Source organism: Dermacentor andersoni, chromosome 1, assembly GCF_023375885.2.
Source record: "Dermacentor andersoni chromosome 1, qqDerAnde1_hic_scaffold, whole genome shotgun sequence".
In the NCBI taxonomy this organism is placed as follows: domain Eukaryota; kingdom Metazoa; phylum Arthropoda; class Arachnida; order Ixodida; family Ixodidae; genus Dermacentor; species Dermacentor andersoni.
In genome coordinates this window covers 123,584,946-123,729,124 of record NC_092814.1, presented here as the reverse complement: position 1 = coordinate 123,729,124, position 144,179 = coordinate 123,584,946, and the positions used below count along the sequence as shown (strand labels likewise).

Sequence of the window (144,179 nt, the reverse complement as noted above, 5' to 3'; positions counted from 1 at the left end):
AGCTAGGCTCACTCGACAGAGTTCGGGCATTAAAGGTTGACAGGGTCAGTTCGCATTCGTGGCCTGTCCGGGTCCAAAGATGTAGCACACTCTGCGGTGCTACAGGTCTGACCGCTGGTAGGCTGACCATGGCAACGTTAAAGATATGCGGACCCCACGCATTGTGGGAATCGACGTAAGCGAAGCTTTCTGTGCTGTTCGCGTTGATTGACGATAATTAGCTGTGATGTTGACGGCACATGTTTAATTCCTTCAACGTTTAGTCCAACACGAGAGTGGTTAGTTGATGTTAAACGTTACCTTACCTACACCACTCCTATTTGTCTGCGTAGTACACAGAACATACAGGGGGAGGTGTTTGCTTGAGGCGTTGTTGTGCCCCATACTCGATAAGCTCTGAGTGGGTTGAGTATTCGAATTGCCTCACATGGCACATCGCATATGGCAAAAGTATTAAACTTTAATCAAATTATGGGGCTGTACGTGCCAAAACCCCACTCGGATTATGAGGCACACCGTAGTGCCGGACTCAGATTAATTTTGACACCGTGGTATTCTCTAACGTCTCCCTAAATATATATACACGCGCGTTTTTTTTTTCGCCCCCGTCGAAATGCGGCTGCCGCAATCGGGATCGAACCCGCGACCTCGAGCAATGCCATAGCCGCAGAGCTACCACGGCGGGCGCAGAAGTGTTGATTTGACATGTGACCGCTTCCGTAGTGTCGCGTAGACCCTACGGTGCGCTTTAATGCTGCTCTGCTTATGCACGCCTTGTGTAAGTTGTCCGCTTGACAATTGTGCATGGTTTTTATTTTTCAGAAATAGCAGAAACGTACCGTACCGTACCTTGAACTTAAATTTATACCGCTTGCCCCCAACCGCAGTCGTATCTATATTGTAGTAGCATTTCCTTGCCTTCCCACGTCACCTTTTTCCAATCTGCCCCCCCCCCCCCCCCTCTTGTATGGGAACTGCGAGCGAAAAGTGGCAAGGCTGTTACGCATTCGTTTCGCGACTGCGTCGGTTCTACCTATTCTGTACCTCCTTTCCCCCCTCCTCCTTGCCATTCTATCTAGCTTCCCTCTGGACTTGCACGTTACTAGAAAGGTAAGCGCTGCAATTTCTGCAATGCTTTTGAGAGGCCCACGGATAATTACAGCTGTCAAGAGGCTAGTGCGGCGACGCCCAGGGAGCTCCAGAGGGAATTGTGCACATTCAACGCGGTGCAAAGGCTCAAACAAGTTTCTCGCGTCGTCTTAACTCGCGCCGCACTGCTGACATGTATACACACGCTCTGAATCACCCCTTAGCGCGGTGTTCCAGACAGCAGCAAAAACAGCAGCAGTAGCAGCAGTGGGAAAGTCGAAGGAATAGGCAAAGAAAGCAACGGCGATAGGACTCTTCCTTGTGGAACGCCCAGGGAAATGCGTCGCTTTTCTCTCATTGTACTTCCGAGCTTAACCTGGACGAATCGAAGAGCATTTCCCGAGACGCCCATGGCTTGCAGTCTGTCGATGATGCCTGTATGAAGCACAAAGCCGTATTCTTTGGTAACGGCTATAAAGATGGCGAGTGTCTAAACGCTGCCGATCCGATAGTGCTCGATGCAGCTTAGTAAGTCCAAGACACTGTCCTGGGCACTCAACCGGGGGCTAAATCCGGTCATACACAATGGCAGTCTACTTCCTTGCTCAAGATGCCAAGTTAACGTCGTACCTATTAGTCTTTCCATCAACTTTGATACACATGACGTTAGCTATACTGGCCCATATGAGGCAAGGTTTGCAGGGGCCCTATAAAGTAAAACTATTCCAATATTCTTTATTCCAATCTCCTGACGTCAAATTTGCGTAACCACCGACGCAAGCACCGGGCGGTCACCCGCAGGGTTGTCTCAACAGACCAATCAAAAGCTCTCCTGGTTCATAGGAGGTCACTTTTGTTTGCATAAAAAACGAATAACATTGCCTACACTAGCTGAGCGGCTTGTCTTATCTAATTGGCTGACAAGAGACGAGGAGCACGCTCAAGTGGACAGACATTCGGTGGGGCCGAGCCACTGCACTGAAAGTCGATAACTGGATGAAGAAGGCGGTGCCGGCGTCTGCAATTGGTCCGCTTTCCCTTACTTAGCTTGCGGTGGCTGGTCGAAAATTGCGGCGGCATGCAACGGAAGCTTAAGAATGATGCTAAAACGGATCCTCAGCAAAGGAGATTGGCAGAATGAGGTCGTCAACGTGCCGAAAGTGCTCGAAAACGTTACACGGCCAGGCAAGAAGTTTTATTATACGTAAATAAACCCATGCTCTCCGGCAGGTGCGAGGATCCAGCGCCTGAGCGATCGGCGGAAGCCATCTTTTATTCCTTCGGAACGGGGCAAACCTGCGGCTATTCAGAAGAAAATTCAGTTTTATTCGGCATAATAATGCATCTTTAATGCGTACACGTCACTTTGACGCGGTGAGTTTTTGCGGTTTTGTGACGTCGCGTGGCAGGCAGGTGAAATAGGTGCACTCGAAAACTTTTGACCAATAGCCGGGGGCTAATGGCGAAAAGGCGTCGAATAAGAAATAATTTTTTTTTTCTTTTTTCGGTCAAATCATGCATAATCAATGTGTACACGTCATATCAGATGGGGAGCTATCGCGGTTTTCGTGACGTGGCGTGACAGACAGGTGAAATGGGGGTGGTCCAAAAAGTTTTTGACCAATCGCGGAGGGCTGATTACAGAATTCGAATAGAAAAGTTTGGAATAGTTTTACGTTATAGCGCCCTTTCATTCATTTTCCCCGCGTCGTCGGCCCTCCCATTGGCTCGCGCTGATGAAGTGGTTTGTCACCGCCGTATATAGGGGTTCTGAGCGCCGCCTGATAGACGCTACATGTTAGGAGGCGAGTGCGCTGTGTTCATTGTGTCTTTTCTGGGTAATTCGACCATCGGCTTCTACTCTAAGTGCTTACACCTGCATGTAATCATACCCGGATGCAGCGCCTGCTGCTGCAGCATCCGTGCAAATGCCGGGAGAGCTTTTTTTTATGTTTTATCCCGATATAGAAAGGTGGCCAGGCACTGTGTGTTGTGTGCGTCCAGGAAATCAGGTAGAAGAACTTCATTCTCTCTCGAAAACATCCGCTTAATTAGGTGAAGTTTTCTTGCCGTATATACGTGACGCGTTTCCCATCTGGTTTAGCAAAGTTTAGCCACGGCGGGTCTGGAGTATATACGCGTTTGCTCTCTTAGAAGCGCGCAGATATTCCAGACGGGCCGTGGTTCAGCACGAACTATTTCAGATGACATGCGTGTGACCGTTTTGTTAAGTTGCCGCAGTGTTCACGCGAGAAAAGGCCCACTTAATAATTTCAAGCAAAGGAGTGGTGCGACAGTGATTTCCAATAAAAAAACTTGAATATAAAAATTGTCATGTTTCTTTCTTTCGTTTGATTGCTTACATTGTGTCACGTGGTATCTTTGTTAAGAGGGGACTTCATTTGTATATTTAGCCTCAAACGTACACATCCCTCACAGATGCTGACGGCCAGAAGAGCCTCGCATAAGACCACGCCCATTTAATTCTTTCACAAGAATGCCTATGTGTTCGAAATGCTGCAGAAAAGTTGAGTTCCAGCAACAACCTAACTGCGAAAGACAAACCACTGACAGCTCTAAAAGAAATCACGTTAACGAAAACCCCTTTCGCCAAGACACCCGGAAAGGATGACGCGGGGAAATTATATGCGTGCTCGTTGTCATGCGATGAAGTAAGAGACATCGACCTGTACTTGCAGAGTAGGATAAGCGTTAGTTTATCTCCTCTGATGCCCTGTGCGCACGTTGGCGCTTTCCCATACAGTTGACCCGCGTTAGAACATGAGACAACCGCGGGACGGAGAACTACATTAGCGACATAGCGCTCACAGCCGTATTGAAACTTCGGCCACAAATTTATCACTCACGCTCGGTCACGGCTGGTTTCGCGCAGATGCACAAACGGCATTGAGAAACATAGCGAATAGCAGCTGTAGAACGCATTCGAGTGCTCGATGAATTACATCGTCTGTATATCCAAAGGCTGTAATTTATGAACACACATTTAACTACGCATGCGCGTTAGCTATAACATTCCCCTCCCGTTTTTTTAACAGAAATTTAGACGTGGTGGCAGCTATAGGAGGGCAGGCTAAATTGTACGCCGTTCATAAATTACACTTACGACATTCCGCAGCACTTGCGTACGTAATTTGCTCGAAAGACCAAAATTGAGCCGCACACTCTGAACTTCGTCTACACATTTTAGCCCGTTATTTTCACCAAATACAAAACAAGTCCCGTGTTTAGCTTGCCAGGGTGATTAGGTAAATATATCGTGCATAGAGGAACACACGAAAACAGGCAGAAAACGGTCAGAATGTTCAGTAACTACCTGCAATGATTCTAATCACGCCAGAAAGGTTAACCTTTCTTTTTTCCACATCAAGCCTAATATGGCCACCAGTGCCACTGAATGTGAACTTGGTGTCACGCACAATAAAAACAAGACCCTCGAAAACAGCGAATAACGGCCTACTCACGCTTTCAAGAGCCTGCTGAAGCAACTTGTACAACGACTACAATTTAACTCACTCATTTTACTTTACAGACTCATCGGCCATAATGTTTCCCCCACCGCTTTCACCAAATTCGATCTTAGTGGCAATCACAGTTCTGGCGGTACACTGGGCTAAATTCGGCGCCATTCGTAAGACACCTATAACACTCCAGAGCACTTGGATGTGTAATTTACAGCAAAGGCTGAAATTAACACACATTGTGCTTCGCCCACACATTACGCATAGCATTTCGCTTACTTTCACAAAATATAAACAAGGTATACGTCATCTGATTCACCGAAGACACCGGGGAAACAGGCTACGAACCTCGCATATAACAAATGCAAATATGGAATAAATTAGGGTTTAGTACTTTTTTCCAAAGTTCATAATTCCAGAAGCCCTAACGTTTAGCCATATATTAAATATTCCCTTTGTTCCCTCCAAATATGAACACGGTGACCCGCCGTGGTTGCTCAGTGGCTATGGTGTTAGGCTGCTGAGCACGAGGTTGCGGGATCGAATCCCGGCCACGGCGGCTGCATTTCGGTGGGGGCGAAATGCGAAAACACCCGTGTACTTAGATTTAGGTGCACGTTAAAGAACCCCAGGTGGTCGAAATTTCCGGAGTCCTCCACTACGGCGTGCCTCATAATCAGAAAGTGGTTTTGGCACGTAAAACCCCATAATTTAATTTTTTTTTTATGAACACGGTGGTACGTAGAGTTGTCTCGGAACACTAGGAAACATGGCTGATAACAGCCAAATTGTCACGTGGTGGTGATGTTGAAGAACACAGTAGAATACTGTGAACGACAAAACTAACTTTTATTGGGCGAACCTGTGCCCACAAAACAGGCTACACTTATAGGACAACGATAGCGGCGAACACGGTCGGCGATCGTCGAAAATCTGATCAACGGGTCAAGCGCGCCGGCTTTTATACATCAGTCGTCGAATGTTCCAGACTAATCGTTGGGACCCGCGTGCCTTCCACAAAGTTCTACACCATTCGCGGCAGGCGATGAAATCAGATAACATAAGGTTCGGCGACAACAGACAGCGAATAGAAGCATCGATAACTTTCCAGAAACTTCGGATACATGCAGGCGCGTCCCGCGCTGTGCGATAACACTTGTTAGGCTGCGAAACGTGGTCGCCCGATAAAGATAAGTACACGCGTCAATATACAGGGTGCCCCAGCTAACTTTAGCCAGAGTTTAAAAATATGCCGATGCACTCTAACGCGACACGACCAAATGCATGTTGCTGACTATTGTATGGGGTAAGTCACATAATTTTTTTATTCTGCTTAATTGCATGATTTGTCAATATTAATGAACCAACTTCTAAAGCGACGAAGTTGGGCAAAAATCCCAGTTTGAAAGTTGTAGAGCGCTTTGCAAAACGTCCGAGAAAACATTTTGTAACTTTGTAGTATTCTATCTGCCAGTATTGTATTGCAGTATTGTATATGAAGTTTTGTATCTGCCATCCAGGATGAATGGTCCTAGCACATAACCTTCATCGTTGTATCGTACTTTTCTCTGTATAAGTTTCCTCTGTCAATCCACTCCTGCTATAGCGTTTATTGCGCTGCAGTATGTACAAATAAATAAATAAAATATAAGTGTTTTTCCGCTTACTGCAGATGCCCGCGAAATAATAAAAGAATACCCTGTGACATGCCCGCTTGCGCGACGTGATTGCAGCGCTCCCAAACAATCCTCGTACAAACGCACAGAGCATCTAGCAGGATGTGCGGCCGCTTAAAAGGTGACAGAGCAGTGACGCAGGCGTTGGCTGTGCGATTTACGCCACTGATGTGCTACCCTCGAGGCGGTTCATGATAGCGATAAACAGGCGCAGCGGCAGCACACCCGGCTAAATGCTATATGTTCGTTTGTACGAGAAATGTTCGGGAGTGCTGCAATGATGACGTGCAAGCGGGCATGTCACGTGGTATATTTTGGTATTTCGCGGGCATCTGCAGTAAGCTGAAAAACACTAATACCTAATAGATAGGAAGTTAGAAGCTGTTTAATCGGACATTTTGCAAAGCGCTCTGCAAGTTTCTAATTTGAATTTTTGCCTGACTTCATTGCTTCCGAAGTTGGTTAATTAATCTTGACTAGCTATGCAATTAAGCAGAATAAAAAAAATTGCATGGCTTACTCCATACAACAGTCAGCAACATGCATTCGGTCGCGTCGTCTTAGAGTGACACACAGACATATTTTTAAACTCTGGCTAAAGTTAGCTGGGACACCCTGTATAACGCCTTCGAGCATTTGCTTAAGGAGTTTTTCGCGAAGGCTACAATTAACTTACGCTCTCAAAACTGACCGCGCATGACGCACAATATACGTCCTTTTTCCCCTCAGAATGTCAACTTTGTGGCACGTTTAGTTCTTTCAGGACATTGGCCAAACTTCCTGCGCGGTTCGTAAAATGTGCTTGGGAACCTTTCGGTACACGTTACCCATAGCATGGCTCTCATTCTCTACAAATATAGGATTGTTACCACCTTTCATTCTTTCGGAGCAGCGGGAAAAGATTGAAAGAGTTTTAAAAGCAGCTCTACACAGCCAAGAAACGAAGGTTTAGTCATTGTTACTTATGCCCTTAATTACCCAACACGCTTTAAATATTTTCTATATATATATATATATATATATATATATATATATATATATATATATATATATATATATATATATATATATATATATATATATATATATATATATATATATACACATATATATATATATATATATACACATATATATATATATATATATATATATGTGTGTGTGCCTTTATTTTTCTGTATCCATAATTTTTAAGTGCCTACTAAAATACTAAGTCATCAGTTATCAACTAGCCCATCAGTACATTTTAACGGAGATATAGAGATGCACTAAATCAGTTGATTGATAAAGTGCTCTTGAATAACTAGTTTCGTTTATTTCGCGGTTATACACATAGGTTCATTATTGCAAAACTTAGGGCATTTTTTTAAAACTTAGCGCCGGAACCCCAGAGCCGGTATATAGAAATTTAACGTGACGTATTTTGTTTCGTCTAATTCGAGCCGTTCTTGGCGAAGTGAAAATTCTAGAAACTTTCTAGAATTCGTTTCTACTTTTCTTCTGCTTCTAAACTTTCTAAAACCCGCCGTGGTTGCTCAGTGGCTATGGTGTTGGGCTGCTGAGCACGAGGTCGCGGGATCGAATCCCGGCCACGGCGGCCGCATTTCGATGGGGGCGAAATGCGCAAACACCAGTGTACTTAGATTTAGGTGCACGTTAAAGATCCCCAGGTGGTCGAAATTTCCGGAGTCCTCCACTACGGCGTGCCTCATAATCAGAAAGTGGTTTTGGCACGTTTAACCCCATAATTCTTCTTTCTTAAACTTTCTAAAGTTCTGTTATTTTACTCATTTAGGGTGCAATGCGGTGCACGTTTACCAATAAAAACTTCGCTGTTAAAATTCATGACGTCACGGGCCAGTTACTCGGTGCGGGAAATTGAAATCAGCGTCGCCACCTAGCTGTATTTTGTTGTGGCGTCTTTTCTTGCTTACCTAGCGTCGTCTCGCGGTCATCATCATCATCATCATCAGCCTAGTTACGCCCACTGCAGGGCAAAGGCCTCTCCCATACTTCTCCAACTGCCCCGGTCATGTACTAATTGTGGCCATGTTGTCCCTGCAAACGTCTTAATGTCATCTGCCCACCTAACTTTCTGCCGCCCCCTGCTACGCTTCCCTTCACTTGGAATCCAGTCCGTAGCTCTTAGTGACCATCGGTTATCTTCCCTCCTCATTACATGTCCGGCCCATGCCCATTTCTTTTTCTTGATTTCAACTAAGATGTCGTTTACCCGTGTTTGTTGCCTCACCCAATCTGCTCTTTTCTTATCCCTTAACGTTACACCCATCATTCTTCTTTCCATAGCTCGTTGCGTCGTTCTCAATTTCAGCAGAACCCTTTTCGTAAGCCTCCAGGTTTCTGCCCCATATGTGAGTACTGGTAACACACAGCTGTTGTACACTTTCCTTTTGAGGGATAGTGGCAACCTACTGTTCATGATTTGAGAATGCCTGCCAAACGCACCCCAACCCATTCTTATTCTTCTGGTTATTTCAGTCTCATGATCCGGATCCGTGGTCACTACCTGCCCTAAGTAGATGTATTCCCTTACCACTTCCAGTGTTTCGCTACCTATCGTAAACTGCTGTTCTCTTCCGAGACTGTTAAACAGTACTTTAGTTTTCTGCAGATTAATTTTCAGACCCACCCTTCTGCTTTGTCTCTCCAGGTCAGTGAGCATGCATTGCAATTGGTCTCCTGAGTTACTAAGCAAGGCAATATCATCAGCGAATCGCAAGTTGCTAAGGTATTCTCCATCAACTTTTATCCCCAATTCTTCCCACTCCAGGCCTCTGAATACCTCCTGTAAACATGCTGTGAATAGCATTGGAGATATCGTATCTCCCTGTCTGACGCCTTTCTTTATAGGGATTTTGTTGCTTTCTTTGTGGAGGACTACGGTGGCTGTGCAGCCGCTATAGATATCTTCCAGTATTTTTACATATGGCTCATCTACACCCTGATTCCGTAATGCCTCCATGACTGCTGAGGTTTCGACTGAATCAAACGCTTTCTCGTAATCAATGAAAGCTATATATAAGGGTTGGTTATATTCTGCACATTTCTCTATCACTTGATTGATAGTGTGAATATGGTCTATTGTTGAGTAGCCTTTACGGAATCCTGCCTGGTCCTTTGGTTGACAGAAGTCTAAGGTGTTCCTGATTCTATTTGCGATTACCTTAGTAAATACTTTGTAGGCAACGGACAGTAAGCTGATCGGTCTATAATTTTTCAAGTCTTTGGCGTCCCCTTTCTTATGGATTAGGATTATGTTAGCGTTCTTCCAAGATTCCGGTACGCTCGAGGTTATGAGGCATTGCGTATACAGGGTGGCCAGTTTCTCTAGAACAATCTGACCACCATCCTTCAACAAATCTGCTGTTACCTGATCCTCCCCAGCTGCCTTCCCCCTTTGCATAGCTCCTAAGGCTTTCTTTACTTCTTCTGGCGTTACCTGTGGGATTTCGAATTCCTCTAGGCTATTCTCTCTTCCACTATCGTCGTGGGTGCCACTGGTACTGTATAAATCTCTATAGAACTCCTCAGCCACTTGAACTATCTCGTCCATATTAGTAACGATATTGCCGGCTTTGTCTCTTAACGCACACATCTGATTCTTGCCTATTCCTAGTTTCTTCTTCACTGTTTTTAGGCTTCCTCCTTTCCTGAGAGCCTGTTCAATTCTATCCATATTATAGTTCCTGATGTCCGCTGTCTTACGCTTGTTGATTAACTTAGAAAGTTCTGCCAGTTCTATTCTAGCTGTAGGATTAGAGGCTTTCATACATTGGCGTTTCTTGATCAGATCTTTCGTCTCCTGCGATAGCTTACTGGTTTCCTGCCTAACGGCGTTACCACCGACTTCTATTGCGCACTCCTTGATGATGCCCATGAGATTGTCGTTCATTGCTTCAACACTAAGGTCCTCTTCCTGAGTTAAAGCCGAATACCTGTTCTGTAGTTTGATCCGGAATTCCTCTAGTTTCCCTCTTACCGCTAACTCATTGATTGGCTTCTTGTGTACCAGTTTCTTTCGTTCCCTCCTCAAGTCTAGGCTAATTCGAGTTCTTACCATCCTGTGGTCACTGCAGCGTACCTTGCCGAGCACGTCTACATCTTGAATGATGCCAGGGTTCGCGCAGAGTATGAAGTCGATTTCATTTCTAGTCTCACCATTCGGGCTCCTCCACGTCCACTTTCGGCTAACCCGCTTGCGGAAAAAGGTATTCATTATACGCATATTATTCTGTTCTGCAAACTCTACTAATAATTCTCCTCTGCTATTCCTAGAGCCTATGCCATATTCCCCCACTGACTTGTCTCCAGCCTGCTTCTTGCCTACCCTGGCATTGAAGTCGCCCATCAGTATAGTGTATTTTGTTTTGACTTTACCCATCGCCGATTCTACGTCTTCATAAAAGCTTTCGACTTCCTGGTCATCATGACTAGATGTAGGAGCGTAGACCTGTACAACCTTCATTTTGCACCTCTTATTAAGTTTCACAACAAGACATGCCACCCTCTCGTTAATGCTATAGAATTCCTGTATGTTACCAGCTATTTCCTTATTAATCAGGAATCCGACTCCTAGTTCTCGTCTCTCCGCTAAGCCCCGGTAACACAGTACATGCCCGCTTTTTAGCACTGTATATGCTTCTTTTGTCCTCCTAACCTCACTGAGTCCTATTATATCCCATTTACTACCCTCTAATTCCTCCAATAACACTGCTAGACTCGCCTCACTAGATAGCGTTCTAACGTTAAACGTTGCCAGGTTCAGATTCCAATGGCGGCCTGTCCGGAGCCAGGTATTCTTAGCACCCTCTGCAGCGTCACAGATCTGACCGCCGCCGTGGTCAGTTGCTTCGCGGCTGCTGGGGACTGAGGGCCGGGGTTCGATTGTTGTATTCATATAGGAGGTTGTGGCCAAGTACTGCACCAGGGTGGCCAATCCTGCTCTGGTGAGAGAGTGCGTTACCGGTTCTGGTCACCGGGATCAGGCCGCACTCCAGGCCTGTTTGTGCAATTTTCTCAACACACGGTTTTTTTTTTTTGTATTTTCCGGTGGAGAATAGCGCGGCACCGGGATTTGAATCACGGTCCTCTTGCACTGGAGACGGATACTCTACCGTCCCCGTAGGAGTTAAATTAAAAATTAATTTATGGGGTTTTACGTGACAAAACCACTTTCTGATTATGCACGCCGTAGTGGAGGACTCCGAAAATTTCGACCACCTGGGGTTCTTTAACGTGCACTTAATTCTAAGTACACGGGTGTTTTCGCATTTCGCCCCCATCGAAATGCGGCCGCCGTGGTCGGGGTCCGATCCCGCGACCTCGTGCTCAGCAGTCTAACACCATAACCACTGAGCAACCACGGCGGGTCCCGCAGGAGTTGTACGCCTCATTTAACCTACAGTGGTGCCCTACTTGGTCAGTCAAGGTGGACCAATCTGAGCTCGGTTATACCGCATGGATGGCACTCGGCTAGAGAACCTCGTATTTATGACCTGCACATGTGAGGCCTTACATATTTGAAGATATATATCTATTTTCTTTTTTTTTTTTTTAGGAGGGTTCCCGTACAGTGATAAAATAAAGGAAAAGACATTAAAAGAAAGAAAAAAAAAAGAAAGAAAAAGGGGCGGAAAAAAAAAACGGAACATAACAGGTGATTTGAACTCGTGACCCTTCGATGTTGCCCGGAAAGATAGCTCAGTCGGTTGGTTCGTCAGGCCCCAGGCTACTTTCAAGCGCCACAACTCCTCCTCTGAGCATCACACTTACGTGGAAAGAGACTCATGTTGTCCGCGATAGTCGGTTTTTAGACGCACACGACAAACTGCCTTAAAATATTTAGACTTGAGGGAAAGCTTCGTTAGCAAACGATAGCACGGCAATCAGCACTCGAATATAATTATAACCCTAATACTAATTGTAAATATTCATCTCATCTATGGGATCTAATGCGCGCGCTGTTGCTTTGTCTCTGCGTGCAGTAGTTGAGAGAGCCAGTTTAAGGGCAGAGTAGTTGGAAGGCATACTTTCTAGGAAAAATGGCCGCTCAAGGAGAAGAGCGAACTCGAGCGGCTTTAGAGGCTAGGAAAACTGCCTTAAAATATTTAGACTTGAGGGAAAGCTTCGTTAACAAACTATAACACGGCAATCGGCACTCGAATACGACGAGAGAAATTACTGAGACGTGGAAAATTCCCTTGAAAAAAATCTGGTTTGCTAGACAAATGCTCGTATGTATTGGACCTCTTAAAAGATGAGGGGTGAAATATGCGCTCACCGAGAGGGCATCTTCAGCGCGAGACATCCACAAGGCACCTTACAGAGATGTGGAGAGCTTCGCGGCCGGAACGAAGCATCCCTTCTCCGCCGGCCAAGAGGGGGAAACGTGCTTTCCGATCGCTCAAGGTTGCGCGGACAACGCATAGCTCTAGCGTCTAGGAAAAGCTTAACCAGGTGCGATGGCGGCACGCATAGCGTGGGAAGCTAGCCGCCAGAATAACTATACCAAGGACTGCTGCTGATGAGGGCGAAGTACCTTCGTGTAATTATAATAACCCTAATAGGACTACTTTCGAAAAAAAAAAGGAAACGGCCCAGAGGGCTATACTACGAGAGCTATGACTGATAGTTTTCTATATATATATATATATATATATATATATATATATATATATATATATATATATATATATATATATATATATATATATATATATATATATATATATATATATATATATATATTCATCTCATCTATGGGATCGCATTCGCGCGCTGTTTCTTTGTCTCTGCGTGTAGTACAGTTGAGAGAGCCAGTTTAAGGGCGGAGAAGAAGAAAGAAGAGAAAAGCAAAAACTGCAGCGCCGTGGTTTTAAAGCGCACCCGTGGTAGAGAAACGGAATGCGATATAAGCGTGCGTAGCCATGATACGCACACGACAAACTGCCTTAAAATATTTAGACTTGAGGGAAAGCTTCGTTAGCAAACGATAGCACGGCAATCAGCACTCGAATATAATTATAACCCTAATACTAATTGTAAATATTCATCTCATCTATGGGATCTAATGCGCGCGCTGTTTCTTTGTCTCTGCGTGTAGTACAGTTAAGAGAGCCAGTTTAAGGGCGGAGAAGAAGAAAGAAGAGAAAAGCAAAAACTGCAGCGCCGTGGTTTTAAAGCGCACCCGTGGTAGAGAAACGGAATGCGATATAAGCGTGCGTAGCCATGATACGCACACGACAAACTGCCTTAAAATATTTAGACTTGAGGGAAAGCTTCGTTAGCAAACGATAGCACGGCAATCAGCACTCGAATATAATTATAACCCTAATACTAATTGTAAATATTCATCTCATCTATGGGATCTAATGCGCGCGCTGTTTCTTTGTCTCTGCGTGTAGTAGTTGAGAGAGCCAGTTTAAGGGCGGAGAAGAAGAAAGAAAAGAAAAGCAAAAACTGCAGCGCCGTGGTTTTAAAGCGCAGCCGTGGTAGAGAAACGGAATGCGATATAAGCGTGCGTAGCCACGATACGCACACGACAAACTGCCTTAAAATATTTAGACTTGAGGGAAAGCTTCGTTAGCAAACGATAGCACGGCAATCAGCACTCGAATATAATTTTAACCCTAATACTAATTGTAAATATTCATCTCATCTATGGGATCTAATGCGCGCGCTGTTGCTTTGTCTCTGCGTGCAGTAGTTGAGAGAGCCAGTTTAAGGGCAGAGTAGTTGGAAGGCATACTTTCTAGGAAAAATGGCCGCTCAAGGAGAAGAGCGAACTCGAGCGGCTTTAGAGGCTAGGAAAACTGCCTTAAAATATTTAGACTTGAGGGAAAGCTTCGTTAACAAACTATAACACGGCAATCGGCACTCGAATACGACGAGAGAAATTACTGAGACGTGGAAAATTCCCTTGAAAAAAATCTGGTTTGCTAGACAAATGCTCGTATGTATTGGACCTCTTAAAAGATGAGGGGTGAAATATGCGCTCACCGAGAGGGCATCTTCAGCGCGAGACATCCACAAGGCACCTTACAGAGATGTGGAGAGCTTCGCGGCCGGAACGAAGCATCCCTTCTCCGCCGGCCAAGAGGGGGAAACGTGCTTTCCGATCGCTCAAGGTTGCGCAGACAACGCATAGCTCTAGCGTCTAGGAAAAGCTTAACCAGGTGCGATGGCGGCACGCATAGCGTGGGAAGCTAGCCGCCAGAATAACTATACCAAGGACTGCTGCTGATGAGGGCGAAGTACCTTCGTGTAATTATAATAACCCTAATAGGACTACTTTCGAAAAAAAAAAAGGAAACGGCCCAGAGGGCTATACTACGAGAGCTATGACTGATAGTTTTCTATATATATATATATATATATATATATATATATATATATATATATATATATATATATATATATATTCATCTCATCTATGGGATCGCATTCGCGCGCTGTTTCTTTGTCTCTGCGTGTAGTACAGTTGAGAGAGCCAGTTTAAGGGCGGAGAAGAAGAAAGAAGAGAAAAGCAAAAACTGCAGCGCCGTGGTTTTAAAGCGCACCCGTGGTAGAGAAACGGAATGCGATATAAGCGTGCGTAGCCATGATACGCACACGACAAACTGCCTTAAAATATTTAGACTTGAGGGAAAGCTTCGTTAGCAAACGATAGCACGGCAATCAGCACTCGAATATAATTATAACCCTAATACTAATTGTAAATATTCATCTCATCTATGGGATCTAATGCGCGCGCTGTTTCTTTGTCTCTGCGTGTAGTACAGTTAAGAGAGCCAGTTTAAGGGCGGAGAAGAAGAAAGAAGAGAAAAGCAAAAACTGCAGCGCCGTGGTTTTAAAGCGCACCCGTGGTAGAGAAACGGAATGCGATATAAGCGTGCGTAGCCATGATACGCACACGACAAACTGCCTTAAAATATTTAGACTTGAGGGAAAGCTTCGTTAGCAAACGATAGCACGGCAATCAGCACTCGAATATAATTATAACCCTAATACTAATTGTAAATATTCATCTCATCTATGGGATCTAATGCGCGCGCTGTTTCTTTGTCTCTGCGTGTAGTAGTTGAGAGAGCCAGTTTAAGGGCGGAGAAGAAGAAAGAAAAGAAAAGCAAAAACTGCAGCGCCGTGGTTTTAAAGCGCAGCCGTGGTAGAGAAACGGAATGCGATATAAGCGTGCGTAGCCACGATACGCACACGACAAACTGCCTTAAAATATTTAGACTTGAGGGAAAGCTTCGTTAGCAAACGATAGCACGGCAATCAGCACTCGAATATAATTTTAACCCTAATACTAATTGTAAATATTCATCTCATCTATGGGATCTAATGCGCGCGCTGTTGCTTTGTCTCTGCGTGCAGTAGTTGAGAGAGCCAGTTTAAGGGCAGAGTAGTTGGAAGGCATACTTTCTAGGAAAAATGGCCGCTCAAGGAGAAGAGCGAACTCGAGCGGCTTTAGAGGCTAGGAAAACTGCCTTAAAATATTTAGACTTGAGGGAAAGCTTCGTTAACAAACTATAACACGGCAATCGGCACTCGAATACGACGAGAGAAATTACTGAGACGTGGAAAATTCCCTTGAAAAAAATCTGGTTTGCTAGACAAATGCTCGTATGTATTGGACCTCTTAAAAGATGAGGGGTGAAATATGCGCTCACCGAGAGGGCATCTTCAGCGCGAGACATCCACAAGGCACCTTACAGAGATGTGGAGAGCTTCGCGGCCGGAACGAAGCATCCCTTCTCCGCCGGCCAAGAGGGGGAAACGTGCTTTCCGATCGCTCAAGGTTGCGCGGACAACGCATAGCTCTAGCGTCTAGGAAAAGCTTAACCAGGTGCGATGGCGGCACGCATAGCGTGGGAAGCTAGCCGCCAGAATAACTATACCAAGGACTGCTGCTGATGAGGGCGAAGTACCTTCGTGTAATTATAATAACCCTAATAGGACTACTTTCGAAAAAAAAAAAGGAAACGGCCCAGAGGGCTATACTACGAGAGCTATGACTGATAGTTTTCTATATATATATATATATATATATATATATATATATATATATATATATATATATATATATATATATATATATATATATATATATATTCATCTCATCTATGGGATCGCATTCGCGCGCTGTTTCTTTGTCTCTGCGTGTAGTACAGTTGAGAGAGCCAGTTTAAGGGCGGAGAAGAAGAAAGAAGAGAAAAGCAAAAACTGCAGCGCCGTGGTTTTAAAGCGCACCCGTGGTAGAGAAACGGAATGCGATATAAGCGTGCGTAGCCATGATACGCACACGACAAACTGCCTTAAAATATTTAGACTTGAGGGAAAGCTTCGTTAGCAAACGATAGCACGGCAATCAGCACTCGAATATAATTATAACCCTAATACTAATTGTAAATATTCATCTCATCTATGGGATCTAATGCGCGCGCTGTTTCTTTGTCTCTGCGTGTAGTACAGTTAAGAGAGCCAGTTTAAGGGCGGAGAAGAAGAAAGAAGAGAAAAGCAAAAACTGCAGCGCCGTGGTTTTAAAGCGCAGCCGTGGTAGAGAAACGGAATGCGATATAAGCGTGCGTAGCCACGATACGCACACGACAAACTGCCTTAAAATATTTAGACTTGAGGGAAAGCTTCGTTAGCAAACGATAGCACGGCAATCAGCACTCGAATATAATTATAACCCTAATACTAATTGTAAATATTCATCTCATCTATGGGATCTAATGCGCGCGCTGTTTCTTTGTCTCTGCGTGTAGTACAGTTAAGAGAGCCAGTTTAAGGGCGGAGAAGAAGAAAGAAGAGAAAAGCAAAAACTGCAGCGCCGTGGTTTTAAAGCGCACCCGTGGTAGAGAAACGGAATGCGATATAAGCGTGCGTAGCCATGATACGCACACGACAAACTGCCTTAAAATATTTAGACTTGAGGGAAAGCTTCGTTAGCAAACGATAGCACGGCAATCAGCACTCGAATATAATTATAACCCTAATACTAATTGTAAATATTCATCTCATCTATGGGATCTAATGCGCGCGCTGTTTCTTTGTCTCTGCGTGTAGTAGTTGAGAGAGCCAGTTTAAGGGCGGAGAAGAAGAAAGAAAAGAAAAGCAAAAACTGCAGCGCCGTGGTTTTAAAGCGCAGCCGTGGTAGAGAAACGGAATGCGATATAAGCGTGCGTAGCCACGATACGCACACGACAAACTGCCTTAAAATATTTAGACTTGAGGGAAAGCTTCGTTAGCAAACGATAGCACGGCAATCAGCACTCGAATATAATTTTAACCCTAATACTAATTGTAAATATTCATCTCATCTATGGGATCTAATGCGCGCGCTGTTGCTTTGTCTCTGCGTGCAGTAGTTGAGAGAGCCAGTTTAAGGGCAGAGTAGTTGGAAGGCATACTTTCTAGGAAAAATGGCCGCTCAAGGAGAAGAGCGAACTCGAGCGGCTTTAGAGGCTAGGAAAACTGCCTTAAAATATTTAGACTTGAGGGAAAGCTTCGTTAACAAACTATAACACGGCAATCGGCACTCGAATACGACGAGAGAAATTACTGAGACGTGGAAAATTCCCTTGAAAAAAATCTGGTTTGCTAGACAAATGCTCGTATGTATTGGACCTCTTAAAAGATGAGGGGTGAAATATGCGCTCACCGAGAGGGCATCTTCAGCGCGAGACATCCACAAGGCACCTTACAGAGATGTGGAGAGCTTCGCGGCCGGAACGAAGCATCCCTTCTCCGCCGGCCAAGAGGGGGAAACGTGCTTTCCGATCGCTCAAGGTTGCGCGGACAACGCATAGCTCTAGCGTCTAGGAAAAGCTTAACCAGGTGCGATGGCGGCACGCATAGCGTGGGAAGCTAGCCGCCAGAATAACTATACCAAGGACTGCTGCTGATGAGGGCGAAGTACCTTCGTGTAATTATAATAACCCTAATAGGACTACTTTCGAAAAAAAAAAAGGAAACGGCCCAGAGGGCTATACTACGAGAGCTATGACTGATAGTTTTCTATATATATATATATATATATATATATATATATATATATATATATATATATATATATATATATATATATATATATATTCATCTCATCTATGGGATCGCATTCGCGCGCTGTTTCTTTGTCTCTGCGTGTAGTACAGTTGAGAGAGCCAGTTTAAGGGCGGAGAAGAAGAAAGAAGAGAAAAGCAAAAACTGCAGCGCCGTGGTTTTAAAGCGCACCCGTGGTAGAGAAACGGAATGCGATATAAGCGTGCGTAGCCATGATACGCACACGACAAACTGCCTTAAAATATTTAGACTTGAGGGAAAGCTTCGTTAGCAAACGATAGCACGGCAATCAGCACTCGAATATAATTATAACCCTAATACTAATTGTAAATATTCATCTCATCTATGGGATCTAATGCGCGCGCTGTTTCTTTGTCTCTGCGTGTAGTACAGTTAAGAGAGCCAGTTTAAGGGCGGAGAAGAAGAAAGAAGAGAAAAGCAAAAACTGCAGCGCCGTGGTTTTAAAGCGCACCCGTGGTAGAGAAACGGAATGCGATATAAGCGTGCGTAGCCATGATACGCACACGACAAACTGCCTTAAAATATTTAGACTTGAGGGAAAGCTTCGTTAGCAAACGATAGCACGGCAATCAGCACTCGAATATAATTATAACCCTAATACTAATTGTAAATATTCATCTCATCTATGGGATCTAATGCGCGCGCTGTTTCTTTGTCTCTGCGTGTAGTAGTTGAGAGAGCCAGTTTAAGGGCGGAGAAGAAGAAAGAAAAGAAAAGCAAAAACTGCAGCGCCGTGGTTTTAAAGCGCAGCCGTGGTAGAGAAACGGAATGCGATATAAGCGTGCGTAGCCACGATACGCACACGACAAACTGCCTTAAAATATTTAGACTTGAGGGAAAGCTTCGTTAGCAAACGATAGCACGGCAATCAGCACTCGAATATAATTATAACCCTAATACTAATTGTAAATATTCATCTCATCTATGGGATCTAATGCGCGCGCTGTTTCTTTGTCTCTGCGTGTAGTACAGTTAAGAGAGCCAGTTTAAGGGCGGAGAAGAAGAAAGAAGAGAAAAGCAAAAACTGCAGCGCCGTGGTTTTAAAGCGCACCCGTGGTAGAGAAACGGAATGCGATATAAGCGTGCGTAGCCATGATACGCACACGACAAACTGCCTTAAAATATTTAGACTTGAGGGAAAGCTTCGTTAGCAAACGATAGCACGGCAATCAGCACTCGAATATAATTATAACCCTAATACTAATTGTAAATATTCATCTCATCTATGGGATCTAATGCGCGCGCTGTTTCTTTGTCTCTGCGTGTAGTAGTTGAGAGAGCCAGTTTAAGGGCGGAGAAGAAGAAAGAAAAGAAAAGCAAAAACTGCAGCGCCGTGGTTTTAAAGCGCAGCCGTGGTAGAGAAACGGAATGCGATATAAGCGTGCGTAGCCACGATACGCACACGACAAACTGCCTTAAAATATTTAGACTTGAGGGAAAGCTTCGTTAGCAAACGATAGCACGGCAATCAGCACTCGAATATAATTTTAACCCTAATACTAATTGTAAATATTCATCTCATCTATGGGATCTAATGCGCGCGCTGTTGCTTTGTCTCTGCGTGCAGTAGTTGAGAGAGCCAGTTTAAGGGCAGAGTAGTTGGAAGGCATACTTTCTAGGAAAAATGGCCGCTCAAGGAGAAGAGCGAACTCGAGCGGCTTTAGAGGCTAGGAAAACTGCCTTAAAATATTTAGACTTGAGGGAAAGCTTCGTTAACAAACTATAACACGGCAATCGGCACTCGAATACGACGAGAGAAATTACTGAGACGTGGAAAATTCCCTTGAAAAAAATCTGGTTTGCTAGACAAATGCTCGTATGTATTGGACCTCTTAAAAGATGAGGGGTGAAATATGCGCTCACCGAGAGGGCATCTTCAGCGCGAGACATCCACAAGGCACCTTACAGAGATGTGGAGAGCTTCGCGGCCGGAACGAAGCATCCCTTCTCCGCCGGCCAAGAGGGGGAAACGTGCTTTCCGATCGCTCAAGGTTGCGCGGACAACGCATAGCTCTAGCGTCTAGGAAAAGCTTAACCAGGTGCGATGGCGGCACGCATAGCGTGGGAAGCTAGCCGCCAGAATAACTATACCAAGGACTGCTGCTGATGAGGGCGAAGTACCTTCGTGTAATTATAATAACCCTAATAGGACTACTTTCGAAAAAAAAAAAGGAAACGGCCCAGAGGGCTATACTACGAGAGCTATGACTGATAGTTTTCTATATATATATATATATATATATATATATATATATATTCATCTCATCTATGGGATCGCATTCGCGCGCTGTTTCTTTGTCTCTGCGTGTAGTACAGTTGAGAGAGCCAGTTTAAGGGCGGAGAAGAAGAAAGAAGAGAAAAGCAAAAACTGCAGCGCCGTGGTTTTAAAGCGCACCCGTGGTAGAGAAACGGAATGCGATATAAGCGTGCGTAGCCATGATACGCACACGACAAACTGCCTTAAAATATTTAGACTTGAGGGAAAGCTTCGTTAGCAAACGATAGCACGGCAATCAGCACTCGAATATAATTATAACCCTAATACTAATTGTAAATATTCATCTCATCTATGGGATCTAATGCGCGCGCTGTTTCTTTGTCTCTGCGTGTAGTACAGTTAAGAGAGCCAGTTTAAGGGCGGAGAAGAAGAAAGAAGAGAAAAGCAAAAACTGCAGCGCCGTGGTTTTAAAGCGCACCCGTGGTAGAGAAACGGAATGCGATATAAGCGTGCGTAGCCATGATACGCACACGACAAACTGCCTTAAAATATTTAGACTTGAGGGAAAGCTTCGTTAGCAAACGATAGCACGGCAATCAGCACTCGAATATAATTATAACCCTAATACTAATTGTAAATATTCATCTCATCTATGGGATCTAATGCGCGCGCTGTTTCTTTGTCTCTGCGTGTAGTAGTTGAGAGAGCCAGTTTAAGGGCGGAGAAGAAGAAAGAAAAGAAAAGCAAAAACTGCAGCGCCGTGGTTTTAAAGCGCAGCCGTGGTAGAGAAACGGAATGCGATATAAGCGTGCGTAGCCACGATACGCACACGACAAACTGCCTTAAAATATTTAGACTTGAGGGAAAGCTTCGTTAGCAAACGATAGCACGGCAATCAGCACTCGAATATAATTTTAACCCTAATACTAATTGTAAATATTCATCTCATCTATGGGATCTAATGCGCGCGCTGTTGCTTTGTCTCTGCGTGCAGTAGTTGAGAGAGCCAGTTTAAGGGCAGAGTAGTTGGAAGGCATACTTTCTAGGAAAAATGGCCGCTCAAGGAGAAGAGCGAACTCGAGCGGCTTTAGAGGCTAGGAAAACTGCCTTAAAATATTTAGACTTGAGGGAAAGCTTCGTTAACAAACTATAACACGGCAATCAGCACTCGAATACGACGAGAGAAATTACTGAGACGTGGAAAATTCCCTTGAAAAAAAATCTGGTTTGCTAGACAAATGCTCGTATGTATTGGACCTCTTAAAAGATGAGGGGTGAAATATGCGCTCACCGAGAGGGCATCTTCAGCGCGAGACATCCACAAGGCACCTTACAGAGATGTGGAGAGCTTCGCGGCCGGAACGAAGCATCCCTTCTCCGCCGGCCAAGAGGGGGAAACGTGCTTTCCGATCGCTCAAGGTTGCGCGGACAACGCATAGCTCTAGCGTCTAGGAAAAGCTTAACCAGGTGCGATGGCGGCACGCATAGCGTGGGAAGCTAGCCGCCAGAATAACTATACCAAGGACTGCTGCTGATGAGGGCGAAGTACCTTCGTGTAATTATAATAACCCTAATAGGACTACTTTCGAAAAAAAAAAAGGAAACGGCCCAGAGGGCTATACTACGAGAGCTATGACTGATAGTTTTCTATATATATATATATATATATATATATATATATATATATATATATATTCATCTCATCTATGGGATCGCATTCGCGCGCTGTTTCTTTGTCTCTGCGTGTAGTACAGTTGAGAGAGCCAGTTTAAGGGCGGAGAAGAAGAAAGAAGAGAAAAGCAAAAACTGCAGCGCCGTGGTTTTAAAGCGCACCCGTGGTAGAGAAACGGAATGCGATATAAGCGTGCGTAGCCATGATACGCACACGACAAACTGCCTTAAAATATTTAGACTTGAGGGAAAGCTTCGTTAGCAAACGATAGCACGGCAATCAGCACTCGAATATAATTATAACCCTAATACTAATTGTAAATATTCATCTCATCTATGGGATCTAATGCGCGCGCTGTTTCTTTGTCTCTGCGTGTAGTACAGTTAAGAGAGCCAGTTTAAGGGCGGAGAAGAAGAAAGAAGAGAAAAGCAAAAACTGCAGCGCCGTGGTTTTAAAGCGCACCCGTGGTAGAGAAACGGAATGCGATATAAGCGTGCGTAGCCATGATACGCACACGACAAACTGCCTTAAAATATTTAGACTTGAGGGAAAGCTTCGTTAGCAAACGATAGCACGGCAATCAGCACTCGAATATAATTATAACCCTAATACTAATTGTAAATATTCATCTCATCTATGGGATCTAATGCGCGCGCTGTTTCTTTGTCTCTGCGTGTAGTAGTTGAGAGAGCCAGTTTAAGGGCGGAGAAGAAGAAAGAAAAGAAAAGCAAAAACTGCAGCGCCGTGGTTTTAAAGCGCAGCCGTGGTAGAGAAACGGAATGCGATATAAGCGTGCGTAGCCACGATACGCACACGACAAACTGCCTTAAAATATTTAGACTTGAGGGAAAGCTTCGTTAGCAAACGATAGCACGGCAATCAGCACTCGAATATAATTTTAACCCTAATACTAATTGTAAATATTCATCTCATCTATGGGATCTAATGCGCGCGCTGTTGCTTTGTCTCTGCGTGCAGTAGTTGAGAGAGCCAGTTTAAGGGCAGAGTAGTTGGAAGGCATACTTTCTAGGAAAAATGGCCGCTCAAGGAGAAGAGCGAACTCGAGCGGCTTTAGAGGCTAGGAAAACTGCCTTAAAATATTTAGACTTGAGGGAAAGCTTCGTTAACAAACTATAACACGGCAATCAGCACTCGAATACGACGAGAGAAATTACTGAGACGTGGAAAATTCCCTTGAAAAAAATCTGGTTTGCTAGACAAATGCTCGTATGTATTGGACCTCTTAAAAGATGAGGGGTGAAATATGCGCTCACCGAGAGGGCATCTTCAGCGCGAGACATCCACAAGGCGCCTTACAGAGATGTGGAGAGCTTCGCGGCCGGAACGAAGCATCCCTTCTCCGCCGGCCAAGAGGGGGAAACGTGCTTTCCGATCGCTCAAGGTTGCGCGGACAACGCATAGCTCTAGCGTCTAGGAAAAGCTTAACCAGGTGCGATGGCGGCACGCATAGCGTGGGAAGCTAGCCGCCAGAATAACTATACCAAGGACTGCTGCTGATGAGGGCGAAGTACCTTCGTGTAATTATAATAACCCTAATAGGACTACTTTCGAAAAAAAAAAAGGAAACGGCCCAGAGGGCTATACTACGAGAGCTATGACTGATAGTTTTCTATATATATATATATATATATATATATATATATATATATATATATTCATCTCATCTATGGGATCGCATTCGCGCGCTGTTTCTTTGTCTCTGCGTGTAGTACAGTTGAGAGAGCCAGTTTAAGGGCGGAGAAGAAGAAAGAAGAGAAAAGCAAAAACTGCAGCGCCGTGGTTTTAAAGCGCACCCGTGGTAGAGAAACGGAATGCGATATAAGCGTGCGTAGCCATGATACGCACACGACAAACTGCCTTAAAATATTTAGGCTTGAGGGAAAGCTTCGTTAGCAAACGATAGCACGGCAATCAGCACTCGAATATAATTATAACCCTAATACTAATTGTAAATATTCATCTCATCTATGGGATCTAATGCGCGCGCTGTTTCTTTGTCTCTGCGTGTAGTACAGTTAAGAGAGCCAGTTTAAGGGCGGAGAAGAAGAAAGAAGAGAAAAGCAAAAACTGCAGCGCCGTGGTTTTAAAGCGCACCCGTGGTAGAGAAACGGAATGCGATATGAGCGTGCGTAGCCATGATACGCACACGACAAACTGCCTTAAAATATTTAGACTTGAGGGAAAGCTTCGTTAGCAAACGATAGCACGGCAATCAGCACTCGAATATAATTATAACCCTAATACTAATTGTAAATATTCATCTCATCTATGGGATCTAATGCGCGCGCTGTTTCTTTGTCTCTGCGTGTAGTAGTTGAGAGAGCCAGTTTAAGGGCGGAGAAGAAGAAAGAAAAGAAAAGCAAAAACTGCAGCGCCGTGGTTTTAAAGCGCAGCCGTGGTAGAGAAACGGAATGCGATATAAGCGTGCGTAGCCACGATACGCACACGACAAACTGCCTTAAAATATTTAGACTTGAGGGAAAGCTTCGTTAGCAAACGATAGCACGGCAATCAGCACTCGAATATAATTTTAACCCTAATACTAATTGTAAATATTCATCTCATCTATGGGATCTAATGCGCGCGCTGTTGCTTTGTCTCTGCGTGCAGTAGTTGAGAGAGCCAGTTTAAGGGCAGAGTAGTTGGAAGGCATACTTTCTAGGAAAAATGGCCGCTCAAGGAGAAGAGCGAACTCGAGCGGCTTTAGAGGCTAGGAAAACTGCCTTAAAATATTTAGACTTGAGGGAAAGCTTCGTTAACAAACTATAACACGGCAATCAGCACTCGAATACGACGAGAGAAATTACTGAGACGTGGAAAATTCCCTTGAAAAAAATCTGGTTTGCTAGACAAATGCTCGTATGTATTGGACCTCTTAAAAGATGAGGGGTGAAATATGCGCTCACCGAGAGGGCATCTTCAGCGCGAGACATCCACAAGGCACCTTACAGAGATGTGGAGAGCTTCGCGGCCGGAACGAAGCATCCCTTCTCCGCCGGCCAAGAGGGGGAAACGTGCTTTCCGATCGCTCAAGGTTGCGCGGACAACGCATAGCTCTAGCGTCTAGGAAAAGCTTAACCAGGAACGATGGCGGCACGCATAGCGTGGGAAGCTAGCCGCCAGAATAACTATACCAAGGACTGCTGCTGATGAGGGCGAAGTACCTTCGTGTAATTATAATAACCCTAATAGGACTACTTTCGAAAAAAAAAAAAAAAAGGAAACGGCCCAGAGGGCTATACTACGAGAGCTATGACTGATAGTTTTCTATATATATATATATATATATATATATATATATATATATATATATATTCATCTCATCTATGGGATCGCATTCGCGCGCTGTTTCTTTGTCTCTGCGTGTAGTACAGTTGATAGAGCCAGTTTAAGGGCGGAGAAGAAGAAAGAAGAGAAAAGCAAAAACTGCAGCGCCGTGGTTTTAAAGCGCACCCGTGGTAGAGAAACGGAATGCGATATAAGCGTGCGTAGCCATGATACGCACACGACAAACTGCCTTAAAATATTTAGACTTGAGGGAAAGCTTCGTTAGCAAACGATAGCACGGCAATCAGCACTCGAATATAATTATAACCCTAATACTAATTGTAAATATTCATCTCATCTATGGGATCTAATGCGCGCGCTGTTTCTTTGTCTCTGCGTGTAGTAGTTGAGAGAGCCAGTTTAAGGGCGGAGAAGAAGAAAGAAAAGAAAAGCAAAAACTGCAGCGCCGTGGTTTTAAAGCGCAGCCGTGGTAGAGAAACGGAATGCGATATAAGCGTGCGTAGCCACGATACGCACACGACAAACTGCCTTAAAATATTTAGACTTGAGGGAAAGCTTCGTTAGCAAACGATAGCACGGCAATCAGCACTCGAATATAATTTTAACCCTAATACTAATTGTAAATATTCATCTCATCTATGGGATCTAATGCGCGCGCTGTTGCTTTGTCTCTGCGTGCAGTAGTTGAGAGAGCCAGTTTAAGGGCAGAGTAGTTGGAAGGCATACTTTCTAGGAAAAATGGCCGCTCAAGGAGAAGAGCGAACTCGAGCGGCTTTAGAGGCTAGGAAAACTGCCTTAAAATATTTAGACTTGAGGGAAAGCTTCGTTAACAAACTATAACACGGCAATCAGCACTCGAATACGACGAGAGAAATTACTGAGACGTGGAAAATTCCCTTGAAAAAAATCTGGTTTGCTAGACAAATGCTCGTATGTATTGGACCTCTTAAAAGATGAGGGGTGAAATATGCGCTCACCGAGAGGGCATCTTCAGCGCGAGACATCCACAAGGCACCTTACAGAGATGTGGAGAGCTTCGCGGCCGGAACGAAGCATCCCTTCTCCGCCGGCCAAGAGGGGGAAACGTGCTTTCCGATCGCTCAAGGTTGCGCGGACAACGCATAGCTCTAGCGTCTAGGAAAAGCTTAACCAGGTGCGATGGCGGCACGCATAGCGTGGGAAGCTAGCCGCCAGAATAACTATACCAAGGACTGCTGCTGATGAGGGCGAAGTACCTTCGTGTAATTATAATAACCCTAATAGGACTACTTTCGAAAAAAAAAAAGGAAACGGCCCAGAGGGCTATACTACGAGAGCTATGACTGATAGTTTTCTATATATATATATTCATCTCATCTATGGGATCGCATTCGCGCGCTGTTTCTTTGTCTCTGCGTGTAGTACAGTTGAGAGAGCCAGTTTAAGGGCGGAGAAGAAGAAAGAAGAGAAAAGCAAAAACTGCAGCGCCGTGGTTTTAAAGCGCACCCGTGGTAGAGAAACGGAATGCGATATAAGCGTGCGTAGCCATGATACGCACACGACAAACTGCCTTAAAATATTTAGACTTGAGGGAAAGCTTCGTTAGCAAACGATAGCACGGCAATCAGCACTCGAATATAATTATAACCCTAATACTAATTGTAAATATTCATCTCATCTATGGGATCTAATGCGCGCGCTGTTTCTTTGTCTCTGCGTGTAGTACAGTTAAGAGAGCCAGTTTAAGGGCGGAGAAGAAGAAAGAAGAGAAAAGCAAAAACTGCAGCGCCGTGGTTTTAAAGCGCACCCGTGGTAGAGAAACGGAATGCGATATAAGCGTGCGTAGCCATGATACGCACACGACAAACTGCCTTAAAATATTTAGACTTGAGGGAAAGCTTCGTTAGCAAACGATAGCACGGCAATCAGCACTCGAATATAATTATAACCCTAATACTAATTGTAAATATTCATCTCATCTATGGGATCTAATGCGCGCGCTGTTTCTTTGTCTCTGCGTGTAGTAGTTGAGAGAGCCAGTTTAAGGGCGGAGAAGAAGAAAGAAAAGAAAAGCAAAAACTGCAGCGCCATGGTTTTAAAGCGCAGCCGTGGTAGAGAAACGGAATGCGATATAAGCGTGCGTAGCCACGATACGCACACGACAAACTGCCTTAAAATATTTAGACTTGAGGGAAAGCTTCGTTAGCAAACGATAGCACGGCAATCAGCACTCGAATATAATTTTAACCCTAATACTAATTGTAAATATTCATCTCATCTATGGGATCTAATGCGCGCGCTGTTGCTTTGTCTCTGCGTGCAGTAGTTGAGAGAGCCAGTTTAAGGGCAGAGTAGTTGGAAGGCATACTTTCTAGGAAAAATGGCCGCTCAAGGAGAAGAGCGAACTCGAGCGGCTTTAGAGGCTAGGAAAACTGCCTTAAAATATTTAGACTTGAGGGAAAGCTTCGTTAACAAACTATAACACGGCAATCAGCACTCGAATACGACGAGAGAAATTACTGAGACGTGGAAAATTCCCTTGAAAAAAATCTGGTTTGCTAGACAAATGCTCGTATGTATTGGACCTCTTAAAAGATGAGGGGTGAAATATGCGCTCACCGAGAGGGCATCTTCAGCGCGAGACATCCACAAGGCACCTTACAGAGATGTGGAGAGCTTCGCGGCCGGAACGAAGCATCCCTTCTCCGCCGGCCAAGAGGGGGAAACGTGCTTTCCGATCGCTCAAGGTTGCGCGGACAACGCATAGCTCTAGCGTCTAGGAAAAGCTTAACCAGGTGCGATGGCGGCACGCATAGCGTGGGAAGCTAGCCGCCAGAATAACTATACCAAGGACTGCTGCTGATGAGGGCGAAGTACCTTCGTGTAATTATAATAACCCTAATAGGACTACTTTCGAAAAAAAAAAAAAAAAAAAAGGAAACGGCCCAGAGGGCTATACTACGAGAGCTATGACTGATAGTTTTCTATATATATATATATATATATATATATATATATATATATATATATATATATATATATATATATTCATCTCATCTATGGGATCGCATTCGCGCGCTGTTTCTTTGTCTCTGCGTGTAGTACAGTTGAGAGAGCCAGTTTAAGGGCGGAGAAGAAGAAAGAAGAGAAAAGCAAAAACTGCAGCGCCGTGGTTTTAAAGCGCACCCGTGGTAGAGAAACGGAATGCGATATAAGCGTGCGTAGCCATGATACGCACACGACAAACTGCCTTAAAATATTTAGACTTGAGGGAAAGCTTCGTTAGCAAACGATAGCACGGCAATCAGCACTCGAATATAATTATAACCCTAATACTAATTGTAAATATTCATCTCATCTATGGGATCTAATGCGCGCGCTGTAGCTTTTTCTGTATTGTAGAAGGGCAATTTACTAACCCAGTTCATATAGTTTTTCTTTAGTGTCCCTTAATTCTCTAAATATAAATTCCATGAATTATCTAGTCTATATACCAGGAGATTGTTAACACACGCATATAACATATTCGAGTGCTGCTAGTCACACCAACAGCTTCGCTGTAAAAGCTTGCAGAGCATTGTTTGAAGCAATGTAGTACATCGTCCACGTACAGAGAGTTAAAAATGGCTCGAGGTATACTGATGTTAGAAGTAGGTTAATCTTAACGACAAAAAGGGTGCAACTCACCATGCCTTTCTGAGGTATCCTGTATGAATGCGTGCCACAGTGCATTACCTATTTTCACCCGGAATGTAAGACTGCGTAAGCAGCTTACAATAATGTTTAGCATACTGCCATGAATGCCCGCGGACAGGTATTGCAGGACAAAATTTCATAACCATCCGGGTCACGTTAACAGTCCGCGAGCACCTCTTCCCAAACGATCTTTTTCCGCTGATCTTTCACGGTGTCTACCAAGTTGACATTTCCAAGTTCCCCGAGCTTTCCAGGTTTTCCCCGAGTGCCTTTGCAAAATTCCCTGAGTGATACAAAACTTTGTTTTATGTCAAGACGGGCTGACACCATGTCGCCCGATGCTGTCACTCTCTAGTAAGCATGTTCAAGAATAAGAAAATGACTTAATCTTGTTTGAATAGTAAGGAGTAAGGAGTAGTGTTTATTTTATTCAGAAATAAAACAGAAGGGAGGGTAGTTTAGAAGAACTTTTTTTAGAAGAACAGAAGGGAGGGGTTAGTAAAATGCCCAGCGAATAATATATATTCGAAAAAAAATTGTGTTACCCATTGCAAATGGAGTCGAACGTTATCAAATACGAATAAAAAGTAGATGCCTAAAGAAGCAAATATTTTCGAGAATGAGCTCTTTCTATCAACTGATAGCAAATTCATTGGTATGAGACCCGAACTTTGTCACAAGTGAGATTCTCTCGCAACAGCTGGTAAGTCAACCTCAACTGTCCTGACATACTCTAGGCCTGCGCACAACGCCTCAATGTTGCGCTTTAAAGAGTTTACTTTGGTTTGGATGAGGGATATCTGCATCTCGGCGTCAGCCAACACTTCCTTTTTTTTTTTTTTTTTAGCTAAAGCTCCTTCAAAGAAGCGGGTGGCATGCTTCCTTTCGCGTTCATTCCTCAATGCGTCGGTCCGTTGTCTTCTTGTTCTCCTTCCGCTGCACGTTCGCCACACGGACCATTTGAAGCATCCTCTTGGACAGTTGTACAGTCAACGTCTGATTTTTCCGGACTGCCTAGGGGCCGTGAAAACGTCGGAAAATTGGGCAGTTAAAAAATGAATCCGAAGAAGCTCTGAAGGCCTGCCAGTACACCTATTAGGCATATCGGTACTCGTACTGTGACAGGAGATGGCGGGTGCACGCGTGTATAATTAAGTAATACATACTGTGTCTCGTGACAATTGTCCCTTCCCACGCTTGTTATGCTTCACCGCAAATACTTTCGCGTAACAATGTTGTATTGAGGCGAAGCTAATTTTCAGGAACCGGCATTATGCAACGCGCCGTGCTTTGCGAGCTTCGAAGCCAATCGCGAGGACTACAAAGGTGCTGTCGGTGCGATTGCTGACAGCGGCGAATTCTTTCAATGAAAACGCGGTACCGAGAGGCAAGAAGCTTAATAGCGAACGTCGAAGTAGCTAGGCCTAGCATCGCCGCGGTGGTGACTACAGCTGCCAGCGGATTTGCGTGCGAGAGCGCCGGTTCGAGGCGGCGAGGTAATCAAAATGGCGGCGATGGTGGTGACTTTGATTAATGCCGTTTCGGACCTGCGGTGACAGCAAAAAGTCCGGAAAATCCGACGGCGAAGGGTTCTTGCGTCCGAAATTTCAGTTGTTATACACTGACCCGATAGCGTATACGTGACGAATTATCGGGCGTTCGGAAAGTCGGTCATTGACTGTACACAATACAGCTCCTCCAGCCGACGACACGGCGTCAAAGACCATTCGTTAGGATTCCTCTTTGTTACTCGAGCCAGCATTACCGCGACTTTCGTTCCCTTTCAATAAAACTACAGCTAATTTTCCTTGATAACAGAGCAAATTTTCTGAGTTTTCCCTGAGTATTTCCGGACTACTCAATATCCCTGAGAATTCCCGGTTTTCCCAGTTGGAAGACTGTCTTTGCAATCAGCCTGACAACAGTCCCACTTGGAAGAAGGAAAAAAAATGTGGAGAGACCTTACCCCCTCCGCGCGCTAGGAGGAAAGTGTGAAAGAAGTCACATGGTATTTCTTTCTCTCTCTTTTTGTTTTTTTCTGCAGCGGCTATATTATCGGGCCGCAATGCCGGTTTTGTTATGGTTGTGAGCGCTCACACGCGTTGATCCGTGGGTTTAGTACCGGGGCAAAGGCGTAGTGTATCTCCGTGTTATGTCCCGCTGTGTCGTCTAGACCCTGCTCTCCCAGCTGTTGTGGCCACGTACGACTGGAAGTAAAAAGCGTGAAACGAACGCGCATGCAACGCCGTACACCACGTACCACGCCACAGATAAGGACGACGTGGGGATATATTTCCCGTCTGCGGTGGATTCATGCTAACATGTCATCACAGACTGAAACCGCCGTGCTTCAGATCATGTATGATGAACTCCTTGCACGTCAGTTACAACTGTGCAGTGTTCCTGCTTTTGACAGCGGACGATGCATTTGTGGCACATAAAACAGCCATGTGGATGGATGGGAAAGAAGCGGCTGCTATGAGTAATAAAGGAACGAACCCCCTTTACTGCAGTAATCTTATCCGTGTGCTCGAGGGGTGCAGGGAAATGAAGGTTGGCGGATGCGGTGCAAGAGTGAACAATTAAGAGGAAGCTTTAGCTCGGGTGCTCCTATCTAAATACATGAAAAAGGAGAATTCGTTTTTCTCGGCAGCCATTGCGCCAGATTTGACAACGTTTGTTGCATTTAAGAGAAAAACTTAAAATCTAGTGAGTGTTGGTTTCGGATTTTGATTTGGGTCGTCAATTTTTTCTTAAAAATTGGCAAAAATTCAAAATTTTCATAAACGAAACTATAAAGTTTACAACTCTTTACTTCAGCAACGAAAATCGATAATGCAATTCCGTGAATTGCATCTAATAGTACATCTAAAGCGGACAAAATTGATATGTTACACATAAATCTTAAAAAATTTAATAATATGTAAATACAGCTTTTGCAGAACCTTTGTAAACAACGTAAGGCATTCACGTAAGATGCAAAATGACGTATCGGATTTGTCCGCTTTCAATGATCTAATGGATTCCGTTTACAGAACCGCGATATCTGCTTTTATGCAGACCTATGAAACTGTAAACTTCGTGCTTCTATTTTTTTCAAACGCGAATTTTTGAAAATCTTTTTAACAAAATTCAGGCCCTAAATCGATATTTCGCTTCCGACAGTCACTAGAATTTAACTTTCTTTCTCAAATGCAACAAATTTCATTAAAATCGGTCCAGGGGATATCTCAGTAAAACGTTTTTACGTTTTACATGTATTTGAATAGGCCGCGTAAGAGAAAAGGTCGCGCAACGAGCTAAAGCTTCCTCTTAAGGCCTGACAGAAGAACATACGCCTGCGCGCACCTCAAATGACTGATGGCACGTAGCACATACGTAGGCCCGGACAAGGTGCTAGGCGCACGCATACGCGCTTGCTGTTCAGTATCGCATGACTTTGTTTCCGTGAAGCTTCGCTTACATCTACATGCAGTGAACAGGCGGCGGCACTGAGCAGCATAGGATGGATGGATGGATGTTATGAGCGTCCCCTTTTGAACGGGGCGGTGGGTTGTGCCACCAAGCTCTTGCTATTATATTGCCTACCTAGGTTAAAAAAGAAAAAAAAAACGCGATGAACTCCAACAACCAAATTTTCTGACCCTCTATTGTAAACTTTGCTTTTGTACGTCTCAGTTTTTTGTCGTTTCCCTACTTTTCGTCCACCAATCTTCCAATCGCCTCTTACTAATCTCTATTGCGGAGATGTTTACTTTTCCCCTGCTCTCGCTGAACCCAAGCGCTTCAAGGAGGGCAGTGGTGCCTAAATCGACCGCTGGGCAGATGTCCTAAGGCAGATGTCCGTGTTCTAAGGCATCCTGATCTCGCTTCGTAAAGTAATGAGCTTCCCTTTGAGTTAGCATAAATTGTTTCTTTCCTGATTTCGTTTTTTCTTGTTAAGTAGTGCCTAAGAGGTGCCACGATGCTCAGCGCCGCCTGTGGCGAGCAGTGCGACACTCGGAAGGTGGGAAGACCGCGAAATTTAAACTTCGTGCACATGTCGCCGAGAGCCGCACGTATATCAGTGCGTGCGTGCGTGCGTGCGCGTGTGTGTGTGTGTGTGTGTGCGTGCGTGCGTGCGTGCGTGCGTGCGTGCGTGCGTGCGTGTGCGTGTGTGTGTGTGTGTGTGTGTGTGTGTGTGTGTGTGTGTGTGTGTGTGTGTGTGTGTGTGTGTGTGTGTGTGTGTGTGTGTGTGTGTGTGTGTGTGTGTGTGTGTGTGTGTGTGTGTGTGTGTGTGTGTGTGTGTGTGTGTGTGTGTGTGTGTGTGTGTGTGTGTGTGTGTGTGTGTGTGTGTGTGGTCCTCGGTGATTTCGCAAATACTTTTTGCGGGTTTAGGCATATAAAAGGAATGGGAGAGTACTTTCATGCTGCTGCATTAACTAGCGGAGACAAGCTGCACGCTACTTCACATGTTCTCTCCGCGAAAGAAGTGGCCGGCCCGGACGTTCACGCGAAATGTCGTTCGCAGCACGGAAAACAACTGTACGAGGTCATCCTGCACGTCAGTAAATCCTACTGTGACACTAACATTGAGGTCACTAAACTGGCACCCTGAAGACATTATGCTTCTAAAAGGTTGACCGACTATTATCCGACGCCTCGCTGTTGGCGATGCATGTCTCATAAACCGCGGCCTATCATTTTATGCCCATGGCACATTGTTACTTTAAATCACCATACATCTCGATCTGGACCGGGTACAGCTGCACGATCACATTTGATCGCAACTTTGCTCGATATGCGTTCAGTCGATCGCGATCCGCGCATCGAATTCGAGCTTCACGATCGCGATCGTAGGCTGGCGTCAGCACCGTCATGCAGAGTGAGCTAAACTAACTCGATTGGCATTGTTGCACCGTGTAGCAGTGACCATGCTTGATCGAAATTGAGAAATTTGATCCGGTCGGGCGCGATCTTGATTGAAAGTGACTGTGTGACACCACAGTACTTTAACGTTCTCTGTGCTTCGTCGTCTGGCACGGCGCCAAACGAAAGCTTTTGCGGTTTTTAAGCAGTTGTAAGCGGTCTGCCATGGCTCACTGCTGAACACAGAATCGGGACCTATTTGCCGACATAATCGGCGCAACTACAAGTCGCTTCGCGCGGCTAGTAAGACAAAGGAGACATTATTTATCAGGTCTTTTTGTTCGTCAAATAATTCTCGTCAGCTTGCCGCACTTTGTAGACGTCCGGAAAGATCGTCGGGTTGTTGTCCGGATGACTTTCGATTGTGCTTTTTTCTCCATTGACGAAATGATTAGAGCATATCCTGGTTGCTTCGTTTGGGACCCATTCGGAGGCATCTGCAGTTGAAAATTAGATTTATTAACCACGAGATGAGAATTTATACGACGCGAATGCTCGTTTTTCATCATGTACAATGATTGAGGTTCATTATGCCCTTCTCACAAGGTCTGATTTCGCTTGCGAATTCCTTTGCTTGCATATGCGCTTTGCTTCTGCAAGGCCATTTCGCAAATGGAAACTCGCAAGGAAAATCGCACCATGTGAAACTGCGCCTCTGACCCCAGCAGCCGAAACGAGTATCGTCTATGAATTAGCGCTCGCCAGCATAACATAAGCTTCCGCAGCATAAAATATTGTTCATCACGCACGCCAGTGTTATCTTGATCATACCAAGTGCTAAGGCTACCCTAAGCAGTCCTCAAATCAGCAAAGTCATGAAAATGTCTTTTAAATGTTGTGCAGCTGACCTGGCCATGATCGCTGGCGTCGCACAAGCTGCGAAACGCGCATGTGTCGCACGATTTACAAAACAAACCCCTTTCACAAATATGATGGCAGAAGCTAACTTAACTCCCCTCAAAGCTGCGATCCATATCTTTCGCAGTTCTAGTTCGTAAAACCTGCCAGGAAACATGTACGATTTATCCTGGGCTGGCCTTCGTGGCTGTAAGTCTCACGCAGCAGTATCGCCGGTTCCACTTGTTCTTTTTCGCACCTCCGTAATTTTTACGCTTGACCATGAAGCGCATGCCATTGCACTGTTGCAAGACGTATCCGGAAAAAATGGGGAGGGCTAATTAACAAAGCAAAACGGTCCCAACCGACGCCGACACGAAGTGCAGTGCGCGTGAATACACGTCGAACCGGCCGAGCTGCAGAACCACGTTCCCAGTACTGTCGCATCGCTGCGGCATATGGCCATAGAATAAAGAACGCGTGTTACGTTTCGCCTACGACGCGCGGTATAGCCGGCGTGGATGCAACGGACGCCGGGGCTTCGTTCAAAGCGGCGGACATTTTGGCCCGTTCGGAGCTCCCGCAAAGCCTCCCCGCCAAGCGCGTCCAGGCGTGTTTCAGTGCCACGTGTCTTCGTGTGTGCGTGTGTGTGTGTGTGCCCACGCTTGTCAAAGCGCGGCAGCCGGGGAGAGGAGCTCCCCAAGTGTGAAGCGAGGAGGTCTGTCCGGCGCCGGGCCGGCGGATGCGTCACTACACTCGTCCCAACGTGTCTCTCAGCTTGTCCGTGCCGCGCGTCACGTGGGCCTCTATCAGGCGTTCCCTCTTGCCCTCGACTCCGAGACTATAAGAGCAGCTGCCCCCGGACGCCGGGAGAGAGGCTCCGATTTCTTCCGTTGAGTAACGTGCTCTCCCGTCTCTCCACTTCGGTCGACCTGACCGGCCGCTCTTTTGCGATGCTAGAATAAACAAGTTGTTCTGTTACCAGTCGACTCATGCTTTGCCGGGACCTTCGGATGCTTCCAGTTGTGCCCCAGGCCGCCAGGCCAACGCTACCCTTGGGGCTTGCGACCCATTTGCAACAACGGGCATCAGCGCTGAGGTTCCAACAACTCGTGCCAGCGGTGCGATTCCAACAACTGGCTGGTAGCGGTGAGATCGCGACAACGGAGGCCAGCAGCGAAGATATGCGGTTGACTGTATGCTGAGCAGCACAACGGCCATCCGGGAGCAGTGCAACGAGCCCTGTGTGATGACTGGTTGCCTGCAGCGGAACGACTGCGCTGAATTCTTGGCTGCGAGGTTTGGTGAGTGCGGGACTTTCTTCTTCTGAGTTTTGCCAGGCTTTTGTTAGTGTCAGAAACAGAGCTGGTAATTGTGGTTGTCGTTGCTGCCGGGTTAGTTTGCGGCAAGACAATAGTAGGCAGTAGAGAAAGCAGCATTCAGAGCAGCCATGGATTTGAAGTCGTTGCGCAAACCGAAATTGCTGGAGCTTGCAAGAGAGTTGGGTCTGGATGTCTCAGACAAACTCAGAAAACCGGAACTGCTAAGGGCTATTCTTGAGTTAGAAGCTGAGGATGACGAGCTGTCGGAATGCCTTGAGACCATTGAGGAGCGGGCAAAAAGACAGGAGCGCGAACTTAAAGAGCAAAAAGAGAAACAGGAGCGCGAACTTAAAGAGCAAAAAGAGAGACAGGAGCGTGAACGAAAAGAGCAGAAAGAAAAAGAAGAGCGCGACCACGCTTTGGAAATGAAGCGTCTCGAGATAGAGATGGAACGCGCTCGTAATGGAAGTCAGGCACACGGTGCAGGAGAACGAGTATTGTTCAAAATGACTGACCTGATGCGGCCGTTTAAGCTTGGAGAGGACATTGGTTTGTTCCTGGTTAACTTTGAGCGAACGTGCGAGAAGCAGGGGTTCTCTCGGGAAACGTGGCCACAGCGCTTGCTCACTTTGTTACCCGGCGAGGCGGCCGACGTAGTCGCTCGCTTGAAGAGAGAGGAGGCAGAGGATTTCGACCAAGTGAAATCGAGTCTGCTAAAAAAGTACAGGCTGTCCGCGGAGGCGTTCCGTCGGAAGTTTCGGGAAAATGAGAAAGGCAAAAGTGAGTCATATACAGAGTTTGCCTACAGGCTTATGTCAAACATGCAGGAGTGGCTCAAAGAAGAGAAAGCGTTTGGTGACCACGAGAAAGTTCTGCAGTGTTTCAGGCTAGAACAGTTTTATAGTCGGTTACCTGAGAACGTGCGGTACTGGGTCTTGGATAGGCCAGACGTTAGTACGGTGGCTCGAGCCGCTGAGCTAGCCGAGGAGTTTGTGACGCGTCGGGCTCGCGGAGCTAAGGACGGTCAAAAGGGTGAATTTGGCTCCAAGTTTGAGAGGCCAAAGTTCACGCCCATGAGAGCAAAGGGGGACACACGTAGTGCGGATGCGAGTGAAAGCAGTCCGACCGAACGTAAGGAGACGGCGGCAACCGAAGCCGAACGCAGAAAGCGGTTCGAGACGAGGCAAGCGCGCGTTTGTTATACGTGCCAGAAGCCGGGTCACTTTTCGGCGCAGTGTCCAGAAACAAAAACAAAAGTAGTGTTTTTGTCATTATGCATCACTGACGAGAGCATGAAGCTTCTCGAGCCTTACATGCGAGACCTCCTCGTGAACGGGAAAGAGTGCCGAGTGCTTCGCGATTCCGCAGCCACAATGGATGTAGTTCACCCCTCTTACGTAGAACCCGATATGTTCACGGGCGAGTGTGCATGGACCAAGCAAGCCGTGGAAGCTCATAGCGTGTGTCTGCCCGTAGCAAAAGTGCTTATTGAAGGACCTTTCGGAGCGCTTGAGACTGAGGCCGCAGTGTCATCTATGCTGCCCCCCCCCCCCCCCCCCCAGTACCCGTACCTATTTTCGAACAGGTCCGATCACCTCCTGCGCGAGAAGGGGCTTTTGTTTGGTGAGGCTAGCGTTCAGGCCTTAACCAGATCGAAGGTTCGGGAGCTCGCTGCAAAGGCGGTAGTTGCGGGGCCGACGTTGTCGAACAATGAGAAAGGGTCAGAGGCGCAGCAAGCTGATATTCAGAGCACGCCCGAACTGAATAAAATTGAGCCTGTAGCGTTAAAGGCACCAGATACTGGAGAGGAAATTCCCGATGCGGGAAAGTTAGAAGAGCTATCTGCAGATTTGCTCATCGCGCCTACGTCAGACGGACTTAATAGGTTGCTAAAAGTCAGCCGGGCGGCTTTGATAGCGGAGCAAAAGAAGGATGGCAGCCTAGAAAACATACGCTGCATTGTCAAGGAAGGTGTCGCCAAGAAAAATGCTCGCTTTGTGGAAAGAAGTGAGGTCCTGTACCGAAAGTATCTAGACCGCAGAGTAGTGGAGTTCGATCAGCTGATCGTGCCTCAATGCTATCGTCAGGATCTGTTGCGCTTGTCGCATGGGGGTTCGTGGTCCGGACACCTAGGAGTTAAGAAAACTAAGGACCGTCTCTTGCAAGAGTACTATTGGCCAGGGTGTTTTCGGGACGCAGACCACTTTGTGAAGACATGTGACACCTGTCAGCGGGTGGGCAAACCAGGGGACAAATCGAGGGCGCCGTTGAAGTTGGTACCTATCATTACGGAGCCTTTTAGACGGCTCGTTATTGATACAGTGGGACCTCTGCCGGTAACAGCCACGGGGTACAGACACATTTTGACTGTGATCTGCCCAGCGACAAAGTTCCCTGAAGCAGTGCCGCTTAAAGAACTCAGCTCAGTTCATATAGTCAATGCACTACTGTCGATATTTGCGCGAGTTGGTTTTCCTGCGGAAATCCAGTCAGATCAGGGCACGGTGTTTACGAGCGCTTTGACGACAGCCTTTCTCGAAAGGTGCAGGGTAAAGCTGTTACACAGCTCAGTGTACCACCCACAGTCGAATTCCGTTGAGAAGCTCCACTCCGTCATGAAGCGCGTGTTGAGAGCATTGTGTTTTGAACATCAAACTGACTGGGGGCTGTGTCTGCCTGGGGTGATGTTTGCATTAAGGACCGCGCCGCATGCGGCTACGGGGTTTTCGCCAGCTGAGCTAGTGTACGGTCGCTCGCTGCGATCTCCGCTTCGCGTGCTTCGAGACGGATCACTGCCCTCTCCAATGGCTGCAGACCATCTCTTCCACAAATGGCCGCCTCCTGCACTGGAGCCTCGCTTTGCAACAACATTCCTTTGAGGTGCGTTACAAAAAGGGGAGTCTCAACGGTAACGCCGATGGCTTAAGTCGAAGCCCCTAACGTGGGAATCAGCCTCAAAATTGTTTGTTACTGATGTTTTTCTTCCTGAGGCAGGATTTTTAACATATTGCTTTTGTGTAGTGTTTCAAAGTGATGATGTGCTTTCTAGTGCAATTTTCCGATTTGTGGACGCGTTCTGAGTGCTGCTAAACTACTGTAAGGAACTAGGCAGTAGTATAAAAGGGGAAAGAGCCTGGCAGGGCTTAGTGAGGGTTGTGCCGTGCTGGCTGACTGAGCGGTTGACTTTCGGCGTAGTTCTAACGCTTGCCGGGAACGAGAACAAAAATGTCAACTCTCCCGAAGTCACTTTGCAGTGTCCTGTGTGAACCTGAACGAGAGAACGAGGCCTTCTCTGTGCGCTGCGCTCAAGAAACGCCGAAGGACGACCGACTTCGGTTATGAGCATCATCAAGCGACATCCTTCCGGACAGCGGATGCAGTCCCCTGACCATCGGGATCTCCTTCCCCCGGCGGGGCGGTCTGTTACGTTTCGCCTACGACGCGCGGTATAGCCGGCGTGGATGCAACGGACGCCGGGGCTTCGTTCAAAGCGGCGGACATTTTGGCCCGTTCGGAGCTCTCGCAAAGCCTCCCCGCCAAGCGCGTCCAGGCGTGTTTCAGTGCCACGTGTCTTCGTGTGTGCGTGTGTGTGTGTGTGCCCACGCTTGTCAAAGCGCGGCAGCCGGGGAGAGGAGCTCCCCAAGTGTGAAGCGAGGAGGTCTGTCCGGCGCCGGGCCGGCGGATGCGTCACTACACTCGTCCCAACGTGTCTCTCAGCTTGTCCGTGCCGCGCGTCACGTGGGCCTCTATCAGGCGTTCCCTCTTGCCCTCGACTCCGAGACTATAAGAGCAGCTGCCCCCGGACGCCGGGAGAGAGGCTCCGATTTCTTCCGTTGAGTAACGTGCTCTCCCGTCTCTCCACTTCGGTCGACCTGACCGGCCGCTCTTTTGCGATGCTAGAATAAACAAGTTGTTCTGTTACCAGTCGACTCATGCTTTGCCGGGACCTTCGGATGCTTCCAGTTGTGCCCCAGGCCGCCAGGCCAACGCTACCCTTGGGGCTTGCGACCCATTTGCAACAACGGGCATCAGCGCTGAGGTTCCAACAACTCGTGCCAGCGGTGCGATTCCAACAGGCGCCAGAACAGCCGCTAACTCGACTGTATTGAGCGCGAGCTCCACCACTGAAAAGCTGGCGCTGCCGTCGGCGTGACGTGATGAGGGATCACGTGGACACAGCGGCCGCGTCGGCTGCTTCGGAAGAGCCGAAGCAAGCTGAAAATGAAAGTTTAAAAGTCCCACCTGCGCTGCGTTTCTGATTAAGTGGGAAGGTTTTCCCGCTTCGGGTGTCCGCTTGACAACACTTGAAAGCGCTATAATAGGTAGTGGCTGCCTTTGAAGGTGTCCGACATGGTAGACTACTGCTCGGTGCAGGAGTGCCGGACGAACGCAACGGAGCCCGGTGTCAGCCTTCACACGTACACACATGACAAGAAGGTGCGTGAAGCTTGGATCGCGAAACTTAAAACCGGCAGGCAGCCATCGGCTACAACTCGGGTGTGCATAAGCACTTCCTCGAGAAAGATTTCTGCTACGGTGTCGGGGCTGCGACGTTCGGTGAGCAGCATAAAGCGCGCGCTGCGACCCCCTCCCGCCTCCGAATAATGTCATGAAGCTTTGATCTATGAACTTGTTGATGCTAGATTCTGACAAGTTCACTGGGATGGAAAGGGAATGGTAAGAAGCACATTAAAAAAAGGCACGGCATATGCTCACGTTTGTGTTAGCACCAAACAATGAATGTGCTTAATAAAGAAAGAAAAGAAAAAACAGCGGGAATTTTCTCTCGGAGAAGACGGATAAACATACAGTGCGATGCAACTTGAGAAATAATGATATTGAAACGTCTAAGAATTTAGGAGAAAATAAATAAATATTGAATCGTCCCGAAGGCATATCAAATGTTGCCTAGGCGTCGATAGTCCCTAGTTTTAACGAAATTGTTTTCGAACAGCTCTGATAGTCCACGCAACAACGGTTGCTTGTGTACTGTCAAATGCTCATATGCTGCGGCCTAAAGCTTACGGCACGAAGCAAAACATTGTGCGCGGACATGCATGCGACGCACGATCGGTCGCTGCGAACCCGTGCGATCGCTTAATTGGAGCTTAATTTTTTTAATGCTCCATTTGGTTATACAGACAAACCACTTTAAGAATATATTTCACGTAGTTTGCTCTCACCTATTGCATACCTTTCACGCAAGAAACCGGTTTGGGGGACTCCATTGCGGAGACCGCGCGCAGTGGACGTTCACTGTATACGTATTCAGTAAAGAGATAGCGTCTGTAAAAGATTCTGTGCTTTGTGTTTTCCCAAGATTATTATCTTGACAGTAAAGAACGTCTGTCGTTTCGAGAGTAATTACACTAATTGTCCAGGAGGGTTCCTGCTTGGTGTTTTTATTGAGCACCGACAGCCAAACCTTTGAGGAACGCGCCGCGTTACCCCTCATACTACGAACCTACGCAACCGAAGCGCCTCCGACAGATGGCGACTCCGTAATTCCTAGCCGCAGTCGTGTATTAAGTCAAAGGTTTGACGGAAGCCCGTCTAGTCAAGATGAAGCATGAAGCAATAAAACGACGGGCACCGACCAAAAAAAGTACTAAAAAAGGATTAAATCTAAAAGACTTAAGGATTTACGATTTAAAGATTTACGGAAGCCTTGTTCACAATGGGATGAAGGAAAGTTCACGGAAGCTTATGTATACTTTAGAACGTGACGTAAGCAGCGCGTGTATGACGGGGGGAGGGTTCCCTCATTTCGATTGAGCGTGTGACGTGTTTTTTGTTTTTTTTTTTTTTTTGTATCTCCAGCGATTACAGATACAGCCGCGATTTCAAGTTTCTTTCTTGGCCAATAACTCTCGAGCGATCCCAGTCAATCTTGTGGTCCGTTGCATCCGTGTACTCGGCAAGGGCATTCGAAACTGTACGTTTCTTTTCGACATCGTTCTGATGCTGCCTCAGTCTCTGCTTGAAGTTGCCCGATTCACCGATGTATGCGTAGTCGCAATCTGCGCAGGGTATCTTATAGACTACGCCGGGAAACAATTCTCTCGGAAGCCTGTCCTTATCGCCAACGAGTGCTTGCCTCAGCTTACACACGGGCACGTGCGCCATCTCAACGTCATAACTGCGCAGAATGCGAGACAAGGCTTCGCTTATCCCTGGAACGTAGGGTATGGCTATAGTATGGCAGCACGCTTTCTTGGTCGGGGATTAGCCGGACGGATTGGACAGGCGGCGTTCCACAGCACTCAAAAAAGGCGTGGGATAGCCGCTTGCCGAGAGAGCTCCTCGCACGTGGTCCAAGTCTGTGGAACGACTTTCTGCTGTAGTGCAAATGCGGTTTGCACGGTTGAGCAGGGAGGCAGCAACCGACCTTTTGTGAGTGTCAGGATGAACGTATTGAAAGTTCAGGTAGCGACCAGTGTGAGTGTCCTTGCGGTATACGCTGAACGAGAGCCGTCCATCGCGTCTGGTGATAAGTACGTCTAAAAAAGGGAGTCTGCTGTCGACCTCTGTCTCAACTGTAAATTGGATGGCCTTTTTCTGACTGATTAGGTGCGTAGTGAACGAAGCCAAAGCGCTGCGCCGAATCACACAAGAACAGTCGTCCACATAGCACAAAAAAACTTTTTGCCTAGGACTGAAGGACGCGAGAGCACGACTTTCCAAACACTCCATCGTAATATTGGCAGCAGTAACAGAGACTGATGCACCCATTGCCGTACCGTGGACTTGCCTGTAGAAGACCTTGTCGAAGCAGAGATACATGTACGTGTTTCTGAGGCAGAAACAGAGGAGCCTCTTGAGGTCGGGAACGTCAATGGGCGACCTGTCTGGCAAAGTCCTGTCAGATTCTAAAGCAGAAGTGCATGCTTCTACAGCCATATCAGTCGGAATTGAGGTAAACAGCGACACCACGTCGAACGAAAACATCACCTCGTCGTCGTCTAGATACACGTCACGAACTTTTTTTCAATAAAGTCGCAGGAGTTGCTCACATGCGTGGAACTCTTCCCGATGAGTGGAGCCAGAAGCTGGTGCAGGTATGCGGACAACTTGTAGAGAGGGGAGCGGGAGTAGACAACGATTGGATACAGAGGGGCGTTAGGCTTGTGAACCTTCGGCAAGCCATAAAGTGCAGGTGCAGCACCGTTATGACAGAGAAGCTTAAAATACAAATACTTGTGCTCGGGAGCTACGAAGCGGAACACGTCAGCCAGGAGAGCCTGGAAGTCCCTCTGAACCTTCAAGGTCGGGTCCCGAGTGAGCCGGACGTAAGTGTCCTGGTCATTAAGCAGGGTCAACATCTTGTTTTTGTAGGCAGCCGTGTCAATTAGCACTGTTGCATTCCCCTTGTCAGCGGGTAGAATCACGATTCCAGGCTTCCGAGAGAATCGCTTCCCGGCGTAGTTTATAAGATACCCTGCGCAGATTGTGACTACGCATACATCGGTGGATCGGGCAACTTCAAACAGAAACTGAGGCCGCATCAGAAAGATGTTGAAAAGAAACGTACAGTTTCGAATGCCCTTGCCGAGCACACGGATGCAACGGCCCACAAGATTGACTGGGATCGCTCGAGAGTTATCGGCCAAGAAAGAAACTTCAAATCGCGGCTATATCTGTAATCGCTGTAGATACAAAAAACACGTCACACGCTCAATCGAAATGAGGGAACACGCCGGGCTGCGCGTTTGCAACCGCACAAACTTATGCGCAGCCGGGCGTGGTTGCGCCTGTGGTTGCTTGCCAAAGGTACAGTGCACTAGATATTCTAGTACACTGTACCGAAGGCAAAAAATGTAAAGTGAGAATCTGGCCCGACACGATGGCGGACTAACGCCGACTTCCGGCGTCACTAAAGCTTCACAAAGAAATGCGAAAACACCCGTGTACTTAGATTTAGGTGCACGTTAAAGAACCCCAGGTGGTCGGAATTTCCGGAGTCCTCCACTACGGCGTGCCTCATAATCAGAAAGTGGTTTTGGCACGTAAAACCCCATAATTATTAAAAGCTTCACAAATAGTGACGTCAGGGCCCCTCAGATTTTCCTTCCCCCAGTGTAGCATCAAGGCGAATGCTTTTATGCCGGCAAACCTCTTTGCTTTAAAATAAAGAGCCCTCTCTCTCGCTCCGTCAAAGAAGGCAGGCTGCGTATGCATCGACATGAGTGGGTACGCAGCAGACTCGAACGGGGCTTATCTAGGGGCCTTAGAACGGTAAACGAACAGGTTACCACACAGCGGTGACAGTCTATCGCCACATTAACTGAGCACTCCATAAAATAATGTGCCACCCAACCGAGAACCACGCTGACAAAGCCAAAATTTGGCGCCGACTGACGAGCCTGCTGTTGGCCTGCTTCAGCTTGCTTTGCGATCACGGACGTATCCAGATCCGGTAACTAGCCCCATCCACATCCAGCCGCTGTTTATGGCATACTTCTATTTTGTTGGGGGCGTGCTGCGCTGCTGCAGCGGTGAAGAGTCACGTAAATGATGCGGATGTGCCCAGTTATTTCCCACAACAAAGTGCAGTAAAGCACACTCTTGATCAGCTGCGCGCGAAATGGGTGCGTATTCCTGAAAGGAGTGGCAGAAAAATATTTATTTTGGCTATCAGCTGTTTCGAAGTGGCAGTAAGCAGTTGACAGCCCTGGGAAGGGCGTGACGGCGCGCGCGAGCTTTTTTATACCATTTGGGGTAGAGAAATCTTATGGAGAAGTTTGAAGCTGCTGTTAAGTAGCTTGTGGACAGATAAAATGTGGAAATCTTTCTTCCCCCCCTTTTCTTTGGGTGTTCGTTTACTATCGCCAACTAATCGCTTCAACCATTTTCTCTTCAATCACATGTCTTGTGAATCGCATTTAAGAAGCGCTTGTGCACTCTCTTAAGCAGCGTTTCAGCCCAAACACGTTCGAAATTGTTTTCAGAAAGCATTACAGAAATACTCGACGGACTGAAGCTCTGCGTTGGCGACGAGCAGAAAGTGGACGATGCCGATTTATTTCTTCGCCTGAAGAGTCTCCTGGCACTCCTCGCAGCTGATGGTAAGAGTTACTTCAAAGGAGCGCAATGCAACTTTCGTTTTTCGCCGCAGTGCAGTGTTAAACCGTGTGGTGACGCACTTTTGTGCATCTACTATATTGATTCATCTTTGTTGTGCAGAACATTCCAAGTCCGAAGCGAGCCGGCAGCAGGTGTGTGAGCGTCTCGTGAAGAGTGCGTTTGTCAGTTCCACAAAAGATATTCTCAAGGGTTCCTCAGCCGTCACTGAAGAAACCTTGGCTCTCCTTGTTCAAGTGATAGCCGAAGCGGCCAAATATGGTTGGTTTGGTTTTCACATATGCTTTATTTAAAAATAGTTGCAAACACATATGCTGTAATAGACAAATTAATGGCGCTCTGTTTCATCGCATTTTGCTTTCCCGGATTTCCATTTGCATTAATGGATATGTCTGAGTTGTTTCTAATGAAGTTTGAAGTTTATGCAAACAATTGCATAAAGAAAAAGCAATTGTGTATTGCCCCCCATAGCCAAAGGTTAGTTGTGGGGCAATATACAATATTGTAATTGGCAGTAATCGAAGTCATTAACATCACATATACTAGAATCGGAACAAAAGTACACTTGAAGGAAGAATACAAGCACCTGTCTATACACTTTCTTATAGTTTTATTTTTCATTAGTGAACTACCCAGACGTCGCACCTGCCTGATTTCACAGACAACTAAGGAACTTGGTGTGAGAAGCAGTTACAATCATTGTGATATTGAATGGTGAATGTGGGTTGTCACGTTGAGGGCTGCAAACATTCTGCATCATAATTTGGTGTCAGCAGGACTTCTCCCCCTTGCTTTCTTGTAGCTGCCACAAAGGTACAGGGAAATATATAGTAATGCTAGCTCCTACCGAGTTTGTGGACTTCTTACTGTGTAGGTGAGCTGCAAAAACTACAGGCAACTTTTCTGTGCTGCAAAATTTTATGCACATTGGTGGCTGAGCCAGTTCTCATTGCAGTTGTTAGGTGCAACATAGCTTTCATGTATACAGCTTCTGCAAAGTCCTGTGCTGCATGCCAGAAGCAGCTGAAGACAGCACTGTTCGAACAGAAATAATGGAATCTAAGGGGCACAAAAGCATCAATTAAGGGGCTACAAAGGGATTGAGCCCTGGTATGCAGACTTATCCAGCCTGAATATGCACTAGCCGACCCTGCATTGCACCTAACATTTGCAACAAGGATATGTGGGCTGTACCTTCACTGCATAAAATTTTGCAAAGCAGGAAAACTGCCTTGTAGGTTTTTCTGCTCATTGATATTCTTGTCTCTCATTGATCACGGTATAAAATTATTGCTTTACCAAAATCTCTATATATTAAGCATCCAGTGGTGTTGCAGGAACTAATAACACTACTAGTGTAAATTAAGTTGGTGGCATTTTTGTGGGAAGCTTCCCTCAGAATCTGACAAGTGTATTCTGAGGCAACCAGAATCTGATTTGCAGCATAAAACCCTGTGGTGTTAAGTGGCATGCTGCATCACTTGCCATGTTATTAGGCAAGTAATACAGCTCTGGCCACATTACTTGCCTTGCAACTTTGATAGATACAGAATAATTGCAAGAATTTTTTTATGCAGAGGGATGAAACACATGCTCAGCTTTCACTTGTGCAATTTTAGAAAAAGATAGAAAAGTGGCCTTTTATATAAAGTGGTTTTTAGAATTTATTTCTGCTAAACCATTTATGTTGAGTGGAACTTTAAGATAATAAGATGTCTTTCAGAGGTGTGAAAATTGAGCTGGAAATAGTAAGGACATGTAAATAAGTTTCCTCCATTTATTATTCGTACTTTAATATCCCCTGAAAAATAATTTCCTAAATTAACACTGTTGTATGCCACATGGTATCTTTCTGCTTTCTTTCTTGAAAATTGCATACACAAAATAGCATAATAAAGCTTCTAGCCGACTCAACTTTATTTTTTTTTAAGCCTAGCAGGAATGATAATCTGCTCGGCGAGTGTGTAGTTGTTTTTGCAATAAATGCCCGAATATGAGAAACTGCAAAATTTGCTGAAAAATAAACTTCTGATATTGATCGTCATGCTGAGTGGTAAAATTATCGGGAAAAAGAGAGGCCAGGTGGACAGGATAGACACTGGCTTCATTATGCAAAATAGAAGTGAGGCGTGCAGACAGGACACAAGAGTAGAGAAGTGGACAACACGAACGCCGACTATCAACTGAAGGGAGCACTGAGGTGAAAAAAGAAAGACACAAAACTCATCTGTGCAAGCTCGGGAATGGTAACACCACGTGTCAATCGGGTACACGTGCCAGCCTACGTGAGAGATAACTGTTAAGGCACTTAATCTCTTCCTTATGCAAAGTAATCGAAGGCTGACTCACGCACGCACTTCCACCATTATAGATATGCCATGCCTCTACCATAAGACGCGTATCTTCATTCTTATGCCTGTACAATATCGCGCATTCATCTAACTCTGGCATGCAGTTACAATCTCGGCAATGTAGCGAAAGATTAGAAGGCGATCCACCGGTTAACGACCTTTTATGTTCCATTAGCCTCTGATTGATACACCGTCCCGTTTGCCCTACGTAGAACTTGCCACAGCTAAGGGGAATTTTATAAACCACACCCATACGACAGTCAGTAAAACAGTTGTTCTTATTGTGCATCTGTCAATAAAATTGCCAGATGCTAAATTCCGTAAATGAGTTCATTAAAGAACAAGTGCAAGAGTCGGCTTTTATTGACAGATGCGGTGTTTCCACGGGAGCTTTTCTAGAAATTCTTTCTATGTACTTGAAGTCGACACTGATTGGGTGGAGAGATGGCTTTTTTCTGCAGAAATCAGGCATTTGTATTGGCTCAAAGGTTGCCCCTATTCTTAGCAACATTTACCTGAGTAAGGTTCACAACTGCTTAGAGAAAGCGTTAGGTGATAGCGTTATCAAGATATTTCGTTACGTTGATGATTACCTGATTTTCTGCAATAGCGAAGAATTCGATTCCGCTGCTACCTCAGTAAGTGAGCAATTTAAACTTTATGGGAGAGGATTAAAGTTTACCAAGGAATTTCCTCAGAGACGCGTAATTCAGTTTCTTGACATTTCCTTGATCTTCGAACAAAATCATGTTTGTTGGCAGTACTCCCCTAGATCTTCGAAGCCGTTGCTAAACTTTCAATCCAAGCATTCTAAATTAGTAAAAAACGGAATTGCCATGTCGTGCCTTAAGTCTGCCCTCACCAGATCCTGCATGCACAAAATGAGCGCCAGTTTTAATGCGCAGGTCCGGCGCCTATTAGAAGCAGGTTATCCTAGTGTAGCGGTGGCCACTGTGGCTGAGCGCCTAAAGAAGTCGGTTTCGAGAGGGATGGACGTGATTACAGAAAGCAGTAATCGCAAAAAAAGAGTAGTGGCTATTTCGTATATTCATTCAGTGTCGCACAGGTTTAAAAAAGTTGCTAGTAGATATGATGTTAATGTTGCTTTCACTGCTCCCAATAAGCTAGGTAAGATATGCGCTGCCGTACAGAATAAAAAGGAGCGGGTAAAAGGCAAAAAACGAACAGATATTTGTCCAGTGAAGCACAATAAGAACAACTGTTTTACTGACTGTCGTATGGGTGTGGTTTATAAAATTCCCCTTAGCTGTGGCAAGTTCTACGTAGGGCAAACGGGACGATGTATCAATCAGAGGCTAATGGAACATAAAAGGTCGTTAACCGGTGGATCGCCTTCTAATCTTTCGCTACATTGCCGAGATTGTAACTGCATGCCAGAGTTAGATGAATGCGCGATATTGTACAGGCATAAGAATGAAGATACGCGTCTTATGGTAGAGGCATGGCATATCTATAATGGTGGAAGTGCGTGCGTGAGTCAGCCTTCGATTACTTTGCATAAGGAAGAGATTAAGTGCCTTAACAGTTATCTCTCACGTAGGCTGGCACGTGTACCCGATTGACACGTGGTGTTACCATTCCTGAGCTTGCGCAGATGAGTTTTGTGTCTTCTTTCTTTTTTCACCTCAGTGCTCCCTTCAGTTGATAGTCGGCGTTCGTGTTGTCCACTTCTCTACTCTTGTGTCCTGTCTGCACGCCTCACTTCTATTTTGCATAATAAATCCTTACCAACTAGCTCAGCTTTCTGTCACTCTAGACACTGGCCTTCACCTGGCCTTTCTTTTTCCCAACAATATTACTGCTCAGCACAATGATCAGTATGCAACATCGACTCACCCAACAGGCTACAGTCCTAAGCTTTTGGGTCTCCACAGGTGCAGTTTTTTTAAGCAAAACCTGTTTTTCATGAGTTACGTTCGATATTGTATTCCGATTTCAAAATATGCACCTTTAAATTTTCTCAAAATTGAAATGGTAACCTAGACCACCCATTCGATCTTATCTGGAGATGCCTATTTGCGACGTCAACCTCTAAGCATATAATGTTGGCATTTTCTTTTTCTTTTATTTTTTTAGTCCTGAACCATTTTGCTGGCGTTACCAACTTGAACACATCATGTTCATGTTTCCTAACAGAGCCTCTGAGGAAACAGTTCACAGAAGCAGCTGTTGTGGATCCTCTCCTGGGACTTATATCTCATAAGAACTATGCAGTGGTGCTCCAGGCTTGCCGTGCTCTTGGAAACATCTGTTATGATAACGGTAAGTGCAACATCATTTCATACCTGTGCCACACGGGCGAGGTTAATGCCATTAAAAGTTTAAGACCTTAAGTTTCTTAATGTCATTATATTTTGATCGCTGCTACATGCACATACTTAATGACATTAAACGTTGGGATGGCAATAGCTGCAGTGAAACGGTTAAGTTTGCTTGCCAATTGCAATACAATAAAGAAACAGTTATCTAGGGAGTAGATGTTTAAGAAATGGCATGAGAAACATTAATCGGCACATTGTGTGTAGTTTACTTCAGGAATGTGATTGTTGCACCCAGACGTAAACTGTTTGAAGCCAAAGCTAGCTCGACGGCCAATCCATAGCGTAGCCAAAGCATTGAAATTGGAAAAATGGCGCTCACAGCTTCAAAGCTCTCCAGCAGCGATTCTGAAGAATTTGACCGTGTGCTCCAGTTTGTTCTGGCGTACGTGCTTCTTCAAGCCAAACATCGTCGAGAAATTCGGAGGCTTCAGTATGAGGTCAACAAGGCAAGGAGCCGCTGCCGTGCAATCGAACAGCTTCTCTTGGCTAACACACTCACGATTAGTGCTCTAGCCATGCGTAGCCGCAAGATCGCCTGCTGATCTCTATGAAAATAAAGAGCTCCTTTTAAAAAAGGGAAGAATATATTAGTTGTTTGTATCTACAAGTTAGCTTAATATCGTGAGAATGTGGTCACCACGGCCACGGTGGGGACAGTGGAAACGAGAGTACGCATTCGACGGCTAAGTGAGCTGTAATAATTGTAAGAATGCACTACGCCATGATAAAGAGCAATTTTTTAAAGAAAGTGGAGAATATATTAATTGTTATTCACTAAGAATCCATTTAGTCTCGTCAGAATGTGGAGACATAGGGAATGAGAGTATGCATTTGATGGCCAAGTGAGTTACGAGAATGCACTATGTCGCGAATGGCATTAAGCATTAATGTCACCAAGCATGTCCGTATGGCACGCCGGGAATGATATTAAAGTTTAAGGCATTAGCCAGTTAATGTAATTTTCTGTGCCCGTGTGGCAGGGGTATCAGGTTCAAAAATAAGGTTGCCACCTTTGACAAGCAAAAGAAAAAAAAAAAGTGCTGACACAAGGAATGAGGGGGGGGGGGGGGAGGTGATAAGTACAAATACAAATAAATTGAAAACCAAATAAAGTAGCACTGCATCCAGTACACACTTTGCATAATTGAAATATATTGAAAGGCTTTATATAAATGTGGTACTACACATTTAGCGAGAGAGAGAGAGAGAGAGAGAACTCTTCAATGAAAAGCAGATTTTAGCCCACGTATAGACATAACTGACATGCTACTCTGTGTGGGGCAGGGAATTCGGGAGTGAAAGACAGAAGAATAAAGGTGCAAAAAAAAGGAATAAGTTAAAAAAAGACAATTGGACACTGAGTTTTCTTACTCATGGGCAACGGCGTGCAATGTTGGAGTCCTTCCTACACATTTAAAATTTTCATAAAGACAGCTGGTGAAGCCAGCAGCCCACTGAGCGTCGTTTTCACAGTCCATGAATGTGTGGGTGTGAGGGAACAAGCATTGTGCCTCCAGTTTGCTCATTTTGCTCATGTGGCCCAGACTGCTTGTTGCAGCCGTTGCATTGGGTGCCAACAATCGGCAGACGCTGAGAAGATTTATAGAAGAGAAGCCGAAGTTGCATTTTGACCCATAGGGAAAAAACTTGGACGAAAACTAATAGATGTAGAACAATGTACTGCTCAATCTCAAAACTTCGGATAACATGACAGTTTCACAACAGTGAACAGTTTAAGAACTAGGAAGCAATTTGCTTGCAACAATCCAGCTGTTTGCTATGTATCTATGCCTGATGCAAGTTGTGGGCCCATTTAGGGAGAACTGGAAAACTGACAAATGGCATGCAGGTGTGAGAGTCGAACTGGTAGCCGTGCCACTGTGAGGGGAAAACCAGCCATGCCAGTAAAAAGCTGGCCAGGTGGCACTGATACACAAGAACCTCTTTCTGCTTTGTGATAAAGCAGCTGTCCAAAATGCATCAGGTTTTGTTAACGGAACAAGTTACATTTTGCAAATTATGAAAGCTATTTATTAATTTTACAAGTAGTTTGCTGAAAGCTGCTCATTCACTTATTTGGTCCACATTATTGCAGCCCTCTGCATCTCTCTGAAGTTCTTCAGATTGCTAAAGTTGTACAGCAATAGTTATTATGCACCTGCCGCAGTAGCTCAGTGGCTATGGCATTCTGCTGCTGAGCACAACATTGCGGATGTTATTCCTGGCCATGGCAGCCACATTTTGATGAGGGTGAAATGCAGTAAGTATGAGTCAAGTTGTGCTGCGTAGTTGATACAAAGTGCACGGGAAGTAGAAACATCAAGATGATGTGTGTGATAATGTGAATCAACAATTATAAGGATTTCAATGAACAGGATGTAAACAAACAGTTATATTGTGCATCATCTTGTTTGTCTTTGTGTGTGTTTCGTATCATCCACGCAGCACAACTTGGCTCCCATGTTGAAGAACCAACTAGCCTACACACAAACATTTATCGAAATGAACAAGCACTCGTGTACATAGATTTAGGCGAATTTAAAGAACCTTAAGTGGTTAAAATTAAGCTGGAGCCCTTCACCATGGCTTCTCTCATAGCCTCAGTTTTGTTTTGGGATGTTAAGCTCCGTGAAGTAATTGTACAGTCCTTAGTGCACATGTGCATGTTACCTGATCTCATGGTGGTTCTGTGAAAGGTACAACTGTAGAGGAAAATCTGTCTTGACAACTTGTTTCTTATTTCCTTAAAGGGACACTAAAGGCAAATACTAACTCAAACTAAAGTGATAGGTCAGTGCTCAAGAATCTGTAAGGCGTCAATATTATCGCGAACAGAGCCTTAATAATTGAGAAATCAGGGTAAATGCAGGGCATTAGAGACTCCCCCAGGACATTCAAGTACTTGCCCAATGACGAAAGCACTCCTCAGTTAAATTCTGTCACTAGTACACAACTGCTCGTTGCAAAAACCATCCTCGTATTGTATTATAAGATGAAGAAAAAAATGCTGCTTGTCCAGTTCCATTTCATGTTTAAAAAAAAGAGCTCGATGAAATTACCGTTGACAACGACGCGGGCAGTCGAAAGGTTTCGTTTTCGCTAGACTCTGCGCCGCTGATGCTTTCGCGTTTCAGTACTTTCCTGATTACATAGTGCTGCACTGGTTTTGCTGGCTCGCGAAACTCTCACGAACTGCAAGTGGCAGAGAATTCAACTTCCATGTGGTGTTGCACAATGCCCAAACGGTCTACGCCACTTGACCAAAAAGAAGCTGCAGCGGCGCTCTGCCATGGCTCGGTGCCGCCGTCTGTCGGGTGCCGTTCTGCTCACCGACGGCAGCAAAGGGCAATGATGGCGTATGCAACGTCGCCACTCCCCCGGTTGGGTGACGGGAGATTTGAATTTCGAAAAAGGTATTTCGACCATTCAGGTACAGTTTTCTCATAACTTTAGTCTTTTCTTTGCACGAAACATGTGTTGCGAGGTTTCTGGAAAGGTATTTAAACGGCCCACGTCGACTTAGTATTTGCCTTTAGTGTCCCGTTAAGAGGAAGCTTTAGCTCGGGTGCTCCTATCTTAATACATGTAGAAGGAGAATTCGTTTTTCTCGGCAACCACTGCACCAAATTTGACAAGGTTTGTTGCATCTAAAACAAAAACTTAAAATCTAGTGACTGTTGGTTTCAAATTTTCAATTTAGGTCTATATTTTTTTATTAAAAATGGGCAAAAATCTTAAATTATCAGTGAACGAAACCATCAAGTTTACAACTCTAACTCAGCAATTAAAAATGATATCACAATTACCTGAATTGCATCTAATAATACATCTTAAGTGGACAAAATTGATGTTACACATGAATCTAAAAAAAATTAGTAATATGGAAATACAGCTTTTGCAGAACCCCTATACACAGTATAACGAATTCACACAAGGTATAAATTGACATATTGAATTTGTCTGCTTTGAATGATCTAATGGATGCCATTTACAGAACTGCAATATCTGTTCTTGATGCAGAGCTATTAATTTGTGAACATTGTGCATTTATATTTTCTAACTTTCATATTTTTGAAAATTGTTTTTACAAAATTCAAGCCCTAAATCGAAATTCCACTTCCAACATTCACAAGAATTTACCTTTATCTCTCAAATGCAACAAATTTCATTAAAATCAGTCCAGGGGTTATCTTACAAAAGTGTTTCTGCATTTTACATGCATTTGAATAGGCCATGTCGGAGTCAGGCCCGAGCTAAAGCTTCCTCTTAATTTGTGTCTTCAGATATTTTAGTTAGATACGCTTGGTCGTTCACCCTTGCAGCCCTGTGGTTAATCTCAAATCTTTGTACTGTATAAGCAAGCTGCCATAGCAAAGTTTCTGCTGCTGTGGGGCTAGTGTATCACATGTATTAAAATAATTTCTTGAAGAAGTAGGTCCACAGGTTGCATTGATGGCTTTCATTTGTAGCCTGAACTTCCAGTGTTTCAAGAAATTGTTGTTATAACATGATCCGGTGAACGCATTAATTTTTTTTGTTCGCCATTTTGGGTAGATGTATTATGTGTGTTGTTAAGCTTCTTTGTAATGCTACTTTGTTTTCAGGAACATGTAATGATGGTGATGTTCTGTGATGTGTGACCGGGTCTGTGTTAATACCTTAATGGCCCTGTATTTCAGACGATGGAAGGGACCTTGTCCGGGCTAAGCAAGGTGTCGAGCAGCTGTTGCAACTTCTGCAGAATGTTCTTGAAGTCGACTCAGCACCAAGAGATCTGCATACTGTTGTTTCAGGGTGCCTCCTAAATTTGACAGATATGCAAGGTAATTGCTGTTACCCATTAATTGCATATTGTACGTTGTGTGCATGCAAGTCAGTACAAGTATTTAGCTTTCCCCACAAAACAAGATCATGCAAGAATAACTATAAAGTTGCTGAATTTTGTCATTTGAAAGTAAAAATTGTTTGTTGCATACTGGAATTGGGAGGGATATCGTCGAAGCTCGATATTACGAACATGGATATAACAAGTAATTGAATATAAAAAGTAAATATAAAATATGACTGGTCATGCTTTAATTCAATGGAGTATTCTTTGGCCATAACAATATCAATAATGTGGGATCCAACACGGTATTGGTAATTGTGAAGCAAGTTTTTGCTTGCACATGCCTCAAAATATATCTTCTGGTAGCAAAATGTCTAATGCAGTCGCCGACCAAATTTCTAGGCACCTGAATTTTCGTATCTGTGCGAGTATTCAGACTTTCCTGGGGCACCACCACCTGCAATTAGCACCAATGTGTAATGGAAATAGCTGAATTTGTGGACACCACATGGTGTTCCAGGCATGAACCACACATGAAATGCGACATATGTGGTGGCCATGATCGCAGTTGCTGCCATATCAGGTAGGCATGAAACCTCAATTTTGGTTCCCAACTCCCGACAAAACGGTGTTGGTTAGGCCTAGTGGCCTAAACATTGCAGCAGGTGCAGTGACTAGTGACAAGGCATCGCGGGAAGCTCGCTGTCAATACGTAAACACTCATAGACCTTATTGGCAATTCAGTGTGAGGTCAGACGCACAGGCTAGACTGATGACTATATAAGTGTAGTACGGATCTGTTTGCAGTACCCTCCACGTGCTAGAAGCCTGGCGGCAACTTGCGGCTTGGGCGGACCATAGTCATTAAGCCAACTTACTGATCTTGCTTGATAACACCGATTGCACGATTGCATCTTTGCAGTAGTGAAAATTGTGTATATGTAATTTATTGTTGTTCCCATGTATTGTATAGGCACGATAAGATGCCGACAGGCCATCAAACTCTGCAGGCGACCCTTTGCTGGCCTGTTGGAGGCACTTGCTTGTGCTTATTTTGCATAGACCCGATTGCAATATTTTTTCTGCTAATATCTGTGTGTTTGCTTATAGCAAATGTGCAATACAATTAAACCTCTATATAATAAAATGGGTGAGATTGGCAATTTGCTCGTTATATAGAAATTTCGTTTTATTGAAATTCAACTTTTTTTGCAATTAAGTACAGTCACCGATCGATTTTTCTTGCACGCAAAGGGACCGCACAATTTTCCAAATTATCGGGCAATCGAAAAAAGCGAATTCAAATGAGAAAACCATTCATTTTGATGAATTTGGGAGTCAGCGACGAACAATACAATTTTATACCACGTCGACTATATCTTCATATCTGCGGTTCAAATTAAGTGAAGCCAGCCACGCTTTCGCGTGCACTCCATCCCCGCAGCAGATAGCGTTGCCCGCACTGAGACGATGCTATCATGAAGAACGCGGGTTGTGAGGAGCGAATGCTTGGTATGCCTTTCATTCGAAGTCGCTGAAACTCGAGATTACTCAACCTCAAATACTAAACACACGGGACGGCAGCTTACATGATGCCACGCCGTCTCAGCATGCCCGCTCTGCACACATGGCAGATCACCTCTAAATTAGGGTGCGCGGCTGCGTGTGCGCTCAGCTGCACTTATAGCCATGCACAGCCAGGGCAGAGACACGACCCAGAAATCGCCACCGTGGAAACTTACCCCCGCTTTTCACGTGCACTTGATCGTGTTACCGCAAACTCGCTCCCCTCCCCCTCTTTCCCTTTTGCTTGGTGGGAAGGAGGCACTTGTGAAGCCACCATCTTGTCTCATCCTCGCACTTAAAGCACAAAGTGCGTGGTACGATAGGATTTTGTCACACTTGAAATTTCTAAGGAACATGATGAGACTACTTTGGCAGTCGCTCTTGTCGCAAAACTTGAGATTTGCATTTGCAAGCAGCCACTTGTAATTCAATCATTTGACCATCTGTGTCCTTCCTTTGTGGCAGAAACAAAGTTCTGTTACATTGAAATTGTATACAAACACACTTTGTTATATTGAGGTTCTAAGTACATGGTGCTTATGAACAAGACGTTATGAAAAGTTAAATACTTGGTTATATCAAGATTTTCGTTATATTGAAGTTTGTTATGCCGAGGTTTAACTGTAAAACGAAGGTATTTTTGTGGCCTATGCGACTTCGTCATAACGAGGTTCGACTTTACTGTAATTTGTTAATGTTGAATATTGGGTGGATTGCCAGGCCTTACTTGCTGATGGAAAGCGCAATCATTCATACAAAACAAATTAAGAAGTGCCTACACACACTGGGTGCTTCTTTCAACTGAAAGACTTATTCCCAGGTCTGTGGAATGAATAGGGAAGGCAATCAAAGAGTATAATTATGCAGATTATCCATCAGAAGTAAGAGATAACACAAGATTGGTAGAAGAGTGGACGCACAGAGACTGCTTGTTTGCAACATGTTTGTTGCGCTTGTAAGCATAAATTTGTTGCAGGTCAACATTATGTGTATCTGCTCTTCTGTCAAGCTTGTGTTCTTTTGCTGTACTTCATGTTATGCATCGCCAACAAGGCCATCTCATATGCTTCCTCATGCTTATGGAAAAGCGGAATGCTGTAAGCCCAAAAGTATTAAAAACTTTGCAGCCATCTCATTATAATGTGCCATGAAAGTTACATTGCGTCACATGGATTGTGCTGATTGTGCTGCCACCTCTTTCAGAAATACAAGAGGACGCCCTTCGTTTGGGTGTGATTGATATTCTGCTCAAGTACCTCCAAAAGTATTCGGATGTTGAAGATGTCGTCATGCACTGTGTCTTGGTGCTCAACGGCATTGCTGATTCAGGTAATGTTAAAACATTTAGTTTTAATTCTCTGTGTAAATCTCTGGTCTCAAGAGAAAACAGCTGCCTTAATGTTGTCAGTGTTATTGTCTGTATTTCCAGATATTGTTTTGATTTCATCTGTGCTTAAACGTAGTTTAAACATAGTGTCCTTTTTGTCCTTATATGGCACTAAAATATAATGCGCCATTTGGCTCATTACTCTGTGTGTAGGCAGCTCAACCCCCTCCTCCTGGAAGAAGAAAAGCTTAGCGTAGCTGTTGTCGCACATTGTTTTATGCTAGGTGTCCCTCGTATACAGAAATTGCGGGGAACGGGAGGCCCCACGTGCCTGATATTCCCCCTCTTGGTTACACCCCTGTCAGAGTGGCTATATAAATTCATGCAAAAAAGCAGATGGGCACCTCAAAACAAGCTGAAAGAAGTAGCACAGCTTTTCCAACACATACAGCCCAACGCAAGCAGAATATTTCATTTCTAGAATTCACTCAAATGGTCTGGTTATAGTTATATGCATAACCAAATATAACCAGATGTTTTGTTTCCAGCACTTCAATTAAAATTTTGACTCGTCATATTCAGCGCATTAAAAGCAATATGTTGGATGTTGTGGGGTTAACATAGCTGAAATGCCAACATGTCCAACAAAAATACAGGTCCCTGAAGAATTTTACAAGCAACTCATTAAAAATAAGACCAAATCAGCTTATACGAAGTAGAACTGATCATCCTGCTAATTATGCATATACTGCCTCGTGTAGGCTTTGGCCTCACCATCAGCTGGCAATGCTTTCTTCTCTGCAGACGATGGTCGTAAGCGACTTACCGAAAAACACACACTGTCTCTTCTGCTTAGTAATCTTGACAGAGTTTTCTCGGAAGAAGTGACTGAAGTTTTGCTCGAGTTGTTTGGAAATCTTGCTGAAAGTGGTGAGTATTTTTTTATTTGCTGCACTAAAGCATTGTTAAGAGTAGTTGGTATGCCGTGTACAATCTTTGTTTACTACCTATCTGCAATGTGTTTGCATGTCTACTTCAGGGCCTCTGATTATATTGCACAATAAAATATTCTGAGTTGAATGGGTAACACAGTGCAAGAGTATCTCTTAAAGGAGTGCTGGCTTGAAATCTTAAAGGGACCCTAAAACGATATTTTTATTGATTTTGTATAGATGTACATGTATTGAGTCGTTAAGGTTGGCCCTTCTGATCATTAAGTAACGTATTTAAGCACCCCATGTAAAGCGTGTAATTTATTATAGGGCTTTAAAAATGTACATCGCTAGAAATCGCAATACGCCACTTGCCTGAATTTTCAGCCGCCCTTGACCAAGTGACATGAGGTGACCATAGGACATCAGTTGGGCGAGCTATTCGATTGGCTGCCTAGGGCACATCAGCAATAATTTTTCCAAGTTTATGGTGAACAAATGTTGTTTGTAGTAGTTGGAGTGTTAGTTACCATATTTATTTGAATCTGGGCCAGCCCTGATCCGACCCCTGAATGTCCAAAGCCAGAAAAAATTGAAAAAACTTACCTCGAATGTAGGGTGAACAAGAAAGTGAGGACGGTATTCACAAAATGAAAACAGCATTTATTTAACATGAACATGCCGAGCTCCCTCTACATCATCATCGCTGTTAGCCTTGTAAGATCGTGTCTGCATGCCCATGGATGCGCAGACAATGAGGCAAGGCTCATACGCGTTGAAAAGCAGCGGGATCTTGGTGAACAGCTTCTATCTGTTATCGTGCTTATCTTCCTTATCACTGTCATCTCGTTGCGGGACACGCAAAAAGCATCTCCCATTGCCCCCTCCAACGACGGACGTTTTTGTCATCGATGCTGAAGTCCCACCCCACTTGAACATTTGACGGTGCCTCTGTAGCTAGCACAACTTTTCATTTGAAAGCGGCACTATAGTGGTTACGTTAACCCCACACTACACGCCGATACGACACATGTCAAAATTGCAACGTCGCTCGTGTACTTTAGTTGGCCACTGGCGCAGCTAGTAGCGGCTGCGATAGACTTTTCTAGGTGGCGCTAGCTATGCACTATACTTATAATTTTCAATTACAAACTGGCACGTTTATTAACATCCTAAAATCTAAGCTGACCCTAGTGTTTGGTGTATGATTATTTGAAAAAAGCTATCATCCTAGATTCGAATAAATACGGTAATTTGTTTCTATAGAAAAGAAAGTAATAGAAAGAGAATGCACAAGGACAATTTATGACTACACTCAAGTACTTCCGGCACACGGCAAGTGTCATCTGCTTGTGTTACAGTGTGCTCCAGATTGACGCAAGCTGCGCAGTCTGTGTTGTTTTCGCTCTGTCTTTTCGTGAGCACCATGGTTTGCCCTTGCATTGTGTGGAGCAAACGTAGCAATTGGCGACATGTCAAGCTGCAACATCGTGTCCCTCAGCAAGGAAACATGTGAGCAGAGTGGCTGCAGCGCTGGTTATTGGTATCCACTCGGCACCAGCATCTGTGCATTTGCGGTCATCACTTCACTCCGAAGGATTACTATATACCAGAAAAGTGTTTCGCTTGTCCGGTATTCGGGTAAACACAAGCACAAGCAGACTGGGCCTGGGCATAATATGGGATGAGTGGAGGCGCAGATATGGATGGCCTGTACGATGCAGCCACCTGGTGGCACTGAGCTAAGCCAAGCACAGAACTAATATATGTAGCAGCAACCAAGTGTATTCTGCTTTGCTGCTGGTGTAAATTTTTGGCAGGTGTGTAACCATCAACAGATTGTTTTTGTAAATGTTTAAAATGTTTTACATTTCGTTACAGCAATATTAGCTTTTTGTTTGGCTGGTTAAGCTCTGCGCCACCAGGTGGATAGACATTGCAGACCGATTAGGCTGCTCACATATGTCTAGTGCATCTATGCTAAAGCTCCTTCATCACCAGAACAGTTAAATGGAGAGGCTTTAGTTTACGCCTCCACCCATCAGTCAAAACACCCAGTTCGCCTGTGGTTACCGCAATAATTTACACGCTCAGCGCTGCGACAGAATGCTTGCAATGCATGCTGCTTAGATAGCTCTCGCTTGAGATCGACTGCCATGCAGCTGGCGGAGAGGTTGGAGAGGCTTCGCGCACTGGCTCCAATACAGTCGGAAGTAGATGACACGACGTCCCATCCCGACACAGAGCCAGTAAAGGCGGAGCTTAGCCCTGATCACTCTGTGACCAAGTTGAGAAAAAGCATGGCTATGGAGGAGGGTAACTTGTAATGGTCCTAGCTCTCTTATATGAGACACGTACACAAATTGTGGTACGAATGTTTTAGTGTAGCTGTGCCCTACACATCTACAAAATTTGTCCAAACCGTTTCAGGGACGCTTTAATGCTTTATTTTTATGTACAGAATGGTAGGCCATTAAAGGCTTGAGAGGAGACAAGGTAATAGTGCACTTGTAACCTTTCTCTTTGGTTTTTCTCTTTTTGACATTGCTTAGATGAGGTGAAAGAGGACCTTGTGGAACTGGGCTTTTGCGAAAAGCTCATTGAAGTGCTGAAGCGATTTCAACCTGGGTCTGGCACTCCTTTGTCAGAAGAGAAGCAGAGCGTGATAAAGACTATCTGCGACCTTACAGTCCTAGTCCTAACTGGAGGCAAGTGCAAGCAGTGCTGTGATCTCTCCTGCTTTAATTCCGCAACATTTCTTATGTTCATTACCTGCCGTGGTGGTGAGTGACTCTGGCATTGCGCTGCTAAGCCTGTGGATGTGGGATCGAATCCCGGCCGCATCGACTGCATTTCGATGGGGGCGAAAAGCAAAAATGCCTGTATACCGTGCATTGAGGGCACGTTAAAGAACGGCAGGTGGTCAAAATTATTCTGGAATCCCTCACTACAGCGTGCCTCATAATCAAATCGTGGTTCTGGCACGTAAAACAATAGAATTTAATTTTAATTTTCTTATGCTCAGTAGTATTTATTATGGCTAAAAGTGGTTCTCCTGAACTTACACATTTGGTTTCTGTAATCGAAACTCAGTATAACGAATTATCCAATTAACAAAGTAAATTTTGAATTGTTCTCGATGTCTGCTTATAACGAATGTCAGACATAACGAAAGTATTTTTTGTGTTTTTATTATAATGAGGATTATGCAGAATTGTACCTCCTTTTTTTTTTCTTTTTTGCACTGTGTCTTTGTGTCACTGGTTTTGCATGTGGGACCTAGCTTTAATTATATGTGGAAAACTAAATTATTTTGCACATAATGATGTCTCAACTGTCACTTGTAATGTCTCAACTGTCTCAACTGTCACTTGTGAGACACTTGACATCAGTCATTGATTACTTTCTATTCACTGAAGAGGCCCTCCAAAACAATTGCACTTTTCAAAGTTTGTGCAAATATATACAATACAGTGGAACCCCGGTTCTACGTCCCCGGTTTTGCGATGACCTGGGTTTTACGACGGATTAGCGCAGGCCCGACGTAGTCCCTATAGAAGCAATGCATTAAAAACCCCGGTTATCCGACGCAATTTTATGCCTGACCCGCATTATACGACGACTATCGCGAAGTGCGGGACGGAATGGCGATCGAAAGAAAAGTGCCGCGGGTCTCTTTCCTCGCTCCATCTCTCCGTATGCGGAGCGCTTGACACCGTTCGACCGGCTCTCTCCCCCACCAGCAGCCGCCAGCAATGCTCGCTATGCTGAAATAGCGCCTTTTCTTCTCCACAATCACTTTCTCCCACTGTTCTCGGTGGCGTCGCCTTTTGTTGCATTAGGGAAGCGTTTTCCCCCCCCCACCAGCAGCTGCCCGTGACACTCGCTGGGCTGAAATAGTGCCTTTTCTACTCCACAACCACTTTCTCCCTCTCTTCTCAGCGGCGTTGCCTCTCGTCGCGTTGGGGAAGCGTTTCTCTCCTTCCAGTTTTCCAGCAGCAGATCGCTGACAAGGTAGCACGGAGAGGCCTAGGTTTATCGCACGTGTTCTTCGTCGTAATCCTAGCGACCAGCGTTCAGCGGAGGTTTTGAGTTGTGTGGAGCAACGCGACGCACGATGTCCTGAAAGCGGACAGTTCTGTCGCTTGACGATAAGCTGAATATTATCGAGGAAGCGGAAAAACGGCATGGAGCCATGAAAGCCAGCATTGCCCGAGACCTTAAGATACCCGAATTTTTGCTTAAGACGATCCTGGCAAACAAAGTGGTGATATTGCAGAATGCCAACAAGTTCGGGCTCAAGCGGAAAGCGGCAAAAGGACAGCATTAGAAGTTAGAAAAAGTTCTCGTCAAGTGACTGCATCAAGCATGGAGCTCTGCGATCAACGTTGACGGCGACATTCTAAAAGAAAAGGTGGACCTTGTGGCATTGCGTCTGGGCATCGACGACTTTCAGGTGGCTGGATCGACGACGGGTGGCTGGATCGCTTTAAAAAACGAAACAGGATTGTGTATAGCAACTCCTGCGAAGAAAGCACTTCCGTGGACGTTTCGACGGTGAACGAGTGGATAGAGTCGCTGCCAGAGATCATTGCTGCACACAAGTGCTGCGACGCCGATGAGAGCGGTATTTTTTACCGTATGCAGCCCAAGCAAACCCTTGCGTTTAAGGGTGACAGCTGCCATGGTGGCAAGCGTAGTAAAAAGCGTGTGATGGCACTATTCTGTGCTAACGAGGACGGTTCCGAGAGGCTGCCCGTGCTCGTTGTTGGAAAGTTTGTAAAGCCATGGTGCTTTAAGAACTTGAAGACGCTGCCGTGCAGCTACAACTTCAACAAAATAGCATGGATGATGTCTTCGCTCTTCAGCAATTTTTTGCAGCAGCTGGATAACAAAATGGGTGCTAAGGTGAGGAAAATTGCTTTTTGTGGACAACGCACCGTGCCACCCACCCGATACGTCCAGCCTGAGGATCATAAAGGCTTTTTTTTCCGCCCAACTGCACAAGCCGGCTGCAGCTGCTGGATGCCGGCATCATTAAGTGCGTCAAGCAAGGGTATCGGAAGCGGTTAGTGCAGCGTCGGCTGGCGGCTATGGAGCGCAGTGAGTTGGAAAAAAAAAAGATCACTGCACTTGACGCCATGCATTTTATTGCCAGTTCGTGGAATGCAGTGTTGCGAAGCACAATCGCTAACTCGTTCAAGCACTGTGGCTTTAAGCGAGAGACTGCCTCCTCTGCTGGGGACACAACAACCTTGATGCCACTCGAAGCCGATGCAGGCTTCGCCGACGACGATTTTGAGGGTTTAAACCTCGCCACGACCTTCGCCGAGTACGTGGAGGCCGACGACAACGTTGCAATCTGCGGCGAGGTGTCGCTGGATGACGCCATCGAGGAGGCTTTGCCTAGTGCCGACACCACTGCGACATCGGACGAGGACGCCACAGATGCCGTGCCTGTGCCTACCAAGTTCGCCGAGGTGCCACGGCACATAGACGTCATCCGGAACTTCACTTGTTCACGCAACGCCGCAGAGGACCTCCTTTTGGACGTAGCCCAACTCGAGCAAAAGCTCTTGGTTCACGGATCAAACAGGGTCCAAAAGAAACTTACCGGCTTTTTTTAAAGTTCGCGCCGTCTGGCGGGAATCGCGGCAGTGGGCAATGGAGTGCCGTAAAGGTTCGTTTGAATAAAGCATGATTGGTACTTGTACTGCATCATTAATTCTTATTGCATTTACTTTTTTGGTAATTTGGTTTTCCAAGCACTGCAGATTATGTTAGTAGTTTACATTGAAGTTTCTCTTAAATCCTTTGCGCGAAATAAGTAGTATTTTTATAGGCATAATTTATGTTCGGATTTTACGACGCCCGCATTTTACGACGCTTTTTCGCGGTCCCAATAAAGTCATATAATCGGGGTTCCACTGTATATTCTAATATTTGATTGTATATTATACCATTCAATATTTGCTACGGCTGGAATTTCAGTATTCAATGTTTTCGAAGTATTCAAAACAAACGAATACAGTCAAACCAACTCATAATGATACCGGTTTTAACTATATATGGGTTATAACAATCAGAAGCTGCTGCAGTGTCAACTTTTGTATATTTCGTAGGGTGAAATAACCCACTTGCTACATTGCCCCCATGCCGCGTTATCATTTATAACGATAAAGTCTGGCGGCTGGGTGTCTGTGCCGAAAGGTAATGGAATGCAAAATCCTTGAAAAGAAAAACAGAAATTCGAGCCGCTGAACCCTTGCCCACTGTCCCTTACGGTTGCCGCTCGCTTGCACAAGAGAACCTGTTTTCCAGCTTTCTCTGCATCGCCAGCATTGCCAGCCTCGCACACCTCTCCCGTTGCCCTTCCACCCCTCCGATCACGAATGAGCTGCACCCATAGCTCTATGCCACCCCACCCTCTGAAACATGGACTACACGAACTACGCTGATAGCACTGTTCCCAGATGATTGCTTGCTGGTCCCTCATTCTGCGCAGTTCTGCCAACGGATTAAGTCGCTCGTGCTCGTCTTTGTTAGTTGTGTTGAAGTGGTTCCTGGCCAAGCGATTTCTCTGCCTTGTTTCACTCAGCACCGAAACATAAGATAGCTGATCTGCCCGCTGATCATGGGCAATGCACAACATTGCTAGTGAAAAGAAAGTGCAATGCTATATATTTGGAAACAAAGTTTAATATTGTCAAAGACTCTATAAAGATTGTAAAAAAAGTGTGACTCGATGAACAAGTGCCGACTCTCGCAACCGACAGTGTTGACAAGCCTCCGTTCCGCAGAGAAGTTCGACAAAGAAAACTGCTCGGTAGACAACGAGCACAAACACATTCGACAAGGTGCCTATAAGGAGGTGGAATCGGCCCTCTATGAGTGGTTTCTCGGTACCTGGGCCATGAGCTTGCCCATTACCAGGCCAATTCTGGCCACAAAGGTAAAGCAGTTGGCCCTACTCATCAACAATGTAGACTTCCAGCCAGGTGGCGGCTGGGCACAGCACTTCAGAGAGGCATGGCATTGTTTGCAAAACCGTCACTGGCGAGGGAGCTTCGCTTGGCATGGAAGTGAAGCACAAGTGGGTGGAGGAAGCGCTGCCCCGCATCCTCAACAATTACATTGACACCGACGTATATAATGGCGACGAAACAGGACTGTTCTTCCAGGTGTTGCCGTTCAAGACACAGGCACTTAAAGGAGACGTGTGTAAGGGCGGCAGAAACAGAAAGCTGCGCCTCACTGTGTTTTTGTGCTCCAACATGGACGGGAGTGACAAGTGCACCGCTACTTACGCATTGCTGCTAGGATACCGGTACACTACCGTCACAACTGCAAGGCACGGATGATACAAGAACTTTTCACGAGTGGCTCTTGGAGTTCTATCAAAGTATCGAGCGATCTAAAAGGAAGGTGGCGCTCATCCTAGATAATTGTAGTATGCACCACTCCATGCCTAAGCTCTAAAGCATGGAAATTTTTCTCCTGTTGCCGAACATGACAGCAGGCTTGCAGCACATGGACGCCGGTATGGTCACCAATTTGAAGGTCATGTGTTATTGCTGCGTTCTGAAAAAGTTAGTCTTGTTGGTGGACATGGCCACGCGGACAAGCGGGGAGCAACCAGACTTGAAGATCAATTTATTCATGGCCGTGCAGTTAATCTTAGGTGTGTGTTTCGAAGTAAGCGCTTCTACGATGCGAAACTGCTTTAGTAAAGCATGCTTTGTTCGAGGCAGCAGTGACTTACCTATATGAAGCCTGCAAAGCTCCCACCAACAAAGTGATGCCTTAACTTTGGTCCACAGTTGTCGAGGATGCTTCAGGACTCTAAAGAGTTTCTACATGTGGACGATGCATTAGAAACATCAGAACTTCTAACCGATGAGGTGGTCGTCACGAATGTGCTTGCATCGGATAGTGACGGTAACAGTGATGGCAACAATGGCAGCAATGACACGATAGGGCAGGCTGCCCAACGTTTTCGTTGCAGGAGGTCCTGCAGACTATTGTCCTTCTGTGGCTTCGTTTTCATGAGTGACCTTCCGCTACATTACGTGGAACACTTGGATGCCTTGCAGAAAGATGTCTGCAAGCTTCGCGTAAGGCAAGCAAGGCTGACGGACATGGGGTTTTCTTGTGCAAGCCAGTGAGAAGTACGTGAAAAGCTTGAGTTGGACTTCGCAAGCTGAGAGGCTGCCATGGCAACCATCTTGCATTTTTTAAAAGGCCCCTTTAAGAGCACCAAAGCGATGCCTCGGCAAAGCTTGCATGTCACTTGCTGCACTTGACTCCTCTTTGCAATTGTTATAGCAGTGCCATTATTGAACGCCAACAGCCATGCCTTGTTACATGCGATCGGAACACTCGGGAAGCAGAGTTAAACAGTTAAACGAGTCAGTACAAGCTGCAGCTTGATGGAGGAAAGTGGCCTCTCCGCCATTATAGTTTTCTCAACAGCTCTGCCATCCCCCTATTTTGCTTTTTTTCATGCAACCTCGTTATAACAATTATTGGTTATGGCAGTGGAATATTCATGGCACTTGAATATTCTTATAAGTGGGTTTGTCTGTACACATATCTTCCTGCGTACAAGCTGCACTCTCAATTACAATACCCCGGAAAGGAAAGACTATCTGTGCATATAACCCGCTAAAATAACTGCATACAATGCTCAAATCTTTGTAAAAACTGTCTCCATTCGTGGTTGCACGAATTATCTGTGTTGTATCTTCTGCCTTCAGCTGTTTTCTCATCAGCGTAGAGAACGTTGTCCTAAAGGTGGTTTCACGGCAGCGTGGGCTGCACTGCTGTGGAGCCACACCTTGAGGCAAAATTTGCGCTGCTGGAAGCCACATCTCAAGTGGAAGTTCGCATATGACCTGCACCTCGATTTTACTGTTAAACTTTAAAAAATTTGGTGCTCGTTACATGCACAATAATATATTATATTTTAAAACATGTATAGTTGACAGCTTCAGTGTTGGTGAGCAAATTTCATAGCATAGCTCATATTTGCCAAGACAAGGTAAAGACAAATTTGCATTCACTTACTCATTTCTGTACCTGCTTAATTATTCAAATGTATTATTCAAATACATTATTAAAACGTATTATTCACACATATTATTTGCAGCGGCCATACGGCTTCCTGAGGGCAGTATGGCCACTATGAAAAGATATGTGTTGAAGTGGCACTAAACCGCAACTTTGGTGGCCGACACCTGTAGAAACAGCGCTGGTTAGGCCTAACAGCCAAGGCAGGCACAGCAGTAAAGACGGTAAACCTCTGTGGAAAGTTTGCCGCTTATCGCTGATTGGGTCTCGGATCATGTGCACAGGCTACGCTGAGGACCACAAAAGTGGCAAGCTTTTTGTCTGTGTGCTTGCTGAAAAAAATGGGTTGAGCTCGCATGTAAATGAAATGCATCAAGCTGAATTTGCAGCACAGCATAAACTGCTGGCGTCGTGCAGTCAAAGTCACACTTTACAGCATCGCGACAACGCATGATAGTTGAACGTGAAACAACACTCCCACGCCCTCCACCACCACAATATTTTAACTAGACAAGTATAACAGTGAGCAAGGGCTTATAAGCAAATTTTCTGTGCTGCTGGAGTTGTAATAAATATTGAGCTTGCATTTTTGCATGAAAATATGTAAATAACGGCGCTTTGAAAATAAACTGACTCGAGATAAACCTGTTTCTTTTTTGGCAAGTAACGACCCAACTTCTTTTTAGATTTGTCAGTACCTGGCTCTTATGTCAAGGTCTTGTGGAAATACCCCAATTATTTGAACTATTCACTTCGGAAGTATTCGACACTAATTCCTACTTGTTTTGACTTCGCTTCAAACCAAAAAATTTATATTCGCACAAGCCTACACTTTCCTGCTTTTGCCTGTGCAGTGTGCTGGTTGGAGATATGCTTCTAGCATTGATCACAGTGCATTTGTCGAAGTGTTTGTTTTCACCTGTCCAGGAAATGCAAGACACTTGTGCTGGCTACATCACCATGCAGCATTGGGTTTCAGAAACATAGTAAAAAAAAAGTAAAATCAATAGACATTGACTATTACACCCGCAGTGATTGATTAAACTGAGAGTTCACTGCTGAGATTCCTAATTAGTTTCTGTGAATTGAATTATATATATTATACTTTCTTTTTTAGCTGTTTAAGGTTCAGGTATGCACATGAGGATAGCAATTTAACAAAGAAACATCATTCCAATGTGCTGCAGGGGTTCTAAGTGCCCTGCTACCACTGGTGCTTTTTGAGTGGACGTAAAATATCTGAGAGCCATGTACAGAACATGAGCTGCTTTCACAGTGAACTTTCTTTTTTTTTTTTTTTTTCTTTTTCTTTAAAGGGGACAGTTGGAAAGCTCATTGAAACTGGCAGCCATCAACTGTAAACACTCGTGGTGTGGTATTTTGCAACTGAAGCTTTCCAGAATTGCACTGAACAAGATTAATTATTGCTTCATGCTTAGCTGAATTAACTCTAATTTCTGCAATGAAAAGGACTCGCCGTAGTTGCTTAGTGGCTATGGTGTTGGGCTATTAAGCACGAGGTCGCGGGATCGAATCCTGGCCAAGGCGGCCGCCTTTCGAGGGGGGCAAAATGCAAAAACACCTGTGTATTTAGATTTAGGTGCATGTTAAAAGAACCCCAGGTAGTCCAAATCCCCGGAGTCCCCCACTACGGCATGCCTCATAAACAGATCGTGGTTTTGGCACAGAAAACCCCATAATCTAATCTCTGCAATGAAAGGGATTTGGAGATTCCTTTACAGGAAGAACGTCTAAAGCATCAGCAGGATAGAATACTGGACGAGTTGGTATGCATTCATATTTGGTACCAACGAAAAAACACACTGGCAGACAAAAGAAAAGAGCAGGCTTGATGGTTGCAAAACATAAGGCTCAGTGTAATTATTGCTTTAGAGTAACTGCTTGTCAGTAAAATTGAGATTTTTCGCTCAACAGTAGCCACACTAATGTAGCACGAAATGAGTGGAACAATGAGCTAATTGTATAACTGTGCCCACTACGCTGTGACTTTGTCGAGGCACCAGCTTCTAATTGCCTCAGTCCCAAAGTTACATAGACTGTAGTTAAACTCATTTGTTGTGATGTTTTATGCCTGAATCATGAAATAGTGGTAGAGCTTTTTGGCCACAGTGACTAGTTTTATTAAAGGCAGATTAACGAATTGACATTTGTTTGCCTAATAATATACTGACTTATTTAAAATTAACACTCAAATAAAAAGATAATGTAACTAGACAGTGCCATGCTAGACAGACACATATTGAAAACAGGAGTAAACAAATGAAGATGTAGTGATCCCGCCTGGATCATACTGGAGTGCAAAGTCAGTCCCTGGCAAGCTCCTTGCTGATGCTGCTGGAGCATTACTTAAAGCACCGCTGTCAGTCATGCACAATACCAATAGGAAGATTTGCAGCATAGGATCAATTGTGATTAGCTGTGGAACCTGAAGTGTCTTTTGAATTCCTGGGTTCTGTGATTTCATGACATAGGGATTCTGGCCAAGGGGCTTTTAAAAAGCATGAGAGTCAGATTTTTACATGATGCATAGTTTTCCAGCCAAAAAAATGAATAAATGCGGGCATGTCACCATCCTCCACTTGTATAACAGTGCTCCAGATCGAACTCAGTTTCTGACACTTAACATTCTAAAAAACTCTCATGGCTGTATCCATTCAGGTGCATAAATTGTAGATATGTCTGCAGTGCCAACTGCCTTACTGGCTGCCATCAGATGGGAGGTGGTTTGTATTCCAAGTACGCACAGCGAGCAAATGTGCAGATATAGATGCATGTTTTTGCACTGCCATATGAAGCAAACAGTTAATGAAGCCAAGGAAAGTATAGGGGAAATTTATTGTTTTAATTGAAGTGTAGAAATGATAAAATAAAGGGAAATGAAAGTGGACGAAAGAACAACTTGCTGCCGATGAGAGCCGAACCCACACTCACCACACTGTTGGCTTTGTATGATGCAAGTAACAAAAATTTAGCCCCTCAATTCGCTTCTTACCGTACTTTTGCACTAGACACCTGATCCAGTTTTTTTATAAGTAAGAAGCCCATTAATTTTGGGCTTGAGTAGCTAATGGTCTTAATCTAATTTGGATGTTTCAACCTCGCATACAAGTACTTTTAAGTGCAAGTCATTTGCTTTTTTTTTTTTCAAGCAGAAACATTCTGGCATAAAGAGGTTTAACGTGTGTTATAAATGCTGTTGTTATTGTAGACGGCTCATTTCTTTTCTGCATGACAGATGCTAGCATGCGGCATGTCTACCAAAATGGTAGTGGGCCCATCTACAAAGCCACCATGGCATGGCTCCAGATGGACGATGACAACCTTCGTGTGGCTGGAGCCCTTTCAGCAGGCAACTTTGCCCGCAAAGGTCAGCCATGCACTTATATTTTCGCACAGCACATTGTGAAATAAGTGGTTGAAACTGCATCTGGTATTTGATAGGGGTTTATAGTTGATGACCAATGAGTCAGACACAGTGGGAACTGTGTCCAAAAAGTCAAAAAGTCCAAATCCAAAAAGTTGGAGTAATTGGGAGTCCAAAATACCAGATTCTCTAGAATATAAGTGACTTTATTTCACAAGTGGCCAAAAAAAGCTTGCCAGCATGTTGCTGTGCACACGCACTTGCCTCCAACCTGGGGTGGTATTCTTGAATGATCACTTTCAGGAGTATACAGTCACTTCAACAAGATTTCACGTGACTCGGCACTTAATGCATGAAAGTATACATCCGACAGCATTCCTGTAACTGTGAAAAGATAGTATACTTTGATGCGTCTAGTGTCGAATCACATGAAACGTTGCAAAAGTGATCACATCCTTGATGTGATTGTTGGAGAATACTGCCTCTGGTAAGTCAGTATTTCGACCATTATCATGCTGTTGTACAGATAGACAAAAGTACAGTCAATGCATGCACCGAATCTCCGTCGACTGTGCTCTGATAGCTGAACGATGGTGAGTCTCTTCACAACAGTCATCTCACGTAACAGTTGTTGTCAGTGGCACAGATATCGAGGGGGGAATTGGCACCATTTGATGCTGGTTGACCATACGGAATGACAAAAATTAACATCAGAAATTGGAGAAGTATCTCAGGACTGTCTTGCTATTTAAAATATAAATAAGCAAATGCAGGATGCACGAAACTCTCACATGTCGCATAACAAACCAGAAATGCAGCCTTAGCGGTTTGGCTTGTTCCATGCTTTGGGCACAGCCAGTGACGACTTCGCTAGGTTTGGTTGTGCGAAGGTGCAAGCAACTTGGCCAACAGCCATGCTCCCCTCCTTGAGAATTGTGTAATGCCTCCAGCACAGATGCTACTGCCGGGGCAATGGCAAATGGTAGAAGGTGATAAATTGTTTGTTGAGGTCACAAAGTGCGCTCCGGAAGCACACATCTGAATGCATTTTGTTTAACTTCAGTCAAAATACTCTCGCCTGTAATTTTATGCAGATGCATCAGTCGCATGCTAGCGTGTCTTATGCCGCAGTTTGCCAATCTTTTTCTGAATCCAATGTCCTGCACCCAGAAACAAGTATATTTATGGCTGAGGCCTACACACTATTGTCTGCAGTGAAACATATAAAGAAAATAATTCTTTAAAAAGCAGTTATATCTACTGACTCTTTAAATGCATTAATGTCACTCCATAAACACAAAAATTGTGTGCCTAATGAGCTCTGTTTGGTCTTGTGCGTAGCATACACGTTTAGCCACTATGTCACAATATGCTGGGTACCTGGCCACAGAGGTATTGAGGGCAACATGCTTGCAGATGAAGCTGCTGCTTTCCCAGCAAGAAAAGGGAACTGCTCCTCTATAGCTGTCTCTGTGATAGATTTGAAGCCTTTCTTGCGGAAAAGCCTTGGGGGCTATTGGCAACCCTTATGGGACACTGAAACACCTAATAAACTCCACATATTCAAGCCAGAGTTAGAGAATTGGCCATCCCTTACGAAAATATGACAGATATGACAGACTGAAGTCTTTTTCTGCTGTCTTAAAATTCACCACATGTATAGCACACACTCTCACCAGTTAATTGGTAAAGAGCCTCCCAGCTGCAGTAAATGTGGCGAGATGTTGACTGTAGTACTTTATGTCTTAATAGAATGACAGGAATGAGAACCTTAAAGAAAAAGATACTTTTCTTTAGCATATAAACAACACGTTCCCCTCCACCTGGCATTGTTTCTTGGCATACAACCGTTTTTGACCACAAGTTTGTTCTAGGGTTTCTTTGAGACGTCGGTACATTGCAATTTACCAGCCCTCAAGTTTCATAGCACATTCTCTCTCCAGAGTCTGCTGCTGCGATAGCATTTTTGCATAGCATGTGCCTCCCAGCCCTTGTGTTCAAGGGACCTGTTGAGGCACTAGTGGTGCTTTCACCTACTCATTTTACTACATCATCCCTTTGTAACACATCCTTTACAGTCATAGCACACATCTCTGGTCATTGTCATTATTTTAATAGTATATTGGCGGCTAGGATGTATGGAGTTGCCATCTGTCAGAAGCACCATGCTTGCGTAGTATGAGAGATAATGTGACGCGTTCTTCATAAATTTGGCTGTCAGCACTCAATAAAAACACCAAGCAGGAGCCCTCTTGGACATTTAGTGTAAGTGCTCTCAAAACGACAGAAGTTCTTTACAGTGAAAATAATAATCTTGGGCAAACAGAAAGCACAGAATGGTTTACAGACGCTATCTCTTCACCAAATATGTACAGTGAACGTCCACTGCACATAGTTGGCGTGATGGAGTCCCCCAAACCGGTTTCTTGCGTGAAAGGTAGGCAATCATTGAGAGCAAACTATGTGAAACATGCTCTTATAGTAAGCTGCCTTTATAACTGAATGGAACATAACAGAATGAAGCCTCAATGCAGCGATCGCACGGGTTCGCAGTGACCGACTGCGCGTCTGCATGCATGTCTGCGCACAGTGTTCCACTTTCGCTGCGAGTGTGTCTTCACACCGTGCCTTGAACTTCAGGCTGCGGCATATAAGTATCTGACAGTACACAAGCAACCATTGTTGCGTGGACGCTATCAGAGCTGTTCAAAAATGTTTAATAACTAGGGACTTCGACGCCTACGGTGACTTGTGATGTGCCGTAGCGATGATTCAATTTTTTTTTCATCTAAATTCTTGGACATTTCAATATCATTGTTTCTCAAGTTGCATCGCACTGTATGTTTATTGGTCTTCTCAGCGAGCAATTTTCCGCTACTTCTTTTTCTTAATCCAGCATACATTCATTGTTTGGTGCTAACACAAACATGAGTATATTCCATGCTTTTTTTTTTTAATGTGCTTCTTACCATTCCCTTTCTGTTCCAGTGAACTTGCCAGTATCTAGCATCAAGAAGTTCATAGATCAAAGCTTCATGACATTAGCCGGGCAACGCGTGCGGGTGAATGTCTCAGTGCACACTTTCTGCTACTCACTGAACATCGTAGCCCTGACGCCAAAGCAGAAATCTTCCTCGTGGAAGTTCTTGCTGCACACTCGAGTTGTAGCTGATGGCTGCTTGCCAGTTCTAAGTTTCGGGATCCAAGATTCATGCAGCTTCTTATCCCACGGGTATGTCTGAAGGCTGAAACTGGGCTCCATTGCGTACGTCCGGCACTGTGGCACCGAGCAGTAGCCTACCATGTTAGACGCCTTCAAAGGCAGCTACTATTTATTATAGTGCTTTTAAGGGCTGTCAAGTAGACACCCTTAGTGGGAAAACCTCCCCGCTTAATCAGAACCACAGCACAGGTGGGACCCTAAACTTTTGTTTTCAGCTTGCTTCAGCACATCTGAAGCAGCTGACGCAGCTGCTGTGTCCACGTGATCCCTCGTACCACGTAATGCCAACGGCAGCGCCAGCTTTTCCAGTGGTGGAGCTTGCCCCCAATATTTTATTGCAATTCACAGTGACTGATTTTTAGGCCTTTTTACAGCCATGCTGCATCTATGATTTGCCACTAATTTCTCCATTTCATGCATGATTCATAGACAACTTATCACCTTGAGCATGACGCTCTTTGGCCATATTTGGCGCTTGCAACATAAAACCACATACATCATCATCATGGCCACGCCGGCCATGTATCAAAACCTAAACATACCTTCTTCTGCGGAACTCGGTGGCCAAATCGGCATGCAGTTGTGCAGGCAGAGTACAGATTATCGACATTCGCAGTGATTTACCTGTTTGAAGGTCCACGCTCTCTATGGATACACATGAAAACAAAAACAAGAAATTATGGGGTCTTAGGGTCTTGCAGGAGTACCGACCACCGTGGGTTCAAGCTAAGTGAGCCGCAGGGCTGCGTCAGCCATCGCCTCTAGCACGCTGCTGCACGTGCACTCAGGCCCCAAGGGGCTACCGAGTGATGCACACAAGAACACAGTACTTCTGAGCTAATAGAGACAGTTTATTGTCTCCGGGGGTACCCAATGCTGCACAAACACCCAGTCCCGGGGCGGCACGGGAACCAAAAGGTTCCCTCACCTAGAGCGAAAATACAGACGGGTGGCCTATATAGCATGTTGCTGCAAGAGCACAGGCTCAAGCTGGGACACGCTGCTATGAAAAGTCCCGGCGGCTATGCTACTTGCTCTCGCGATAACCAATGAGCCAACTTGCAAGAGCTTGGGCAATCTCCTTCAGCTTGGGCCTCCAATAAGTGCGACTCGGCGTGGTACGGCCTCGTGTAAGCACTAGGCACCCATTCTTTGGCTTTGCGTCCAGAAAGGATTAACACAAAGTACATGCTCCCCGAATGGGCAAAAGCACAGTGTGCTAGCTGAAGTCCTAATCACAAAGGTGTTGGCGGATGAAAGGAAGCAAGTACGTACTCATTGATGTCCCGGAGAAAAGAGACTTGCTTTGCAGCTAGAGCAGCTGACAGTGGCCGCGCCGTGACGTCGGCACCCCACCCTCACTGCAAACCCTCGTGAGTGGAGCGCCACCGCTGGCAACCGGTTGTGACTGGGAAGGTGGTGAAGTGTAGGGATGGCAGAACAGGTGACTACACCTGCGCAATAGTGCCAGCGAATTTCTCAATCCCCACAAGGTAGAGTTGCTGATGTTGTTGAACAGGGCTTACGTCTTGTACTGTCTTCTATTCAATCTGACACGTGTACCATTGTATCTCTCTATATTGAACCCGACGTCTGTGCCATCGTGTCTGGTCGAGAATGTGATTAGTAAATAAGTAGCAGTTAAGTTGAATAAAAAAAGATAGTGACCCAAGTTGGCATAGAACATGGCCATCTGAATTCTGAAACTAGCGCGAAACTAATAGTGCTGTTAGAACATTGGGTACCTGCACGTGCTAATAGTGTCACATTGTAGTGACGGTAGTGTGTAGTGAAAAACACAGTAGCAGTAGTAGTTTATTCAAACTGTGAATTGCAAAATTAGCTCTTTATTGGGCAAACCTCTGTCCAGAAAAGCCAGTTACACTCAAAGCATGATATTGGCGAGCACAGTCGGTGATCGGCGAAATCTGATCAGCAGGTCAAGTACATCGGCTTTTATCCGTGACTCATTGAAGGTTCCAGAGTAATCGCTGGTGCCCACGTGCCTTCCTGCAAGTACTGTGCAATTTGCGTGGAGCATACAGTCAGATTACACAAGGTTCGGTGACAACAGACAATGGATAGAACTATCAATAACATTCGAGAAACTTCCAATACTTGCAAGCGTGTCCGGTGCCTTGAAGTTCCATTTAACATTTGTTAGCCGGTGAAAAGCAGTCACCAGAGAGATAAACAATACATGTGTCAATAGGATCGAATGTCTTACAGTGCATAATATTGTGTGTACCCTGCATGATGAAGTCTGATTATTTCAGTGCACAGTGAATGGGGTAGTTGTGTGACAAGGAGAGCAGAGCATAGCTGCTGGGACGAAATGGAGCACAGATGATGCACACGGCTGCCACTGGAAACACTTCAATTGCACATTGCAGCAGTTAAATGCAGAATTTTTTATTTACACCTAAAGTTTTATAACTGATCACTGCATGTAGTACCTGTCACTTTGGGATCCACCATTCTTGTTTTTAGGTCAACAGAAGCATTTTTTGCCTACATGTGCTTTGCTGCTTGATGAAAGCCTGTACACTTAATTCATTGAAGTATATTGTGTGGTGTTGCTTATAGTATTTCTCAATTTGAAATCTGCAGATGATCACTGCATTCAGATGGTCAGAGATGGTGTTGCCAAACGTCTGCTGGACCTCCTCACAGAGCACACTGGCACAGACGGAGACATCAGACTGCAGCATGCCTTACTGGCAGCATTGCGGAACCTTGCCATCCCATGTAAGCAAGATTAAACTTTTTATGGTGTGTGTGCCAGATGTCTTGTGTTGCAACCAGAAATCATGAGTGATGTGTCATTTAGCACATGAAAAGCCCGTGTATATTTTGAAGATCCCCTGGGGGTCAAAATTTATCTGGAGTCTCCCACTACTGCATGCCTCATAATCAAATTGTGGTTTTGGCACGTAGAACCCCAGATTTCATTCATATTATGTATCTTACTAACAAAAGCAACAACAGCCGTAGCTCTGAGTACATTTAGAGGCATGCCAAAATGTAATGCTTTTTGTTCGAGGCAACTGTTGACATTTGCTGCTTATTAGGTATAGTGGCTGCATTCCACTGGAGGCAGAATGCAAAAACAGTGTTGTACAGTACTACTGCGATTTGAATGTGCATAAAGAACCTCAGATGATCAAAATGGTGCTGTATACTCGATTGTGTTCATTATTTTTGTAGTGGGGCATATTTGTGCACTGCTGACTAATTCTCTGTCATTGTTTGTCGCTCTTCCCTGAAAAGCCGTACACCTGGCCAGGGGGCTGCCTGTCTTATAGACCAGTGGGTGTCCAGTGGTGGGCATCAGTGTAGATGTAAAACTGAAGTAAATAAAATGTAGCTTAGCATCATTGCACGAGCCAAGCAATCACTGTGTAAAGATGCAAAGGAAGCTGCAGCTTTGCTTCTTAGCATGCACCACTGTGCATGTGGTGAAAATAATTGCAAAGAGATGAAGTGTTGCATGCATACATCATGCATGCCATCTGCCACTTTTCGGCAGGATGGTTTCATTGTTGTCTTTGACTGGGAAGCTTGTAACACTGCAAAGACTGCACATTTGCATTCTTTTGGGGAAAACTAACTGTTCTGCATGCTCATGAGAAAACCATCATCTCAAAAGTTTGTTGGTGGAATGCGTGTCTTTATGTTTGCATTTTTAGACCTTATTGGTGATCAAGCGTGAAATCTCCACTCATGGGCTAGAAAGACAGCTGTAGAAAGAACCTGTTGTAGCAAAGTACGGATACATGTGTGATCCCCTGCATGTTTGAAAAGTGTCAGCAGCGTGCATGTGTTGGCCAGCAGCTTAGCTTGGTTGTATGGCAGCTGGCGAGCCAACATGCCGAACCCGTGTGATAACACTGATTGCACGATTGCATATTCACAGCGGTTCAAAGTGCATGTATGTAATTTATTCTTCCCGTGCCTTGTATTGGCACGGCAGTGTGTCGACGGGTCATCAGAATCCACAGGAGACCCTTTGCTGACTTGTCAGAAGCACACCCCATTAGCATTTATTTTGCAAAAACCTGATCTCAATTTTCTTTTTGTCAATATCTGCACGTATGCTTATAATGAATATTGGATATAACAAAGGTATTTTTGTGTTCGATGCAACTTCACTGTGACGAGATGTGACTGTATAACAGCCTACAAAGACAATGTCTCAACAACAAAACGATGCCATCATGTGTTCGCCCACAGCACAGCATGACTAGCAACCACAGCAGTGGCAGCAGCAGTGGCAGTAGCTCTGGCTATTACTCGCACTACTGAAAGCAAGGCCTTTTGGCACGGTGGCCCTGAGCAGCGGCCTACCAATTGTCCAGCAGCTATGCAAGCCTTGAACATCCTTCCTTGTCAGATAGCTGTGACCCACTTCTCAAACTGGTCGCCTAGCAGGAGCACAGACCCAACAGGCACTTGAAGGCTGTAGCACGACATGGCTCTGGTTCTCTAGAGACCACGTTGCCATGTCACCTAGCAGGAGCACGGGCCCTTCAGGTACTTGAAGGCTGCAGCACGACATGGCAATGCGGTCTCTGCTTCTCTGGAGCGGGAGTGTAGCGCAAAAATTGACTGGCCTAGAACACTGAGCAGCACAGAACGCTGACATGCATAACATAAGTGTACTAACACTTAGTTATCGCCCCCTGCCAGCAAAGACCACATATTTTTCTGCGTGTTTCTTAACATATTATGACACTAGCACAGCAGCAAGAATTGTGGCCTGGATGAGCAGGCCTTCCCTTGACTGCACGCTCAAACTTCGTTATAATGAAGTTGAAGGGGAAGCCAAAATTTGTTATATCGATTTACGCTTCTTTGATGCTTCTTTATTCCCATTCAAGCGAATGAGTATTGTACTGAACACACTTTTATGCATAAGTTTCAGTTTCAGTTTATTATTCTTCAAATACAATGAATGGGTAAGAGACAATATACAGACGAGGGTCCTAAAGTCAGACTGCAACGGGACCCTCGGTTAATAATAACAGTGGAGAGATGTATTAAATATGAACAAGCTAACTAAAAGAAACAAACACAATCACGAAAAATACAACATATAAAAAATTAAATTAACGAAAACAAATTGTCTGTATACAAGCCTATAGTGCATAAAAAAAACTGTCAATACATACAAATGGCAAATGTAGTGTAATAAATGATGTAAACTTAGTTATACATATAAAAAAGCTTAAGGGCATGACTAAATGCATGAAAGGATGAAGATTTAATGGTGTTGGGTAAACCATACCACAGCGAATGTGTTTTCCATAGTTAGAATGAACCATAGGCTGTAGAAAATTGGAGTTACGTGCAAACTTGCTATTATTATTATTGATGAGGTACCTGGAATCAATGAATTGGTATGAAAGCTGTTTAGTAAGTAATTTATAAAGCATAAATATTAGATGATACTGTAGTTGAACAAGTTCGTTACAACAAGGATGTTACTTTCACGAAGTAATAGCGTAGCACTTGGGAAAAACCCACTGTTAGTGATAATGCGCATTGCTTGGCTGGATGGACGAGATATGACAGGAATGTGTGTTTCCCCAGGAAACAATGCCGTAATTAATGTGACTGTGAATGAAAGCAAAGTATAATGCAAATAATGCATCTTTCGTGAAATATGCTCTTGATTTGATTAATGCTCTAATACCGAAGGTACACTTTTGCTTAGTGAAGGCAATGTGTTGAGAAAACTTTAGGTTAGAATCTAATTTGGTGCCCAAAAATGATGCACAGTCGGAGACGGGAATGTTTAAGGATTAAGGTTGTTAAAGAATTGTCATGCAATGAGATAGTTGTATCATCCATGTATAGTAAACAATCTGCCAATTTAAGACACGCGCATAAATCATTAATATAAATGGAGAATAGTAAGGAACCTAGTATGGAGCCGTGTGGTACATCTTCGTTAATAACTTTAGTATCAAAATAAGCACCTCCAAAACTGTTTGTTCTCTATCATGCAGATAACTTTTTAGGAGTTCTAGCACTGGACCGGTAATTCCCAGGGCTTCTAGCTTAGTAAAAAGTATGTTACGATTAATCATATCAAAAGGCTTTAGTGAAGTCCAAAAATACCAAACCAACAAAGTTGCCCGTATCGATCGAGTGACAAATGTAGTTGGTTAGAGATATTAAAGCTAAATTAGTCAAACTGCCAGCGCAAAACTCAAATTGAGAAGATTGCAACAAATTAAATTTTTTAAGTAAATATTTAGGTGCTTACAAAATAACTTCTCAACAACTTTACTAATCAGTGAGAGAATAGAAATAGGACAATAGTTAAACACCTCCGTTTTATCACCTTTCTTATGTACAGGAATAATCTTAGCCATTTTAAGCGAAGTGGGACAAGTACTGCATTTAAAGATATTATTATATAGTATAACACAAAGTGTATCAGAAATAAATGGTGCTACAAGTTTTAGATGAAATACAGAAATTTTATCTAAGTCAGGGCTAGTATTCTTTAAAGCTAATATTATGGAACATACCTCGTCTGCAGTAACGGAGAAGAGAAAAAAGGAATGATTGCAGCGATAAATGGGATAAGTAGTAGTCATATGAGGACTGCAGTATATGTTATAGGAGTAGTCAGTGAAACTGTTTGCTACGCTAGAAGAACCAGGATGAGTTTTATTGTTGTAATTTATTTTATCAGCAGTATTACCATACTTAGGTAAGTTCATGAACGCATTAAGAAGTTGCCATTGTTTTTTGGAATTGTTCTTGTGTTTTGCAGATTAATTTTCAGAATACTGTCGTTTAGACTTCTTTAGCAAGTTATTTAGAATGTTACAATAATTTTTATAGCGTGCCACTAAGTGTACATTAACAGCTTTCTTTTTAATCTTTTTGTATAGGTTTTCTTTTTTTCTCATACTAGTCAGTAAACCTTTCGTTACCCAAGGGTTACCGGGAAACTTAAAATGTTTCCTGCATCTGACTGTAGTTGTGTTAGAGTGAACAGCTTCTAGAAAGATGGAACAAAAATTTTCAAGTGCTTGATCGGGATCATGCAGGGAGTTAATTACAGACCAATAAGTATTTGTTATAATGTTAACAAAACTATCTTGGTCAAAATTGGAGGAAAGGTTGCAAGGCTCGGACTGAGGTATTTCGGTCTGAAAGGAGATGAATATTGGAAAATTGATATCTGAGTATATGACACCAGAATTTGGAGTTGGTTAGTTGGAATGTTAGTTAGAGCATGGTCAAGAAGCATGTTTTCACCATGAGTAGAACACCTAGTAGGAGAGATAATTAATGATTCCAGTCCGACACCAGCAAAACAGTATCTATAAGCTGTTAAACTTCTGTTGTCGACGTCAAGTAAGTTGATGTTAATATCACCGACAATTAGGACTTGCTTATTTTCAAGAGAAATTTTTTTCAAAACCATGGAGAGTTCACCCAGAAAATCAGACGTAGATGAAGAAGGGGAGCGTTATACACAACCAAGAATAGAACTGTTACGATTAAGGGAATTCAGCTGTAAGTCAGTTTCAATCCATACCCATTCACCATGATTTACATCAACAAAAAGATCAAGCCTACACTTATATTTAATATGAGGTGAAACAAATATAGTGGAACCACCGTATCAATCCGAAATAGGATGGCAGTATTCTGCTTGGTATGGGCAAAAACCGTATAAATTGCTATCCGAATTATCAAGCCATGTTTCCGAAACACGAATAAATGATAATGAGTGACTAAGTGAGTCAGTAAGTGCAGAAATGGTATCGTAGTTCTTGCGCAAACTTAGCGCATTAATATGAAGAATAGAGATATTAGAAGATGTAGGCAGTGGTTTGACTTCGGCTAGTGATAGCAAAGACATGATGAAAAGTATTCTGGGATGACTGTGCAATCAGTCCGCAGGACAGGAAATGTAGCAATAAGCTGCGCCTACACGAAGATGTGAAAATCAGCCTCCTTACTTCGATTACTTCGTTTATTGCCCTTTACTACCCAGTAGTGTGCACAATTTCAGACATGCAAAGGAGGCTATGGATCCATGACCAACCAAACTGCGACACCGCTGTATGTGCAGTGAAATTTTAATAAAGCAACTGCAAAAGAACCTCTGTCGTCACACAACTCTTTAGCACCTGACATGACAGCCTTTACAATAGCCTCCATCTGTTTCCCGATGGTCTTTCACTTCCGCTTACCATTGGGCTCATTCATATTGTGAAACTGGCGAATCGGCGACATGGTCAAAGGGAACAGCTTTCATCCTGTAATGCGAACAAAGTCCATCGTGTTCAAGCAACACGTGCCACTCAACGCGGTGTGCCATCTAGGCAGCTGGGCTGGTATTCTCGAGCTACCCCCTTGACTTTCGGAGATAGTTTCACTTACGTGACATTTTGCAAACTCATCGAAGTATACGGCCAGCAAAGTTTGGCATGGTACGAGAAACACCGTTGGCCTGATGCGCGGATGCATTAGGCACGCTAATGTGAAACCACAGGTGAAACTGTCTGATCTGCCGCCCTCTCATTGCCCCATGGGCCTCACGCTCTCGCTTTGCAAGTGCACTGGCTTGGCCGGCATGTGGGCTCTGAGATTGCGCGAATGCAATCTAGGAGGTCGCACTGCAGTGCAAGAGAGAAATGGAGGCATTGGTTTTTCACATGCCATGGGCCAGCAGCACCATATATATGTGGTGCAGCGCAGCTATGTGTAGCCTTCGAGATTGCGATCTTGAAAGGTCTGCCTAGCTTTACCATTTATGCGGCACAGCGAGAGAGAGGAGTGATAAGAAAAAAGCCCTGCTTGTGCGTGCCTATGCGTGACACCAGTGTTGCTCGACGGTGCATTCAACACGGCAATTTGGAACTGCTGCGCTGAACGATTGCTGAACCCGACGGAAGGCAATATGCTCGTTGCGCTGCAGTCAATAATTTTTGGTTGCGGGGGCAAATCTAGTTTGTTGTATTCATTGGCAGGGCAATCTTGCATCATTAAACAAGGTTTTAAATACGTGGATCTTTATGGTGATTTCAAGAGAATTGCATTTATTACTTCGTTATATCCATTATTTCATTATATCCTGTTTCATTATGACGAGGTTAGTGTATTGGTACTAACTGGTTGTATAAGTGTAGCTTCAGCTTTTCATCATAACCAACAAAGTTTTTTTTTTTTTCTTTAGTGGAAAACAAGCCTCTGCTCGCAGAACTTGGCGCTGTTGACAAGTTGCTTTCAATGCTGGCTGTGGAGACATTCCCTGTCGTCTTCAAACTTCTGGGCACATTACGTATGCTAGTTGATAAGCAAGGTACGTCAGCGTGTCTTAGATTCTGCTTTTGTTTTGTTTTTTAACTCTTTTGCTTTCTAGCACACTCTGCTTTATGAAGTTTTCAGATGTGATACTTATGTACTTCACTGCGTATATTGCTTTTGTGAAGAGCAAAAGTAGCAAAAGATTTTTAAGCCTGGCATTTTTGGTTTTTCTGATTGCCATTTGAATTCCAGGCCGAATAGCAATGTCATTTTGATAAACATGAAACTGTAAGGTTAAGTTTTAACCAGTGGCACACCTTCTTTAAACTGAAAATTTCCATATTGCACATTTAAGCTATGTAAGTTCGGAGTTTTATGGAAGACAAGTGTACCAGGTGTTAACTGCTACATCGGCCCTCGCAACAAGTAACAGCATAAGAGGTGACAGAGCAAGCCACGGCAAGTGTCAAAATCGCGCAATATCCTGCTCCCGTGGGACCACCTTTTGCATTGTGACATCATGACACAAGAACCTCCTGGGAAATTAAACTGAAACTTTCTGTAAAGAAGCTATTACAGTCATCTTCCATTAATTGAACCTTGACAGGACCAACGAAATTGGTTTAATTATCCAATGGGTCGAATAAACATGCAACAGGAAAAGCACCCAAATACAACGCTAATTCATTTAGCAGTATTTCCCCAAGTCTAACAGGTCCCTGAATCAAATGCGCTCCCACTTTTTTACAAGTTCAACTTAGCAGATTAATGTGAAAATGACATTAGAGCACCTAAACATGGCAGTAATCGAATGCATGCCGAAATTTTTGTTTTCAGATTCTAGCAATAAAGAAAAGATACCAGAAAACTTTGCATTCAGAGTGTAAATTTATTTAATGTCGATCATCAACACTCTCAGACAGCACTTCATCACTGTCTCTGAAGAATCACATGTCGTCCTCCGTATTGTTGGCAACACATTTGATATTTTGCATTTATGAAATGACTCCACAGCAGTTGCAAATGGGGTGGTGGTCTGTGCCAAGACTATCCTCTTCGCAAGTTTGTCCTGCAATGCACGCAATTCTCCGACACATTCAAGAAGATGTGACCCAACTTGTTGATGCCAGCTTAACATGTAAAATAACTTATCGTTTGAATGTGCTTTCATAATCAGATTAAAGTGGCACATTGCTGTCTTGCTATCTGAGAGCTCGTTCTGTCACGATCCATGGTTGCCATCTTGAGATGGCAATGGCAATGACGCTGGCTAGACTGGCTCTGATTGCAGGCTGTTGCGAATGCCACGAGACTGGTTTTGGTTTTGTTTCATAGCGGACTCGCTGTCCAAGCAATTCTTCGATGAATTTTCTTGGGAAAATAAAGGTGCACATTACAATAGGGTATATACTGTAATAATTTGTCATAAGCTACCAGTTTTGCTTTACTATCTTCCTGGGGCACGTTGAAAATAGGCACTTCACTGGGAGATGACACATGTTCAATGCATTCACTGTACCCTAAGCGCAGCCAAGACTGACGCTGACGCTATTGGAGTCACCACTACAGTCAGTGTTGGCGGTCAGTATTTGGGTCGGGCACGTGCGTGGTGACCAGCCTAGTTCGAATTATCAAGCAAAGGCTAAGTTTAGGATCAAAATAATTAAAGTTCGATTCCATAGAAATGTATAGGTGCTGGCTGGGATTCAGCTGAAATTAATGGTCATGCACATTTTTCTAGACGTCATTGCCAATTGCTGTTACAAAGTTTGTTGTAAAGCATTGCCTTAGTTGCATTGCTTTCCGATTTAAATTTTTCCTTCTGCTTTCTGATGAGTACATTGACTTTGTTGTGCAGAGGTTGTGGCTACAAAGTTGGGCCTAAATGAGCAACTGGTGAAGCACCTTGTCACATGTCAGCACATGTCAGGATTGAATTAACCGAAAAATATAATTAACTGCTGTCGAATTGAAGGAAGTCTACTGTATATTAAATTATTTGGGGCTCTCTGAGGCTTGCCACTATGGGAGAGGCCTTTGCCCTGCAGTGGGCGTAGCCAGGCTGCTGCTGCTGCTGCTGATGATGATGATGCTTGCCACTATATTTTTCTGGGGTTTAGGGGTCTAGAGCCCTCATTAAGGCAAGAAAAAAAAATTTATGTTGGTACTCCTTTAAATCTAGAGTTCTCCACTATGGCATTCCTCAAAGTTCACAGTGCAGTTTTTGGGCATACAATGCCATCATTGGATGGCCTGTTTAGCAGAAGTTTATCCATTGCAGCAAGCAAGCCTAGCACATGTTAGTTCATATGTAGCCTTCCCATAATTTAAACCACATGCCTAACGAAGCAAAGTAAAGATGCCCAGCACCAAATAATTCACATGACTACCTTTGCATGTCACATTTTTGCATCGCATGACCCACACCAGATCACCTTCAAAAATTCTCTTTTAGGTCTTTTTCCATTGTTTGCTAAGGGTTTGTTCCAGTGCATCATGGTGCACACTTTTGCAGTTAGTCATTTTAATAGTAATTTTGATGGTTTGTACATGCTGCATGTACAGTTAAACCTCAATATAACAAACTTTAATATTACGAAATTCTCAATATAACGAAGTATTTAACTTTCTAGAACCTTCTGTCATAGAGCATCATGTATTTAGAACCTCAATATAGAAGCATTCGGTTTGTTCATTGTACAACTGTAACACCACATTACTGTATGTAGCACATTTTTTGCGCTATATTTTTTATATGTATTCACATATGTATTATAATCTATGAGTGTTCTCTCCCCCCTTACACAATGCCTCTAGGGGCCTGTAAGGTATCAATAAATAAATAAATAAATAAATAAATAAATAAATAAATAAATAAATAAATAAATAATAAAGAGCGTTTGTATGCAATTTCAATATTACGAAATTTCACTTCCACTGCAATGGAATGCTGAGACAATAAATGGAAACTTCCGCGGACGCAGACGGTCAAATTATTGAGTTACAAGAGGCTACTTGCAAACGTACGTCTCAAATCGCGTGTGACGCGACAAGAGCGACTGCTGAAGTAGAGCCGCATCATGTTCCTATAAAGTCCAAGTACGGTAAGATCCTGTCATGCCCCATGCACTTTGTGCTATAGGTGCGTATGAAAGCGTTGAAGGGTGAGACAAGAAATATGGTGGCTTCAGGAATGCCACCTTTCTACGCGAGCAAAGGGAAAGTGGGGGAGGGGAGCGAGCTCGCAGTAACGCGATCAAGCGCATGCGAGAGATGGGGTGGGCGGAGGGAGAGAGGAGAGGGGTAAGTTAGCGTACGTCATGATTTCTGGTGTGCGTCTCGGCCATGGCTGCACATGGCTGTAAGCGTGGTTGAGCGCATACACAGCAGCGCACCCTGATTTAGAGATAATCTACCGCATGTGCAAAGAGTGGGCATGCCAAGATGGCTTCGGCGCAGACTGTCAAATTCATCAAAATCAATTGTTTTCTCATTTAAATTTGCTTTTTTCGGTTGTCCGATAGCTTGGAAAATTCCGCAGCCCCTTTCCGTGTAAGAAATATCGATCGGCGACTGTACTTATTTGCATAAAAGGTCAAATTTCAATACTACAATGAATTTTCGATATAACGACGCAAATTGCCGATTTTACCTACTGTGTTATATCAAGATTTAACTGTATAATATAAACTCTATGTGGTTACTGGTAACAGGCTTACAGCATTATTCAGACTGCCTTAATTCTCTGCTTTGCACAATGATTTAATAGTGGCTAAGGCACTGTTAAGTTCTCCAAGGCAAAGCAGAAATTAATGGTCATGCACATTTTTCTAGACGTCATTGCCAATTGCTGTTACAAAGTTTGTAGTAAAGCATTGCCTTAGTTGCATTGCTTTCCGATTTAAATTTTTCCTTCTGCTTTCTGATGAGCACATTGACTTTGTTGTGCAGAGGTTGTGGCTACAAAGTTGGGCCTAAATGAGCAACTGGTGAAGCACCTTGTGACGTGGTGTAGCACTGAGGACCACCCAGGTGTCAAAGGTGAGATATGTTCTTTACTGTTCACTTATTGCTGCCTAACCATTCACATTTGTGTTATTAAATTCAGGCATTGCTGTGTATAGAAAGGCTTGGCTAGTGGTAATTGCCATAAAAAACTTTTGATTGCTATTAAAAGTAAGATTTTGCTCAATAAGCATTAAGGAAGCATAAGTGTGCTTAGTTTCTGCAGAAAGACGGGAGAGGGTGTTCAGGTAAGTTGAATGAGGCACGTCTGGTGGCCATTTTTAATATTGATGAAAAACACATTTTCATGAATGACTGCTATGAACGAAACTTATTTTCATGAAAGTCCCTATTAAAGAAATGTTTACCTTTCTATAACTTCTTGTCCATAGCACATCATGTATTTGGAATCTCAATATAACAAAGTGTGTTTATACACAATTTCAATATTACGAAATTTCACTGCCGCCGTTACGTGATGGAGTACCCAGGTGTAGTCCCCACATTTCTCTCTCGCAACTCACACATGTGCACAAAGGTAAGGAAAATGAGGCATATCTTTCTTTCATGTGTCTGCCTGCGCTCATGACAAAATGGAATCGTGGAAAGGGGGGGGGGGGGGGGAGCAGGCAGGATTTCTAGCGTGGCCATGGCTGCGCATGGCTGTCAGCCTGGCGGAGCGTGTAAGCAGCCTGCATGCCCTGTTTTAGAGGTAATCTGCTGCGTGTGTGCAAAGACTGCGAGCTGAGATGGTGTGGCATTACAGTCGCCAACCGTTTATTCGGACCTCACGTGGACTGCGGAAATGTCTGAATAAACAGGTGTCCGAAAAAGCAGATTAGGAAAAAAAAAAAATGAAATCCTTTATTTCCATGCGCTTATTCGGGCTCAGCAGTAGGCTTGAAGAAACCGTGAATGCGCCGTTGCACGCTGTTCCGTTTATGCGCAATCAGATAAGCCTGAATCTCGGAGAGGGTCATACGGTCACTATAGGTGGCTGAAAGCACAGTCACTGCTTGTACACGCTCCGCATGCGACGGCAGCGTAGCACATGGTGCGTCATCTTCCGACTCAGAGTAATCGTCCGGCGGTGCAGCAGAAACCTGGCGAATGATCTCGCCGTCGTTGAGTTCTGCGCATGTCAGTACAGCAGTGTCAGCACCTGTGAAACTGTCAAATGAGACGGTGTCCGGAATCGCAATGCAACCACTGCGCAGGTCTCGGCAGAACATTTTCCGCGTCAATAGGGAGCACATCGGAAGGCGACAAATCTTAGGTTTCCCGGCACCCGCTTGCCGGCATTTCCCAGCGCAGTCTGCGCGGGCTCTGTCGGCACCATTAGACACTTGGCGCGATGTTTCCGTATGCCGCGGTGGATCACCGGAACCTCGACACAGCACACAAAGCAAATACCACCATGCCGACACCAGTCACACAAACGAAAAGCGCGGCGTACTCGCAGCGTCGTGCACCAAGAAACAAACCAGCTGCTGGATTGTCTTGACATGGCTTACTAAACTGAAACCGGAACTGCTGCAGAGCCACTCTACCAAACCAGGCAGAAACGATGATGATGAGCAGGAATTTGCAGTAGCGCCACTTCATGGGGCAGCAAGGAGGCTCCGTTCAAAACAAAACTGGCGTTCAGCAAGTCGAACCATGCACCGGTCAGAGTCGGTGCATGGTGCTCTCGATCGAGTTGGCTCAAGTTGTGTCCGAAAAATCGGACGAGAGGTTGCAAGGTGTCCGAACTTTCGGCAGTTGTTATACATTATGGTCTATGGGGAGAATGGCGGTGCCGCGAAGCAGACCGAATCATCGAGCATGTCCGAATTTTTGGAGTCCGGAAAATCAGTCGGCAACTGTATATGCTGTCTTCCCGTACGTTTAATGCTGGTAGTTGCATGATCTCAAGTTGGACATGCATTAAGCGAGAGGCGGATGAAGCATTTGTTCCCTGCTGCCAGCACTTTTCATCATAGCATCGTTTCATGTTGGACAACACTATCAGTTGCGGGGGCGGAGTGGATGCACAAACATGGCTCGTTTTGCTTTGTACCACCGATGTGAAGATATCGTCGACACGGCATGAAACCGTATCTTTCGTCGCCAACTATCAAATTTCACAAAATAATTTTTTTTCATTCCAATTTGCTTTTTCGAATTGCCCGATAATTTGGAAAATTTTGCAGCCCCTCTTGTGCAAGAAAGATCCATTGGCGACTGATTTTTATAAAAGATTGAATTTCAACATAACGAAATTTCAATATGATAAAGTAAATCGCCTGTTTTACTGACTTCATTATATTGAGGCTTAACTGTGGTAGAATATTTTCAATGAAGTGGTCTGTATAGCAAACGATTTTGGAGGTCCCAAGCACTTCGCTATGAAGGCGTTTGACTTTGTGTATCATGGGAACAGCAATAATTACATACATGCACTCTACACAGCTGTGAATAGGCTGCCGTATGATCGTTGCTATCGCGCAGGATGTGCCTACTGGCTTGCCAACTGTAGTCTAACCAAGCCAAGCCATTGGCCAAAATGCACGTACTCGAGTGCTTTATGTACCTTTTTAAGTTGCCATTGTCAAGTACAGTCGCCGACAGACTTTTCGGACACCGAGAGGACAACATGTGGATCTGAAGTTCGCTACTAGCCCATGTGTGTCTTATCTCACGCTCAATAGCAGTGTGGCTTGTCACCAGCCAATCAGCCTTCTGTCGCCAAATTTTTGGCACAGCCACACTGCTTGGGCCGCCAGGCCTAACCAGCGCTGCTTCGTCAGGAGTCGGCAACTAAAGTTCCAGTTTCATACCTTGTTGACATGTCTGCAACTTTTTTAATGGCAACCATGTTTGGTGGCATCGCACACATGGTAGATCCCCGAAAAATTGAGGGACACTGCGCAGCATCTGAAATTTTGGTTGACATTATACATTAGTGCTGGTGTACATATCACTCTCGCAGTCCAAAAAATCGGTTGTCTGAAAAATGAGTTGGCAACTGTATTTGACATTTTTGCTACAAGAATATACATTTTGAAGTATGTAAAAACAAAAATGTGCTTTGCTATAACTGATAATGTGTCAGATCCTGCATTTTTGGCTTCGTAATAGCCAGAGAATACTCTATTGATTTAAAGCATGACCAAGCAAATTTTAAATTTGCTTCTTTATATCCAATAATTCATTATATCCGTGTTTGTAATATTGTGGTTTGACTGTACCAAGATTTTGTATGCACCCTTTGCAACGGAGTGTTGTGCCTGGTGATCCCTCGGCACAAAGGATGCTGCACCGGCAGACATGCAGCAGTCATGGGGGCTTATCACGCCTCATTGTTCACTCAAGGCAACTCGGCCAGAGTCACCTGAGTCTTACGTACAAGCATTCATGTTCGAGATCTTTGGCTTTTCGAATTCCCAGAAATGACAGCTCACTTCAAGACAACAATGTTGCCCTCTGACTCCCGCGAAGGCAGGTCTCCCGATCCTGATGGATTGACCATCGCGAAGAGGCCACTAATTGATGACAGGGTCATTGTCAAGGACTCCCGGGGAAAGGATGTCAACGGCGGGTTCACAGTTTGCCACGAGGTTGCCTCATATTGTGCAACGTTGGAGACAAGAGAGCCGGCAATGGTGGGACGTTGGAAACAGGAGGTGGTGAACGGTTCAGCGTTTCTGATTGGCCAGTGAATTCCCTCATCGAGTGAAAGAGGGAAATAAACGGCATAAAAAGCGCATCTGGACTGCTGTGAAGGGACGCTCAGGCATGAAAAGACTCTAGCATGTAGTGTGCTCCGAGAGTTGAAGTCGTTTAAAAACTTAATAATGTACCTTTGAATATAAACTTTTTCTCATCTCTTGAATATCGCTCGGACCCTTTCTTTCATCTGGCACCTGGCACGACACCATCCATGAAACCTTCGTGGCCGCAAGGACCCACGACATCTCAACAGTGTCACAGCTGTGCTTCTCTGATTGATTCATTGATTGATCCATTGATTGATTGGTATGAGAGATATCATGGGGGCTCAGAAATTTGCATAACACTCTGCGGCCCTTCAGGGCATTCGAGTCATCCCGAAACAGAGCGTGTTGAACTTAATACATCCTGGTGAGAGCTTTAAAATTTGTATCGCCTGGAAATTCGGATCATTTGGGATCATATCGCCAGGATTTCACTGTATTACATAGGTGTTGTTCTTATCTCTGCGTACACCTCTTGTCACCACCCAATAAGGATTAAACATCACCTTGGTCCTCGTGGCATCGCTGTGTTGACGTCTAACAGTGTACATCTGCCTGAACTGGTGTTGGAATTTTGGCATAGCTTGTGACTGATGTAGTGCATAAACAAACATTTGGCTTGTATCCATTTACACGTAGCAGCAATCTTGTGTTCACAATTGCATCCACTGATGCTCACCAGTACTTACCCCCATATTCTCAACAGTCTTAGACTTGAACCTTTTCCTTCACTTCACTGAGTTGAGCACAGTGCCACTGCTTGACTAAAGAAGACACTATGCTTCTCAGGAATAGCCATGGATGATGATGGAGTGCAGTGACTGCTTCTATCAATGGGTGGCACTGCTATCTACTTTCTTGATTAAAGGTGGAGTGTGGAGTGCAGGAATGATCTAGAATACAGGGATTAGCCAAAATCACTCTCACATTTGCTCATGCTCATCGGCACTCGCTCACATTCATACTCATGTTTATTCACACTTAAAGGTACTTACTTTCATTCATATTCATGTCTAATCACACTCTCCGATTTTCACTCACATTAATACGTACTGTGGTCCTCCCTCACCAGTAGTCGCATGTTAATTTTTACTCCTGAGAAATGGATATGAGTAAGTTTACTCATCGGTGAGTTTGCCGTCTTATGCTGTGGTGCGAAATAAATTGTGGCACGATGTTAATAGTCTTTCGCTTATTTCTATGGCAGGTGAATCAGTGCGGCTATTGGCCTGGATAGCGAAAAACAGCGCATCACCTGAAGCTAAAGCAGTACTATGCCGTCTGGGTGCATTGCCGCACTGGGTGTCCATGCTTTCCTCCGAGCACAGTCTCATGCAGGCTGAGGGGCTGCTGGCTCTCACACTTTCCCTCAGTCCACCGCCATCTGGTGAGTACTCCTTCCTGCTTGGCATGTTGACATGCTAGCGTGCTTCTGCATCTCACTTAGACTGTAGAGCGTTTCAGCTGGTGCCATTAATACAGTCGCCGACAGATTTTTCAGACTCCAAAAATGTGGACTTAAATATTCCGGACTTCGTGAATGCACCGTCAAGGTTCCTATAGAGCAAATACATTTTCGTGACCAATCTTTCAAATTTAGGCCCTAATGTTTGATTTTCCAGACTAAATCGCTCATTTCGAGCCATGGTACCCAATCTTGAAGGCTGCCATGTTTGATTTTCTGCTAGCTTGGCCAGGCTTGACTTCCAGTGGCCTGCTCTATAGCCTCAAAGATAGGTAGGTGCATGCCACCCTCCTATCTCGGAGGCCATGCTCGCTCCTCTTTTGCTGACAAAACGCTTCAGGGGGCGCCACTTTTTCTCTTCTTTTCTTTTGGTCAGCACTATCATCATAATCACTTTGTGTGGGAGTTTCGTTCACCAACTACCTCCGTATAAACTGGATCGTGCGCCCTGTCCTTGTCGCGGTCAGTTTGCCAACCTGGGCCCCAACACCCACTATCGTCAAGTACGACAAACTTTCCTCGGGCTTCACCGCTGCATCTAAACCATCTATACCCCCTTGGTGTCTTATCAGCCCCACAGTCCATCTCAGTGTACCAGGAATTGGGAAAAAGTCTGAGCTGTCGTTGCCTGTGCTGAAACAACTGTCTCTGCTTATTCTGCACGAGAGGTACGCAGACAGTGTACATATTTATACTGATGGTTCCACAAACATCCTGTGTTCGTCCGGTGCTGTGGTTGTCCCAGCAAGCGCTATTACCATCAGCTTTAGGACTGACCACCCAACGACTTCGACATCTGCGGAACTAGCTGCTCTTCGCGCTGTACTTTGTTTCGTCAATTGGGAACCACCTCGACAATGGTCAGTCTTCAGTGACTCAAAGGCAGCCTTACAATCTGTGCTATCAGCTCTGCGTCGCGGGCCATTCGAACAGCTCGTGTTCGATATTAGATGCCTACTCCATACATCACATGAGAAAGGACACCACGTGACGTTTCAGTGGCTGCCAAGTCACTGCGGCGTCATGGGAAACGAAGACGCCGATAATGCCGCTCAGGCAGCTCTTGAAGACACACAGGAAGAGGCCATACCACTTTCACGGTCCGACGCAGCCAGCAGACTTCGAGTGCTTGCACAGGAGATCACGCTCTCTCTATGGTGCACACCACGCAGCCAGACCAACTGGAGCAATTGTCAATACGACCTGCCCTCTTTGATGCATCTCTTTATGCCAACTGGACTCCGCCGAAGTGAGGCCACTCTGTTTTATCGTCTATGGCTAGGGGTGACCTTCACGAAATCTTACTCATTCCTCATTGGAATGGCCGGCAATGCTCTCTGCAATGCCTGTCTTTGTGAGGAGATGCTAGAACACATTCTGTGCGACTGTCCTGAATATAATGTTCAGAGACAGTCCCTGGCATCTGTTCTAGCGCACCTTGACAATAGATCGTTGTCAGTTGCAACTATTTTCACATATCGCCGACAGAAGACACCGCAGCCAAAGGCGACGAAGGGACTACTTCGGTTTATGAAAGAGACGGGCTTGGACATGTGGCTGTGACAGTGATGTCACGTACCGCACAAGAGAGTGACGGACTGTAACCGACGATGTGTGTGCCATGTTATGTGCTCTCTCTCTCTCTCTGCTCCCCATCTTTCATCCCCCCCATCCCGCTCCCATGTGTAGGGTAGTAAACCGGTTAAGCTAAACTGGTTAACCTCCCTGCCTTTCCTTCTCCACTTTTTCCTTCCTTCCTTCCTTCCTTCCTTCGTTCACCATTCTGCAGGTGGTGTGTCCACAGAGCAAGTGGGCCTCACACAAGTCGCATCTTTGTGTGTTTGTGCGGCTTTGCACTTGTGTGCTCGGCGCCGTCACGCCTTTGCTTCTGTACCTTTGCAAGAGCCAAGTAGTGTGAAGAAACCTGGCTCATTTCTTCAATCTGCGTTGGCAGAGATCGCCAATGTGGTTATGCTCTTGTCGACTGTACACGGAGACGTCAGTCTTGCGCAAGTCCAAGCAAAACTGATTGCCTCCATGCATAGTATGAGGCAAGACTTTATCAGAGATTCATTTAAGCCATTTAAGATTCATTTTGGCTGAACAAATTTTTCGGACTGTTTGATTTTTAGGAATATTTTTCGGTCCCCGCAAGGTCCGGAAAATTGATCAGCGACTGTAACTCCCTCCACTCAGAGCTGAATGCAGTAGCTGACCAATTCTTTTTTCTTTGTCTCTCTGTTCTATTTTCTTTTTTTAAACATTGAGGTTATCACAATATTGTCCTAAATATTCAGGCAGCCCAAAAACACAGATGACAGGTGAAACATTTGGTCACATTTTATTCTGCCAACAGCCAGAAGGAAACTCCACAATGATTTTGTTGTTGATCTTGTGCTTTGGTACAGCAGTACCTGCTGAAAATTTAATCTGCTGCTGCACCTCCCTTGTGCCTAGTGTGATGTGTGTAGCCTGCCACAATATGCCATAATATGCAGTAACAATGCACTGCACAGGTTGCATGTCACCTTGACTGTTCATCACTGGCACACCATTTCATGCTGTGCAAATTTAGTCATGAACTTTTAGAAACACGGCAGCCTTCAGTATTCCACCCTAAAACATATACAGATGAATTTGGTTGGAACCAGACATTTACAGCCATTGAATAGTTGTCCAAGGACTAGCAAATTATTTCTGATAAGCAGCCACCCATAGCTAGGCTGCATAACGTCTGACTCAATCATTGTTGGTTACTGGCAGGTAGTGTCGATGGCACTGTGGTGGCAGACGCGCTCGCAACAAAAATACTCAAGGGCCTGAAATATAGTCTGGAAAACTAATTAATGTCAGCATCATGAAATGCACAGTACAGCAGGAGTCAATGTGCAGGTAGCAAATGGCTCGCATCTTACGGAGCCCTTGTGACACCTATGTGGTTCTCCTGGGTACTCTCACTATTACCAGCCTTCCTAAGTTGTCTGCTTTAGATAAGTCCTCACCCGCAGTGCATCACACATGCTGTTTAGTGCCTCGCATGAATATGAGACCTGCGTTCTATATTATGAGTCAAGTTCCAGTTGTCAATGCTTGACTTCTTTCATTTCTGCACTTCAGCTACACTGTTCTGTCAGGAGTGTTTGGAGCATTGCTTCCATAGATAACGAGGCAGCAGTCGAAAGTTGTGGTTTCTTGTTAAATTGACCAAAAGATCTTTATTATGAGGTCTAGCTGCCATATAGTATTTGGAAAGCCAACAAATTGCCTTGCCTCTAGTCTTTCTTTGCCAACAAAGTAAGGGCATAAATAAAACCCAGGGTGAGTCCCTCACCATGTCTGGCCATTTTGAGCTGACAAGTGCAGTGCAGTGCATATGATGCCCATTAACGATTGTGTCTGCAATATATCACACCACTGCGTGCCGCAAAAAGGCGCTGAAATTTCAAACCAAAAACCATGCACCCTTTTCCTCGCTTGTGGCCACCACGCTTTCAGCTGGAGAGTCGACGTCAATTGCACAAGTGTGCCTGTGTAAATTGCAGTGCTGTGACGCCACTCACAGCGACATGTAACTTCGAGAATTATTCAAGGCAACATCAGTTATTTGTTTGATCTGTTGCTTCAATAGACAAGTTAAAGTTTAGAGAAATAATAAAACATACAAGCTGAGTATCTACATGTCTTTGGTTTACTTTGTACCATAGCAAGAGAGATGTACTTCCGTTTCATTTGCTTGTTCTCACGTCACGCAGTTGCGCACACAAAGAACTAAACTATGCCATTTTCTACCGTGTTCGAGTTGTTACCGCGATCATGACCTTTCATCCACTCACATCTATCTGTGTTCATGAGGCACTGACCAATCGTACTGCTAGTTAGGGGCATCGTCTCTGGTGGCAGTTTCGGCGGTACAACGACGTGGTGTATTGTGGTATGGATCCATGAGCTGGGCCAGCTTCTCCAAACGTTCGTGCACTGAAGGATCCATTTCACAGAAGCAGCCAGACAACAATGCAGGTGTCCTCGTGCACAGCTTGCAAGATCGTGCACAGAGTGAAACAAAACCCAACGCAGGAGCTCGTGGCTTGCGTGAGACCGTCACGGGAAATGCACCATGCAGCAAAAATGTGAGATAAAAGGTCGCAGTTTTGCCCGAATGGCGAAGCATCGATTATGATAGCAAATTAGTAGACAGCTATACGAAGTAAGGATAGTAGTTTTATGTACCATATAGACTTGTAAACATTCGCTTACTAACTGAATTAACAAGCGTGGTGTCAGCGCGCAGAAGCAAACATGAACACATCTCATTCGATGACCACAGAAACTCTCAGTCAAAAATAAAGTAAGGAAGTGCGGCAGCACCAGTGAGGAAATTGACTTTCGTGCTGCCTCTTGCTTCAACACGAACTAAGCAGCAAAAACACAGTGTACATGAAGCTATCAGTACTCGGTGAACTCTTTCCCCTATTGCAGATCGCTTTCAAAATAGGGCCCGTGCGGCCGCGCCATACTCGGCAACTGCCGAAGTAGAACGCCCGCCTCCCCTCCCCCTGATGACTTGTCCGTGACGGAAGACTGCGCGCTTAGTTCCCACTTTCCTCCCTTGCGCGCCAAGATGGAGCCGCCATCGTTGGCTAGCCCTTGCACAGTTTCAATTGCACATACCAAATACGGCACACAACGGCTATGACGACGGCAGAAATGTACCTAAAATGTCTATATAATTGCTATCACAGTCAAAAAGAACAAAGGTGGGGACCGTGACGTGTACATGACGTGATCCTCCGGCTCCAGTAGAGGAACATGCAGGGAAGGAATTTTGCTTGCATAGGCTAGAAAGGGCAATGGCGAGAGTGTCAGTGTCTGCCGTGAAACTCGCCTCCTGAAATCATGGGTTCATGACACTTCATATACAGCAGAACCCTGTTCATATGTTTTGGAAAAGATGATAATAAGCATCATCATCATCAGCCTGGTTATGCCCACTGCAGGGCAAAGGCCTCTCCCATACTTCTCCAACTACCCCGGTCATGCACTAATTGTGGCCATGTTGTCCCTGCAAACTTCTTAATGTCATCCGCCCAGCTAACTTTCTGCCGTCCCCTGCTACGCTTCCCTTCCCTTGGAATCCAGTCCGTAACCCTTAATGACCACCGGTTATCTTCCCTGCTCATTACATGTCCTGCCCATGCCCATTTCTTTTTCTTGATTTCAACTAAGATGTCATTAACCCGTATTTGTTCCCTCACCCAATCTGCTCTTTCCTTATCCCTTAATGTTACACCCGTCATTCTTCTTTCCATAGCTCGTTGCGTCGTCCTCAATTTAAGCAGAACCCTTTTCGTAAGCCTCCAGGTTTCTGCCCCGTACTCGAGTACTGATAAGACACAGACACAGGGATAGTGGCAACCTGCTGTTCATGATCTGGTACTTTGGTTGACAGAAGTCTAAGGTGTTCCTGATTCTATTTACGATTACCTTAGTAAATACTTTGTAGGCAACGGACAGTAAGCTGATCGGTCTATAATTTTTCAAGTCTTTGGCATCCCCTTTCTTATGGATTAGGATTATGTTGGCGTTCTTGCAAGATTCCGCTACGCTCGAGGTCATGAGGCATTGTGTATATAGGGTGGCCAGTCTTTCTAGAACAATGTTCCCACCATCCTTCAACAAATCTGCTGTTACCTGATCCTCCTTAGCTTCCTTCCCCGTTTGCATAGCTCCGAAGGCGTTCTTTACTTCTTCTGGCGTTACTTGTGGGATTTCAAATTCCTCTAGACTATTCTCTCTCACATTATCGTTGTGGGTGCTACTGGTACTGTATAAATCTGTATAGAACTTCTCAGCCACTTGAACTATCTCATCCATATTAGTAACGATATTGCCGGCTTTGTCTCTTAATGCATACATCTGATTCTTGCCTATTCCTAGTGTCTTCTTCTCTGCTTTTAGACTTCCTCTGTTCCCGAGAGCATGTTCAATTCTATCCATGTTATATTTCCTTATGTCAGCTGTCTTACGCTTGTTGATTAAATTAGAAAGTTCGGCCAGTTCTATTCTAGCTGTAAGGTTAGAGGCTTTCATACATTGACGTTTCTTGATCAGATCTTTCATCTCCTGCGATAGCTTACTGGCATCCTGTCTAACGGAGTTACCACCGACTTGTATTGCACACTCCTTAATGATGCCCATAAGATTGTTGTTCATTGCTTCAACACTAAGGTCCTCTTCCTGAGTTAAAGCCGAATACCTGTTCTGCAGCTTGATCTGGAATTCCTCTATTTTCCCTTTTACCGCTAACTCATTGATCGGCTTCTTATGTACCAGTTTCTTTCATTCCCTCCTCAAGCCTAGGCTAATTCAAGTTCTTACCATCCTATGGTCACCGTAGCACACCTTGCCGAGCATGTCCGCATCTTGTATGATGCCAGGGTTAGCGCAGAGTATGAAGTCTTTCATTTCTAGTCTCACCATTTGGGCTCCTCCACGTCCACTTTCGGCTAACCCGCTTGCGGAAGAAGGTATTCATTATCCGCCTATTATTCTGTTCTGCAAACTCTACTAATAACTCTCCCCTGCTATTCCTAGAGCCTATGCCATATTCCCCCACTGACTTGTCTTCAGCCTGCTTCTTGCCTACCCTGGCATTGAAGTCGCCCATCAGTATAGTGTATTTTGTTTTGACTTTACCCGTCGCCGATTCCACGTCTTCATAGAAGCTTTCGACTTCCTGGTCATCATGACTGGATGTAGGGGCGTAGACCTCTACGACCTTCAATTTGTACCTCTTATTAAGTTTCACAACAAGACCTGCCACCCTCTCGTTAGTGTTATAGAATTCCTGTATGTTACCAGCTATATCCTTATTAATCAGGAATCTGACTCCTAGTTGTCGTCTCTTCGCTAAGCCCCGGTAGCACAGGACGTGCCCGCTTTTTAGCACTGTATATGCTTCTTTTGTCCTCCTAACCTCACTGAGCCCTATTATATCCCATTTACTACCCTCTAATTCCTCCAATAACACTGCTAGACTCTCCTCACTAGATAACATTCTAACGTTAAACGTTGCCAGGTTCAGATTCCAATGGCAGCCTGTCCAGAGCCAGGGATTCTTAGCACCCTCTGCTGCATCACAGATCTGACCGCTGCCGTGGTCAGTTGCTTCGTGGCTGCTGGGGACTGAGGGCCGGGGTGTGATTGTTGTATTCATATAGGAGGTTGTGGCCAAGTATTGCACCAGGGTGGCCAATCCTGCTCTGGTGAGCGAGTGCGTTACGGGTTCTGGTCACCGGGATCAGGCCGCATTCCAGGCCTGTTTATACAATTTTATCAACACGCAGATTTTTTTTTGTTTTTCCGGTGAAAAATTGCGCAGCACCGGGATTCGAACCACGGTCGTCTTGCACGCGAGGCTGATACTCTACCTCTTCGCCACCGCAGGAGTTGTACGCCTCATTTAACCTACAGTGGTGCCTTCTTCGATCAGTCAAGGTCGACCAATCTGAGCTCGGTTAAACCGCACAGATGGCACTCAGCTGGAGAAACCTGGTAGTTTATGACCTGCACATGAGTGGCCATACATAATAGAGGAAATTTAAGAAATGAGATTAAAATAAACTAAAAAAAAGTAGGAAAACAAAAAGAAGGAAGAGAACAGGGGATTTGAACTTGTGACCCTTGGATGTTGCCCGGAGAGATAGCTCAGTCGGTTGGTCCGTCAGGCCCCAGGTTACATTGAAGCGGCATAGCTTCTGTCCAGAACCTCGTACGTACGGGGAAAGAGACTGATGTTGTCCGCGATGGTCAATGGCCGAGTGGTTGGTAGGCATACTTTCTTGGAAAAATGGCCGCCCGTCGATGAGAGGGAACTCGAGCGGCTCTATAGACTAGGAAAAGCTTAAGCAGGTGCGAGGCGAGCGCGGCACGCTTAGCGTGGGAAGCTCGCCCAAGTAACTATCCTAAGGAGTGCTGCTCACAAGAGCGAAATACCTTTGTCTAATTATAATAACCCTAACATGACTACTTTAGAAAGGAGAACGGCCCAGAGGGCTGTACTAAAAGTGCTATGACTGATAATTTTCTATATATATATATATATAATTTTTCTCATTTATGGGATCGAATGCGAGCGCTGTTGCTTTGTTTCTGCGTGTAGTAGTTAAGAGAACGAGTTTAAGGGAGGAGAAAAAAAAAGAAAAGGAAAATTACTGAAGCAAAATTGCAGTGCCGTGCTTCTAAAGCGCACCCACGGTAGAGAAACGGAAGGAGATATAAACGTGCGTGGCCATGGTACGCACGCAAAAAACTGCTTTAATAAATTTAGAGACTTGAGAAAAAGTTTCGTTAATAACCGATAACATGGCAATCAGCACTCAAATACGACAAGAGAAATTATTGAGACATGGAAAATTCCCTTGAACTAAGTATGGTTTGCGAGAGAAATGCTTCTAAGTATTGAACATTTTAAAAGATGAGGGAATATAAGATAGTCTCCGCGCTTACCGAGAGGATGGCGTCTGCACGAGACTACACCAGGCACCTTACTGAGACATCGAGCTCTGTGGCCGGTACAAAGCCCCTTTATCTGCCGGCCGGGAGTAGATAATGTGTGTTCCGATCGCCCAAGGTTGCACGGACATTGTTTAGTTCAAGATCGCCAGTCAGCCTCTAGAGTCTGTGAAGGAGTACGGTCTGAGACATGTTGTGTTGTTTTCCTATTGTGCAGTCTTTTAATTCGAAAACATTATATGCCCCATGAAGCGGAAAATCTGGCGTCCTTTGTTATCATTCAATGGTACCAAAACCCAGGTGACCAAGTGATGACGTTACGCTCCTGGCACTGGACCTGTTGTGGCTTGCACTGCGAAATCCTATGGTAAACAGCCACAGCGTCAGACCTGGCCCACTCCCAAAATTGGATTAAGGTGGATTGAAGTGGATTAAGCTTGGTACGAATTAGAGCAAGGTGGATTAAGGTGGAGTATTAATTTAAGGTGATAACTTAGCCAAGTCCTAATGCATTCATATCACCTAAGGATACTTAAGTGACTGTCAATTTTTAAGATGCCAACAGGAAACAAACAAAATCAAGCTGGTGGGTGACTGTGGCTGCCGCCGGAGCAAAACATGACACTCACATTGCGCCGCCTGCAGCAGGAAGCGGCGGCATGTTTGGGTTATCGCCTATGAAAAGCGTGCAGTATGCTTCCAAAGGCACTGCGCCCCATGGGCTGTAAAACAGATAGGTGAAGATGCGGCATGCGGCGACTTGGGAGGAGATTTGCTGGTACTAGAATAAGAAATGAAGTGCGTGCCAGCATTTTCGCGTGAGACGGGCTAGTAAGTATCGCGGGGAAGCTGATGCGGTGAGCGGCTACTGTTTTCGATTGCGCCTGCCTCGCTCCTTTTGTTGTTTACATGGGATCTAGTGGCCAGAAAATGCATCATACGATCTCAATTTGGCGATGTGCTGAGCATTTTGTGCCATAATATCATGTTTTCCGGGAGCATATGAACTGGTCAAATATATCCGTAACTCTCTAGGGTCATGTTTTGTGTTCTTGATCACAAACGTTTCTGCTGAGAAATCGTATGTAATGGGATCGTGTCAACAAGGTCCTACTGTATTTCTATCTCTGCTAATAGAAACAATTCAAAAAATTATTTGTGGCATAATGCTCCCTAGAGGGCGTGCAACAAGTTCCAGCATATAACCAAAATTTGCTATGTGGCCTGGTGAGAGGCCCTTTAAAAACCATTTTGGACATCTAGGGCTGTTCAAGTGCACACATTACATTTTGTGCTCTTATTTTTCTGCTGTAGCTCTCAATTTGTGAAGTACTTATTGCTGAACATTCCTTGTAGCTCACCAGTGCCATATACAGTGGAATCCCAATTATGCGTTAACCCCAGTCAACCTCAGTTCAGCTAATTAACCCCAGTCAAGTAACCCCAGTTAATCAAGCTGATCCAAAAATTTTTCCAATGCTTATATACAGTTGTCCCTGCCAAGCAGCTCGGCAAAGCTGCTAAGCATGAAAACAACTACATTTGAATGCAGCACCCTGCTATCAGCGGATTGGCAAGGAAACTTGGCTGAGCTGCTAAGCTGACCACATATTGCATATATGCCCAGCATCATAAATGTAGCCACTGGCCCTACAGGCTGCAGTTTATGCTTACCACAGACTATTTATTGGAACAACACAATCATCTGAATTGAACCGCATAATTTAGAAGGTATGTAAGATAGTGCAAATTTTTATAAATGTATGAGGTGAGTTAAAATAAATTTCGTAACAAAGCTGTCTATCCTGTGTTTCTGGTGCAAAGTGTTACTTCAGTGCACTACAGTGTCGAAGTCCAGAGTAGTATTTCAGAATTTATGTGATATGCATGGACATCCAGCAGGCACTTGCTTTCCATGACAGTCCTGTAGTCTCTGGCTGTACTCCTTAAGAGGCTGGTAATTTTGCAAATGAGGCACAGATCAGCATGCTGTGTTGTCTGTTATTCTGTAGCCACTCCAGCCACATTCTGCTGATACCTTCGTTATAAATGCCGTAGTCAAGTGCCATGTCAAGGGTCAAAAAAAGAGTAAGACGATGCACATAGCAGGTTTATAGTTCCTATTGACCAAATGCCATTCATGTCATGATGGAGTAAAGCAAGAACATAACAATATGCAGTAGGCAAGAATGTTTAGCCTACTAGCCAGAAACTTTTAATCAGTGTGGCTTTGAATTGAATTGAGCTTCTTATAAAAACATTACCCTTATTATAGCTCAAGTATCTGGGTCTGTGGTGTGAAGCTGAGTGAATTAGCTGGCATTATGTCCTTATACAGGAAAGTCATAATTTGTTCTTTAATGACACCGAATATGTTGAAAGAGTCCATTTTGTAGCTATTTTTTTTATTGTAGTAATGCTTGTGTGGTCCCCTCAAAACATTTTTTTATGAGCATCTCATGCTTTTATATGCTGCTTTATCATACCACCACAGGTACCGCTCTGGAAGATTTGAAAAAGGCTGATGTTCTTCCTCTGCTGCGATCATTACTTGAGTCACCAGAAATATCACTTGAAGCTCTGCAGAATGCAGTTGCTTTCACTACTGCACTAGCCAGCCTTGGTGAGTTCTTCATGCTCTTTTTCTGGCAATGCCAGCTGGCAACTATCACTTAAGACGTAGCACATGAGGCTAGTAATGCATAGGTGATGGCTTTGATGTAGTACAATGAGTCTCTGCTGTTGCAAGTTCACCTCTTCACAAAATTTTCGGCACTTGAACTAGGGCACCATCTTTGTCAAAAGTTTGTTTCTGCCCACATCACAGGCACTGGCTCTTGGTCATGCAGTGGGACTTGCATTGTTCCCCAGCACTCCATATTTCTGAAGGTTGAGAAAAACTCTTGTTCTCGCCCTTTAATTTTGGAACAAATGAGAGTGCTTCACTGCACAGCCCAGTGGCAGCTTTTTGCATGTACATAGTGGTCTTGTAATGTAAGATAGCACATGACTTGAGCTTAATATGTTCAGTTTTATCAATTTGTATTGTATGTATATGTATTGAACTCTTGAGTTCCATAAAGAGGCCCAGGGAAGCTGAATTATAAGTGCAAATTTTAATTTCAGGAAAGTTAATGTTCTAGCTATTTTGTGCAGACTCTTTCAGGCCACTTCTACAGGCTGAAGGCTATGCAGCGGTCCTCACTGACCTGAAGGACCACAGCAACCATGTGCTGTCAAAATCTGCAGCACAGGCCCTGCAGATCCTTGAAAAAAAGGCGTGAAATTACAGGCTTGAGCATTTGGGGCATAACCGCTGCTGCATTGGCAAAAACCATTTGTTTGATGTTGCTGTGTGCAACATATGTAATTAATGTTCAGGCCTTTGTATGTGTATGCACCTTTGGCTATGACTGATGGTGTGAGGGACAAACTTTGTTTTGTCCTCTTGAAGTTGAGTCATTTTTTGAAAACTCTTTGGGGTGGCAACTCTCCTTTCTCCATGGCATGACCACTGCTTGAAAAATATTTAAATGAAATGTCCTTAGTGGCACTGGCAGATGCCGGCACTTCTGAGACGACTTGGTCTGTGCTGCATATGTTTTGTTGAAAGTTTGCTCGCTGACAATATTGAGGGATGCTGTTGAGTACATGTAAGCAGTGAAAGCACGACTAACCACCATTATCCACACTCTCCCCTTTCTTATTTCATTGTGCTCCTTCTTTCCATTTCTGTATGTTTGGTGACTGTGGAATCTCATTATGATGAAGTCACGTCCTACAGGAAAATACCTTCTTTATATCTTATATTTGTTATTCGGTATAAGCATCTTGGATTATATCGAAGTTTGAATGTGTTTGCAGATGTGAAGGTTTTTCTAATGGTTTCAAATACTTCGCATCGTCAGCTGTGCATGATTAAACATAAAACTGAAGCAAAACTGCAATAAATTTCATCCCGCCCATACTAAACATAAAGCGCACAAAGTTACCTAGTATAGAGCACGGTTTCTCAAAGTGGGTTCTGCGAGCCACTAATGAATTTTCCCTGGTTATGCGTTCGCCAAGTAGCTAAGATGACGAACACTGGGTGCACTCGATCCAAGGAGCCTCCATTGCCCATGCCCGGGTGTCAAAAAGCACATCACATTGCATAACAGAAACGTACCAGCAGCGTGTAGCCACCCATCCTTCGGAAATGGGCAGTACTACTAAGCTTTTGCACTTGAACGGTCTAGCGTCAAACTGAAACAAAGGGGCAGAGTCGGCATTGCCACGGTCATTAGCGGCAATCGTATGTGATACGTGACTCACAGCAACACTGGAATGCTTCGTGCTGAATTGTGCCCTCTATTTTTACATATATAGCTGTGCATAACACTGCGTTGGCGGCTCGCCGCATCCCTTTATCAGCGCGTAATCAGCATCCATGATTGCGTCTATAGCCGTGGTTTCATCTGCAGCGGTTGCAGCAAATGGTTGTTTCATTTTGACTTAGTGCGTGCGTCGGCCGCATGCCTTCAGAACCGCAAGGTCACTCTAGATGATCGCGTGGATAGCGGCCGTGGTTTCATCCACAGCGCGTGTGGCAAACAGTAGTTTTGCTTTAACTCAGTGCAAAGCTATCGAAGATGAAGAGCACTGGTTATGTTGTGGTGGACAGACGATTTGTAGGCAACCGGCGAAAAAATAATCTGGATGTGCACGCGGTAGTGAAATGCGTGTCTCAGATGAAGACGCACACCGCGGCCACCCTGCGAAGGAATTCACGAGGCCTTTGCCGCTGCGAGAGCTAATCAGTCATGAGATAACGAGAACTGCAGCGTCCGCACTGCTCTTGTGCAAGGTAGAAACAGGATTTGATGATTCATTCAGTAAATAAAGGCGTGTTGACGTAGTAAGCATTTGTTTATTATTTTCTTGATACCCTCGATAATTCGACATTCAGTTAATTCAATCTTTTTTTTTTCCGGTCCTGTTTTACTGTGCTTAAAGTAGAGTCGGCACTAATTCTAAGACCTCTTGTGATGAAATGTTATAAGTGCCCTCATGCGATAAGCACTCAAGTACACAGTGCTCAAGTACAGTTGAGAGCCTCTGGAATAAATAGATTTTCTGAAATAAATAACATGCGTTTTTTTACCTCATTGTTTTTTCTGCGGGGCGTCTAAATGCACGGAATGGCTCCCGACTGGAACAACCACAAACTGGGTCAATGCCTGAGACCGCAAAGGGTTAAGAACATACTTCATTGCAATATTATAGTGGATCCATCTGCAGCAACCATATAACTCGATAATTTTTTTTCTTTTTTTTTCTCTGTGCCATCGCCACAGACGGCGCACACTTCTAATTATTCTCAAAGGCTTAATATACAAATTCGAACAGACGCGCAATATACTGCCTTTTAATACTTCATTCTGATAATGTAGAACCAGTTATGCTTTAGAGAGCCCTGATTATGCAAACAAACTGATTATTTGTTTCCTAATGCTTGATCTGTACTTTCAATGAAGCATGCTTCGTAATGTGCTGTGTAATTAGAAACTTGCTATGTTACAAATGCCAGAATGTGAACATTGGTTAAATTGTGTTGCTCATTATTTGAACACTATTCAAAATGTATTCTACAGTTCATTTCATTGGCTTCTGGTAGTACTCAATGTGGTCTGAAGAATCACTACTTGTACACCCTTAAAGGAGTTCTGACACAAAATTTTCGTGTCCCGCTTCTTGATTTTTCAGGCACTTGAGTCTATAATTACGGTACATAGCCACAATTCCTCGAGAGCACCACAATTTATTCATTACAGCACCTTCTGTACTACCTGTTCAAATGCTCGTCAAGCACAGCACGGCTTCGGATATGAAAAAAGGACTCATCATGGCAGTGAAAGCATAGGTGGTGGGGTGTGGTTGTTGAAGGCCATACAATGACCATGTCGCCGAAAGCTACCATATTGGCTCTTCCAAGTGTTTGCTTCTCTTGGAAATGCAGGGGGTTCCGTCAAGTGCTGAATAGGTCTTTTGGCACAGCCATAGTGTGTGTGCACATGTCAGTGGTATCTGGTACCGTGAGACTACCATAGTAGATTTCGTTGACGTGAGGGGCCACCTTTTTCATGTCTGAAGCCATGCTGCTCTTGGCGTGTGTTTTGAGCTTGTCACATTAAAAGGTAGTATAATTTGTTTCTGTCTTGACGAATGGAGGCTCCATAGCATAATTACTTGGTCAACGGTTATCCAATAAAGCAATAAAAATGACATATATACATTTTCCTTCAGTACTCCTTTAATACAACGGAGAAATTTAGATCAGTTCTTTGTTGACTTTGTGAAAGCACTGGCTTGCTCTGTTGCAAGACTTTGGCATTGAGGTTGGAAAAGATAGGTTTGCCAATGGGAGGTGTGAAGGAGTCTAATATGACTGCACAACTGCAGTGGTGGGAAGAAACACTTTGGCTGAGAACCATCTGAAGCCTCCTTTACCACTTTTAGTCCTTGTGAGCAGTGCTTGGTGTTCATAGCTTTTTCTTGTAAAGGAATGAACTCGTAGGCGGTGTAAAGTAAATTGTTTATATAAATTGTTTGCTCTTATAAACTTTGTGCTCCCCTACCTGCTTCTTGCTCAAACTGACGTAGTCAGCTGCCTTGGGGTGAAACTGTATTGATCACTTACTGCTGCCAGTTTCATTGCTTCTTGCCATCAGAGATGGGACACCATAGACTTTGTTGTACAGAGTATTTACAGGCAGTTATGTGTAGAGGAGCATTTAGAGAACCGTTCCTAGGTCTAGAACACTTGTAAGATGTCAAGAGCTCGGTGTGAAAACCTTGGTTGCTCCTCCCAAACCACCTCGCAATGAATCACTACACACCAGTGACCTGACTGGGTCACTGGAATGTGCCATGCATAAGACCACTTCTTGTTCTGCACGTTGTCCAGAACACTGCCAGAAAAAGGAAAGGGTAGGAAAGGTGGATGCCTGAAGTGTTGCCACTCGCGTTGTGCCATTCATGCAACCTTCGAAGACGAATTAGCTTGTAGGTGAAAAAACGTGAGCACACGAACCACCTTCGCTGCCAACGCCTTGCCATTCTCCAAAATGTGTACTGTCAAAGTGGCAACAGCTGCTGGACAATGAGGAGTGCAGGGGCGCATAATAATGATTATGGAATGCAACAGCCTAACCCCAGCGCCCAAGTGGTGCATTGCACCCTTTGACGGCTACTGTGCGAGACTTAAGCACCTGGCAACAATGGCCACACTGCGTTCCAGCGAGACTCAAAGCAGCGATTGCTTTCACTTCCAGAGCTAAGCTTTCTTCAACCTCCCCTGCCTCACCTCGCCATCCTTTAGATTATAGTACTTAACAAAAATGATTATAATGTTGAAGATTGGGCTAGTTGGTATAGCATACTTGTCTAAATATAAAGCAGTAATCCACACAAACCAAAAAAAGAGCCACATGCACACACAATTCCCTGTGTGTGCATGTGACTCTTCTGTTTTATGTATTATAGCACTGTTTATAGGCAATAAAGATAATTCTATAGGTTTTTTTCTTGAAGCGTGTTTAGAAGCATCAGTGTAGTCTGACAGCCCCAGCAGTGCAAATTACATATCTGATGCTACTGATTAGAAGTTTCATTCAACCAACCAGGATGGTGGGCTCAGTGGCCATCGCATTCTGCTGGTGAACATTTGGTCACCGCGTCAGTGCACATTCCCTGCAGTTTCATTTTGATAGGGGCAGAACACAAACATTTGTGTACGAATATTTAGCTGCATTAGTAAAAACCCCAAGGAGCTAAAATTAATCCAGAGTCACCAACTGTGGCATCTCCCATAGCCTGTGTGTCACTTTGGAATTTGTTAAGCCCCCCTCCTTTTTTTTTTTTTTACTTTGATTATGACTATTACGCAAGCTGCTTTCTTAAGCTGATAATCACATGCACAAGCGTAAGCCCTCATTATATTCATGCAAATGCAGTATTTCAGACACGCGAACACATTTCAAATATGCTAATGAGTAATGTCTTTTTATTTCTTCATTTTAATTATTTATTTTATTATTTTTTCCCCATATTTCGTGGGCATTTCAGGGCCCGAAAAAGAGCTTCACATAAAAGATATGTTTGTGGAGACAAATTGGTTATTAGGTGTTTCATAATAAACTCTAATTCTCCAGTAGAACCTATTCTATATTTAGAAATTGTCATAAATAAACTGAATTATCGAAGTATGCACACAACACTAAATATTCCAACTAAAGACAAGTGCAAACAATGTGCCATCAGTTGGCCCCTTTGCCTGCAGTATGCCATAATTTTTTTTAGAGGTGCAATTGTGACAAAGTATACTGTATGATATTGCAATTTTCTGTGAGAAATTCATTACGAAATTTTGTAAGCTATTTGTTGCTGCTTTTTCAATATTGTTGAACACCATGTGCACTGCTGGCACCGGGGAGAATAAATATGTATAATAGTTTATTGTTAGTGCCATATAGCTCCACTTTCCACTTAGTTAATTTCATGGTGCTCACTGTTGCCTACATTTACGAGTTTGTGTGCCGAGTGCTTACATTTTCATTTTCTGTCTCTTTCTTTAATCATATACATAATAAACTTCCAGTGGTATGTCAAACCTTTCGCTCGGCTAGCCTCTACCATTAACCTTTCTCTCCCTGACACACGTGCATATTTTCAGACACACTGGTTGAGGTGCACGGTTTCCTTGTGGTACATTCTCGGAATATGCAGGTCATGTGTACGATGCATAGGCTACGCAGTGTGAATAACTTGGCGGTGGGTGTTCCTTAGGGTTATTTTGAAAACTAGCAGTCTGGCATAATGCAGCTTCAACTTTCTGAACAGTTTAGCTCAAAATTTATTAGCATTTCAAGGATTTCATTTAAAAAATAGTAGTTTTACGCATTGAAGCACAAGAGTAAGTGGAACATCATTTCGTCAGACTGTTGGAAAATTTATATCTCGGATCTGGTGCAGTCCTGAGAACTCGTTCCAAGTGGATAAGCCTTGCGAACTCACCGGCTGTAATTTGTAGATTGAACTATGTGCCATAAAATAATGAACTAAAATGTTAATTTGCATAATTATATTAATTATTCAATTAAGCATTTTTATTTCTCATAATGGCCACCTCATTGTGTGATTTAGATCAAAGATTAGATTTGTGCTATCTGCCACAGACAATTTTTTTAATTTGGTGCAGCTAAAGAAACAGCCTATATATTGAAATGGATGAGGGTGAAGATGTGGGCTTGCTAGGGAGTTATACTGAATTGGGATGAACTGCAGCCTAATATGGACGGGTATATGACACATGCTGTGGGTCTGTCATTTTTCCTTGTGCCCGTGTCCCCGTATGAGACGTACACATTACAGAAAGAAAAGTTGCCAATTACAATTACTTCATTCAAAAAATGCAATCCGCCTCTCTCATGGCGCCACGGTGCATGTGCCCTGCCCTAGCGGATTAGTTGCAAAACGTTTTGGAAGGGTCGCGCGCATGGCCGCGCGCCAGAAAGCCCCCCCCCTCAAAAAAAAAAAAGGCGCTCGGACGCGCGCTGCTGCGCGCACTCGTGCCGTGTACCACGTTGAAACTCTACTGGTAGCTCGACATCGGTGCGGTTCTGAAAACGTGCGTAGCGTAAGACCACAACTCCACTTTAAAAGAGAATGTGGCCAGGGCATCGTCCGAGTTGTCCAGACTGCACCGTGAGCCAGGTAGTTGCCGCCTTTCATGAATGGCTCGCTAATTTAACGAAAAACCTGTGCGTTACACGTAGGCAACACTTAAGTACATCACGTTGCTGATGAAGTCTTTTTGCAACGTCTGTCCTCACTTGCTGGTGGTGGCAGCGCGTTCCTGACTGCATGTACTCGTAAGGCGCGGCAACACTGGGTGGATACGAGGCCGACAAAACGCTCACTCCAATGATTGACCGACTATTGTGCGTCACTGAAACCTTTTTATCATACCAGGTTGACAACGACGCAACCGACGAGCGCGAGTTGTTCTGCGACAGGCTTTCTTGTCGAAGGCACCGGCAAAATCAGTGTGCCGACCATCGTTCGACCAAACCCCGCGCGATCGGCCGTCGAACCGACAACACAATAGTGACAGCATCTTCGCTTGTGTGTATAAAGGTCGAATTAAACTGCCTTTATAGTTCAATTCTGGCCTTAGCGATTTGAAAACAGCCACACTTCACTTCGCATGGCGCGTACACAATAAGCGGTAAGCAGCGACACAGCGCTGTGCCAACGTCTGTACGTCACCGTACCTGTAGGCAAAATCCCCTGTGTCCCGTGCATTGGGGGCAGGTTAAAGATCTCTTGGTGGTCAAAATTAATCCGGAGTCCCCCTACGACTAAGTGCCTTGTAATGAAATCGCGATTTAGGCATGTAAAACCCCAGAATCAATTCAATTCAGTATATATGCAATGAAACGACATGAAAACCTGTTGAGTAACATGCATTTGAATCAGCTGTTCACTTGCGACTATGTTTTGAACTGTTTTCTTTCTGTTTTAATATTTATGTGACTTGTTTTAGGTCTTGTGTTATATTTATATATTCTACTTACAGTGTGCTTGTAATATTTGATGTGAAGCCATGTTGTTGGGCACATAGTTTTTAAGACTATACACCGGAAGCCAAAAGTGTTTTGTTGCTGTTGTTGCTGCTGACTGATATTTTCCTTTTTTTCTTTTTCGATATTCAGATTTACACAACTTTACAGAAAAATTTATTGCTGTGTGTGAGCAACTTGCCTTCTTGGTCTTGCCATGTGGTCAGAAGGGTTGCCCCTAGAAATGTTTTAGAGCACTTTATGTGATGTTTTCTTTTAGATAACTTATTTTTAACCTGAAATGTTTTGTTGTCCTTGTGGCAATTTATGCTTTTATAATTATACTGTTTTGTATAAGTGTTGTATAAGAACTTTTTACTGGCTGTAACATTCCTTGTCCATCATTACATATATTTAAAACAAATGTATTGAATTGTCAAGATAACCAATAATTCTTGGTTCTAGCTTTATTAGGTATTCTGGAAAATTCAGAAAACAGTCAAGCTTAATGAAAAGAAACCCCCAACATTATTGTAGGCATTTTCTATGCAAAGATGTGAAGTGGAGCATGTGTTTTCTTTTTCTCTCTCTCTAAGAAACAAAAACATCTCTTGAATTTGCTAGCCCATGTTGGCATGTTAAGCAACAGATAAAATTAACACCTTCTCAGAAGAACACAGTCTTGTGAGATGTCCAAAGTTTATTGTTATAAGGTCAGAATCAGCACAATTTTACTGCTTGGTTGGTTGTAGAGGTTAGAGTTTCTTTTATTTACACTTGTCTTTCTTTTTTTCCCAGTTTTTCCTTTTTCTTTTGTAGAAATTCATATGGCCGTGAGTTTTAATTTGGGCCTATACTTATGACAAAAAGTTTTAAGTCATTTCTTAGTGAAGGAAGACAAATTCTGCTGTCCCAGTTCAGACTACTTTAATATTCAGATGAATCACACGCTTAATGTGTCGCAGCACAGTGGTTGTAACCAGTAGCTTACCATATCTGAACATTGTTGAGGTTATCTAGTTCAGGAGCACAGCATGTGTGTAAGAATGTGAAGCTTTTTGGAAACTTCTCAGCCCTGTGTTGTCATGTGAGAACTCTTCCTCGTAACGTGTGTTGCCTCTTCTTTTGCAAGCATTACAATACACAATTAAATCTTGTACACTTGTTACTGCTTTGTGGCTGTTTGACATGCATTACATGTGGTTCATTAACTCAAGAGTTGCTGTTATCGTAATTGTCCAATTAATTTCAGTTCAACTTTTGTTGATTATATTTGGGACTAACTACAGGTATGGCCTCAGTTTCTGTAGTGTCACTTTTGCCATAGACTCTTCCAAGCCTGACTTAAAAAGCTTCTGTTGTACACTTTGTGGCATCAGTGGGTGTAAGTAGCTCTAATGCAGTTGTGCTTTTGCCAGTTTTACTCAAGCAATGCAAATTTGTACTGCCTCAGCAAAGAGCTCAAGTATGAGTTTGTTCCCAGTTTCTGTAGGCACACAAAGTAACTGGCTGAGCTTTGTAACTCTTGGGTTAGGACTTGGCCATTTGCACACTACACCCCAAATGAAACTGTCTATGGCTCCAGAATGTGGCTTGATCAGGATAAACTACAGTTGCTAGTGCCTATTAACGTGCAATGCTGTCACGCTATTTATTATATCGTGCAAACATCAAATTGACAGTGTGCTTCAGGTTTGTGACAAAAATAAGGGAAAAATAAAAGTTTACATGCTGTGCAGACATTTTAAATCTGTAGGCACACAGCCCCTCTCAAAAATGTCATGCCAAAGCATCCATGGCCAGAGCAGACATGCAGTTGTATTGGCAAGGTAGTTCGCACTAATTAACAGTGGTGCTCTATATGTGGAATAATTTCTATGTGGTGCTTGTTCTTCCCATTTCTTAATGACCTTATTTCCAAGGAAAGCCTTCTTTTTTTTTTTCCTTCACTGCATTCATTTTTATTGTGTGGGCAGAAGGCTTTTACTCATAATTGTTCCTTTACTAAGCAATTTTTTTATTCTTGAGCATCATGTCTGAAGTACTTTTCGTTTATGCATTTGGTCTGGGGCTTTCCCTGTCAGCACAAAAAGTACATGTAAAGAATGATCAGCTATTGATCATCAGGTTAGCAGGATGCACAATCATTGCTGTATATCATGACAAAATTTGAGGGTGCTGTTTCAACCCATCCCTTTGTGCATTCATTCGTGTTAACCAGTTTGAGCACCATTATGAACACCCTGTACCAGCATACAGTAGACCACTGAGTCGGAGGGAATATGAGCACGAGCAATAGTTACGTGCATCTTGTTGGAACAACACATGCCTGTCCTTCCAACCCTTTAGCGCCACAGTGTGTCTCCATAGTAGTGTGTTTTGTGCTTGTTAAGTCAGTGACTCTGTGCTTAAAAAGTACTAAAAGGCTTGTGGCAGTGTACGCTACTTCTAAACTTCATCTGTACCTTTGAGCTAAAGTTTTTTGATAACTGATTCTGCTGCGCTGTGCAAGAGCAGTGCCAGTTAAAGCGGCCCTGCAATGTCTACTAGACAACTTGTGCGGCACCGATTACATTGCTGCCCAGCAGCAGTTTTCTGCACCAATAGTAAGTTGGGAGACATCAGGCCATGCTCTTGTATTGGTTGGATGGTAGTATGTAGTGTAGTTTGCATTCATGTGCTATCAAAATTGCCATGCTAAGCAATGGTTTTAAGGTCTAGAGAAGGTGTTTCATTTAATTTAGGAAATCTGCTGAAAAAGGAATAATGCAAACTAAGTTTTTTCTAAACATTATTCAAGGGGCTCTATCATTTTACTTTTAACTCGACGTCAGTTGCTGTCTCCAATTATATAGGAGGTCCCAGCTCTCATGCACCCACGTTCAAAAAGAAATGAAGCTTTTCTATGCGGATAAAACCAATAGTTTGTTGTTACCATCCTTCTAAAGAAGCCTTCAGTATATTTTAATTGATATATTTATGGCAAATATGTGAACACAACCCACCGTGGTGGTGTCGTTGCTTTGGCATTGCGCTGGTAAGCCTGGAAGCGCAGGATCAAATCCGGGCCACGAGGGCCATAGTTCAAAGGGGGCAGAATGCAAATACGCCCATGTGCTGTGCATTGGGTGCACTTTAAAGAACCCCAGGTGGTCAAAATTAATCGAGTCCCACACTACAGTGTGCCTCATAATCATATGGTTTTGGCACGTAAAACCATGGAATTTAATTTTTTCATGTCAGCACAAAAGTGTTAGAACTCATTCGCAAGTATCAGTTTTAATTGTGAGGCTCTTTCTTTTTTTCCTGCATATAAAAGAAAGCCTGTGAAATATATTAAAAGAATGGCTGACCCAGCTTTCCTCCTGCACGCCGCAGCATTGGTGCTCAAACATGCTGTGAAGCAACTAAACGCACTCCCCACCTAACCCAGAAGTTGCGCCACTTTGACAGTGTGTTTATCTTTATATGACCATACAATTCCTTCTAGAGGCCAAGCCTTGCATCTTGGCACACATTTTGACAGTGCTGAGCAGATTGCCAAAGCCAAGTTGTCAATCGCAATGGACACTATCTGTTTGTTGTGCAAGGCCAAGGCAAGCATAAGCATGAATGTAACAGCCTCCTCAAAGAAAGGCGACATGTCATATTTATGTCTGAAATGGTCCATTACCATAGCAGAATTAGTTGGGTCATTGCAAGCTTGAGAGCAGCCATTCTGTGGCACGCAAGCAGGAGCTATATTCTCTGGTGACCACTTTGGGAGATGCTTTTACTTTCGCAAGATTTCAGACTCGTCAGCGCCTAGGGTAATAGCGTTCTTGGGGCCCGGTGTCCAGCACACGGTCGTAGCACAGTGCCACAAACACTGTCACTGTATCTCCAAAAGTGATCACCCGAAAGTAGCACCCCAGAATGCTGGATCGGCTTTTTTATATTTGGAGAGGGCCTTTCTTGATATGCAAAAAATATCCATGTAAACGATAGCACACCGCAAACCATTGGAATTGATTATTTCGAATGTGATCCAAAAGATAGCATTGACATATCTGCCATAATCAAAATCATTGAAAAGTAAATTAATAATTGCAGACTAATTTGGACATCACCAAAATTACTGCATGCCTCTCCAGGGTACTGCTAACAGCATAGTTTCCTCCACATAGAAGGCTTTGCTTTTTTTTAAATAAATCTTGGTGAATGATAGCTGGGACACCCTGTATGTATCTACTTTCACAGTCGCACAGGTCTAGGCTTTAGTCACAAAGAAACGAAATGGAAGTTGGCACCACTTTTAGCAGGTTTGACCACCATGGCTACTTCTGTGTCTTCAAGGGGGTGATGGTGTGATTTGCTGCATGAAATAACACTAACGGGATAGTAAATTGTAGTACATTGTGAGATTTAAAGCCACCAAAACCAAGTTGAGAGTACTTTTTTGTTTGCCTGTATTTGTAATTCTTCAGTTGATTAATTTGTGTTACATCAAGATATGGCGAGTCAGGCTAGTTGGTTGAAGCCATGTTGAACAGATCTTAAAAGTGCACCGGCACACAGATGAAAGTTACAGAAAAGCAGGCAGCACAGCCCTGTCCTGTCTGCTTCTCTGTAAACTTTTTTCTTTGTGCCACCGTGCTTCAAGATCCGTCCTGTTTACATGCTCTGATATTTTCTTTTTATTCTTGCACTTTACCTGTGTCAGGTGCAGATTAAAGAGCCCCTCACCAGGCCCCATAGCAAATTTTGTTTATACGCTGGGAGTTGTTACATGTCCTCTAGGGGGCGTTCTGCCGCAATAATTTTTCAAATCGGCTCATTAATAGCCGAGATAGAAATATTTCAGCGCTGCAAACCCATGATTTCAGCAGGCAGGCTCTACTGCCAAGAAAGAAGCTCTCTCCACTCACCCCGTCTAGCCTCCGCAAGTGAAATTTCTTCCCTGCGTTGTCCCATACCGTATCTCGAGGATCGCCTGACGCATAGGCCCCGCCTTCATTTTCTTTTTTTCTCCTCGCTTTTTTTTTTTTTTTGGCGCTACGCACTTTCACTGACGGCATTGCGTGCAAGCTGTTGCCTTGTTCGTGCAGTGCATGATTTTTCGCGCTGTGCACAAGAACACATGACTAGCGGTATAATTCAGTGCTACATGAATACTGAGGCCGAACGAGTGGATTGCAGAGCATGATCACTCACTGGAACACAGTAGAAAATGACATAGTTTTGGTACCTGCGCATGTGACTGCACGACTGTGGGAATAAGCAGATGAAGCGGAAGTACATCTTCTTGCTTGGGTGCGAAGTTAAACAAAAAAACACGTAGACATCCCGTTTGTGTGTCTTATTATTTCTCTAAACTTAATTTGTCAATTCAAGCAACAGATCACACAAATAACAAATGTTGCTTTGAATAATTCTCGAAGTCCCGTGTCACCACGAGTGACGTCACACTGTGGACACGACTACGTAGGTGCAGGTACACGAGTACGTCACTGTCCAGCTTGGAGCGTGGTCGCCGCAAGGAGAAGGAAAAATGGCATTCGGTTGGAAATTTCAGGCCATTCCGCGGTGTGTAGCCATGTAATTCTTTGCAAACACGATCGTTAGCGCCATTGTATGCTCTGCGCTTGTTAGCTGGAAATGGCCAGACCTGGTGAGGGGCCCTTTAAGCAAACAACTACCTGTTTCTGTGTTGTTCTTGTATATTCTATGTGTTATGTGCTGTTATGAACTTATGTTGCTTGTTTATGACCTCTTAATTTCTTTGTTCTTGTGTTCCCTTTATTGTAACTTTTCTATCCCATCTCTCCTTTCTTTCTGTTATTTTTATCTTCTCCATGGCAGTGAGACAGTTCAGGTGTCCACAAAAAGGTGAGACAGTTGCAGTTCCCGCAGCCTTTCTGTTTCTTTGTTCCTTTCCTAATTAATGCAATAAACTGCTACTGGTTGCACTCAACAGTTGTTGCAGGGCCCCATTATTAATGTGTATTCTTCTGTTTACCATGTTATTTCCCTATAAATTAATTTTACTTTTTTCATGCTATGCAGAAGGCCATTTCCAAATTCATTTCTCTAGCTTGTTCTTCTTCAGCAGCAAAACTGTTGTACAGCCTATTGCAATCAAGTAGCTGTGTTAATGTATAAATTGTTTTATTGATTGAAGCCAAATGCTGCAAAAGCTTTTTGAAGACACCAAATTTATTGTAGGACTGTATAGTTTTACTTGCTGTATTTTTTCTTGGTCAATGGTTTTCTCATGGGTACTTTTACATTGGTGATATGCCAAGAAAGGATGTAACCACATTGAAAGTAATGGGATCCTTTATGTTTTACTATTGTGACCGCACAATCTATAGGCAGCATGTTACTCTCTGCACAAATTGTAAGATAGCTTGGTCACTTTTTAGATTGATCACCAACTCTACGTAACAGAGTGAGCTCAGCTTATTTTCTTCATATATTTAGAAGAGTACACACGAGGCCTTTTGGCAATGATCAAAGTGTGTTTATCCATTTATTTGTTGGAATTGTTGCCTTTACGTAGTTGTGGCATTTCAGTCACTGTAATGTGCTAATCCCCCTTCCCTCAAAGTAAAAGTACTGCATAATCTTATCTTATTTGGTGTCAGTGTTATTAATTTTGAAGTATGAGTTCAGCATGTTAAGCCTTTTGAATGAGTGTCACTGTAGTGCGCACATTCAGTGTTGTTTGTCTGCTGCCTACCCTGACAGTGACTTGCCATGGTGATGGCACATATTCATGGCGTGCGTATCTCTGACATTGCACTGTTCTGTATCCACTCAACTCAAATTTTGTGACCTGAAATAATGACTCCAGTGCATGTGTGGTAAATTATGCTTGAAGAATGTTGTCCAAGTCAAGTGACAACAATAACTGTTATACTAGCAGAAAATTTGAAATCCTTGACCTAATTCATAGCAAATTAGCCTTTTCTGTGTCATTGACAAGTCTCACTCCTATGTGGACTCCATATTGCCTCCTGATTACGATAAGCCTCACTCCTCAAGCCTCAAGCCAGCATTTTCTTTCTTTATTTCTGTTACTTTTTTTTAAATTTGCATTGGACCTCTAAACTGCAGAAACCTTCTGAAGAGGAAATATTTCGCATCATTGGATTAGGGGAAAATGGGCAGTGGGCTGGCTTCCTTTTCACAAAGTGGCATCCACTTGTAGTGGCAAAGGTTCTTGTTTCCTTGTGGTGTACTTAAAGCATGTCATTGTCAATGTATGTTCATTATCTAGCGAGAACTCGCACAACAAACCGGCATTCGATTGTTATCCAAAGTTGAGCTTAGCTTAGATGAGAGCAGCAGAAGCTTAACTGAAGTTTCAGCAATGTCGTGTGTGGACACTGCTGAATAAGAACACCTTCTTTACTGGCTGCACTTGGCACATAATTGGCTGTACCGTTGTCAAGGGTAAAACACCATAATACAGAGGATAGGGAGCTAGATGAAGCAATAAAAAATATACTGAAGCAAGTTCAGTTCTTTGAACTGAATGACAGTGTTGTTTACTCTTTGCAAGTCAACAATAAGAATGATACTGGCAAGAATCTGTGAATGCAAATTAGGAACAATAAACCGAACTCAGCCTAAAAAACTTCTTGGGAACAAATCAGAAAAAAAATTCTCAATTTTCACATTTCTTTCAAAGAAGAGGAGTATGTACCATTCAGTCACAGGCAATGCTGATTGATTGACTTAATGTGTGCACTGACGTGCATCAAAGACAAGGAACAGAACTGCTCATTTTCAGCCATGCAGTTGTTAATGCTGTGTCATTGGCACTGTCAAGTTGAAATCCATGCTAGAGCAGTTGGTATTCTTTGCTAGCTTAGCAGGCTTGAAGTTTTCATATTCCATTTTCTGAATTTTGCTGCAGCAAGCAAGGCTCCCCTGGAGATGGAAACTCCCTAAACAACCAAACACAAAAATTTTCTTCAAGATGCCATGTCACTTTGCTCATTTGGCTTGCATGACTTGAACCAGTTATGTGGTTTAGAATAGTATCCCCCTCTTAAGTGAGCTTACCCATCCCCTGGGCTTGGTGATTAAACACATTGTACAGGTAGAATGGAGCTGTAATATTCTCAGTGAGTATTTGTAGTTGTAAACAGCATGTGGAGCTAACATAAAGATTATTTCCCCTCCTTGCAAAAAGAAGGCTCACCTTCTTTATTTCTGGAACTTCTCGCCGGCATATCACACAATAGTATCCCGTAGCCCAAATTAGCCACTTCTGTGTCACTCTCCGGGAGCTCTCACAGGAAACCACATCAACAGGCACTCGCCAGCCATTAGTGAAGGGTCCTAGGAGTAGCCTCTGATTTTAGGTGTTGGTGGGGGGCCTTACCCATCATAGCAACCCCTCTTCAGATTTTGCAGCTGGTGCTAATGGCAGTGACCTGAAATAAAACTTGCCATAAGTGTGCCATGAAAAGAAAGAAAAAAGAGAAAAAACTTAAAGCTATGTGGCATAGGCGCAATAAGCAGCACTTGCTGCAGTGTCACCCTTGCTGAAGGGAACTGATAAGTTGAGAGGGAATGGGGAAAGGGAACATTAGACCATTAATATCTCTATTCATATTAGGTCTTTTTCTAAAATTGTTTTGGGAGTAGGTTTCCTGAAATACATAGCACTTGTTCCATGTTCTGCAGGTTTTAGAAAAAGCAAATAAGAAGGTTAATTAATCACAGTTGTAGCTACAGCTAATTACTGCTGAGCACGAGGTCGCGGGATAGAATCCCGGCCACGGCGGCCGCATTTCGATGGGGGTGAAATGCGAAAACACCCGTGTACTTAGATTTAGGTGCACGTTAAAGAACCCCAGGTGGTCGAAATTTCCGGAGTCCTCCACTACGGCGTGCCTCATAATCAGAAAGTGGTTTTGGCACGTAAAACCCCATAATAAAAAAAAAAGCTACAGCTAATTACATTTTCAGACAGCACACTGCATTGTGAAATTCACCATTCCACTGCTCAGCTCTTTTTGAGTCGGGAAAAGTCTGGTGCCATGCCCAGTTGCTGAGCATAGTTTCTAATCATCTGCTCCTTTCATTGAGTTCTGTTTCATACAAAACACTGAAAAACTCGTGAACACGTTTGAGCAGTCACAGGTCACAAAATTTGCATTGTTGCATTTTTTTAAAATAAATTTCTGCTTTCTTCTTGACATGAATAACGTTGGTAGGTTCTAGCTACATTTCTCACATAAAAAATTGCTTTGAACTGATGTCAAGCTTCTCTATTTAACGAATGCTTACTCACTCCTCATATTATTTAAAAGCTTGCTTGTTGATGGCAATGGATGTCTGCAATTTTTGTCTGGCAGCTGTTCATTCATTAAAAATGCCTTAGGCTAAAGCTAAATACCTGGCTCCTTGTGGTGTGTCTTCTAGGCATGTGGTTGAAGCTAGGCATTAGGCTAATTGAAGACACCAGATGTGGATAGCAAAAAACAAAAGACAACAATTTTGACCTTGGTACTCTCCAAAGACTGTCACGGACATTTAATCTTTTATTGCTCATGTATTGAATATTGTAAGAGCATACTTGCTTTGTTTTTCTTCTGACCACAGTTAACCACAGTGTCTGGCTTGTCAAAAGTCCAGTTTTGTGGCCAGAATGTTTTGAAGTTACATTGTAAGAAATGCCCTGGAAACATTTATTGCTCAGGACATCATACAAGCATTTGAAGGTAAAGTCCACTGTTTTCTGTGGCTTCTATTCTGAACTGTTCCAAATTTTCGAGTTACCCTATGATGCATTTAAAATCATTTTCAGCTAGGAATATTTACCACTTCTTTGACACACAAAATGCTATGTAAAAATATTGTACTAGATCAAATTTTGTTGACTACAATAATGGCAGAGCTTTTGCTTTTGGCTGTACCAAATAATTGCAGTTGTGATCGAATTACTTGTTATACTGCTTGCTAGTGATAACTAGATATTTTCAGTGCAATATAATATTTGGTGGTAACTTTCAGGATCATAGCAAATGGAGTTATTTGCTCATATTAGAGTTTGTATTAGCAGAGGAGTATTACAATATAGCCTGCTTGTTTCCACAGATATGTATTTCACCTGTTTATCGAAATGTTCATGTTAACTTCTGGCAAATATTTTCCTTATAGATAGAAGCTGCAGTTGGAGAACAAAATTTACCCTGTGTTGGGATTTTTAAAGATCACTTTGAACTTCTTTTTCCGAAGTTTCGTAGCTTAAGTAAATGTAGATTTTTTTTTTCAGTATCAACTGCAGTGTACACAGTTTGAGCAGCTAAAAAAACTGCATGTACAGGAGCACTGCCTGAATATTCTAGCTTTATCTGCAGGTATTAGATGTCATCCGGCCACGGCGGCCGCATTTTGATGGGGGCGAAATGCGAGAACACCCGTGTACTTATATTTAGGTGCACGTTAAAGAACCCCAGGTGGTCGAAATTTCCGGAGCCCTCCACTACGGCATGCCTCATAATCAGAAAGTGGTTTTGGCATGTAAAACCCCGTAATTTTAGGTATTAGATGTCATATGATAGGTCTATCTAAGCTGTGTAAATTATGAGGATGAAGTTAAAAGCATTGCAATATAACTTCCACTAAGCCTTCTGAGCACAAATGTAAGGTTGATTAGAGACATTCTCTGCTTAGCAACATGTATGTTCATGCTTAGCTGACTGAAAATCAAGAAGTGCTCTTGTTTTTCAGAAATCCACATCATAAACGTGTGTTCCTTTTTATGAAAATGTGCATGAAGCCTGCTGCTGATACACACTTTGCCTGAAGTAGCAAACATCAAGTGCTTGATGCTAAAACTGATGGTCATTTCCATTCAACAATACTTGCTGTGTGTTTTCTGCATTGTTAAATTGAGCATATCTCTTGCATCCTGCTACAAAACTCAACCAGCTTGCTGGGGACCAAGTTAGCATGTAAGCCTTTTGAGCAGTCAGCAGCACACTGCTGCCATAATAAATAATTTCCTGACCCAAATGAATGTGTTGTGCTCGTTTTCTTACCCACCTGCTCTGAAGCAGTTTGAAATTATAAAATGTGAAAAAAAATAATTAATGCCTGAAATTGGATTGGATATACTGCGACATTCTGAAAAGTGAGCCCTGCTGTCAGCCACAGTTTGCTCATTCTGTTGTGTGAATGCAGTGTTTGTGCACCTCCTTGAAAGCCTTGAAAATCCTTTGATTTGGAAAGAGATTCAAAGGCCCTTAAAACTCATTGAAAATACATGTGCTCTTTGAATTCCTTGAAAACGAGTTGGGTGTGACTTTTGAACATTCAGATTTCCAATCCTAGATATTGGACAGGGGGGAGGGGGGGCAAGGAGGAGAGAGTACCATTACATTATTGCCATGTGGTGTGTCTGCAGCCACCAATAACATGCTTGTTTATATCAGCTTTGCCATCGTGGAGCTAGGCAAAGCCAAGTGAAGCGACCAAGCCTTGCCACCATTTTGCTGTTTTGCTTGTTGGTTTACATAGCAGCCATCATGGCTCCATTTTTGTGCCCTAGGCTCTAGAAATGCGTGGCGGAAGGCAAGTTTCACTTGCTTGGCTTTCAACATGAATATCAGTGGCTGAAGTCGGACACTACTAACCATCATGCCAGAAGGCGATTGACATCATTACAATGGGAAAGTCAACTTAAAGAAGCAACCTGAAGAGCTTGAAGTGTTTGTCCAACTAGGCAGCTGCATAGCTGCAAGGAGATTTCACTATTTTTCAGTGTATGTGTACAAATAAGGTTTGTTTCCCCCTCTATGAACTTTGGCCTTTGACATCTTTGAAATCCTTTAATTGTACTTCAATTTTGAGTCGTGTTTTGTACGAATTCAGCAGTAATGCAAGTGTATTAAATGGTGGAAAAGAAAAAGCTGAGTTGTATAATTGTAGTATTATCTGGTTCGACGCAAATGAATGTCCGGGCATGGGAACTCGGCAGTGTCGCTAGAGTAAATATTTAGACCCCCGATGCAACTTGACAGCTTTAAGTGGGCCTCGCGGCTAAACCTACCTGTGTTGAATGTGTTGCATGTTTTCAGGAATGGCATTCCACTCAAGGGTCTGTGCCAGGGATGCTAGTCTTTTGGATTCTTCTATACAAGAGAATGCATTCGCTAGGCATACATTAGCCAGCGGAGCCCTCTGCTGAGACTGTCCATAGCATAGAATCCCACCACGGTGGCCCAGTGGCTATGCGTTCTGAGCACGAGGATTCGATGGTCCCGAGGCATGAAGTTGTAGTGACGCTCTCTCGCGAGAGACGTCACAGCCGAGGTTGACATATGTAGGGTGCCTTGATGCGCGCGCCTGCAACGAGGTATCCTAGTGTTATGACAAATAACACCGCGCTTCGCATAGCTTGGCTGAGGTGCCCTACTGGACATTTCTCATAGTGCTTTCAAACTGAGGGAAGTTATTCACTACCAAATTAATGGTCCTGCACTTACTACAAGCCTGCACACTACTAATTGCAAGCTTTACAGATCCTGTCTCCTCATTATAAAAAATTCAATAAACGGTCACTTTTTGCATAGTCCGCCTAACAGGCTTCTTGCACAACAGAATCATCTGTTGAGAGAATAAGATCAAAACTATACTCTTGTTGTGCGCTGTCTGTACAAAAAAAAATTTAATTATGGGGTTTTCCGTGCCAAAACCACATTCTGATTGAGGCACGCCATAGTGGAGGACTCTGAGATTTCGACCACCTGGGGTTCTTTAACGTGCACCTAAATCTAAGTACATGGGTGTTTTCGAATTTCGTCCCCATCGAAATGCGGCCGCCGTGGCCGGGATTCGATCCCGCGACCTCGTGCTCAGCAGCCCAACACCATAGCCACTGAGCAACCACGGCGGGTTGTACAAACAAAACCAATGATGACTCAATGCAGTGATCACACGGACTTGCAGTGAGTGACAGCGTGTGTGTTTATGTACGGCAGTGAACGAATGTTTCTATTTCACTGCTGGCGGTACTGGCGGTGTGTTTGTTTGCTTCTCTCTTTTGTCTTTGTTGTTTTGAACAAATATTTTAAAGGTCATGTGTGAAAGATAACGCAATTCAACCTGTTCAAGTGCATTACATGAAGAGCTAAACATTACATTCGCAACATGTGGGAATTTCTTTGTAGCTGATTAAAATTATTCACTAATTTTTATTATTCAATAGCTATGATTGCTATACTTCAACCGACTACTTACTGTTGCAGTCATACCCCTGCTTAGTGGAAATCGTGAAACTAGCATCATTTTCTATACCTTCACGATATGTGCTAATATATGCGTTAGCATCACAGTAGTATTTCAGACTCCTAGAGGGAGATTTTTAAAAAACACAACAGGGAAAGCCAATGTATTTCGTACCACATTTTGGAGATACGACACAAGTGGTGCTAGTCTTGGCATTTATGCTAAGCAGGCATGACTTCACTGCTGTGCAGTTTCACCATTTCAAAGCGTAACATAAATTGAATACTTAAACATGTTAATAAGCCAGTATATTTAATTAGCTGCATGTACAGTGTCATATATTGCAAAAATATCTATCTTCAGATAATCAGCCTGAAGGGGCTGAATTGTCATTTCACGGGCAATTCATAAAAAATATTAATAAATGTGTTCTATCTAAACAAGATACTTACAAGATATGGTATACTTCAGAAGCCTTGGGAATTCGATACCACTGGCGCAACTTCTTGCCGGAAAATTAGCAACGAAATAAAGAGAGGTCAATAGAAAGCGCACTTTTGTGCGCTCCTGTCTTGTATATCGTGCAGTTTTTTTGTTTTTTTTCGGCATGAATGTGCCTTGTTATACGTATGTATACCAAGCTGTGTGCCTTAGGTTACAGCATATGAGCAGTACAGGGCATAAGCAATCATCGTCTAGCTAAAGTTTCCAGGAGCTTTTCGAAAATACTTTCGTTATGCAGCTATAGGAATTTCGTTGTGCATGGGGACATGCGATAGCCCTTCGCAACGACCTAATATTTCTGTGAGTGCTTCGGTGCCTCATTATTTATAGCTGTGCTGCGAACCACAGTGCGGCTAAGATTCACAAGGCGGGTTGAAAACCTTTATTTTCAGTTCCGTTTCTCTACTTTCACACCAACTCTATATGCTCCCGACACCGCTAACGCGGCCAGCGCAGCAGGTGCGTGTACGTGGTCCCTCACTCAACGGCACGCCGACGGCAGCGCCAGGTATAGTGTACTGAACAGCGCACGTGTGAAATTATCGAGGTATTTGCCATTATCCAACGTGGTCCTTCGTGCATGAGTTCACCGTCCGTCCACTCATTAGACAAGGAAATCTCGTATCTGCAAATTTAAAACACCTCCGGCCACCTGCAACCTCAAATCATATTCTCCAAGTTTATCACGCCCTTTGTTTTGCTCATGCTTCTCTGCGTATATATTTTGCGCTCGCACAATAAACATATCTGTTGGAAGTCAGCGCCTGTGTCATGTGCTCCTTTACTGTGCCCCGTTTTTGCGCTGTTTGCTGAAGTATGTATTCGTACCAAAAAGCCTGGCTAGCCAATATTTTGAAGTAATAGCTAGTTTACACAAATTATTATCATTAAGCACTTAGTTTATTAGACTGTCACAAGCCTCTGCAAGTCTTTGCACTAATGCACGTAGCTGTCGCCAGAACAAGGATCCTTTACGATTCTAGATATGTCGTTCACCTAATAACTATATATGGGCGAATTTCAGATGTCTTGAAGTGGGGGGGAGCTGCTGAAGGACTTGTGTGCCAGACACACCTGTAAAAGGGCCGTTTGCTAGAAAGACTACATTGATTACAAACCGGTAAATTCTCGAAAGCAGAGTCGATTGTGTGTTTTTAAGGTGGTTAGGTTGGACTACCCGGACAAACACGAGATGAAGTAGGCAAGGTAAGGTAAAACTTGTTTTGGAGTTCCCGGTGGTGTCCTCCTCTGCAATGCATGCGTGCACGCCGCGTCCCACAGGGGCTTCGAAGAACTACTTCGTGAAGCCAGCCGAGCGTCATCTGGTAGCGCATTGCAGCGAGGCCCGAAAGGCAATTCTCTCTGCCAAAGCAAGGTATATGTAATAAGAAAAAGCATACTTACGTGGGCGATATTATGAAAGACAGCTTAACCTCAGCTTTTTTGATGGATTTATCTGTGTGCAGATGACAGTGCCCGCTTACAAAAGTGGGGGGCAAGTGCCTGCCCACCTCCGGTAGATTCCATATGCGCGCGTACATTTTGATATAGTTTTCTTATGAATGTGCTCTTCTACGTACGGGCGAGAAGTAAATGTTCCATTTAGCGTGAGGTTGCAACCGCGAACTTGTTATTAACATCATGCCTGGTTACGCTCACTGCAGGGCAAAGGCCTCTCGCATACTTCAACTACCCCGGTCGTGTACTAATTGTGGCCATGTTGTCCCTGCAAACTTCTTAATCTCATCCGCCCCCTGCTACGCTTCCCTTCCCTTGGACTCTAGTCCGTAACCCTTAATGACCATCGGTTATCTTCCCTCCTCATTACATGTCCTGCCCATGCCCATTTATTTTTCTTGATTTCAGCTAAGATGTCATTAACTCACATTTGTTCCCTCACCCAATCTGCTCTTATCCCTTGACGTTACACCCATCATTCTTCTTTCCATAGCCTGTTGCGTCGTCCTGAATTTAAGTAGAACCCTTTTCGTAAGCCTACAGGTTTCTGCCACGCGTATTCACGTGCGGGGCAGAAACCTGTGTTATTAACAACCGCTTGCTAGTAATTCACATCCTACAAGCATGCAGTATTGGGCTCTAAAGAACATACAGTCAGAGCGAGAAAATTTGATGAAAGGTAGGGAAATTTACATTTCTAAGCAAGCTGTCTGCACCTTCACAATGCTCATGTTGCAAGTGGCCGTGCGATCGCTCGCTTGATATTTGATTCCCGGTGCCGAGAAAACTCTCGGTACCTGCCACGTTTGACTTCGCCGTTATGGAAAGTGAAATTGCTCGAGTATGTTAACTGCACTTGCGTGGCAATTAAGGACGTAGCGCTGACCTGCGTGCTTATCGAAGGTAAACATCGCGTGATATTTGGTGCTAGCGATCGCTTAACGCTGTGTTCTTGCTGCAGATGGTGTACTTAAGCCTGACTGTCATTGCCCGTAATTGCCTATGCAGTGCTGGCGGTTGAGCTTATGCTCGCTTTGCGGAAAGGTGTGCATGACGAACCGTCGTAAATGCGGGCACTCCTTGTGCAGCTGAGGCGGATAAAGTTTGCACATCAGTCTCATCCCATACATTCAAGTCTGTTGCTCAGTTCTTGCAGTTCACGACAGAGCACGTATTCCCTCTACTCTTCCATAATTTAAGCAAATAATCCTAAGCGACTCCTGGCCTCCCGGCGGAACGTTGCTGGAGCGGCGATGCGGCGGCTGACGCATGCTTGCTCACGATTCAGAAGGCGTTCAGTGGCGACAGGCGTATGGCGGCCCCTAGTGCGCGGTGCGCATACTGCTCGATGTAAAACACGGCCGTCTCGATCACGCGTGCACGGCGGGGCCCCGCCGTGCGCGCGTGATCGAGGCGGCCGTGTGTAAAAGAAAACGGGTCAAGAGGCCAAGGAAAGCATAAGTGAAGTTAAATGCGGTTTTTAATGAAATGTGGAAATAAAAATTTGGGAGGGGCCAGCAGACTTGCGCTATGTTGCAGAAACACAACCCAATTTTCAGTGAAGCTGTTTCTTTCGAGCAGTTGCACGAAGAATTTCAGTCTCCTGTAATTAAAGGACATGTTTGTTGCCGCAAATTAAGACACACACAGAAGAAATATAGACGACGGAGGCTCGCGCAATCGAAAATTAGAAAAAAAGATCGCCGCGCAAGCACTCCGCACAGATGGTTAACCCGCGAAATTGAAACATGCAGCCCCGGTGTTTATCACTGGGTTAATCCCGACGGTTCATTAAATGACACCTTGGTAGGCTGCCGGATCCTAAGTACCCAATTGCTGCTTGCGCTCGGCTGCACAAGCCTGTTCTTGTGCCCGGGCTGCATCGGCACGCCGTAGACGAGCTCGTTCCCGGTCCTGCTAGCGGCATTGCTGTTCGAAAGCTGCCTGCTCCTCAGGAGTACGTATGACGCGTGGCCTACCCATTTCGGAGCCGGATAGAAACTGCTGCGCGCGCGCTCATCTGCGACGGAGAGCAATGGCGTCACTACTCGCGCTGCCAATCACACGCCTCTCTTTTTTTCGCGCATGCCCATGTGGTTGCGCCGGAGGAGTTTTCGGCGTACAGGCGACAGACGGACGGACGGATGAGTCGGCTAGCCATATACAGCTTCGCTGTAAAAGTCATGCGAATCCCACGCACTGTGGGAATCGATGAAAGCGAAGCTTTCTGAGCTGCTTGCCTGCTTGCTTTGATTGACGATAATTAGCGGTGATGTTGAAGGCGAATGTTTAATTTTCTGTTTAGCACAACATGAGAGCGCTGAGTTGGTGTTAGACCCTGAAACGATTTTGACGATTTTGTACAAACGTACGGAGTCCTTAGGGTAGGTCCTTCTGATCGTTAATTGACGCATCTATGTGCTCCGCGTAAAGCCTGTAATTTATTATGAGATTTCAAAACGTACAAACCGATCACAGCACGTCACTCGGCTGTGACCATTTGACGCAATTTGTCCTAATGGCGCCAGTAGGACGAGTTATCCGTTTGGCTGCCCAGGGCGCGTCATCGATAATTTTTCTTACTTCGTGGTGAACAAATGTTGTTCGTAATAGTTGGAATGCCAGTTAATTTATTTTTATAAAAAGAAAGTGACAGAAAGAGAATGTACAAGGGCAATTTCTCACTATACTTAAGTACTTGCGGCACAAAGCAAGTGTCGTCTGCTTGTGTTACAACGTGCTCCGTGTTGACGAGAACACCGCGGTAAGTGCTGATCTCGATCTTTATTTTCACAAGCACCATGGCTCGCTCTTGTTACGCTGTGGGCCGCAAACGTAACGACTGGCAATATGTCAAGCTGCGACATCGCGTCCCTCTGCAATGCAGCAGACGAGCGGAGTGGTTGCAGCGCATCGGACTGTCGCTATCCGATCGGCGCCAGGATTTGAGTGTTCCGTCAGCCGGAATTTCAGTGCGTCCCGCTTTCCGGCAAGCGCGGGCGCTTTGCGTGAGCAGCCTAGAGTCACTGGATCTAGAGCAGCCAGATTGATGGCGCCAGCTGGTGGTGCAGAGCTCGATCACACAAACACAGAGCCAATGACTATATTCTTCTTAGCTGCTGGTGTAATTAGAGAGTTTTAGAATAGGGGCCCCAAACGTTTTGGGGCCCCAAAGAAATAGCGTCGAAGCCACTGCGCATGCGCGAGACGCAAACTGCGTTTGGGTTTTGCGTTGGGAACGCTATTTCACCGATTTAGCGGGAGCTCAAATAGCGTTCCCAAAAGCTTTGCGTCAACAAACATGGCGGCACCCATCAAAGCGACGGCTCTAACCTAGCACCAAACTGGGTTCGATTCGCGGTAATGCGTGAAGTTCGCAAGCTAGGAGAAGTGACTGCAGTTATCGCTCTCTCTCAACTAGCGTGTGTTATGAAGATCGATTCATTAGACGCCACTGATTCCGAATTCGAGTGTGGATTTTATGGCTCGTAGGCCTAACACGGCTAAGCTTGGCTGGTGAAGGCACGTAAAGTTGGTTTTGTTGCTGCAAACTAAGCACAACTAATTGTTTGCTGCTTGAAGAATAACCTCTAAATTGTAATTAAACGCGAATACACGCAAGTCAAAATTACTATTCATATCGTAAGATGGTATATTTTATTTAATTATTTTTAATCGTTTTTCTTAGACGCCGTAGTGGCGCTGTCAGTGCAAGACGCTATCTGCAAACGCAAAGCCCTATTCTAAAACTCTTCACTCCTGCGTGCCCCAACGCTAACACCCGCAAAGCTCTTTGGGGCCCCAAAATATTGGGGCCCCTATTCTAAAACTATTTTTCGATAGCGGCGTAATCGTGTTCACAATTACGCCGCTGCCGAAAATTTGCACCAGTAGCGAAGCAGAATATAGTATGTTATTGCAATTTTAACTGTGTGTTTGTCTGGTTGAGCTCTACGCCACCAGGCGGCTGCACCACTCCGGACGCTCACGTTTACGCCCCCGACCATCCGGCAATCCACCCAAACCACACCCGTTTGCCGGAATAGCGCGCACGCTAAAAGTCTACTCGTGTCCGTTATTCCGGTAAGCGCAAGCGGACTGGGCCTGGCCGTTTGACCGTGCCGTTTTACGGGATGAGCAGAAACGCAAACATGAATGGCCTAAAGTCCCTTGATAATTTTAAACTAGCGACACTCTTTGAACTCTGCCGCCGCCGCGCGACCTCCTCGCCTCCTCCTCGCCCCTTGCGCGTTCCCCCGCGGCAACCAGTTTTGCCCCCGTTTTTCTGCACGACGATTGGTCTCCCTGCCGTTGCCCTTGGAAACGCGCGGATCTTTAGTTTTGCTTGTGTTTTTCTTTTTCGTTCGCGCCATTTTCCTCCTGAGCACGGCTGGCTCGGCGCTTTAGCTCGGCGTAGCGAACGTTGTACGCTGTGTTTCTGGTCTATGTGCTAGCGCTATGCCGGGCTGTTGCGCATATAACTGCAGCAAGAAGCCTGAAGATGGTTATGCCGTTTTTATGATACCACAATGAAAGCGTGACGGCTTGCGTAGGAAGCAGTGGCTGCATGACATTGGCCGAAAGAACTTTGTTCCGACAAAGAACAGCGTTGTTTGCGAGCTGATGAGTCTTTCTTATAGCTCGTAGCAAAGCATCCCGTAATGCGGCATTATTTTTTCAATCTTCCGGCCTGCTCACCAGCGTTTTTGTTGCGGTTGTCCTCAGTATGCTTAATATTCTGGGGCGGCTCCATCACTTCGCACGTCGCTAACTGTTGTTATTCAGTCGGAAGTGCAGTATTATTGATTCTGCTTTGCGCCCTGAAATAATTAGTGGCAAGTATGCCCGTAGTATTGCAGGTGATGAGCGTTAACTAGTCAAAATGGAGCTTTTTTTAAGTTTTAAGGCGAAAGCCTTTAGATCTTTATGTTTCAAGGTCGCGTTGTAAACGAAGTATCACGTGACCCAAGGAAGGCCAGAGGGGACCCAAAGCATGTCCACCCCTGTATAAGAGAATGATTACCCAAGTTAATTAATGGATCATTAGTGGTTGACATAAGGTGGATTAGGGAGGATTAAGGTTGATTAGAGTGTATTAAAGAAGATTAAGGTGGATTAGAGTGCATTACGAAGCATTAAGATGCATGAATAAAGGTTAAGGTGCATGGAGGAGGATTAAGTCGGATAATGGTGGATTAAGGTGAAGTGTTGATGAAAGGGTATTAAGACCGATTGGGGTGGATTAGGGCGCATGAACAAGGATTAGGGAGGATTAAGGTGGATAAAGGAATATTAAGGTCGATTAAGGTGAATTGAGGTTGATAAAGGAGGATTAAGACTGATTTCGATGGACTAGGGTAGATTAATGTGGATTAGGGACCATGGAGCTGGATTAGGCTTGATAGAGGCGGATTAGGGTAGATTGGGACCATTAAGCAGGATTGAGTGGGAATAAAGGGCGTGAATAAGGATTAATGTGGATGAAGGAGGATTAAGGCGGATTATGATGGATAACGGTTGATAAAGGAGGATTAAGACCGCATAGGGTAGGCTAAGTTGCATTGGGGGCGATGGAGGTTGATTAAGGTGGATTGGGAGTATTAAGGTGGATGAAGGAGCATTAAGGTGGATTAGGGTGGACTAAGGTGAATTGGGGTTCATTGAGTATTAAGACCGCTTAGTCTACCACAATCCTCCTAATGCACATTCATCGACCTCAATCCTCCTTCATTCACTTTAATCCACCGTAATCCATGAAAGTCCTCCTTAATGCACCCTAATCCACCTTCATCGACCTTAATCTACTCTAACCCTCCTTAATGCACTTTAATCCTCCTTGATCAACCGTAATGCTTCCTCATTAACTTTGATAAACCCTAGCCCACCATAATCCTCTTTAATACACCTTAATTCCTCTTAATCCACCCTTATCCTTCTTTATGCACTTTAATCCACCATAATCCACTATGATCGTCCTCAATGCACATTAACGCACCTTCATCCACCCTAATTAACCTCATCGACCTTAATCCAACCTAGCCCTCCTTTATGCACCTTAATCCACCTTCATTCACCCTAATGCACCTTCATCGACTTTAATCCACTTATCATCCTTAATACACGCGAATTCATCTTAATCCAATCACTAATCAATCATTACTTTGCCAATCATCAATCATATCTTATACGCGGCTGCTTATGCTTTGATTCGCTTCCCGCCTTCCTTCGGTCACGCGATATTTTATGTAGCTCACAACGGCACCTTGAAACAGAGGTCTAAGGCTTTCGCTTAATAAGCCACACACAAAGGGATGTGTCACAAGCAATACTAGATCAGACGCACGAAGTAAAGCGTCTGATCGTGTGGCAGAAAAATTGTCTGGAGTATAGAACTCGCCTCAAAACTCTCTTTAAACCAGTATACCCAGCTCATACGGCTTTAAGAAAAAACCAACCTCCTCATAAACGTTGCCTCCAGCATTATCGATGCTGTTATTAGCATTTCTCAAAATTTTCAACCCCACTGGGGCGCGCAACTGGCGCAAAATAACATACCTCCATAGAATCCTGCGGCCCGTCCGCAGGAGCCGAGGAGGAATAGCGTGCCGTGCGCAGACGGCGGGCGAGGAGAATCGAGGAGGAAAGCGCCGTGAGGAGGAGAGTGTCGCTACTTTCAAATTATCAAGGGGTTTTAGAATGGCCGGCACGGTGCAGCCACCTGGTGGCGAGAGCTCAACCAAACACAGTAGCTGTAACGAAGTCTATGCTACTTTGCTGCTGGTGTAAATTTTTTCAGGAGTGTAATCGTGAACACCTTCTTTTTGTAAACGTTTAAAATGTTTTACACTAGCTTAGAGCAATATTAATTAGCTGTTTACTTGGCTGGCTAAGCTCTGCGCCACCAGGTGGCAGGACCATGCAGACCGATCTAGAGTTACTGTATATGCTACCACAGGTAGCTGTGGTAGCATATACAGTAACTCTAGACCGATCAGGCCGCTCAACGAGCCGCGTTTACATGAATGCGACAGTGTCGCATCGCATCGCATTTCTAGCGCATCACATTCATGTAAACAGCGGTAATGCGCTAGGAAGGAGCATCGCATTAATGCGCCAGGCGAGGGTAGACTTACGGGCGCGAGTCGACTCTCGCGGAGCATGTAAACGCAGGATCGTCGCATTAGGAACTATTGGCGGCGGTCCCGGCTGCCCGCTTCGAATTGAATTTGGCATTTCTTTTGTAAAATGCACTTCGTTCGCAGCAAATTATTGTGCAAACGGCTTTCGCTTAGTCTCAGGCCGCTTCGACGACAGAGTATTATGGATAACCTTGTGATGTTTTCGAGATCGCTTCTCGTTTCGGACGAGTCGAAGCCTAACGAAAGAAACGTTCGAGATGTCAGCGCTACCTATCGTTAGAGTCGAGAAATATCCGCAACGGCGGCTATGGCCTCTGAGATCCGAAGATCTCGCTGGCCAACTTAAGCTGTAAAAAACGTGCGCTGCTTGGTGTACGTTATACTATAGCGTATAGCTTACGCTATAAGTTGCGAACGCTAAACTAAAGCTGTCTATTTCTCGGTACTTAGCCACCAACGTGCACTCGGCCCACTACCGGAAACCAGTTACACCGGAAGTCAACTGCACTTCCCTTATACGGCACCATGTGGCCCTACGTTCTCGCGAAAGTTAATGCTCTACATAAACGGCGTCGCATCGCCTTTCCCAAATGCGCTTGGAAATGCGATGCGCCACTGTCGCATTCATGTAAACGAAGCTCCTTCATCGGCTTGAGTTTATGCCTCCACCCATCCGTCGAAACGCCCATCTCGACTGTGGTTACCGGAATACCGCACGCGCTCGGCGCTGCGACAGAGTGCTCGCAACTAGACCGTATTCTAGTACACTCTACTCGCAACGCTTCGCTGCTCGCTGCTTCAGTAGCTCTCCCTTGGGGTCGACTGCCAAGCGGCTGGCGGAGAGGTTGGAAAGGCTTCGCGCGCTTGCTCCTAGACAACCGGAAGTAGACGAGACGACGTGCCATCATGACGCAGAGCCAGTGAAGGCGGAGCTTAGCTCGGATCACTCGGCGAACGAGTTGAGGAGAAAATACATGGCTATGGAGGAGGGTAACTTGTAATCGTCCGTAGCTCTCTCAATGTGAGACGCTTCACACAAATTGTGGTGTGAATGATCAACTGTAGCTGTACCCTACGCGTCTACAAAATTTGTCCGAACCGTTTCAAGGGCCTTTTATACGTTACCTCGCGTGCACCACTGCTGTTTCTCTGTGTAGTGCACATGACACACAGGGGGAAGTGTCTGCTTGAGGCGTTGTTGTGCGCCATACTTAATGACCTCAGATGTTTGAGCATATTCAGTTCCTCAGGACATGGCATATCGCATCGTGGCAGAAGTATTAAACTTTAATTGAATTATCGGGCTGTACGTGGCAAAACCACAATCGGATAATGAAGCACGCCGTAGTGGCGAACTCCGGATTAATTTTGACACCGTGGTGTTCTTTAACGTGTCGAAATCTCAGTGCGCGAGCGCTTTTTATTTCGCCCCCGTCGAAATGCGGCTGCCACGGTCGGGATCAAACCCGCAACCTCGAGCAATGCCATAGCCGCAAAGCTACCGCGGCGCACACAGAAGTGTTGATTTTACGTGCGACCGCTTCCGTTGTGTCGCCTAGACCCTATGGTACGCTTTAATGCGGCTCTGCTTCTGCACTCCCTGCGTAAGTTGTCCGCTTGACATATTTGCATGGTGTTTATTTTTCAGAAGTCACAGAAACGCACCTTACCGTGCCTTGAACTTAAATTTATCCTGTTTGCCCTAGACTGCTTTCGTGTCTATAAGAGTAGCGTTTCCTTGCCTCCTCACGTACTTTTCCCTATCCCCAACCCCCATCCCCACCCTGTATGGGAAATGCGAGCGAAGAGGGGCAAGGCAATTCACTCGTTTTGCGACTGGCACGGTAGTAGGAAGGTAAGCGCTGCACTTTCTGCAAGGCTTTTGCGGAGGGTCACGGATAATTACAGCTGTTAAGAGGCCAATGTGGTGACGCCCAGGGAGCTACAGAGGGCATTGTGCACATTCGACGCGGTGCAAAGGTCCAGACGAGTGTCTCGCGTTGCCTTTACTCTCTGCCTTTACTCCTGTAATCTATGCACACGCTCTGAAACAGCCCCCGACGTGGTGTGCCAGATAGCAGCATCAGCAGCAGTGGGAAAGTCGTAGGAAGAGGCAAAAAAAAAAAAAGCTTCGCTTTAGTAAGAAACAGGGCAATGAAAGTGGACGAAAAGTTAGACAGCTTGCCGCCATGATGGGAGCCGGACCCACTTCTTAGAGTTGGGTTCCCCATGCCGTCGGTTTTGGTTCTTCACAATTGAGGGCTTGAAAGCCGGGATTGCGAATGCGGCTAGAAATGAGAGCGAGACAGCTAGACTATGGATTGACGTGGCTGTGCGCGTCGTCTGGAGGTTCGCGAGGCCAGAGGAGTTTATTTCGGCTCCATTCGGACCTTGCTCTGCAGCAAGACTGCCGAAGGTTCGCAAGGCTGGGATGCTCATGGAGATACGCGAAGCACATCCTGTTAGCCCAGCCCTTAGAGCAGCCCATGGTCCGTTCATCCATCAGACTTTCACGTGGACTATAACTTCGAAGCTCGCAGGGCCAGGATGATGAATTTTTGCGGCTACCCCCGTACTGTAGGCCTATAGCCCTTGAAGTCACCGACTGTGCACCTTCCGATCTGCTTGGCCTTCGTCACGGGGTTCACTACGAGATTCACGAGACCGGGATGTTGAGGTCATCCTGGCGGCGTTGCCCTTGGAGCAGCCAGAGCCATGCCAGCAGTATTGGATATGACAGAAACCACGCGGATCGCCCTAGAATTACTCCTAGAATTAAGGCAGAAACTGAAAAGCGTAGACAGAAGAATTCGTGACGTTATCGAGCTCTATAGATATACGATATTGAAAGCGACGTTTATACAGGTGAGGACTTCGAGATGTAAATCTGCCCCAAGCATAGAGGCTAAGCCCTGTATTCAGTATTGACAAACTAGAGAGTCGGTCAAAAAATAACACTAAAGCTAGGAGGAGTAATATTGCTACAGGAATCTCAAGTGTTTTCATTTCATTGATTTCATTTATTAACAAAGTCCACATTTTTCTCTCGGCTGCACTACATAAGCTATGAATGTGCCTATCCCAATTTAAATTTTCACTTATCGTTATGCCTAGATACTTGAAGTAGCTTACTTTCTGTAATTTGTGTCCTTCAATTTCGCATTCAAACGGAAGAATATCTTTAATTTTGTTTGTTATTTTTATAAATGACGTTTTGCTATGATTTATTTTCATTTTCCATTTTGTGCACCAGTCATGGGCACTACTTAATGCCGTACTTAACGTAATTTGATCTTCTTTGGATGTTATATGTGAGTAAAGCAGGCAATCGTCTGCGAATAACCGAACCTTAACACTTGAGGAAACTGTCTCTGCAATATCGTTGATATAACACAGAAATAAGACGGGACCGAGCACGGAGCCCTGGGGAACACCTGATGAAACACTCAGAATGCCGGGTTTTGCGCTGTTGATTTCCACACACTGCGTTCTATTTTGAAGCGAAAAGCTTCACTACGCTAGTCAACACCGCGCTTCGCGCGAGCCGGCGTATGTCGGAATCGGCTCCGTAAGCGTGTTCAGAGTCGGCGCAGGTGGCCACTGCCGCGCGCTATGCGTCATCGTTTGACGTTCGCCGCAAGCGCGTGTTTATCGCGGAGGCCGACTATATAACCGCTTGCCAGAGAATAGGCGTGCGCATTCAACATGGAAGGAGAAGAGAGTGATGCTACCGATACGGAGAGCTGTGTTTATGGCTGTACAGAAATCGCAAGACAATGTGCCCAACAATTATGAATAAAGAAGTTTAATAATCCTGCATAACTTAGGGTATATATCATTGATAAGCAATTTGCATAACTACACAAGGCACACGTATAGCATAACCATAAGCTAACCAAAGCATATCCATAAGTGAAACCGTAAGCATAACCATAGGCTAAATCATAAAGCATAACCATAAGCTAAACCGTAAGCATATCCATAACTTAAACCATAAGCATATCCATAAGTTAAACCGTAAGCATATCCATAGGCTAAATCATAAAGCATAACTATAAGCTGAACCGTAAGCGTAACCATAGGCTAAATCATAAAGCATAACCATAAGCTAAACCATAAGCATCACCGAACCTTTTCGCTTCGAGATATCCAGGCTTAACTTTAGCTAAGCCCCAGCCAATTTTTTTGAGATACGATTTAATCCAAGCAACAATCGTACTATTAATTCCAATATTCTTTAGTTTCCTTATAAGTTCTATGTGGGGAACCCGACCGAATGATTTCGACATATCAAGGCAAATTGCATCTACCTGATTTTTATCGTTGATTGCTTTTGCTAACTCGTGGACTGTTTCTACGAGCTGGGTGATCGTTGACAATTTGCGTCTAAAGCCATGTTGATTAGGATTAAGCAGATTTTGGTCCCCAAGGTATTCAAATAAACTTGCCGATATTATATGTTCTAGTATATTGCAGCATGTGGACGTGATTGAAATTGGCCTGTAGTTTTTAACACAATGTTAGTTGCCGGTTTTGTGGACAGGTATAACTTTCGCTCTTAACCAGTCAGAGGGCAATTTTCGCTTATCCAGGCATAAGCTGAAAATAATGTTTAAAAATTTCGACGCCCATTCTGCATAACGTTTTAAAAAGTCATTTGGGACGTTGTCAGGACCAACATACTTTTTTTGTGTCAATATCTTGCAAAAGCGATAATATTCCTTGCTCGGATATAGTGATAACTGGCATGCCTTCCTATTCGTGTATACTTTCTGCGCAGAGGTCTGCGCTTTGAACTTCAGAAGGCACGAATACAGAGTGAAAGAACTCGTTACATTTTTCAGCAATTTCTGTGTGATCGGTTATGATGTGGCCTCCGAAATCCATGTGCGGAATGCTGTCTTTCGTCGGAGCGATGTGACGCCAGAAACATTGTGGTGAACATTTCATAAAAGAAGGTAAGGTCTCAGAAAAATATTTTTTTTTGCTGAAATTAATTTGCGCTTAAGCAGAGATGATACTTGTGAAATGCCATCTTGTTTCCTTACGTTGTTTCTTTTCATGCGTTTAAATTTGCGTTTTAACTGAATTATTTCCCGGTTAACCCATGGGTTATGCTTTCTGACTTCTTTTTCCGTTGAGGCACAAATTTTTCCACACAATAATTGATTATTCTTTCAAATTCCGTCCACAAGATATCAACGTCATCCGATCCATCGAAAGAGTAGCTTTTCTAAGTAGTCTAAAATGCTGACGTTGTCAGCCTTGTTGAAATCTCTAAAGAAAATTTGTTTCCTTTTCTTATTTTTACATGGTAGACTATTTTTTACGCAAAGTATAACAAGCTTGTGGTCTGAAAGTCCTTCAATATTCACCTCACATTCATGTATTTTTTCATTTAGGAACACCAAGTCTAGCAATGTTTCTCTCGTGAGTCCACTTCTAGTTAGCTCATTCACAACTTGTGTTAACTTTTTGATTGAATGCGATGTCCAACAGGGTGTCACAGTTTGTAACGTCGTGAGAACCAGTTTCGAGACTGTCCCATTGTATACCCGGAAGATTAAAGTCTCCCGCAACTATCAAACGCGCGCTGGCAGGTACATTGCAGCACATATAGTCTTGGATTGATTTCAAAAATGTTAGAGGGGCATTTGGGGGTCTATATACTGCTCCAAGTACGCAGCAAATGCCGTTGAGTTTAAGCTTGCACCAAACACTTTCAGTGTAAGGACACTCAATCGTGTGACGTCGATTCCTTCTTTAAAGATGATAGCCACACCGCCGCCCCGCATGTCACGATCTTTGCGGATAACCCCATATGGGGGGACTATATTATCCCCATATGGGGATAACCAGGGGGGACTATTTCGGAATCAGCAATTTCGGCGCGCAACCAAGTCTCCGTGACAACGACAACATGTGGATTCTGCTGCATAAGAAGGTGCTCAAGCTCAACTGTTTTATTTGCTAGGCTTCGCGCATTTACATTGATTAGGATAAAATTATCTGTGTCCGCTTTGTAACGTCAAGCAGATTCGTCTTCACTTGCATGCTGCCGGTCAAGTTTCACTCTGCACCCTCTCTCCATGTCCCATGCAAACGCCTCGTTATCAATAAAAAGCCCTATCGTGCACGAGCCGTACCTTTACCCCTTTCCATTTTTGTGCTCGCCCACAGGTTCCTGCGTTTTTGCGACGTTGCTTGTGAGTAATCATTCGATACAGAAAATTTTTGTTCCCTTCAGCTTCTTGCAATTATTTAGTACTGCCATCTTTTCGTTATAGTCAAGTTATAGTAAAAAATTTTTATCACTGCTCGTGTTCTGTTCCCGTTTTTTTTTGCCGAGTCTGTGGATTCTTGCCACAGAGCTAACCTTCACATCGAGTCGCCCTTCGAAAATATCACACAAAGCTTTCTGTTTAAGTTGATCGGAAGTCTCGCTCGCGTTTTTCCGCGATTTCAAATACGACTAAATTGTTTCGGTGTTGTCGGTCCTCCAAGTCAATAATATTTTGTTGCTGCTGCTGAATCGTTAATTTCATCTCCTGCGCCATTTTTTTGAAGTTCTGTTCTACTTTCCTGCACGTTCATTAAGGTATTGCGCAGCTCCTTGATTTCTAGCTTGACAGCACCTAGTTCCTCCTGAAACGTGGATTGGTTTGCCTTAATTTGGCTCACATCTTTTATGAGATCTTTCTGGCCTTTCAATAGTTCTTTAAGCATTTCCTCGACGTGATCCGGCCCGGGGTTAAGGGCCGGTTATAGTCCGACGTAACACCCGCGCGCGCGCACGCTACGTCACGTCGGCGCACCGGCGCAGCCAACGTAACCGGCGGCTTCCGACGCCCCCCGACGGGCCCGGCGCCGATATGGCTCCTGAGCCATTCGCGCGTCGGAGTCGGCGGAACTCTCGCACCACAGTGCATTGCGCGCGAAGAAAAAGGCGCCAACACAACTCCGCAGACGGCTTTTGCGGGCGGCGCGCGACTTGGCGAACGTTCTGCGCATGATCCGAAGATAGCAGCCGACGGCGCGCGCATTGAAGTGGTTGAAGTATTGAGGGGATGGCATCTCGGCTGACGCAGCGCAACCGGCGTAGCGTGACTGTCCGCGAACGACGCTCGCCCGCGCGCCGATAACGTCGGACTATAAACGTGCCTTTACGTTGGCTGTGCCTGTGCGCCCGACTATGGAGGGGTCGTTTTCGCCGACGTAACGCACGCGCGCGCGCATGCTACGTCACGTCGGCGAAAACGACCCTTCTATAGTCGGGCGCACCGGCGCAGCCAACGTAACCGGCGGCTTCCGACGCGCCCCGACGGGCCCGGCGCCGATATGGCTCCTGAGCCATTCGCGCGTCAGAGTCGGCGGAACGCTCGCACCACAATGCATTGCGCGCGAAGAAAAAGGCGCCAACACAACTCCGCCGACTGCTTTTGCGCACGGGGCGCGAATTGGCGAACGTTCTGCGCATGCTCCGAAGATAGCAGCCGACGGCGCGCGCGTTGAAGTATAGAGACGACGGCATCTCGGCTGGCGCAGCGCAACCGACGCAGCGTGACTGACCGCGAACGACGCTCGCCCACACGTCGATAACGTCGGACTATAAACGTGCCTTTACACTCCACGTCGCCGGACAGCATTAACAGCATTTGAACGCATATCAGCATTTTCAACACAAGCCGTTGGGCACGGCAGAACAATAATGAATCGACTCTCACTTCGGAAGCACTTTCCGTGCTTACTAACTTGTAAAAACAGGGTGTGCATTTCAGGCTTCATTCCCTTCGTCCTGCCGTGCCCACGGATGAGTTCGTCGCCGACTGGGCTTATAAGGGCTGCGCGCTCCGTTGTCACTGCTGCGGTTCCTCGTCCATGCGCATGCGTTGAGCCACCCCAAGGCAGCGGCGGGCCACGCAGGTAGGCGTAGCTGCCCTATCAAAAATTCTAATAGAAGTTTGTATTAGTTTAAGTTTTGTATTAGACCAATAAAAATTTCTATTGTACTGATTGACCTATAAGACCAATAGATCCTATGTATTAGACATATTAGTCTTATACAGTGTTGCATGTCTGCTAGTTTCTTTATTAGACTGATACGTCCTATTGACTTTATACAGATTGTTGGTGGTCTGTTATGCAACATGCATTGTTGAATTCCGTTGCCCCTGTTTGCTGCTTGTTTAATGCGAGGGTGAAAGTTTATGAAAAATTAAGTCTGTAAGGGGACCATTTGCAGAGAAGTCTCTGGTTATTCGCTGAATAATTAAGAATTTTGCTGTACAAAATGTGCAGCACACAGCATTCGCACGTTTGTATTAGTTTACCCGCCGTGGTTGCTCAGTGGCTATGGTGTTGGGCTGCTGAGTACGAGGTCACGGGATTGAATCCCGGCCACGGCGGCCGCATTTCGATGGGGGCGAAATGCGAAAACACCCGTGTGCTTAGATTTAGGTGCACGTTAAAGAACCCCAGGTGGTCGAAATTTCCGGAGTCCTCCACTACGGCGTGCCTCATAATCAGAAAGTGGTTTTGGCACGTAAAACCCCATAATTTTTTTTTGTATTAGTTTCATCGCACTAAGCTAGTGAAACTAGCCCCTATCTCTCAGCGGTATACACAAAAGCGATCGACGCGCGCCTACATGGTCTTGCCAATTTTGCTTCACTGGCGACGTCTGACAATACTAGGCCTCTGTTCAGCCTCGTCGCGATGAGTCGTGAGGAAACAGCTAGTGTTTACAACACAGCAAATACATCGCCACGAAAAAAAAAAAAGCACAACGAACAACCAGACGCGTAACCTGCAAGGCAGAGTCGCGATGCCCGGTGGTTTAACGAACGATGGTGCAATCGCAGCAACCATATTTGTTTGCCACTGAATTTTCGTTAGTCCCGTATCTTCTGTAGTGCGCATAAAGTAGTGTTAAACTTGTAACCTAAATTGATAACTTAATACCGCATATAAAAAGCCGTAATATATATTGACATCTAAGAGCAGTATCGCAGAGAAGGGAACACGGCAGGCGGGAAGATCGCAAAAGTGCAACCGTAGTCATCCGTAGTTGTGCACAGCACGTGGGCATTGGTGGCTGCCATGTTGCAGTGTACTGTAGCCATGTTACAGTGTACGGCGAGGCGTGCGTGATTTTTAGTGAATGAACAATGTGTTTTTAAGGAATCCGAGGTGTTGGCGTCTGCGCAATCTTATTCCTGCAGTAGTATATTTGGATATGGGTGTTGTGTGACTTCAAAACAACGGGAGGCAACTGTTTTTACTCCTGTGCTTCGTGGCTTTGTGGATCTATCAGCGTGTATCAATGTCATGTGTCTTCGCCGGCGCCGATTCCCTACCATTTGGAGGTAATTATTGTACTTACTTATGTTTCTATAGTATAGTATAAAGTGGTTTCTTATCCCAATGGTGGATGCACTTCAGTACAGTGTCATTGGGCCGATTGTTGTGCGCATAGCAGCAATGACATGCCTGTTTCCGGCAATGCTGTGCAAGATTTCTGTCTAGAGTTGTTCCTTATCTGCCTACAGTTTCGATGTAACACACAGAACATCTTAGGTTCATTTTATGTGCTGTGTAATTGTTCTGCCGTATCAGGTGACGTCATTTTTCTTTATGATAAACATGTCGAACTAAGCATATCACACTTTGTCCTAAATTTAGTTTGGAAATTGCGAGGCCATATTATTCCAATACAGAAGCAAATATTGCCAGCTTAAACATTTAGTGGTAGAACTAGCACCCGTGCTTTTAAATGTTTCTATATGTGTGTATGTTTCTGTCCAGGTTTTTTTAACCTCCTCAAAAGGACGTTCTC

At 44.5% G+C, this 144,179-nt stretch overlaps 1 protein-coding gene across 1 annotated transcript; it reads left to right on the top strand.

Moving 5' to 3' along the window:
* Nucleotides 1-44,750: 44,750 nt before the first annotated feature.
* vimar (visceral mesodermal armadillo-repeats) lies at nucleotides 44,751-123,029 on the top strand. Its single transcript, XM_072286988.1, has 16 exons — nucleotides 44,751-44,881; nucleotides 45,242-45,358; nucleotides 45,477-45,635; nucleotides 49,883-50,008; nucleotides 54,747-54,890; nucleotides 57,665-57,790; nucleotides 58,593-58,718; nucleotides 61,273-61,428; nucleotides 71,046-71,177; nucleotides 77,008-77,145; nucleotides 83,606-83,731; nucleotides 87,628-87,717; nucleotides 92,644-92,823; nucleotides 103,907-104,035; nucleotides 114,531-118,443; nucleotides 121,614-123,029. Exons 1-15 carry the CDS (start codon nucleotides 44,878-44,880, stop codon nucleotides 114,665-114,667), a joined length of 1,890 nt encoding a protein of 629 aa, XP_072143089.1. The 5' UTR covers nucleotides 44,751-44,877; the 3' UTR covers nucleotides 114,668-118,443; nucleotides 121,614-123,029.
* The last annotated feature ends 21,150 nt before the right edge of the window (nucleotides 123,030-144,179 follow it).

Coding starts and splice junctions, on each gene's coding strand:
- vimar (XM_072286988.1), top strand. Junction 57,791..58,592: donor CAACGGCATTGCTGATTCAG/GTAATGTTAAAA, acceptor TCTTCTCTGCAG/ACGATGGTCGTAAGCGACTT. Junction 58,719..61,272: donor TGGAAATCTTGCTGAAAGTG/GTGAGTATTTTT, acceptor GACATTGCTTAG/ATGAGGTGAAAGAGGACCTT.